The 108,455-nt window shown below is 39.9% G+C and overlaps 4 protein-coding genes across 5 annotated transcripts; 2 read left to right on the top strand and 2 right to left on the bottom strand.

Moving 5' to 3' along the window:
- Positions 1–1,305: 1,305 nt before the first annotated feature.
- On the bottom strand, positions 1,306–6,767 carry LOC134802219 (myoneurin-like). Its single transcript, XM_063774809.1, has 2 exons — positions 6,495–6,767; positions 1,306–2,992 (listed from the first exon to the last, which is right to left on the bottom strand). Exons 1-2 carry the CDS (start codon positions 6,634–6,636, stop codon positions 1,656–1,658), a joined length of 1,479 nt encoding a protein of 492 aa, XP_063630879.1. The 5' UTR covers positions 6,637–6,767; the 3' UTR covers positions 1,306–1,655.
- A 1,476-nt stretch (positions 6,768–8,243) lies between these two features.
- LOC134802373 (zinc finger protein OZF-like) lies at positions 8,244–40,163 on the top strand. Of its 2 annotated transcripts, XM_063775006.1 has the most exons (4): positions 8,244–8,337; positions 8,949–9,149; positions 18,960–19,079; positions 20,324–22,254. In XM_063775006.1, exons 2-4 carry the CDS (start codon positions 8,951–8,953, stop codon positions 21,532–21,534), a joined length of 1,530 nt encoding a protein of 509 aa, XP_063631076.1. In that variant the 5' UTR covers positions 8,244–8,337; positions 8,949–8,950; the 3' UTR covers positions 21,535–22,254. The 2 variants fall into 2 exon arrangements, with proteins under 2 accessions (XP_063631076.1, XP_063631075.1); XM_063775005.1 differs by lacking the exons at positions 8,244–8,337; positions 8,949–9,149; positions 18,960–19,079; positions 20,324–22,254 and adding exons at positions 35,928–36,494; positions 38,810–40,163.
- LOC134802067 (zinc finger protein 808-like) lies at positions 23,564–31,798 on the bottom strand. Its single transcript, XM_063774660.1, has 5 exons — positions 31,611–31,798; positions 30,761–30,949; positions 25,975–26,182; positions 25,364–25,509; positions 23,564–23,661 (listed from the first exon to the last, which is right to left on the bottom strand). Exons 1-5 carry the CDS (start codon positions 31,675–31,677, stop codon positions 23,564–23,566), a joined length of 708 nt encoding a protein of 235 aa, XP_063630730.1. The 5' UTR covers positions 31,678–31,798.
- A 3,308-nt stretch (positions 40,164–43,471) lies between the features above and the next one.
- Positions 43,472–73,000, top strand: LOC134802348 (zinc finger protein 14 homolog). The gene is made up of 13 exons (XM_063774962.1): positions 43,472–43,821; positions 44,452–44,586; positions 44,878–45,567; positions 46,874–47,001; positions 47,957–48,031; positions 48,548–48,677; positions 49,247–49,353; positions 50,265–50,352; positions 61,340–61,459; positions 62,034–62,096; positions 63,529–63,642; positions 65,234–65,332; positions 72,839–73,000. Exons 1-13 carry the CDS (start codon positions 43,687–43,689, stop codon positions 72,974–72,976), a joined length of 2,022 nt encoding a protein of 673 aa, XP_063631032.1. The 5' UTR covers positions 43,472–43,686; the 3' UTR covers positions 72,977–73,000.
- The last annotated feature ends 35,455 nt before the right edge of the window (positions 73,001–108,455 follow it).

Consider the following 108,455-nt stretch of genomic DNA (forward strand, 5'->3'; position numbering starts at 1 on the left):
CCAGTTTACATGGCAGTTGTTTAGCTGAAAAGGTGACAAAGAGACAGACAGAATTACTTTCACTATTATAATACCTATTAGTACAGTTGTAATGTGATTTATAGACATAAAGCTGATTATTTTTGACCGGTATTGTTACTATTTGTCTTGGCACCGACTTCAAACATATCAGTTAGTAACGCATATACTTAAAAACGGATTATATTTTATTTTATCCTTTTTGAAGTCGGTTTTCTTTTTTTTTGTAAAAGTTTTTATTTTTCCATTTTTAATTGAAAGGCATTGTTAACAGCTTATGAGTGACGCGTGACGCATGAATGAAAATAATAATGATGCGTATCACTAAATTCGTAATCATTCCTGTCACTACAGTGCACAAACACAAAATCCATCCTCCGCCCCGCCACTGACCCAATCCCTCAACCCCCAGATCACTCAACCTCACAGCACATCAACCCCTGATCACGGAACCCCTCGACCCTGAAGCCTGAACCACCAACCCTTCAACCGCCATTTCCCGACTCCTCAGTAGCCTTACCATAAGTCTAACACTGACATATTCGCTAGCGTGTGCGTAACTTACTTTCTATGCGTCTCGCTCGTACTGGCATCCTATTAGTGCGAGCGAGATGTATAGAAAGTAAGTTACGAAGACGATAGCGAAGATGTAGCGTCAAACTCGTGGTAAGGCTACAGTTGTACTTCATCAAATGGGTTATTAACGGGAGGAAATGTTTGAGTTACTATAAAAAATAACGATGTCGCGATACTCGTACCTTTGAAAATTGAGGAGTTCCCACATTTCCTTATGAATTCCGTCACCAGATTATAACCAACAATATTATGGGAACACCTTGGAGGTAACTTCGTTCAAACAAAAAAATAATTACCTACTCAAATCGGACCACGGGTTCCGGAGTAATCTACACTTATAAAATCATCATCATTTATCATATATACTATCTCCGATAGGTACAAAAACTTGTCAAGTTTCAACCCTGCGCCGACACTCACAGCTCGGTCATAAAACTGCAGCGCGCAAGGAAGATTCACGCACGGTTCGTGCGCGGTTACGTAGGTATACAGGGTGGAAAGATAAGTCGGGCCCTGGAGGGAAACTACCTTAAATCCTTAAGCTGGCTCATTTTACTTAAAGGAAACATTTCTATTTTTTTAAAAGAAACAAAACTGCATTCAAAGTATTTATCTTTTTTTCTTCATTTTGGCTTGTCTAAAATTATAATTGAAATAATAAAATAAAATAAAAATATAATGTGTTAAATATTTATAATAGATTGATCACAGTATAGAAGACTTTTATTTGTTTGAAAATTCGGACAAACAATACATTAAGACTTAAAACTATTTGGGAAACAATAGAGACCTATCTAAGGAGTCCCTTTGTTTCCCATAAAGTTTTAAGTCATAATGTATTGTTTGTCATATTATCGTTAGTCATAAAACTGAAACCGTTAACTTTTCAGGATTTTCGTAAGGTTATTCTATAGATAGGTTAGGTTTGTTTTATGGCTATCCTGAAAAGTTACGCGTTTATGAGAAAAACCAATTATGACTAACGAAAATTTGGACAAACAATACATTATGACTTAAAACTATTTGGGAAACAATAGAGACCTGTTATCTAAACAGTAATTCTATGTACACTCTGTCTTGTCCCACGGCCACGCAAGGCATGTTTCGCTACTAACAACTCCATTGAGTACCTCCGGAGGTTCCTGTTTAACCAAGCATGGTCCTGTGCCTGTGGATGCTTCAACAACTTCTGTCTCTTCATTAGTATCAGATGGCTCTTCTTTAACAATATTTAAACTATTGTTCATTTTCTCATTCATATTTTCAGAATCTTCACAAATTATTATTGTCCTCTGGTGCTTTGGTCTCTCCACCTCTGACACAAAATAAATCTCTGTGGGTTCTATATTGAATTCATACCAATTCTCTTGTTCTTTCTTGACTCCATCTGTGTTTGTTTTGTCGAACTTACATTTATCAAGCATATTTGTCTGTCCAGTGATTATGCTTAACTCATCACTCTCATCAGTTTCAATTTTCACTTCTTGATCAGATCTTTTTATATCGTCAGGTTCTTGTTTTCCTGTCCAGTTAATTTCTAAATCTTTAATCGACTCCCTTTCACCGTCCGCTTTATAAAAGATTTCCTTCGCATTTACATGTTCTTCTACTCTAGTATCCTCAGGCGCTTTAATTTCTTGACTTTCTATATCTTTTGTTATTTCGTTTACTTTTGGCTTCCTCGTATAGCTCTTAACTGGACAAGAATGCGTTCGCATGTGTGAAGCCAGAAGAAAATCGTGCTCAAATTCTGCTTTACATACGCTGCACTTGTTTGCTAAGCCATGAATATGTTTAGAGAGATCATCCATATTTGGGTAAGCCTCCCCACATTCGTAGCACAGAAAAGAAGTAAACCTCTGATCACACTTAGGGCAGTGTGCGTAAAAGGCGACATAGCTTTCTCGATAAACCGTCAATGTATCTTCGTTATTAAAATGTTCTTCACAAGCGAAGCATGTGAATTTGGGTTTGTAATGATACTTCCTAAAATGAGTGATGTATGTGCTGTATGAGTTTGAGTATAATTTGTTACAAATTTTACAAAACATACACTTGTGGTCCTGTAGCTGTTCTTTAGTACTGTACTCTATCTTGCAGTCGTTGCACGTGTGCTGATGCTTTAGCTGGTTGTGACTCTTTAATTCTTCCTTTGATGGGAACTGTACATTACATGTGCAGCATTTAAATTTCCTTTGATATTGTCGCAGATTCTGTATTTTCTTTTTTCTTTGCGGTGTTGCTACTAGCATGAGATTGTTCTGTGTTGCTACATGTTGTGCATGTTTTTTATATGTTGGTGTGTGTTGTCGTTTGCCATGTTGTGTTGTGTGTGGTGTGAGCTCCGGCTGCAGATAGACAGGCGCCCGCCTGACTCGCGTACTTGTGCGTATTGCATCTGTAATAAATAAAACCGTGGTATTAGTACTCATCTTGGGGTTTTCCTGGAGAAGAAAATGTTAAACAAGGCTGGATATACTTAAGCTAAACTCACAAATTTGAGCAGGCACTAGTTTTTAGGGTAGGGGGTTTGACGACCGGTCTGGCTTAGTGGGTAGTGACCCTGCCTATGAAGCCGATGGTCCCGGGTTCGAATCCTGGTAAGGGCATTTATTTGTATGATGATACAAATATTTGTTCCTGAGTCATGGTTGTCTTCTATGTTTTTAAGTATTTATATATTATATATATCGTTGTCTGAGTACCCACAACACAAGCTTTCTTGAGCTTACCGTGGGGCTTAGTCAATTTGTGTAAAAATGTCCTTAATAATTATTTATTTATTTATTTTATTCGTGGCCCGGCCAACGAAAGAAAAGTCTTCTAGAAATCGATTTTTGCTCATGTTGTCTCCGATATGGATGAATATCGGAGACAACATGCCACAGCAACTACCCCCACCCTGCGATCATATATAACCATGGATACCGCCTTTAGGAACATTACCGTTCAAATTCTCGGGCCAAATTAGCACACATACACAATTACGCCTACATTCAAATAAGACGACGCGTTTACAGAGCCTGTAATCAAAGCTGGTAAACAAAATAAGAGTCATCTTTATTACACTAATGGTACATAGCTAAGTGTAGATGAAATGCATATAATGTCAATAACTACCAATCAGCGACATTAATCCGCTAATAACCTTCTTGCTGTACGTACTGGCCGCTGAGAGTCGCGGTTCATATTTGATTAGAATATGACTTGGACAGGGATAGGTTTATGCCATACAGTGAAGAACCAGTCAAATAATTCACGTATAATAATTTAATGCAGATTAAAAGATAACTAGTTAAAATGTTGTTACGACATGACAGACTAACTCAACATAAGTAAATATATCATTGTTGTATAAATGTATTCGGCTATAATAAGTATTTTGTATATTTTATTATTAATGTGCATGGCAGTGCGAAGTCACGTTCAGGTATAGTCTGTCCGTTTTTCTAAGATCAAGTGCGCCATAGTAAATGTATGGCGAACTTGAACTTAGAAATCGGACTGGCTATACAGTCTGCAAAATTTACATGGGTACACGAATCGGGTCAAAAATATTTGAACAGGCGGAGTCACAATAAATCCCCACTTTCAGTTCAGAATATTTTATATGACGACCGGTCTGGCCTAGTGGGTAGTGACCCTGCCTATGAAGCCGATGGTCCCAGGTTTGAATCCTGGTAAGGGCATTTATTTGTGTGATGATACAGATATTTGTTCCTGAGTCATGGTTGTTTTCTATGTATTTTAAGTATTTATATACATATTATATATATATCGTTGTCTGAGTACCCACAACACAAGCCTTCTTGAGCTTACCGTGGGGCTTAGTCAATCAATTTGTGTAAAACCTGTCCTTATAATATTTATTTATTATTTATATGTATATAGCCGATCAAGCAAGTTTGTCAGTAGAAAAAGGTGCAAAATTAAAATTTTGTATAGGACCACAGCCGTTCGCGTGCTTACATTTTCTAAATTTGCCGCTCTTATAATATTTTAAACTTTCGCGTTTTGAACACATATTAACACATTATACGAAACGAAACTGATTTACGTCGGTAAATCAAGGTAATTGAATATAATTCGCGTTAGACCCGTCTATAATGTGAGTTAATATGTTTGCCGCTCTTTTCTACTGACGGAAATGGCTTGAGAGAGAACCTACATATATGTGACAGTAGAGGGTGGATTCAAATGATCAACATTTTCAGATAATGTGTGTATTTGTTAAATTAATTCAGTGAAAGCATGATAGGAAAAATGTATCTACATATAGGAGACCGGGTATGATTATCTCACGGGTTAGATCTCATGAATAGAACATATTCTAGATATCTTGCCAGGCATCCACTCAATTTCATGTCTCTCTAATTGGACAGCTTTTTTCCATAGTTCTCTGCGAATAGCATCTTGTGGGAATCTGAATGGAAAGTAATGTAAAATGACAATACCAAATTTGATTATTAATTTGAAATAACTAGGTAGTTTTTTTATAGCTCCATCTCATGAAATAAAAAAGGAAAATACAAATCTGTACGAAGGAATTTATTACTACATTTATAATTATATAGAAAATACCTAAACCAAACACAAGTTAATAAAATAGTCTACTTCATTTAGCATAACACAATCCCTATTATCCTCGCAATTTAAAAAGTCGTATGTTGTTATGAAAGTCGTATGCAGTTGTTACGTTTTAGCTTAGCACGGTAGTATTGAAAACAAATCGTCATGTTTTTTAAAAATTCTACTGAAGTTATCTGTTTACTACAAGTGAAAAGTGATTCCAATGTCCTTGGTATGAACTAAAATGACTTCTGCACCACTTCACGACACATGAATATATTTTTAATTACAAAAAAACGTTGTTTTTATAAATTAATTTAGCCATTTGTCACTGACTGTCATCTCGGTGGTACTGAGATTGCCAATCGAGCAGTTTGTAAGTACCGCCTATCGCGGGGTAGTTTGCGTTGGGTCATAATTGAGCGGACAGAATACTTCCATGTGTAGCATTTCGCTGGTCAAATGCACATTGTTAATCCTTTGCCGGTGAACACACACTGTATACTATGTCACTTGAAAAAGCCCCTTAATAAATTTAAAAAAACATACTGGACTAATTCAAACGCCTGTTGTTACCTAGCTTTTAACTGTATTTCATTTTCTGTGAATTTTTAACTGTATGGTGCATTTAGAGGAACTGGGTTGATTGAGTAAAGACTCCATTGACTGGTAGACTTAGACTGATTTATTCGATCATACCTAAGTGTTTTATACATCTTGTTATCTTTACGACACATACAATATCTCAACTGAATCAGTGCGTGCTCCAATCTATACTAAGTTATCGACACGCACTGATTATATTCTGCTGACCGGCATAGTGCACAATAAAGAATATTTACTTACTAATGAAATGTCTGGGAGACCGAGCTTTGCTCGGAAAACATATAAAAACTCAAAAATGCGCGTTTTCCCAGAGATAAGACCTAGCTAGATCGATTTATCGCCCCTGAAAACCCCCATATAGCAAATTTCATCAAAATCGTTTAAATTACTAATAATGAATATGTAACTTTGCCTGTTTGTTACCTCTTCACACTTTAACTGCTGAACCAATTTAGATAAAATTCTTGATAAGCTTACATAGATTGGGTGTTAGTACTAGCGTGTGACAAAGACAGTGTGATTCTCTCTGTCTATGTTTGAAAAGAGGCAGTCTCTGGCCAAGTGGCCAAACTATAAAGGCTTCGTCACACAGGCGCGTTTTCCGGGCGGGGCGTGAGCGTTTTATATTATGTAAAACGGCGCGCCCTGCTCACGGGCCGCCCGGAAAACGCGCCTGTGTGACGAAGCCTTAATACTGTATGGATTTAGTACTGGTGTAACTTTACTATTAACAGCCGAAGCCACTTCGGGGAGTTCCGTCCGCAGGAATTCAGGAGGCAGGATTAACCCGCCCAGCACCCGAGGGGCCGAGGCAGTCGTAGCCAAGTCGGAAGCCTCTGCGGCCATGGTGTCATCTACAACTTTCATGGACTCTTCAGCCGATACTATGTTTACGGATTGAGATACTAGCGTCAACACAAAACTAGTGTGCTCTATTTATATGGTAAATCACGAACACTTGATCTAAAAGTAAACATTCGTAATTAATAGGTTTTTTTTACTTCAAAACTGAGAGCCACGATTGCCACGAAAGGTTATTAAATCCACAGACAAGATAAACTTATGTGAATGTCAAAAGAAAAACGTTCGGAAATACGCTTTAGGTGAGAAAATATAATTAAAATAAATTAAAAACTAACTTTATTCATAAAATAAAACTAAGTAAGTATTCTACCTCCTAGTGAGTATTATACATTCAGTATTCTTTAGTAAGTACCACTAGATCCGAAGCAAAGTTTGCCACGTTCGAACGTCTGTTATTAGTTTTGACGTTTGCGTGTGTCAATCTATGATATTTTATATGTAGATGTGTTAGAAAAAACGTTCTATACACGTTCCAAAATTGAAGCACTCACCTCGTGTCATGTGTACGAGTTTGTCTCAGTCTGCCTGACGCAAGCGCGAAGGTGTACACCGGTTAATACTTTTCCACAAATAACGTGTATTAAGCAACAAAATGCGTTATGTTGAAATGCTCAAATTATCCGCGGAAGCGCAAAAAAATTGACGGCGTCACATATCATTGGTAATAGCTGAAATAACCCGTTTTTCTTCGGTTTATCTTGAATTAAATAAACCCAGCCGCCATTTTCGCCGGCTGACAGAACGAGATAAGTTTATGTTCTCATCAGCGAGAATGACAAGGACGCACCAACTGTGTACATAGATTATCATAGCAGACGCGTCATGGTAAGTTGCATTCGTTGTTTGGTGCTTGTCGTACAAATAAAAGAAATATACTTAAATTTCAATTTTAATATTGAAGTTTTTTACTGCCATATTATTGTCCGGGTCGCGTCAATTAAGTAAATAGGTATAATTCTGGTATATTGCTGTTTATACAAAGATTACTACAAAATTAGTATTTATTGTCAGGCATTTCATTTTCTCACACAGTAACAATTATTAATAACATAAAATTGATAGTAAAATAAAGGATTTTGTTGTTATTGAGTTTGCTTTTTGTCAAAATGTTTCTATAGTATAAGAAAAATGATGAATAAAGAGTATAATATAATATCTTTTATTTACATAACTAAATATGAAAACTTTTTACTTCGGTAGCGAGTACATTACTACTTGATTACTAAATACAACTGCATTAAAATGATTTGCACCTTCTGTCAAACATCTTAGTCTTTGATATTTTTTTTTCTTAATAAGTTTTACGCTTCGCGCCTTATTCACTGTTTGCCGTCGTGTTATAGTGGTATCACTGATTTACCAAATTCACGCGCAAGTGTACTAGCCGTCTCTTTTTTGGTTAGGTATTCTTTTAATTGTGCCGTCTCTTTTACGCATTTGCGTATGAAGTTGTAAACAAATTGTAACTAATGCTGCCGTGTCGTTGGCAGCATTGGTTGGCATCATTTTTTTCGCTTGATATGTTAGTGTATGGCTTATCTACATATAAAATATCATAGCTGTGTCATAGGTGTCAATGACATGAATGACATTGACTTATGATATGAGGATTCTGCCAGTGGCGCTGACTAGTTTTGGAAAAATTGTTATTGGCGGAATCTGTGTTGTTGTTGTGGTAGTCGTAGTTAAGTTTACTGCATACAGGTACGTAGCTGTAAATATGGGCGATAAGGATTCTCCTGATAGAGGGGACGCCGACTCCATCTTGTTAAAACAAACACCGATTTTGGTTTAACCAAATTAGCATTTTTGTGGTAGTTATAAGGCCTTTACATAATGGGACATCTGCTAAGCATATTTGTAGAACATGGTACAGCATTTCTTGTAACAAACTATGCTACTATTGTTAGTGGGACACTCCTCCTATCGGGCATACTCGGCTCCGTTCGGCTTTACATTGTTCCGAGCAATTATTAGGATTGGCACCACTTGACGTCCTTTTGCGTACACGACCAGATAAGATAATGACTTGAATTTTGACAACCCAGAGAGAGGGACAGCTTGAGTCATCCCTGAATCTCTGTCAAACTTCGATTTTGTAGGAAGTATCCTTTCTGTACAGTAGGTACTATTATGTATTCTGTGGTAGAATCATCAACACCTTAACATGCAAAATTTAATTGGATACCACATGTAAACATGTTCCAGCATTCTATCTCTCAATATTTATCAAATTTGCCATTCAACTCACCAATGGGTTCATTATCCATAGTGAAAGATACATAAGTATAAAAAAATATTTGAATTTCGAATAGGGATGGAGGAAGTGCGCGTGAAGGAAGAGTCCCCGGACAATGAGGCTGTGGGCCTAAAACCGGAGTCACCATACATGGAGGCTGCGGACATAAAACAGGAGTCACTGGACATGGAGGCTGTGGACATAAAACAGGAGCCCCCGGAGGAAGCAGAGGCAGAGACTGGAATGCTACAAGGTAGTTTGGTGTTTAGAGAACACGGTGAGTACCTGTAAAAAGCTGCAGATCAGGGCTCACCAACTAGTTTCTTCAGGGGTCCCATTCTTAAATTAAAATGACCATTGCGGTCTGTTTTTCCATGAGATTGTTAAATAAGAAAAAAAAATATAGGTCCGCAGTCCGCCAATTGGTGACCCCTGCTATAGAGTAATTAGATCAGCATTATTTTCCTTATTTTGTGGCAAATCAAGTGATTGACAAAAAATATCGATATTTTTTTATTGATGTCGTAAAATTAAAACTAATATTCGGCCACTTTGCCTAATCTTGCCTATTATTCGGACTAAGATGGCATATAGTCGAGAAATTGGGACTGGTTCCGCAGTGGTGGAGTGGTCTAGGGGTTTGTGGCGTTAGCTAAAGACGTCGGTTCGAATCTGGCTTTCACCATTATACTGCTATGGTATGCATACCATATTACACGTTTTCATGATTTTTAGGGTTCCGTACCTGAAAAGGAAAAAACGGAACCCTTATAGGCTCACTCAGCACCCCCCCCCCCCCCCCCCCGCCCCCCATTTATTTCCGAAACTAAATAAAATAAAATAAAAAAGCCTTTAATCTATCATAAAACACTTCACAATTTAAAAATACTACATTAAACTTAAAAATATTGTACTGTGATTTTTGGATTATGAAACTAACTTAAAATATAAAACTAAATTCTAAAACAAGTACTATATTATTTAAAGTTTTTCACTACATAATGTTTATTTACAAATTCTACTTCTATTAAACACGTTTGTTTATGAAAGTCGCCTGAGCGGCGTAGGCCTCCCCCGTTTCTCTCCAATCCTCTCTGTCCATAGCCCGTCTTCTCCATGTTGGTCCACATACTTCGCGGAACACGTCTTCCCAACGTTTCCTGGGTCTACCTCTTTTCCTGTGGCCGTTGCGAGGTGTCCAGTCTGTCACTGTTTTAGTCCACCTGCCATCATTTATGCGACAGATATGCCCAGCCCATTTCCACTTTAGGGTTCTTATTTGTTTTACGACATCAGGCACTCTCGTTCTGTTCCTAATTTGTAAGTTGCTTATTCTGTCCGATAGCCGAATTCCTAACATGCTCCTTTCCATTTTCCTCTGTTGTATGGCAAGTTTATTTTCTTCTTTTTTTCGCAGTGCCCATGTTTGACACCCATACGTCAAACAAGGCAAAATGGCTACTTCATATAATCTACTTTTAATTTTTATATCTATGTCTTTGTTCTTGAGAACTTCTTTTAAACTCCAGTATTTTTTCCAACTTAAAGCTATCCTTCTATTTATTTCCTTTACGGTTAAATCATCAAATGAAATGGCTTGGCCTAAATATATGTACTCTGTCACGTGCTCTATTTTCTCGCCGTCTACTTTTATGTCGTGGTGCATATTTCTACTATTTGTTAGTATTTTAGTTTTCGTTGCGTTTAGTGCTAGACCAACTTTCCTGCTCTCGTTTGCTAGGTCTTGGAGCATGCTTTGCAAGTCATCTTGGTTTACAGCAAAGATAACAATGTCATCGGCGAATCGCAGATGGTTTAGGTATACGCCGTCAATCTTGATGCCTTTATTTTCCCAGTTTATGCGCCTGAAAATTGTTTCAAGTACAGCTGAAAATAATTTAGGGGCAGAGGATCACCTTGTCTGACGCCTTTTTTTATTGGAAAATCGGGTCCGTCTCTCTCTAATCGTATTTTAGCTGAAGTTTTTGAGTAAACGCTATGGAGAGTATTAATATATTTCTTCTCTACACCTTGCTCCAGTAGAGCTTCCCATATTGCTGTATGCTCCAGAGAGTCGAAAGCTTTAGAAAAATCAACAAAGCCCATGTAGAGGTCCAGTGTGTATTCTTTCGATTTCTCTATTATTTGCGATACCACATGTATATGATCGATGGTAGAGTACTTTTTTCGAAACCCTGCTTGTTCGGCTGGTTGGTTTTCGTCGAAGCTCCGTTCTAGCCTGTTCAAAAATACTTTAGAAAAGGTTTTATATAGGTTTGACATCAGGCTTATCGGTCTGTAATTGTTCAGGTCACTTTTATCGCCTTTTTTGTGAAGTAGAGTTGTAACAGATCTAGACCATTGTTCAGGTGATGTCTCTTTTTCCAAAATGTTGTTAAACAGGACTTTCAATGGGCGGGATAGGGGCTCCAAGATGGATTTTAGTAGCTCATTAGTTATATTGTCTTCCCCTGTTGCCTTGCCATTTTTTAGAGACTTAATTGCAAACTCTATTTCCGCCTTAATAACTTCAGGTACATAATATGTCTCGTCACTTGTCGAATATCTCGAGTTATCCTGGTTGTTATCGTTGTATGTGGAGTACAGTTTTTCGTAAAATTTTGTCGCTTGGTTTACTATGTCAGTCCGGTCTGACTTAGTTTTACCCTCACAGTCTTTAATGTTAGGTGTCCATTTCTTTGACGGATTCAGCTCTTTATACGCCTTTTTTAAAGCTCCTGACTGAGATATAAATTGCTCGGAAGTCTCTTTTCTATACTCTTTTTTGCGTTTTCCGAGCTCCCTATTTATTTCTTTGCTTATCCGTGTTATTTCAGTCTTTACGTCATAGGTTCTGGTCATAGAGTATAGCTCTTTTCTTTTTTCTAATAGTTGACGCACGTGGTTACCCACAGGATCCTTTTTTTCCTTCGATTGTTTCGGTATCTCTTGGATTATGTTATATATTTATTTTTCCAAATTATTATACTGTATTTGGACGTCATTCGTTGATGTAACAGCTTTTGACAGCTTGTTGTCTAGGTGTAGACCACTTTCTCTTGATAGAGTCGGTAAGTTTCGTGAATAGGTTTTGTTGTATGTTTTAAATTTCTTGGTTCTGGTAGTTTTCCTACATGAATTTTACACCGTATCATCCTATGGTCGGTGTTAAAGTTAAGTTTTTTAATTATTTCGAAGTTATGTAGCTCTTTGAATCGATTTGTATATAGTCTATTTCGTTATAATATTGGGTCCTTACCTATGAAATTGGCGTTTTTGTTCATAGATATAAGTCTGATCCTAGTTTTTTTTTTTTACAAAAGTACATACACAATTACAATAAAACTACAATATGATTTCGCCAAACTGCTTGACAGCAGCTGGGCCCAAGTCAACCTCACCTGCTCGCGGTCCCCCTGCTGACAAACGGACGAGGCTATGGCGAAACGGCTTCTCCCGGCTCTGCCCGGGTTGCGCGGGTCAGATGGTAGTCGCCGCGTGTAAAAAGCCAAAACACCAAACAAAAATGGAAAGTCGAAGAAGAAAACGCACCACGGATAGGGCGCCGCCGCATAACGGCGCGCAGGGGGATCGCCCTACCCCTGCGATAAGTGGGCGAGGGCTACCGGGTCAAGGGCGGGCTCGGCCAAAGACGTTAGCCCGAAAGGTCCGCTTTGCCACGTGGAACCTTGGCACGCTGTCCGGGCGTTCCCGCGAGCTAGCCGACGTACTCGCCAGGCGGAGGGTGGCAGTGGCATTCCTGCAGGAGACTCGATGGAAAGGCAACAGGTCCCGGAACATCGGGAATGGATACAAGCTGATGTACACGGGCTCGCCGAGTGGGGACAACGGAGTGGGGGTGGTGCTCTCTGAGGAGTTCAGGGATAGCGTTTTGGACGTAAAGCGTATAAGCGACCGCCTTATGGTTGTGGAGGTGCTTATCGAAGGGGTCGTGACCAATTTGATAAGTGCCTACGCCCCACAGGCCGGTTGTAGCGATGCGGACAAGGCGATGTTCTGGGAGCATTTCGGGGAACTGCTGCAAAGCATCCCGTTGTCGCAGAGTGTTGTTGTGGGTGGCGACCTGAACGGTCATGTGGGTGAGAAGTGTGAGGAGTTTGGGCGTGTCCACGGTGGTTTTGGTTTCGGGAGCCGTAACCCCGAAGGGGAAGAAATTCTCCGGACGTGTACGGCTGCTGATCTAGCCGTCGTGAACACGTTTTTCAAAAAGAAATCCGAGCATCTGATCACCTACAGGAGCGGGAGGAGCGCCACTCAGATCGACTACTTTCTCACTCGGAGAGACTATATCGGCAAAGTAGCCACCTGTAAAGTCATACCTGGAGAGAGTCTCACTGCCCAACACCGAGTCCTTGTGATGGACCTGCTCGTCAAGCCCCGAGGCACATACCGGGAGCTGTGCCGCCCCCAAACCCGGTGGTGGCTGCTTGAAGGATCCAAGTCCCATGAGTTTGCTGCCGCTGTCAACGACCTCAGTGTTGTGACGGATGGCCATTCCGTACAGCAAATCTGGGATAGAACTCAGGCAGCCATCACACGGGCGGCGAAGGCGGTGCTGGGGGTGTCTAAAGGGGGTCGCAGGCTTGACAAGGAGACTTGGTGGTGGGACGCCACAGTCCTGAGGGAGACTAGGGAGAAAAAAGCCCTCTTTAAAAAGTGGCAAGCGTCCAGATCTCCTGAAGACCACGCGGCATACAGGGCTGCCAAACGTGCCACTAAACAAGCTGTAGCCAGAGCCAGACATAACCACTTGCGTCCTCTGTACGATAAGTTGGAGACGTCTGAGGGGCAGAAGTTCATTTATAAGTTGGCACGATCGAGGGTCAAAGCGGCGCAGGACATCTCCAAGTGCCGCTGCGTAAATGACCCTCACGGTAACCTGCTATGCGAGGATCGCGCGGTAAAGGAGAGATGGCGCTCTTACTTCCACAACCTGCTGAATAACCAGCACAAAGAGGTGCAACCTCCGGATCTCCCTCCGAATCAAGGACTAGTGCCACCGATAACGCCGGAGGAAGTCGAGGCAGCTCTTCGCCGCATGAAGAATCGGAAAGCTGTCGGAGCCGACGGAATCGCTATAGAGGCGTGGAAGTCGATGGGCTCACAGGGTGTGAGCATACTCACTGATATTTATAACCGCATACTCCTCACCGGGAAGATACCCAACCAGTGGAGGCTGAGTATCATTACTCCAGTATTCAAAGGTAAGGGCTCGGTGCGGGAGTGTAGCAAGTATCGCGGTATAAAGGTTATGTCTCACACCATGAAGCTCTTTGAGCGCATAATCGATGCTCGGCTCCGACAGGAGTGTACAGTCTCGGAGTGTCAATATGGGTTTCGGCCAGGGTGCGGAACGATGGACCCTGTATTTGCCCTGAGGACCCTCATGGAGGGATACAGAGCAAAGAACACGCCTCTACATTTCCTGTTTCTGGACATGGAAAAGGCCTTTGACTGTGTCCCTCGTGAGATGATCTGGTGGGCGCTGCGGTCCAAGGCTGTACCTGAGGCCTATATTGACACTATCCGGGACATGTACCACGATTCTGATTCAATAGTCAGGACCGCTGTTGGTGACACCAACCCCTTCTCTGTCACTGTTGGAGTACATCAGGGCTCTGTGCTCAGCCCGTTTCTGTTTAGCGTGATATTAGACGCCCTGTCAGCCAGCATCCGAGACTACCATGAGCAGCCACCGTGGCTATTCATGTATGCTGATGATATCGCGCTGACAGACTCTGATAAGGGCCGACTTGTCCAGCGTGTGAACAGATGGAGGGGGTCGCTGGAGAACGGCGGTCTTAAACTAAATGTGGCGAAGACAGAGTACATGGCCTGCAATAGTACAGATCCTCTACCCGTCCGCATAGGCGTGGACATGGTCGAGCGCACGGATCAAGTTAAGTACCTAGGATCTGTACTTAGCACTACCGGGGACATCGACAGCGACGTCAAAGCCCGAATTTCCGCTGCTTGGGTCAAATGGCGGGAGATGACTGGGGTTATTTGTGACCCCAAAATGCCGATTAAGTTGAAGGGACAGGTCTATAAGACCATCATTAGACCTGCCCTTCTGTACGGCAGCGAGACTTGGCCTTTACTAGAGCGGCACAAGCAGGAACTGCGTGTCACGGAAATGAAGATGCTACGGTGGATGTGCGGAGTTTCACGCAAGGATCGCGTCCGAAACGCCCACATTCGGGGTAGTCTTGGCGTCCGTGACATTGCAGACAAACTGCAAGAGTGTCGCCTTCGTTGGTATGGCCACGTCTCGCGCAGACCGGCAAGTTACGTGGGTAACAAATGCCTGGCCATGCCGCCTCCTCCCGGTACGGGAAGAAGAGGCCGGCCCAAGAAGCGATGGCTTGATGTCGTCAAGGAGGACATGCGTGCCAACGGACTCACTACCAGGGATGCCGAAGATCGGGCAAAGTGGTCACGAAGGAGTCGGAAGGCGGACCCCGGGTCCTCGCGCCCCGCGCGGGGGCACAGCCGGGATTGACGCCAGGATGATGATGAAACTGCTTGACAGCAATTAATTGTTATTTTTTATTGTTAAGTGTTCAGAATTAAGCCTTGAAAATAGGTCTTTTCATGTGCTGTCGGTTCGAGTATTAAAATTACTTATATTTTTCTAATGGTACCAATTTTCAAGAAATGGAGATATTGAAAACATACCTTAAAGGTGTCAAAAATTACTGGAAAAATTTTGTTTGGTTTGAATTAGCCATCAAAAAAATATCCGCAAAATTAATTGTATGGAAATTCGTGTTTCGTTGAAATTCTCCGAACAAAACGCCAATTTCATAGGTAATGACCTAATACTTCCCGTTTGGTGATTGCCAAGTCCATCTATTGTTATCTTGGATTTTAAACATGCCATTTGTAAATTTAAGGTTTTTTTCCATTGTAAATTCTACGAGTCTCTGCCCATGCTTCGAGCGTTTTCCATGAGAATATTTTCCGAATGCATTTTCTTCATGAAGTTGCGCTTTCCCAATCTGTGCATTGAAATCGCCCATTATTAAAAAGTGTTTCGTGTCTATTGTTTCCATTGCTGTTTCGAGGCCTTCGTAAAACTTGTCTAACTCGTCGTCCTTGCAGACTTCGGTCGGTGCGTATACTTGTATTAAAGATAGCGTTGAGCCGTTCTGTAGTTTAAGTTCTAATGAGGCTATTCTGTCAGAATAGCTCTTCATTCTAATTATGCTGTCTTTTAGGTGTTTCTTGACTAAAAAGCCTACTCCATGATTTCCATGAGTCGATTCACTATGGTAAAGGATAAAATTTGGGTATTCTTCTATGTTTTCAGTTCCTCTCCTTGTTTCGCACATACCAATAACGTCCCATCATTGATGGCGGAGGCGAGTTCAGTAAGTCTACTGTCAGCGAGTACTGGCGAGTAGTGTTCGTACATTGAGAGATGCGATGTGTAAATGTAATCTATAATGTTTTGGGGGGTTTTGGTCATATATCTCCGATATGGTGCCGGGGACCAGCCAGCGCGGAGGGTGTAGAGGGGGGCCTTCTAATTGCTATTCGGAGTCCGCGTCGTTAGTTCTTCGATTTTGTAAAATTTCAAATTGCTTTCTGTCTTTTCCCGAGGTAGAGCTTAAGGAAGAGTCTGATGTTGAGGCTTTTGCATATTTCCGAAACTACTGGGTGTAAAATTTTGAAAAAAAATACACAAAATAGTTCTTTACCTATAGACTTCGAGCAACACGGAAGGGAGGCGGCATTCGCCCTATTTCCCCTCTGCCGAGGTACAAGATTAGCGCGTCAATCTAATCTAGCGCGGGTAATAAAACTAGTTGCACTTGGATTTTTCACTAGACCGAGTCCAGACGCGCGCGTGAACACTGCTGCACAAAAATGCCTGTTTGCTCGGTTTTTTGTTATAAAAAGAGTTCGGGGACAACAAATTTACAAAAAGAAAGTGTTACATTTCACATGTAATATTTTTTTTACATATCATACGTTTAATTACATTCAAACACAATTATTATATTTTAGTCTCATGTAATTGTTGGATTTATCGATTTTGCTCGCTCAGTACAAATTGCGGATCGGTCGAGCGACAAATCCGACTTCTCATCTCTCAGAATACAATAACATACTTCAACGAAAATGTGTTAGTGTGCGTGTTGTGACACTTGTCACTCGTCCGTATACAAAAAGAGATCGAGGTTTGCAAGATTTGTCTTTGACGTGTGTCATTTTCTATGTATTTGTGTCGTCATTACAGATTGGATTTTGTATGTAAGTGTGTGAGAAGTGCGACTGTGTGCACCTTTCCCCCCGCGAAAAATGGCAGAAAGATTTGTACGGTGAGATATCGCTTGGGCGCCTCCCTTCCGATGTGTCGGAAGCCGGTGTTGCTCGAAGCCTATAGACGACAGGAAAACCTATTAGCAATATGCAGTCAAGCGTGAGTCGGACTTAATTACTTAGTTTTTAATCCGACCCTTACGGGTTTTTTAAACACAAAAAAATATATAGTTCAAAATTGAGTAATTGTTTATTTATTAGACATTTATAAGCATAACAGTTGCACCAAATCGCTTACACACTTACACACTAGCTATACACTATAGTAGAATTTACAAAATAAAATACATACATTATTATTAAAACACAATTGATTATTTATTTACAGAAATATTAAATATATGATTACTAGATATATAAAATGTACTGTACGGGTAATGTACGGAACCCTTGGAACGCGAGTCCGACTCGCACTTGACCGGTTTTTTTCTTATCAAGCCAACTTGAACCTTTTTATAAGGTTTTACTCAGAGGCTGTCCTCACAAATATATTATTGTAGATTTTTTCATGTCATTTTTCCTTGATTAAACATATAAAAATTCAATATATAATCTGTAATTTTGCATTAGTCCCCTCTTAATTTTTCTTTTTATCATCTTCCTCCTCGCGCTGTCCTGGCTTTTGCCATGGCACAGTACAAGAACAGTAGTGAATCTTCATAGAAATGTGGCGCTGCCGGCTTGAATGTGTGCGTGCGCGCCGGGCGCCGTTTACGCACGCGCTGCCACGCACACATTAGCATAATATATGGGGGAATACGGTGGCGGCAGTGTGGGCCGTACCGCGACTGTGATCGCGCGCATTCGAGTACGCTGCACGCCCGCTCGCATTTGCCTGCTCTTAACGGCCTTAATTTTTTTGATCATGACTTCGAACAGAGGAAAAAAATATTGTAGTGTCTTTGGGTGTCACAATAACGACTCCTCAAACCTGGACTTGTCATTCTTCACAATACATTAATTACAGGAATTATGGTACAGATCGGAATTACTCATTTTCCCACCCGATGACTTCGTCGTGAATATAGGAAGGATGGAGAAGGTGTTTCGCAAAGCGTTTGAAAAGGACCACATCAACATTAAAATCGGCACGTCAATTTAGGAACAATTAACAGACATAGAATTTACGATGCCCTGCCCATGCTTCCCTAAAACCTTTGTACTAATGTTATACGTAAGGATGAGAATTTACTTTAACCGCTAACAGTAAAGCGTTCCGAACATGCAGAAACCGGAGGAACTTTTTTTCTGTATTGAATTTATATTTTTTTTAATAAATGCCATTTCCTAATGTAAATATTTAAAAAGCGTTTTATTTATACGTCATTTATGAATTGTTAGAACATTTCATTATATTATATAAATAGAAACTTAGTGTTACTCATAATACGCAAATAATATTTAACTAAAAATAAAAGTGACAACCCTAAGCGCCAACGCAAGAGTAGGTAAATAACTTGCCGAGCGGCCTTAGATTCACTACTGTTCTTAGTGTACTGTGGCCATGGCTCATATGAGATTGGGATTAGCCGGTTTCCTCACGATGTTTTCCTTCACCGAAAAGCGACTGGTAAATATTAAATGATATTTCGTACATAAGTTCCGAAAAACTCATTGGTACGAGCCGGGGTTTCAACCCGCGATCTCCGGATTGAAAGTCCCACTCTCTTACCGCTAGGCCACCAGCGTTTACTCTTCATTTTTCTTTTAATTTTTCGTATTGCTCTGTTGTTGGCAGTGTGCATCAAGGTCGAGGCGGAGTTTGTAGGGGAAGAGCGGGATGAAGGAGAGGGAACGAGCCAGAGCGAGACGACACCAGCTTGCGGGAGCGAGACAGAACCAAAGGAACAACACCAAGGTAAAGCTCCAACTGCCTATGGTATTATAAGTAAATATAATATGAGCGTTTCTTTTATTTTTTGCCATTTTTATATATTGTGACCTTTCTTGCCACTTTTGTGTTATTTCTACTCAGAATCACAGGATGAAAAGGGCTCGTGATCCTGACTAGAAATAACACAAAAGTGGCAAAAAAGGTCACAATATATAAAATGCCAAAAAATAAAAGAAACGCTCATATACACAACGCAACAAACCTTCTTGAGCTTACCGTGGGGCTTAGTACATTTGTGTAAAAATGTCCTATAATATCTGGGAGACAGAGCTTTGCTCGGAATATATATCAAAACCTCAAAAATGCGCGTTTTCCCAGAGATAAGACCTAGCTAGATCGATTTATCGGCACCGAAAACCCCCATATACCAAATTTCATCGAAATCGTTAGAGCCGTTTCCGAGATCCTCGAAATATACATATATATAAATAAATAAATAAATGTGACGTTGTCTATGAAAAGGGACCTTATTGTCGACGGCCCTTACGCCATTATTATCGATGCTCCGATATAAATGCAATGCCGCGCGACGCTGTGCGGCGTAAGCGCCATCGACAATAAGGTCCCTTTTCATAGATAATGCCCCAAATATACAAGAATTGCTCGTTTAAAGTATTAGATTTATTAATATAGTTATTTTATAAGTATTTTCCATTTTTAGTTTAAGTTTTGTTCTGAGTAACGGAGCATTCTATCTGGCCAAACAATAATGTCACTATAAAGTCTGGATCTGAAACCATCAAGGTTGGAGGTGTTCCCTCAGTTCACCATGGACCCCAGAACTGGACCTGTGACTAAAATGTTTTTTAACAAATTCACAGCCAGCCCGAGACACGCGATACAAGTGTAGCCGATTGCACGTGTTTTGTAACGAAAAATCGTCGCTCGCTGGTACTGAATGTGTAATGTGTTGAAAACCTTGCTTGTTTAAAAAACTAAACGAAGAAGACCAAACGTGTAATGCGCGTCGTTAGAGAGTACCGTTCTGGTCATCATCAGCAGTTCCACTTCATCAAATGGCACTTTTTTAATATAATGCAAATGCTTGATTTGTTGATGAAAATATATAAATCGCTTTATGTATACCTATACCAATTGCAGAGTTCCCTCAATACCTCATGGATTCCATCATCAGAACTGGATTTTGACAAAATGGGACCAATCTGGAACTGTATAATTATGTATTAAAAAATCCGTGTTTGTTTCAGATGAAGGACTAGCCCCGGCCAGTGCAGAGACACAAAAAATTGAAAACCCATACTCTTGCGATGTCTGTAAAAAGGGATTTCCACAATTAGGCGCCTTAACTCAGCATAAACGAATTCACGCCGAAAAAACTTACCAGTGCAAAACGTGTGATATGCGGTTCAGACTGCTAAGTATATTACAAGCACATGAACGCCGTCACAGAGGCGAGAAACCTTACGACTGTAAAACATGCCAAAAGCGGTTCTCGACAACGTACGATTTGAAGAAACACGAGCTAATCCATTCTGGCGAAAAACCTTACGCCTGTGACGTATGTAAAAAGCAATTTAGACAACTACATCCATTGAAATTACACAAACAAAATCACACGAACAAACCCTATTTCTGCGAAGTATGTTATAAGAACTTCGCAGATCTAGATGCTTTGAAGGAGCATGAACGAATACACACAAAGGAAAAGAGATTTTCGTGCGATGTATGTGGAAAAGCTTTCAGGAATTCATCTAAATTAAATGATCACAAAAGAACACACACCGGTGAGAAACCTTATTCATGTGGCACGTGCGAAAAAAAATTTGCGAAATTGCAGGATTTAAAAGCACATGAGCGTATCCACACCGGGGAAAGGCCATATTCCTGCGAAACGTGTGAAAAGAGCTTCAAACAGTGGAATCAATTAAAAGTACACAAACGATCTCACACAGGCGAGAGGCCTTATCCTTGTGGTACATGTGATAAGCGATTTACGCAATTGAGCCATTTGAACGCTCACGAACAGCGTCACAGGGGTGAAGAACCTCACGCCTGCAAAACTTGTCATAAGCGCTTTTCGAGAATGTACGACTTGCAGAAACACGAGCTAATTCATACTGGCGAGAAACCTTTTTCATGTGATGTATGTGAAAAACGATTTACACAAAAGAGTGCGTTGAATTTACATAAAAAAATTCACACTAGAGAAGCGTATCGCTGCGGCAAGTGCATTAGGGTGTTCACAGAATTAGATGATTTAAAAAACCATGAGCAAGTACATTCGAAAGACAGAAGATTTCCTTGCGATGTATGTGGAAAGGAGTTCAAGCAACCGTCTTTGTTAAAAAAGCACGTAAGAACACACACCGGTGAGAAGCCTTATCCCTGTGGCACGTGTGAAAAAACATATGCGAAATTGGCGAGTTTGAAGAGACATGAGCTTACCCACACCGATTAATGTTTGCAATGTAAATGTATTAGGACACATCTGAATGCTTTGCCATTTGATAATGAAGTAATAATTTAAATATAGATTGAATTTCTGTATGTAGTTACAAGGTTATTAGATTTGTATGTGTAATAGGCTGAAAGTTATTCAGTCTATACACCGTGTTTTTATTGAATTCCGTTAACTTCGGGGTATGGTTAAGTACGTTTAAGAAAACTGAATGGCATAGTTAATTTTGAAAAAAAAAAAACATTTTTTTGCTTTTTTTTTCAGAAAAAATAATATTAAAAAGTAATTAAATGTAGCATATAGCGTTGTTGTAACACGGGCATTACATTTAACTAAACCAAACAATTGAAATCTGTGACATATCAATGTCAATTCGAACATCGATCGACCGAGATTTTACTTAAGTTTAGTAGCAAATGTATGAACTCATTCTAAACACTAATCAATATGTAAACCGGCCTTAAGGCAAGTGTACAAGCTTGTAGAGGCCTTATAGGAAAAAAATAAAATATTGATTATCTTCGAAATGGAGTTAATTAGAATATCGGTGTCTTTGGGAAAGTTACTTGATTTAAGCTCAGGTATGCACCCTTGAAATTAACGGAAATCAAAAAAAACACGGTGTAGAATAACTATTTTTACAAATATATTTTTATTTCAATTCAGCTGGATTTTCCAGTCATCTTTTTTTAACATCTTTAAGTGTACAAACAGCAACTCTCTTAACTGTCCATCTGTAGACCTTATTGCAAAAGGCGTAAGGTCCATCGATGTACAGTTAACAGTGTTTTTCATTGTTTTTCATATTTTTGTCCTGTGTATGTGTGCTTTATCGAATAAATTACTTTCTATTCATTCATTCATTCTATTCTATTCATAAATACGTGAAACACCTGAGTGATAAAATTAAAACTTTGAGTGTTAGTAGTTTTTAAACTATGAGCAGATTATACGAGCTGCATTTTAAACAGAAACGTTATTTTGAAAAGAGTAAATTAGGAATTTCTATTTAAAATTGTACTGAAGTGTTCGGCGTTCAGGGGTTATAATGATAACACAAGAGTGGAGTAAATACTGAATACATTGATAGAAAGCGCCTTATATACTAAGGTTTTAACAGGCTTAATCGAGTGGAAGTTACGGCAATGGTCATTAACCATTGTATAGCAAATCACAGTAAGTCAAGGTTTATGGCATCGTTAACTTAATGTTCTGTAAAGTAGTAAAATATAACACTTTAAACTCTCGCGTTTTGTACACATATTTAATTACACAAACGGGTCTACCGCGATATAATTTCGTGTCGCTCGTTGGAGAGGACTTTGGGTTTATGTAGACATTATTATCCGCGGATCGTGAGAGAGGCGATTGAAATTAAAACACCCTAAAAATTTCAATCGTGAGGACGGGTACAAATTATCGTCTACTTGGGGACCAGTGATTCAAATGTTGAAACCAGCTGATATATCTTCGGACCAGTGTACGGATACTGTGAGTGTTGCGTGTCGTGCCGTGGACAATAAACATTAAACTTTAACGGGTAGCTGCAATTTCTTTGTCTACCCCGAACATTTTTATAAACTAATTTCGGGTAGTTTAGTGGTGTTTTATTAATATCTCCGTTGACATTTGTTGGGACGTCAGTCTTTCCGTGACCACAGCTGGTGCAACTCAGCTGAAACGTCGGAATTAAAGGTAAAAACAATGAAATTATATCGCGGTAGACCCGTTTGTGTAATTAAGTAGTAAAATACATATATGGGAGATAGGTATCAAGTATCAGCTGCATTAAGCAGCAGTGTATCAGTTGATAGCAGCTGTGTATGAACTGACTACACTACAGTACCAATTTTTTTTTGTATTAGTCTTGGGACTTTATATATTATTTCTACTCAGAATCACGAGCTTTTAAATTAAAATCCGCTACTGAACGCTAGATGTCGACTACGAAAGTAATAAGCGTTTTGGTACCAAAACCGATGTATGGAGTGAGGACTCCTTGCTTAGGTACTTATCTCTATACCGAGCCCTAGGTGGGAGGGAGTGAGGCTTCGTTCACACGGCACGTTTTTCCTGCCCATTTTTTTGCAGTATACGTTTTAACGGATAAATAGTACGGCCTTTTTACTGCAAAAAAACGTACATTCTTTATACGTTTAAACGGATACTCACCGGACTTGTCAAGCCAATCGAATGAACTTTAACGTATTCGGCTTGCAGTGGCGATTAGTATAGTTCTGATCCATTCACACGCCACGATTTTATGCGTTTTTTATCGAACACACTCTATAGTACTCGAGCGTTTTTCGGAGGGATCGCAAGTATTTTATTTGTAATTTCGTGGTTATTTCAAAATGGTTGACGAATATTCTATAGATAACGAACTACCTATTAATTAATTTAGTTGAACAAAACTTTCAATAGACATCCGAAAGAAATTGAAAAACTTTGTTATAGCGTAACTAAGTTTAACGTAGCTATAAAATTTCAAATGTTTTATTGCGCACTGATTTTTTATTCATGGGATGTGCCCAAAAACTCTCTCTCGTCATTTCGTCGGCGGCGAAAGCATTATCGCCATCGATACCAAAATAAAAGTACGATGAAGCGTGGATCCATCTCAGACGTCAGCTCACTGCGCCAACTGGGTGAAAACTGTCGCTAATCGGCTTGTAAACGGTTTTTAAACGAATAAAATCTACCGTGTGAACACCCTTCTGGTTGTACGTTTAAAATCGAATACATGAAAAACCGTGCAGGACGTTGCCGTGTGAACCTAGCCTGAGCGAGGAGTGAGCTTGCAAGATTTGATTACTGACATACAGACAAAGTGACAGGTGAAATCAAATAAAAGCTTGTAATAAGTAAATATATTACTAAGAAACGTTGGCTGGACGTCGTGACAGCGGACATGCAAGAGAACAATCTCACACCTGAGGATGCCGAAGACCGGGCAAAGTGGAGAAGACTGAGCAGGAAAGCTTACCCTGGCGCTAGGACGGGAAGACGCTAGGTTGAAAAAGAAGAATAAGTAAATATATTGTTTTATGTTTATAATTCATTTGTACATGTACATATTAAAGATAAATATAGTTTATCTTTCAAGTAGGCATTTTACAATGCGCTTATTAACGTCAAATAAAGCTACACCGGCTCTAACCCTACACCTCTGCCCGAGAAGATTTAAGTCCCTCCTCAATTGTCGGAGTCCCCAATATGGCAATATGGCACCGGCAAGAAGCTCGGCGGGACACATTTTTTCAATACATTACATCTTATTGTCAACATTCTTTTAAAAAAATACAATGTAGGGGTCATCCATTAATTACATCACACAATTGATGACGTCGTAGACTTGCTTTGCTAATGCATTTGTAGTCACAGTTACTACAGTCAAAAGGCTTTTCCCCAGTGTGTTTCATCTCGTGTCTTCTTAAATCTTGTTTTTGCTTACAGTTGTATTCGCAATAACTACACTGGAAAGGTTTTTCACCCGAGTGTTTCAATTGATGACGTCGTAGAGTTGCTTTGCTAATGCATTTGTAGTCACAGTTACTACAGCCAAAAGGCTTTTCCCCAGTGTGTATCATCTCGTGTCTTCTTAAATCTTGTTTTTGCTTGCACCTGTATTCGCAATAACTACACTGGAGAGGCTTTTCATCCGTGTGTATCATTTCATGTCGTCGTAGTTTTGCTTTGCTGTTGCTCTTGTAATCACTGTTACTACAGTCAAAAGGCTTTTCCCCAGTGTGATTTATCTCGTGTTTTCGTAAAATATCTTTCCTATTGCACTTGTAATGACAGTAGTTACATTTAAAGAGTTTGTTACCAGTGTGTATGCTCTCGTGAGTTCGTAAGTTTTCTCTTTGACGGCTCCTGTAGTCACAGTATCTACACTTGTGAGGCTTTTCACCAGTATGGATCATGAGGTGCCTTTGTAAATGCGCTTTTAAATTGCTCTGGTAATCGCAGGAGCTACATTTAAATGGTTTATCATTATCAGTGTGTCTCATTATCTCGTGAGTCTTTAAGTTTTCTTTTCGACGGCTCCTGTAGTTACAGAACCTACACTTGAAAGGTTTTTCATTAGTGTGAGTCATCAGATGCCTCCGTAAAATAGCTTCCCCAATGCACTTGTAGTCGCAGTAGTTACAGAAAGCCTTTTTACCAGTGTGTGTCCTCTCGTGTCTTCGTAAGTTTTCTTTTCTATTGCACTTGTGATCACAGTACCTACAATGATAAGGTTTGTCACCCGTGTGTATCAGCTGATGATTCCGTAAATTTCCTTTCTTACTACTCATGTACTCACAAGTGCTACATTTATAAGGTTTCCTATCCTTGTGTGACATTGCTTGACAATTTGAAGCAACATTCTCTCGAGTCGAATTACTCGACGGTCCTAACGACAAGTGAGAGCATATTTGTTTCTCCAAAACCGACTTGTTCCTGAGCCGTTTGCCGCAATGGTGACATTTATAGATGGCGGTGGTGACATGGGGTGTGGGTGCGGGGTTGGTGGCGTGCAGCTTGTATGTGCGGCGCCCGACCCGGCAGGTGCGCCGCTCCGCGTCCACCAGCAGGCGCTCCAGCCTGACCGAGCACGAGCGGCGCCGACCCGACACCACAGCAGAGGAGACAAGAGTGGGCGCTGCAACACGATAGAATAATGTTAAAGGCTTATCTGCTAATAGACCGTGCAGAATCGTACTACTCTAGCATAAAAACCAATTTGTACTAATATACTATGCAGGATGAAACGTTGAACTGTACTGTAATAAAAAATAGAGGTGGTAGAATACGAACTTATTAGCGATAATACCACCTGTTGTCTGCCTCTGTCTGTCTTTATTCAATCTGGGGGCACGGCAGTGCCCCCGCCAAGACGAGCAAAGCGAGGCGCAAGGGCACTACCAACCTTTTCTCGAAGCGTTTGGTCGTTTTTAGGGTTCCGTACCCAAAGGGTAAACGGGACCCTATTACTAAGACTCCGCTGTCCGTCCGTCCGTCTGTCTGTCACCAGGCTGTATCTCACGAACCGTGATAGCTAGACAGTTGAAATTTTCACAGATGATGTATTTCTGTTGCCGCTATAACAACAAATACTAAAAACAGAATAAAATAAAAATTTAAGTGGGGCTCCCATACAACAAACGTGATTTTTGACCGAAGTTAAGCAACGTCGGGCGGGGTCAGTACTTGGATGGATGACCGTTTTTTTTTTTGCCGTTTTTTGCATTATGGTACGGAATCCTTCGTGCGCGAGTCCGACTCGCACTTGCCCGGTTTTTTGAAACCTCATAACTTGGGTTTGGTTTACACCAGATAAACAAAACTCTCGGAATATTATGTCAATAGTGAACTTGTTAAGCATACAAAATTTGAATTGCGTAGCTCTTATACTTTAGATTTTATTCATATCTCCGCACTGGGTTCATGTCGAATTCGTTTTCCGTGCAGATGGCCCATCTTTGGAACGGACTTCCCTTCAGAATCAAAAATGCTCCAAATAAGTTTGCATTTAAAAAATCTTTACGTGATTTATTTGCTAGCAGAATGAAAGATTCATAATGTATGTACAAGCTCTATTCTATATGTTTTGTCTTTATTTATGTACCTATATAATATTATATGTAATATAAGTATGTATATTTACATGTATGTATGTATGTATGGTTTGTTATTTCTTATATGACTATACAGGGTGATTCATGAGACGTGAGCAGGACTAATCCTGCACACTCAGTAACTGATAATTGATCGATCACCGTCGTATTTAGGTGAAACAACCACACTTTTTCCTATTTTTAGGGTTCCGTACCCAAAGGGTAAAACGGGACCCTATTACTAAGACTTCGCTGTCCGTCCGTCCGTCCGTCCGTCCGTCCGTCCGTCCGTCCGTCTGTCACCAGGCTGTATCTCACGAACCGTGATAGCTAGACAGTTGAAATTTTCACAGATGATGTATTTCTGTTGCCGCTATAACAACAAATACTAAAAACAGAATAAAATAAAGATTTAAATGGGGCTCCCATACAACAAACGTGATTTTTGACCAAAGTTAAGCAACGTCGGGAGTGGTCAGTACTTGGATGGGTGACCGTTTTTTTTTTGCTTTTTTTTTTGTTTTTTTTTTTTATATATGGTACGGAACCCTTCGTGCGCGAGTCTGACTCGCACTTGCCCGATTTTTTTAACTTTTTGGTGAGGGCACATTTAATCCTCTACAATCATGGTCACCCTACAAGACCTAATTAATAAGCATAAAACATCTTTAATTTTTGATTACGAAGAAATAAACTGTCAAACTTGAGTGAGATACGAGTTTTCAAAAGTAACGAGACCGCGATGACAGTGGTGACATTCAATTTGACACAGAATATCGGTAGTTTAGTATTCTAATTTTAGGGTGACCACGCATGTCGTAAATAAATTAATAACTTTTTTTTTCAACACGACTAGAAAATTAACGTTAACCTCACTAATACTGATACGAAAGTGTTGCTTATAATTTACGAAATGCGCAGTATTAGTCCTGCTCACGTCTCCTGAATCATCCTGTATATGATTCTTTCTAATCCTGGCTCTCATCATCCGCCCATTGTTATCACTATTCCCTTAATCGAGACCAATAATTTAAAGAGCAACAATCTTCCCTTGATCCCAAACTTTCGTAAGGCTGATTATGAAAGCATAAATAAACATTAAGATCGTCAAAACTGGGACGAATTATTTGGACAATGCGAAGATGTTAATGAAATGGTATCAACGTTCTATGAAGTACTTAAGGAAGCAATTATGTTACTGGTCCCTTTTTCTAAAAAAAAACATTCGAATATATATCCTATTTGGTTTAATTGTACTCTTATAAAGCTATTTAAAAAAAAAATAGTGCAAGTAAACGTTACAAAAAATTTAATAATCCGCGTGACCTAATTTAATTAAAATTACTAAGAAAAAGATGTGATGCATACGCAATTTCTTGCTATAACTCTTATATTTCTCACGTTGAAAATAACATACATAATAATCCAAAATATTTCTGGTCCTTCATAAAAGCAAAACGAGGAGGCGCAAGTAGCTTTCCTGCTTCGATGACAGATGTGGTTACTGTAAGCTCGGAAGGACCTGAGATCTGTAATTTATTTGCTCAATACTTTTCATCAGTTTACGGGGAGGATGACAGCAATAACCTCAATATGGCCAGTATCATAAGATCATCTGAATGTCTTAATAACGTAACTTTAAACCTTGACTCGATTAATAAAAAACTGAAACACCTAGATGCTGCTAAAGGAGCTGGCCCTGACGGCATCCCCCCATTTTTTATATCTAATTGTTCAAGAACATTATCTTATCCGCTATTTATTATTTACCGTGAATCGCTTGAAACTGGTATTTTTCCAGATATATGGAAAAGGGCTAAAGTTACCCCAATACACAAGGCCGATGATACTAGTGTAGTAAAGAATTATAGACCGATATCTATACTTTGCACTTTTGCCAAGGTCTTTGAATCCCTTATTTGTCCCTTTATTCAGTGTCACTTCAAACAGTACATAACCGAACACCAACATGGTTTCGTCACTTCACGGTCAACTTCCACCAATCTTGTCTCCTTCTCTGAGTATGTCACTAAGGCTGTTGATATTAATAAGCAGATCGATGTTATCTACACCGACTTTAGTAAGGCATTTGATCGAGTTTCTCATACGGTCTTGATTCAGAAGCTTTCTTGTTACGGCGTTACGGATCCCCTACTAAAATGGATTGACTCATATCTCCATAACCGATCATTTTATGTAGTTATTAATGGTTTTTCTTCTCGGACTTATAATATTCCTTCCGGTGTTCCACAAGGCTCCCACCTTGGCCCTATATTATTCAATATATTTATAAATGATTTGCCGGTCCAACTTCATCACTCCATCCCGTTCATGTATGCAGACAACCTCAAATTCGCTAGAGTGGTAAATTGTCCTTCTGATGTCGTCCTTCTCCAGGCTGACATTGACAGACTTAACAAATGGTGTTCAGAAAATGGTATGTCTCTCAATGCCAAAAAATGCTCCTCTATTACTTTTACTCGTAAGATCAATACAGTTTCTTCATCATATCATATTGCTGGCGAATGCCTTCCTAAAGCGCAAACCATACGTGACCTAGGTATTATCTTTGACACAAAACTTTCGTTCCTCACATCGATGCAATAGTAAAAAAAGCTTCATGTATGTTAGGATTTGTCATAAGAAACGGAAAGGTATTTCGTAAGATACAAACCAAAAAACTTCTCTATTGTAGTTTAGTACGCAGTTACCTAGAGCATGGTAGTATCGTCTGGCGACCACATTTTGCAACTCATTGTCTTCGGATTGAAAGATTGCAAAAATTTATGTGGCACTTTGTCTCTATCTTGCGAAAAGATCTTTCTCTTATAAGGATAGGTTAAAACATTTTAAAATGTTATCTCTTGAGTACGTAGAGATCTAGTGGATTTAAAATTTCTCACTAAGCTTCTAAGAAACAACATAGATTGTGCACAACTTTTGAGTAGATTTCGATTCTCAGTGCCTAGAAGAACACCGCGTTTTGCTATCAAACCACTGTCTCGCCCTAAGCGCTGAACTGTGTTAGGGTCAAACTCCCCGGTACCACGCCTGAGCAATTTAATCAATAAATACAGTAACAGTTTTGATATTCACTTTGACTCTCTGACCAAAATTAGAAATGTATTCACTAGTAATTAGTATATTTAGTTTTAATTCCATATTTATCTAGTTTATATACTTATTCATGGTTGCGCTTTGCTCCTTATTCTACAGTAATAAGGTGTTCAAATGTGCCGGCTCTGTTGTTGACTTTGCTTTTTTTAATTACTTGCATGTGTTGTTTACCAGTAATTAGTTATACATTCAGCATGTTGTTATTGTTTGTATAGATGTAAGCTTCAATGTAATAACTGTTGGTGAACCTTTAAATAAAATAAAAATAAATGACGTATATTTGTTGTTATTGTTAAAGTAGCACTGCCCACAATCTCTCTGCTTTGCCTAAAGGTTGACTGGTAGAGAATGCCTTATGGCATTAAGTACGCCTTTTGTACTGTAAGGTTTTTCTTTTGTGCAATAAAGGTTAAATAAAAAAATATCAAAAACAAATAAACCTCTTTTATATTGGCATATTGCAATGGTGATTTTTGTATATACATGTGAAACAAAAATCAACTTACTGTTCCCCACCAGGTTGACTACAGGTTGGTGCGGGCGCTCCGGCCCCAGCACGAGCTCGTCCTTGACCTCGTGGTCGTCGTACAGGCCGGCCAGCATGGCCGCCCCGCTCACACCGCACCCGTCTGTGCTGTCCTCACACTCCTCCTTCACACACGCCTCTTCATCCACGAATTCTGCTTCTTCCTTCACTGTTACTGAAACAATGCTTTTTAGATTTAATCAACAAGACACTATGATGCATGTTCCATTCTGATAAATTTAACAGGAACACCAAAAACTAGAGACATGATATCTTGTATGGTCAATTTTTTTTATATTAGTTTAAATTATAATAATAGATTCTCCAGACCAATCCAGTTTAAAAACTATAGACTATACAACAAGTGTCATAACAGGTTACGGACTGTTTAACAAACATTTCTGTTATCCTTATCTGAAATACCACGCCCACACAATCGACAAGTGGCATGAGAAGTAGCGAGGGAAGTCGGCAGAGATGTAGTGTGGCCGCGCCACTCGTCATGCCGCTCGTCATGCTCCTAGTAATGCCCACCGCTCCCTATTTTGTCGATTTATAGCGCGAGTCAAAGGACCGTCAATATGAAGTATGGAGCCTTGTGATAAATAACGCGAGTAGGGCAGAGTGTGGCTAGTAGTAATACAGTGCATTTTTTGTGCTTATTTCGGAAAATTCTGTTATTCCTGGAGGACATTAAGACACTTCACTGATATGGGGACTTATGAGGTTATTCAGGTGTTACAGACAGTCCCCTATGCCGAGGAGCAGCGCTCGTAAAAGCCGTGATTAAATGGAAATGATGAAATAATTGTAAGTTAGTGTGAACTCACCGCGGTCAGATTCCCATTCGGGCTCCGGCTTCACGCGCGCCATGCCGCCGTCTGCGATCCCATCCATCTCGCACAACGCCCGAACAACAATATATCAAATCCAAGATTCTTGCGATATGCGATATCAATATCACTGCTCAAAAAATAAGCAATCACCACAATTTTAACAGCGATTCATAAAATAATTAAATAACCACGCACGCAGAGAGAGACAACGTCGCTGTCAAATGGTTCCTCTTACTCTACTAGCCAGTTTAGACTCTCGTCTCGCGGCTCGGCTCGTGGCGCGTCTCGTGGCTCGCCTCGAGTGGCCTTGAGCGCATGAGCCCGTCGAGCTAATGATTACACTCTCGCCTCGTGGCTCGGCTCGAGGCTCGTCTCTTGGCTCGTAAGCTCGTCGAGCTAATATATTTTAAACACTAACGGCACGGCATAAGGTTTATAATCGAATGACAAGCTGAACGCGAGTGTGAACGCAAGCGCGCGTCCCGCGCGAGCCCCTTTGGCTCGTGCCCAAAAAACCGCTCCTCCACGCGAGCGCGAGCCGAGCCACGAGACGAGCCGCGAGCCCACCGCTTACACTCGCGTCTCGTGGCGCGGCTCGCGGCTCGTCTCGTGGCTCGCACGAGAGTCTAAGCCGGCTATATATTCTGTATCTCGTGAAGCTGCACTTGTAGCTTATCATGGTCATGTAGCATCCATTCTCAACTACGGCCTCATCCTATGGGGTAACTCTGTGGATGTTGAAAGGGCATTCAAGCTTCAAAAGAGATGTATACGTGTAATTGCAAATGCTCCTGTAGACAGCAGTTGTAGACCTTTGTTTAAACAGTTCAACATCTTGCCTTTGGCTTGCATATATATATTAAAAATTTGTACTTTTGTTAAGCAATTTCCAAATTATTTCGTAAAGCGTTCAGACTTGTTTTGTGCTAATCCACGACCACAATATAAAAATTTCCTCAATCAGCCACGATGTATGACCAGCAATTATAAAAAAAATGCTTTTAATATGAGTATTGTGATCTTTAACAAGTTGCCTGTTCAAATAAAAGCTCTCGAAGGCAATGAGTTTAAGCAAACTTTAAGAAATTGGCTTCTTGATCGGTGTTTCTATAGTATACAAGATTTTTTAAATAACGTAGATTAAGTAACGACCTGTGTAAATTTGTAAATAAATGTTATCTGTAATCGATTTGGTTATGGTTAAAACTATATAAATGGCTGTAGGTAATTATAAAGTATTTGATAATTTTAATAAAATGTTAAAGCTTTCAAATGTAACTACATATTTTTTAAGATGCCTTTATGGATTTGCATGCTGTTTGTATACAGCTGAAAAGGTGGAACATAATACTGTATAACAATAAGACCTGTAATTACCCTTTTTTGCAAATAAATAAATTGTTTGTTTGTTTGTTTGTTTATACCATCTCTATTCTCTACATGAAGTTATAAGATGGAGTGAACTGTCACTTTTTTTGCCATACTAAATTTAACCTTATCACCGAGCCAGAAAGACGTTCGTACCAGACTAGAGAAAACGGTCCACTTGAGATAGCAAAGGTGGGTCGCGGTGTCTCACTCGCACATGTTGCCAATGTTAAAAATATACCATTGTGGTAGTATTTATATCAATATACTACTGAAATTAAATACCTTCTTATATTATTTAAGTGCTATATTTAGAGTAAGGTTCTGATATCTTTTAAGAAATTTGTAAATAATTATGATGTCAATATTATTAACTGATTTAACCAAGCATGTGCACAACAAAAAAAAACATTAATTTTGATATGGTAGACATTGTAGTAACTTTGAATATTAATTGGTATCCCTAACGTGTGATGACATGTTATCAAAACACGTGAATGAAAAATTTCTTAAAAATGGTGAATAAATGTTGCGTTAAAGGTTGCAGGAGTGAAAGAATTTCTAATTGTGGAATATTGTTACACAAGGAAGCCACAATGATTACATTTTGCGATAAAAATACAAGTAAACATTGTCAAACTCATTAGGGTGACCATGATGTCGGCACGATGAGAATCAGTGTTACACAATTCTTATTACGTACTTAAAAGTAAGTTTATATGAATAGGTATGTATTTATTTCGGCATGTTTAAATTGGTGAAATGAGAGCCAATACAGAATAAATCATTGCCAAAATTGAAATCCAAAGTCCTTAGAGTTAGACCGAGAAAAGTCTGCAGCGATTTTGATAGCCAACGCGGGGCAAGTGTTATTTATACGTCATAATTTCATAGAAGTTTGACGTTTAAAATTAGAGAAAAGGAGTAATTACAGAGACAGCAAAAGATGCTCGTCAAACGATACAAACTTCGGTGTCTATGCTCCAGTGACAAGCGTCCTAGTTAAAAACTATAGCAAACGGCCGTAGCGGTCCCACGCGACCCTGTGGCAGTGGCGGATTTGCCCTAAGGCCGAGTAGGCCCGGGCCTAGGGCGGCCAGATATTTTAAGCAGCAGTCTATATGATGGGTGCTGAGAAAGGGGCTTGCTATGAAGGGCCTGGGACCTAACGCGGCAAAGACTGTAAAAGGCTCTCAGGACAGTGGGGGTGTCCTGAGCCTACCCCGAGCCGCTTTCGACGTGTTGCCTCTTTGTAGCACTTTCGTACGTAAGTGTGGCAGAGGGGCGGCACGTCGAACGCGGTTCGCGGTAGACCCTCTGGTTCTGTCAGCATATCTGTCTCCCTATCTCTCTCACTCATACCTGTATTCTTGACAGACGTTACGGCGGACCACCTTCCTGAGGACTGACCATGTTCGTGGTCCAGCATCTACGCCTATAGCCCCCTCCAGACTATGCGCGTGAATCGCGGGCGAAGCCGCGAACGCGAGTGTGGAGTCGATTTCGCTGTCTGCGAAAATCGACTCCACACTCGCGTTCGCGGCTTCGCGCCGCCGTGTGGAGGAGGCTTATTAATAACAGTTTTTAAGAACAACAAAATTAAGTACCTAAGGTTGTGTGAAGCGTTGTACAGAAGAGAAAAAAAAACTATATCCATCCCTTTTTAGGCCATAATACTAGTACAGCGAAAAGACAGTATGATTCTTTATAACTAATATAACTATGCACGAATAAGAAAAGATCCTGGCCAAACTATATATTCAATGTTATCCTAATATCCCACATACATATGACTTATGGTCACCCTAATTAGAAAGAGATGCAACGGCCCACCTTGACTTCTCATGTGGACACACTTTTTGGCTAATGTACACTATCCGGTTTACTCTCTAGGTCCGTGATTCTCTACAGCTCTACAGACAAGTAAAAAATGTACTTACTATCCTACTATCTGGCAACACTGGATATTTCATTAAAGGTGCGTTTCGCTATACTTCCCGCTGTGCAAAGAGAATATAATCACTACGTTTGCGCTGCGTATAAAATATAGATGGTCAAGCAAATCTTGTCAGTTGAAAAAGGCGCGAAATTCAAATTTTCTATAAGACGATATCCCTTCGCGCCTACATTTTTCAAATTTGCCGCCTTTTTCTACTGACAAGATCTGCTTGACCAAGTATATACATCATATTTTGCTATTTGTTACCACGAGTTAGGCCAAGCGCGCACCACGACTTTTTGTCGCGCGATAATTTAGTCGCAGAAATGTAACGTATGTGTTTATATGGCAGTGCACGCATATGCGACAAAAAAATCGCAGCGATTTTAAAATTGTGATTTGTCACATTTTTGCGCGACTGCTCGCGACGCGATTGTGAGTTGTATGGCCCTGCGCGCACTGCGATAATAAAATCGCACCCCGGACCTCAGTCGGCACTTCGCTCTCCAAGCCTCAACATATTGGAACCTGCTTCTCCGAGATGAGACGCTAGATGTTGACCATTTAATTATGGAAATAGAAGGAGATCACCTTTGTGGTATAAATACTCAAAGTTATACGGCGATCGCATATTAAAGACACGTTTCATGACAAACGACTGGTACGAAATCCATGTTGAGAATGAACAAATCGTCGACTTTTTCATCGCAGTGCGCGCAGTGAATTTTCTGCGATATATTACAGCGCGATTCTAAAATCGTGTCGCAAAAATTAAAATCGTGGTGCGCGCTTGGCCTTAAACAAACATTTACAACACATTTTTGTCATTACAGCAATCGAAAAAGACCAAATTATACTGCAATCCTATAGCCCCCTCCAGACTACCACAGGCTTAACCCAAACGAGAAAAAAATTGACATTGCAGATAATGAACGAACGAAACAAAATGTCATGAATGGGAATGTCATTTCATTGTCAATCGTTGGATTACTTTGAGAAAATTAAGCCATGAATTTGTAACTATTATATAAAGAGTTTCAAGATACGTACCATTGCTTTTTCTGTTTAATTACCATTCTGAAAGTAAAAATAACCGTATTAGTTGACAATGGAGACCTCAGCGCATGAGAAAGTGAACGTAAAGATCGAGCCCGCAAGCGACAATGTATGCGTAATAGATCCGTCGTGTTCAGATATTCTTATTAAGTCCGAACCTACAGATGATGATATTGAAGTCAAGCCTTCATTGAATGTGTCTATAGAAAGTATAAAAAACGAACGCGTAAAAGACGCTTCGTGGTTTGATGTGTGTGTTGTAAAAGATGAGCCATCTTCCTCAAATGTGGTTATAGAAATCGAGCCCTTAGATGTGTTTATGAAGGAACGATCAGATGACAGTCATATGGAAAAGCCATCCTTGACTGTAGAAGTAGAACCCTCATGCTTAGGTGTGGGTGTAAATGACTGTGAGAAAACGGAGGGTGTACAAGCGGGGCTGTATGATCATGCTGTGAAACACGAGCTGATGCTTGGCCCTGAGCTAGTGGAGCAGCAAGTCTGTGCAGCTAAAGGTAAAACTTATACTTTTCAATGTATGGTTTTGTATATATAAATTGTAAATACAGATGTCAATCACAATGAAAAAATCAACGATAATCAACTCTGGCCAACGTGGGACTCGAACCCACATCCTTGGATTGCCGGTCCAATGTGTTTACCAATTCTGTGTTTTGTTTTGTATTTGTTTATTTGGTAATATAGTGCAGTTGTTATTTTATACAGTGCAAGCTTAAAGTATTACACCAATTCACATACACACTAGAAAAAGTCAGAGAATTACAAAAAAAACATGTAAACAGATAAAATGTCAAGAAAGATAAAATTTACAACTGCCCCTTCCACATCCAGAGGAATCCTCTTAGGAACTTATAAAAGTCATATTTTTATTTTTCTATGTATGGGTAGAAAGTGTTTTAAGAGCCATATTTTTACATTTTGATGTATTGATAGAGAGTTAATTAAAAGTATCACAACACAAACCTAGTCACTCTCATACCATTGAAGTTACACTTTCATTTCGCCACTTCTTTGTGCTCTCAGACTGTTGAAACTGTTGAATGCACTCCTGACATCAGCTACTGACTGCGATATGTTTGCGTGGTGATGATGGACGGCGGTGTGCAGTGAATGTCTGAGGTATTGTGAGAGGATGGATGATAGTCATTGTACAACTGTAATAATTTAGTTAATCTTATAAATGTATCATAATACTGTAATCTAAATGTAACTAACTGTCATGGCTCATTAGTTATACACTGTAATGTCATGTAAACATGTTTTCAATAAATAATTAAATACATTTTAAAACAATATTCTGTTATGTTACATAAATATTCAAGCCAAGTTGTATGTAATCTAAGCATAAAGCAAACAAGAACTTTGATTGTATATTCAACACTTATCTTAGAACAGACAGTAAAATATATGTTCAAAGTTCCTTATTTGCATACATGTTGTACAATACAGGTATTAAGTAACAAACAGATCAAACATGCACTCTGCAATTATATAGGAACCAATATGTGACATAACATCAACCTAACTTAACCTTAACCTAATAAAATTGAAGTATTTTGATAAACATTTATTATTGTTCAATTGGGTTTGATTTTAAATGTTTTACAGGTATTATTTATCTATGTGTTAGTGTGGTGAAAAATGTTGATTAACTCAGGAACAAAGTATGTTTAAATTGTTTAACCTTCGAGCTTTGAAACTCTTGCTTCACTCAGGATTCCACTTTTCGGTCTAACATTGTTAGATGAAACAAATCACATATGGGCTGCAACAGCAATCAACAATTTCGAGCCAACATTCAGATAATCGAGGTTCTACTGTATTTACTATAAGTTTTTTGATCCCCACTGAAAACCAGTGCCACGGATTGACACGACATTATGCTGAGTGAAGATCCTATTTTTATTTATTTGTTAGCCTGTTGTGTCCCATTGCTGGGCAAAGGCCTCCCTCTCTTTCTTCCACGCGTCTCATTCTATGGCAATATTATATTATCTTTCCGAAAGACTTCAAGATTGTGCCACCATCTCCTTCAAGGTCTGCCGTGACGCCGCACTATGTTTGGTGTCCACTCGGTAGTTTTCTTGGGCCATCCAATTTTAGTGACCAATATTTTTTTTTAGCTTCATGTCTTCTTATTCCATAATATTTAATAGTAATAGGTGGTGGCGTTAAATAAATGTATTTTCTTTCTTTCTATGCCTTTTTAAGATTATTGTGGATTTGTTATAAGTTTATCCAATTAGCAGTTTGTCTAAAATTTAGACTAAGATTTATAATTAGACTCTAAATTATAAACTGCAATAAACTTCTAATGGTGCTCTAAATTATGTCTAAATTCCCATGTCGACCAGAACGTATTTGGTCCAACATGCATTTCTGGCTCTTCCGTTAGATTGACATCTGGACAGCCAATTTTTAATTACAATTTTGGGGTTGGTTCCGTAGTAATAGTTTTAAAAAGTAAAATATGGCTAGGGCGGTCTTCACATTGGATGCGATTACGCACGTCACGCACATTTAACTAATATAACTATCGATTCTATATAACAAAAGCCCCCAGTCGGGTTAAGGGTGTCCGCGTAGCTGTCGCGGGTTAGCGAGTTAACGAAAAGTACTAAGAGTGCCGCGAACGGATGCGTGCGCGTGCGGCGGATTTTACCTAGGTATAATGAAACCTGTGCGCCAGCTAGCGGATGCCCTAAACGAACGCCCTAAGTTTGTTATTTCGTTTTCCATGTATCACAAACTAGTCATACTTTAACTAAGTTACTTATACTGTTAGTAATGTGAAGTTGTGTTGTTGCAGGGCAAACACCGCAGGAGGAACAAAGCGACACACAAGAGACTTACCGAGGTGGCCACTGCAGTTACACAACGCTCAAAAAGAACGCTTTAGCTATTCACGCAAGGAAACACAACAGTGAGAACCTCTACCGCTGCGAGCACTGTAACTACACATCCAAGAAGAGAAACCATCTCGAAAGTCATTTAAAAATGCACACTGACGAAAAACCATTCAAATGTGGTCAATGTAGTTTCTCTACTAAACGAAAACCTAGCTTAAAAGTCCATGAATTAATACATTCTGAAGAAAAACCCTTGAAATGTGATCAATGCAGTTTTTCTACTAATCGAAAACCTAATTTACGAGCCCATCTATTAACACATTCTACAGAAAAGCCATTCAAATGTGATCAATGCAGTTATGCTTGTGTTGAAAAAACAAAGTTAAATCGTCATAAAAAAACACATTCTGGTGTAAAACCGTACAAATGTAGCCAATGTAGTTATGCTAGTATTAAAAAAGACAATTTACTATGTCATGAAATGAAGCACACTGGTGAGAAGCCTCATAAGTGTAACTATTGTAGTTTTGCTAGTATCAGATTATCTGATTTAAAAACCCACGAAAGGAAACACACCGGTGAGAAACCGTACAAATGTGGACAGTGTAGTTATGCCTGCGCACAAATAAGTAGTTTGAGGTCTCACGAAAGAATACATAGTGGAGAAAAACCATTCAAATGTGTTTATTGTAGTTTTACTAGCAGACAACAAGGTGAACTACGAATTCATGCGATGAAACATACTGGTGAAAAGCCATACAAATGCGAGCAATGTAGTTGTGCGTATAGAAAAGTGTGTCAATTAAAAGTCCATATAAAAACACATACAGGAGACAAGCCCTACAAATGTGGCCATTGTAGCTATGCTTCTAGCAAATTAGTAAACGTGCAACGCCACGAAATGAAACACAGCGGGAAGAAACCATACAAGTGTGAACAATGTAGTTTTACTAGTGAAGAGAAAAATAAGTTAACACTTCATGTCAGAAAACATACTGGAGAAAAGCCATTCAAATGTGGTCAATGTAGTTACACAGCTGCCCGGAAGATTAACTTAGTTCAACATGAAAAGATACACATTAAATAGAATATTGTAATTCTTTATTTAACACATGATAAATAAATAAGATTTTGTATATGATATTTTAGATTAGAATATTTCTTTGGTTCATATTTTTCAATACCTAGCAGTGGTTTAGTTTTTGGAGCTCATTTTTAATTAAACTATTTGAAGGCCCCCAAAACAGGGTCGCGCGCTTATGTATGTATACTTTTGTATGTATGGTTAGGGCATCGAAGGCGCCGGGCGCTCGTCCGACTTTATTGATGTAAGTGCATTTTTTTGCGCTACCGTAAAATTACGGTGCATGAATGAAGTTGCGTAACTTTGGTTCATTTCATTGGGATTATATTGTACTGTAATATTTGTTAATAATGTGACGTACATATGATATGTAATGACTCGAGGATAATTTAGTGTAATTTCATAAAGACAATAACATAAAATGTACCTATTTTATGACATAATTCTTAATGAATCATTTGATAGACTTGTATAAGTAATCACAGAGAGATTAATATGTAGAATTGTATATTATTAAAATGTATATTCACATGAAAATAATACTAACAACACTATTAATTAGCACGTAAGGTTTATCTGTACGTGCTGGTATGTATACAAATAAATAATAATAAACTTTATTAATTATATTTATTAATTACCTTTGACGTTTGGAGGAAGACGTTGTCCCTTTGATCTCGAAGAAAGATTATACAAAATACAATCACAATAAATATTATTAACAACACTATTAGAGCACGTAAGGTTTATCTGCACGTGCTGGTATGTATACAAATAAATAATAATAAACTTTATTAATTATATTTATTAATTACCTTTGATGTTTGGAGGAAGACGTTGTCCCTTTGATCTCGAAGAAAGATTATACAAAATACAATCACAATAAATATTATTAACAACACTATTAGAGCACGTAAGGTTTATCTGCACGTGCTGGTATGTATTAAAATAAATAATAATAAACTTTATTAATTATATTTATTATAGCATGACTTACAAATGTTGCAGTCCTACAAGCGATAGTGTTTAATATACGCATTTAATATATATTCTCGAATAGTTTAAGAATCAAGAAATCAAGAATAGTTATCACTTATTGTCTGTCAATATGTCTTTGTAAATGTAACTAAATATCTAATAAGTAATACTAAAAATAAATAACAATTTATTATACTTTTAGGCCCCGTTCGCACGGCAGTTTTTTCAACGCGCGTTAAAAAAGCGTTTGAATGACACAAATGGATAACCATGTATGTATTCACACGAAGGCGGTTTTTAAGCGCGGCGCTTTTTTATCGAGCACTGTTCGATTTTCGGCGCTGAGCGTTGGCGTCAAATTGAATAGACCATACGGAAATCCGTGTATCTGTTCTCACAAGCGTTGAAAAAGCGCCGGCGCTGCTGTCAGTTGGCTGTCAAGTGTCAATTTTTGGTGTCAATCGTCAAGATTATTATTAGTTTCACCTTAAAAATGTCAACTTATGCTTACAAATTCCTGAAATATTCAAGCTATATTCAAATAATACGTCGTAATAGCAAATAAAGTATGGCTTTGCTGAGATGCGTACGTGGCAGTACGACTCACAAGTGATTTTTAAGCGTTCATATGAACACAAATATTGGAAACGGTAAAAAAGCGCCAACGTCGGGTTTTAACGCAACGCTTTTTAAGCTGTCGTGCGAATGGGGCCTTACTGTGCGCAGTCTCATCCACTCTATCCATGCACCCTATCCATAGCATTGTAGTAATTTACTTAAAACGAAAGTGGACGAGCCCGGGACGACTGGTCCGAATCTGTGTTTCCATACAAAAGAAGGTTTTTCTCATTTTTCTCTGGATATTACATTTATTAAAATATTTTGACACAAGTTGATGTATCACCGCAGCAATGCTCCTTGTTTTGTTTGTTTAGATTTTATAATTATTACATTATAGTTAGGAACATTAAAACAAATGTATGTATTTGTCTTTCGATTCTAACTCTTAAGGCCCCTGTACACAATGGGCCAGCGTGGACCAGTTTGGGGGACGCATTTATGCGTTAGAGGGAGCAAGTGATATTGTTATCTCATTCTACCGCATGGCTGCGTCCCTTGGACTGCCCGGCGCTGGCCCATTGTGTACACGGGCCTTTATCATTATCAATATACCTGTCAAATTGTGTAAACATACTTTGTATGAAGTTAATATCTAGAGAGGAAAATGGGGACTACGTTTGTAGTAGCGCTCGTCCCATTTTCTCTTAAGTAGCTTTGCAATAAAGAAAAGCCCCATCCATAACCGCTATCGATATATTAAAACAAAACGCGGAGGACACATTAATTGAAGTAAAAGAGAAAGATGCATGAAATTTGCGTACTTGGTGTTCGCGGGGACGCCCGTTTGTAACAGCATATTTCCATCTATAGTTTGGCAAGTCATTTCCGTCAGTAAAAAAAAATGTAGGCGTGATAGGTTGTTCTCTTATAGAAAATATAAATTTAGCGCCTTTTCCAACTGACAAAGTGAGCTTGCCAGAGTATAATTCCGTTATGATGATAGTTCCCAACCGTCTGTAGAGCCCATAAGGCCCCGTTCGCACGGCAGCTTTTTCAACGCGCGTTAAAAAAGCGTTTGAATGACACAAATGGATAACCATGTATGTATTCACACGAAGGCGGTTTTTAAGCGCGGCGCTTTTTTATCGAGCACTGTTCGATTTTCGGCGTTGAGCGTTGGCGTCAAATTGAATAGACCATACGGAAGTCCGTGTATCTGTTCTCACAAGCGTTGAAAAAGCGCCGGCGCTGCTGTCAGTTGGCTGTCAAGTGTCAATTTTTGGTGTCAATCGTCAAGATTATTATTAGTTTCACCTTAAAAATGTCAACTTATGCTTACAAATTCCTGAAATATTAAAGCTATATTCAAATAATACGTCGTAATAGCAAATAAAGTATGGCTTTGCTGAGATGCGTACGTGGCAGTACGACTCACAAGTGATTTTTAAGCGTTCATATGAACACAAATATTGGAAACGGTAAAAAAGCGCCAACGTCGGGTTTTAACGCAACGCTTTTTAAGCTGTCGTGCGTATGGGGCCTAAGTTGTGCAGCATTTGAACTTGAACGCATCTTTAATCAAAGCATGAATCTAGTATTAAACTGGATTGGGCATGAGTAGTGAGGATAACTGACAGAACGGGATAGTCTTACGTATATTTCAGTAGGAGTAGCAGAGAAAGCGCTATTATTGTTTGTCCTTATCACAGTCTCACATATTTTTTGTTCCCCACCTTTTTTTAGTATGGATAATGGTGGGCAACAAATAAATTCGACCAATCACAGTATCGCATTTGCGTATGTTTTGTCCCTACGGAGGCACGCGTATACCACTTCTATACGATCCTACCTTCTATGAATCAAAGACAAATATGACCGCCGTTCGTAACTGTGACTGTCAGTTTGACATCTCAGCATGAGCGTCGCTGTAAAAAAAAATCTTTATTATCGTCGTATATTCGGTTATTTAGGTTATTTTACGCTGAATGTTAAGAAAATGACCAGTATATTATGCTTGATCTGTAAAGATCACTAAAACATCTGTAGTTAAATCTATTTTCTCCATATAATTACAAAAACATCCGCTCAACATATTAGTAACAAGACTGAAGTGTATTTACATTCAGTGATCTACAGTAAGCTGTTACTTAATAGAATTTACCTTTATAATGGATAGACATCTTCCATAAACCATAATTAAGCTGAAGAACAATAATGGATAACAGTTCAAGAGTACAATTGGTGTCTGAGGATTTGAGCGCGTGCCGCGTCTGTTTGGCCACTAACACTAAGCTTTATAGCATTCCTGATGGGTTTGAAGAGCATTTTATACAGCTAATGGGTGTGGAAGTAAGTAATCTTCTTTAAAATATGGTTATTACATAGAATAATTTAGATTATCATACTTAAATACCTACAAAATCAAGTGAGCTTGAAATGGAAAGTTTTTTCCCTAGCATTGTTGTTTAGAACTGTGTATGATTTGAATTGCACTGCCCAGGAATATTTGCCTTGTAGTAAAATTACAAAAAAGAGTTAATGAATGCTTGATACAATGAATTATTACAGTGTAATATTTGCTAAGGAGGTAAAATGTTATAATGGTTTTTAAGTAGCAGCAGTGTAAATAGTGATCTTCAACACAGCATTATTTTTTGTACATATGTTACATATGTATGTAAAATGCTTGGTAATCATAAATATCAAACCAAAAATGTTTAGTGCACACATCCAATATTTTAGGAAATCATTAAAAATATACCTAGCTCAATCGGTATATAGATGGGCTGTTATCCCTAAATCATCCATAAATTACGTCATCGATTTTTGACACCCCCCCCCCATGCTTCAAATGACCCTGTTTCCTCCTATGACATGCTACCATCATCAATGTAGAGAACCCCCCCCCTAATTGGAAATGACGTAATTTATGAATAGCCCCTAAGCCAAAAGTAGACTTGAAAATTATGCTATTTTCAGTACTCAGACGATGATGGGTTGCCGCAGCACCTGTGTCCATGTTGCCGGGTGCAGCTACTGCATTTTGCTGATCTCCGCGCCCGCTGCCAACGCTCACAGGCCCTGCTTAGGGAAATGCTGAAACAACTTACTTTTGTAAGTACAGTCACCTGCAATAATATGTTACACATCAAAGGCCGCAAAAATATCTGACCCAATCTTATATGTAGAGGCATAAGGGTGTGTCACATATTTTTGCGGCCTTCAAAGAGTAACATACTATTGCAGGTGAGTGTACCCAAAATATGTCTGGTCAGATAATTTTATCTTAAAAAAATGTATTCTTGTGACTAATTAAGTTGCCAATATGAGTAAATAAAATAATTAAAAGTAATTTATTCCTTGTAGTATATACATAATTATAAATTGTTTGCATTATTATTTCAGCTTTCCACAGATGACATACTCTCAATAGACAGAAATTATCACAAGCTAGCTCTAAACTTGGTAACACTTAGCGTTTACACATTCAGCTCACTCGAAAAAAAGACTAACACACAACCTGAAGAAATTTGCGAAGACTCATTTGATGACAGGGATGAATTGCCTGAAACTGAAATAGAAATTAAAGATGAACCCACAGATCCTTTAAATAACGTTGCAAATAATATTGAAGAGACAGCACACCTAAATAATAGTAATGACCTAGTAATGCCTAAACAACTAGTTGTAGAAATAGATGGTTTAAACTTAGGTCAAATCTCCGTTAAAAACTTAGAAACAGTTAAAGAAACCAAAAAGAAATCTAAAAAGGAAGATAAAGAAGTGAAAACCAAAAGGATATCGAACCTACTTCGTTTTGTAGCCGGGAAAAAGAGAAATGCCAAGCCGTTGACAAAATGGCAGCTGCAGTTGCGAAGAGCGGAGAATAATTTTTTGCCAAACTTTGATCACGCTGAATTTGAGTCAAAACATGATTGTAAGCTGAAGATACTGACGATCGAAGAGCAGCTCCAGGAGATAGAGGAACGGAAGCAGAGCAGTAATTATTTGAATCTGGATTATAAGTGCGAGCAGTGTGGGCGGGGGTTTGAGTTTGAGCAGCCTTTTAAGAATCATATGGCCAAGCATGACCCGGTAAGCATAACACGTTTTGTAACATAATCTTGTTAAGTGGGTAGAATATTTTCAATCTATCATAACAAATTGATATGAATAAACAAAACAGGACCTCAAAATTAAATGAAAAATATCTGTTCTAGAGATGCAACGGATAGTTGTTTGGCCGGATACCGATAACCGGATATTCGGCCTGACCGTCGACGGTATCCGGCCAAACAACTATTTTGAGTTCTGCAGATGCGTTTGAGTCGTGCAGGTTTTGACCGTAGTGAACGTTCGCGCGGACTCATTTCTAGTTTCGAAATGAGTTTTATCATGTTATTACTTAGTAAATTCGTTTATAGTATACGCGCGCTCGCGTATTTTGGATACGTTTTTTTGGATTGAATGGTTATTTTGGATTTTTCAATTATAATCAATGACTTCGATTATGACTGTGACTGTTTTTAGATTCAATTTGTTTACCCCATAATCAAGCAAAGTTACTTACCGGTATCTGGCCGGATAGTGACTTACTATCCGGTCTCTGGCATTAAAATAGGGGCCGCATACCAGATAGTTACCGAATATCCGGTGCATCTGTAATCTGTTCTAAGTGCTTTGAACGTGCATGGCGCGTTTACGTCTACCGTATAGGTAGGTACCTACAGATCACTCAGATCAGATCCATCTACCCGGATCATCAGATGAATTTTATGATGACAAATAAATGTAGATAGCTGATGTGCTACAGCCCAATATCAACCTTAGTGCATTCCAACAAGGTTCACTATGACGCGCCGTACACGATAGGCGTGGCGTTCAAAGGGCTAAAGTATTGTTAATACTTTTATACCTATTTCTTACTTTAACAGGCAAAAATAATTAATAAAAAGGTTTAATGCAAATTCAGAGAGTCAAAAAGTGGGCTTACACATGAACGCGTCTAAAACCAAAGTCATGAACAGTCACAAAAAAAGTATAACTGTAGAAGGAACGCTAATAGAATATGTGGACAACTATGTATGTAATGTAATATGTAATAATCCTTTATTTCAGACTGTAAATTTTTTTTCTACAGTTTTTGCGTATTTTTTTTCCCTGGTTGTGTGCCACTTATTGGCCAACTATGTATACTTAGGTAAAATGATTTCGTTTGACCCCAATAGCAACGTAAACGAGGTGGACAGGAGGATAAACATAGCTTGGAAAAAATACTGGTCACATAAAGAAATCCTTAAAATGAAATTATAATTTAAAAATAAAGAAAAGAGAAAGTTACTTTTCAAATAGTTTTCCACTGTAAAAAATTATGTTTTTGTAAAGGGCTTATTTTTTGTAGAGTATTGGTCCGTTCGAGTGCGACGTGTGCCACATATACTTCCGCACGCAGTATCTGCGTCACCGCCACCTCGACTACCACAAGATGATGTTCAGTTGCAACCTCTGCGGGTTCGTGACGCGCGCCAAGTAAGCGTTCCGGATAACCACCCCACTATAGTCCAAACCTCCCAAGTGACATACAAAATCACTCGAATATCTTCGGTACTTATTTCTTTCTTCTTATTTTCGTATATTTATAGTATAACTATATCGTTGTCTGAGTGCCCACAACACAAACCTTCTTGAGCTTACTGTGGCGATTAGTCAATTTGTGTAAGAATCTCCAATATTGATTTGTCCTGTTACTCTCTGTTGGGGTGTAGGACTCGAATCATATTATTTCACTGACTCCGTTCTTGGGCAATTCCTGGGCCTCCATTCTGGTCTTTCCTTAGAGCATTAAATAACCGGAGTCGCCTCTAAGAGCTTACCCCTCTGACGAAAACGTTGCTGCGCAAGCTTTTGTATGGACTGACGTTTATCTGTCATGACTATTTGTACGTAACGTACAAGATATATATTTATATATTTGATGTGCCTCTCCCCCGCAGAATCAGTTTTGTACAGAAAATGACAGACAGATGAATGATGACTAGAGTTAAACCAAGAAAAGACTGCAACGATTTTGATAGCACAGGCAGGGGCCTATTTCTCGAACAATATTAGTCTAATATTATTAGTGTGTTGTCATGACAACCCATACGATTTGACAGTTCGTGGACTAATAATATTAGTCTAATATCTTTCGAGAAATGAGCCCCGGAGCAAGTGTCATTTATACGTCATCATTTCATAGAAGATTGACATTTTAAATAACACTTGCACTGCGTGTGCTATCAGAATCGTTGCAGACTTATCTGGGTCTAACTCTAAATGCTCTTAAGTCGTTCGTACCGATTTCTCTAGTTTCCTATGATGTTTTGTCTTGATTTGGTTATAAGATATAATTTTTATTAAAAAAAAGAGTAACTATGCTATTCAGTTTCTATATAAATCCGTGCCCTTGTCTAAATATAGACTGAAACGTATTGTATGTTCACAGGCATTTGGCGCGGAACCACTATCTCATGCACACTGGAAAGGTGTTCAATTGCAAGCAATGTGACGCCACATTCACGTGAGTTTCATTTTTAAAACATAACAATACCACAGAACAAATAATAGTACTAGGTACAGAAGATTCACTCTCTAACAAAACGCGTCTGTTACGATTACTTGGACAGATATGACCGCTAGGTGGCGCAAGCGCCACGCGCGGCTATGGCTAGCCACCAAAATTGGTGTGGGACGGATGTACTCGTAGCTACTGTTGCGACGCGACGAAATCGCGGAGTGAGCCACGCCTGACAATACCTACTCTACTCTATCTCAATTATGACCCAGTTTTTCTTTAGCGATAACTCGTAAAGTAATTAAGGGCGATATCATAAAACATCGTGAATGTCAGCTGCCGCTCCGTTGGAGGACCGAGTAACGGTAGCCAGTGTAGCTACCCAAACGCTGATAAAATTAATTCTAGTAATTTCCTTCATTAAGACATTGGTAAGGGACCCTAAACTATGTTTACATCTGTAAAGGTGTCAAATTTATACGTATTTTTAGAGTTTATACGTGATTAGTATCAAATATGCAGGAAAAGCACCTCTTACTACGGCCACGTGCGCCTTAACCACCCTTCCAAAGACCACGTGTGCGGGATCTGCGGGGATTCCTTCATAGGAGCCCTGGGGCTGCGGCATCACCACGCGAAGGCACACAAAGAGGTAACAATCTAATATTTTACAGGCAAAAGTAATTATGTATATCTGTTACCGTTTCATGCTTAAACCGCTGAACCGATTTAGATTAAAATTGGTATGGAGATAATTTGAGTCCCGGGAAAAAACATAAGATATGTTTTCATCATATAAATCATCATTCTTATTTTTAGGGTTCCGTATCCAAAGGGTAAAAAAGGGACCCTATTACTAAGACTTCGCTGTCCGTCTGTCTATCACCAGACCTGTATCTCATGAACAGTGATAGCTAGGCAGTTGAAATTTTCACAGATGATGTATTTCTGTTGCCGCTATAACAACAAATACTAAAAACAGAATAAAATAAATATTTAAGTGGGGCTCCCATACAACAAACGTGATTTTTTGCGTAATGGTACGGAACCCTTAGTGCGCGAGTTCGTCTCGCACTTGTCCGGTTTTTTTTTGTTTGTTCTTGAAATTGATTTAAAAATTCAAGTCAGTGAAACCGTAATAAACCGTTTTCGTATAAACATTTTAAAATATGTCTCACGAAAGTTTAATATCGATGATTTAAAAATGTTTAATGCTTTCAGCTGTCGAAGTCGAAGTTATCGTGCGAGTCGTGCGGGGTGCAGTTCGCGAGCCCCGAGGCTATGAGCAGACACACGGACGGGCGGACACACTGCGACGCGTCTTTAAAGTTAGTATGTTTTGTACTTTATTTAGTATATCTACATTATCTACAGATGTAGATACTATGTTCATCCAGAAATCATGTTATAAAATGTTGCCTTTTTTTTAACCAAGAACTCTTTTCTATATTTTAACATTTAAATATAAAAATAGTGTTCACAACTCGGCCAGCAAATAAGAACACCTCGGCTTCGCCTCGGCCGACAATTATGAATAAAGAAAAATATATTTATTTCAATTAAAGTACTACGTCTATTTAAAAAAAAATCTCTTTTATAAGATTATGTGTGTGGTCACTTAATTCGCGTTTTGTTGTTATATTATTATTATTAAGCTATCTGAGACATTTCTTATTCGATTCTCGACGCCGTGATAAACACAAAAGCTGTCACTCGGACGCCACGTCACCGAAGTGTCAAAACTGAAATTGAGTCGCTTAACTTCAAACTCGGATAAATCCATCTGTCAGATTATGCGATTTTGGTATTAAGAAAAGGTAATAGGGTAGACATTTGCTGAAAGGGTCGAATGGATTTACCCGAGTTTGAAGTTAAGCGACACAATTGAACTTAATGCACATGCAGTCATGCACGTAGGTCTATGTTGCTCTGTGGTCTGTGACGGATTAATCCTTCGTTGGCGTTGGACCTGCGGTGCGGATATATCCGTCGTTGGTGTCGAAAAGGTTCATCTGATAGATGGCTCAATTTTATCCATTAAACTAGATTTTTTGATATTATTCAACATGTCATATAATATTAAGTGTGTGTGTAATATAATATTAAGAGTAAATAAGAGCGATTACAGCGGCAGTTAAGCCTCAGGGGGCTTTGTTCGCTGTCATAATTCTTTGAATGTATATAAATATTTTGTGTTAATAAATAAATAAATGATGTCAACATATTGTATGTATTGCAGAGCGTGCGCGGAGTGCGGCGCGCTGTTCGACACGGAGGAGGCGCTGGCGGCGCATGCGCGGACACAGCACCAGTTCTGCTGCGAGGAGGTAACTCCACCTTAGAGCCACCCCACACTAGCGTCTTCCCAGCGTCGGCATCTGTTGGCAAGTCCAACAGAACGAAACTCTATTCATTCCTTTTTACATTTTTCTGTGCTCTATGCTCTATAATATGTAAAACTTTCGGGTTTTGAACACATATTAACTCACATTTATAGACGGGTCTAACGCGAATTTTATTCAATTACCTTTATTTACCGACGTTTCGTCACAGGTTCAGGGAGCTCTATGCTCTAGTTCTATCTTTTAATGCCACCATGTTGTTGTTGTCTGTCCTAGGGCACCCCGGAGGTGCATAGGGCCTCCACAAGATCCTTCCACGCCTTCCTGTCTTGAGCAACCGTCTTGGCCTCGTTCCAGCTCAGTCCTACGGCTGTCAGCTCGTTCTCTACGCTGCGCCTCCAGGTGTGTACAGGGCGTTTGCGGGCTCGCTTCCCGCCCTGAGGCCGCCACTCGAACGCGATACTGGCGTTGTTCGTATCTCCTCTTCGCAGGGTATGACCGATCCATCTCCACTTCCGCAGCGCTACTTCTTGGACGATCGGAGGTTGTCGGCACACACTCCACAAATCCTCATTTCTTATAGTCTTCGGCCAGAATATGCGGAGGATCGACCGGAGGGACTTATTGACAAACACTTGTAGCTTGTGTGTCAGCCCTTTTGTCACTCTCCACGTCTCACAGCCGAAGAGCAGCACGGACTTGATGATGGATTCGAAGAGGGAAATTTTTACGTGGCGAAATTTTTATGCCACCATGTAAACGAGATAAACATAAACTTCACATTTTCCACCTAAAATATGTGCTAATTGTGCTTTTGATCAAATATAATTGGGTACATTTTTCTACTTAAAATAAATTATTTCACACCGTGTACGAAATAAAGCACCATTATTAGAAAAACATAGATAGCAGTTATTTTTAAACACAATTTCTATTTAATATAAAATAAATCGGATGGAAGTATAAAAAGTAGGCGAGTTGACTGTGACGTCACTACACACGTTTTCATATAAATTCTATATTAGCAAATCGTTTTGACAGTTCTAAAACTTCTAAAAAAGAAGCTGATTTGACTAGTAGGAATGTAGCCAATTATTGTGACTAGAAGACGGTTTGACTTCTTCGCCCATACGGAACCAGCCCACTCCACCTCCACCGCTGAACAGGCATCTAGTCAACTCTATGGCTCGACGCAACGTTGGCACTACTGCGCTGTGACGCCATTTTCCATAGCGCTGACTATACTCTGTATCTTTAGGTATTTAAATAAAAGTAAACATACAATTTGTACATTTTCGGGTAGTTATAACATTTATTGATTAACCAACCAAGTACAAAAGCGCCTGGATCTGTCACTGAACGACCTGACTTTAACCTACATTATTTGAGCATGTAATGTTTTCATCTACCCTCAACTGAGGGTAGATTTTGTTTACCTTTATTTAAATACTTAAAGATACAGACTATAGACGCCGACGCTGGTAAGACGCTAGTGTTGGGTGGCCCTAATACATATAAGGCACAGCGCACACGAGCCAACTTATTCAGAAATTTTGACCCTGAATCTCTATTAGTAGGAGATCCCACATATGGTCGACCTTCACCAATCTGTCAGACGGATGAAACTACGAAAATATGAAAGAAAATATGTTCCAGAACATAAATAAATAAAGTTGCCTATAGAAATATGGTCAAGGCTATTTTTAATAAATTTTTGAAAAAAAAATTTTTTTTTGACAAATTTCACCGATTTGTCTGACGAACGAAATAAGTTTCAATGGAAAGTATACAACTTGTACAACATAAATCATCTAAGTTGCCTATCTCTTTCCGGTCACTATCATGTGGTTGCCGTGTTTATAGAGGTGATTTTATATCGATAATTGCATTCATCTATCTGACGCTTGAATTATACATCAAAATGATGGTAATTTTATTGGAAATACAATGGTATAGGGTTGCCTGCGAAAATCCGGTCACAAATAAGGGTTGCCAGGCTTTTAATTAAAATAAGAAGGGAAGACTTTTAGCGATAACTCATAAACGGCTTAACTAATCAAGTTTGTTATAATTTTATTTGATTGAGTTTTTTAAGCACTATTTTCATTATTTTTTTCATATTGTTTGGACAGATGGTTCAAAAGTTAGAAAGAAAAACCTTTTTTTTTTCTTTCTAAACGATTATTTCCAAAATTATTCACTTTATCAAGAAATGTTGTTTAAAGACCCCTATTTATTTTGAAAGGCCTATCCAACGACACCCCACACTATGAGGTTGAAACGATAAAAAAATTGTCACACACATTTTGTTTCTTTCAAAGCGATTATTTCCGAAAATATTCATTTTATCAAAAATTTTTGTTTTAAGACCCCTATTTATTTTGAAAGGCCTATCTAACAACACCCCACACTATAAGGTTGGAACGATAAAAAATTGTCACACACATTTTGTTTCTTTCAAAGGGATTATTTCCGAAAATTTTCATTTTATCAAAAAATGTTGTTTTAAGATCCCTATTTATTTTGAAAGGCCTATCCAACAACACCCCACACTATAAGGTTGGAACGATAAAAAAATTGTCACACACATTTTGTTTCTTTGAAAGCGATTATTTCCGAAAATATTCACTTGATAAAAAAATGTTCTTCTAAAACCCCTATTCATTTTGAAAGTCCTTTCCAACAACATCCCACACCATAGGGTTGCCATGAAAAAAAAAATCCTCACGTACATTTTGTTTCTTTCGAGGCGATTATTTCCTAAAATATTCACTTTATCAAAAAATGTTTTCTAAAAAACCGTATTTATTTCAAAATACCTATCCAACGACATGTCACATTATAGGGTTGAAGCGAAAAAAATGGTCACATACATTTTTTTCTTTTTTTTCGTTTGATACCTATGTTGTAGATATGAGCGCCGCGCCGGCGCGCCGCCGCCGCCGACAAAATTTACGCGCCGCCGCCGCCGACGCTGCGCTATCGGCGTGGCATCGGCGTGACCTTGTTAGATACTACTACTTTCAGAATCATATAATATATATTTTATCTAGTTTAGATCTTTAACGGCGCCAGTCTGAATAGCTTATAGACATTCAAAAGGTATTTTAGGACTAGGGATTGCAAACCGGATTGATTTTCAATCCTGCCGGATCCGGCCGGATTTTGGCCACAATCCGGCCGGATCCGGCCGGACCGGATCCGGTTGGGTATAAGGATATTAAAGTTAATTAAATGACATATTTTTCAAGTTTTATGCGTTATATGAGAAACAAATGGTATTTTTACAAATGTATTCATAAAACAACAATTTGAAGTTAATAAGAAATAACTTTAACAATAAAATAAAACTAAGTATTAAAAAGTGTCACGTAGTCAATCTCAATTTAAAAATACAATTTGAAATCTAAGTCATTTATTAATTTTATTATATTTAATCATTCACATTCTGCTCAACGTTTACAATAAAATTATAAATTTGATTAAATTCCAAAGCCTGTTAATGGGATAATTATGGGATGGGAAATGGAACTCCTTGAAAGGACAAGTTTTCGTAACTGTTCTTTGATGGAATTATTTGTAAAGCTGACATCCATTCTAGTAACTAGATATTTTACTTTTAACCAAAATTGTATGAAATGCGCTCCAATATTATCTTACTTTCATTTTTTATCCGTTTAAATAGTTTTATAGCCTAAATCACAAATAAATAAATAATTCATGAATAAATATTTGGGGACAATCTTATACAGATCGACCTACTCGTAGCCCCAAACCAAGCAAAGCTTGTAACATGGGTACTAGCTAGCTCTAGGTAGTACTAACTAGGCGACGATATATATACGTATAGTATATTGATAAATACATGCTTATATACATAGAAAACACTCATAACTCAGGAAAGTCAGGAACAAATATCTGTGTTCATCGCACAAATAAATGCCCTTACCGGTATTCAAACCCAGGACCATCGGCTTCATAGGCAGGGTTACTGAATGGTCACTACCCACTAGGCCAGACCGGTCGTTACAAATGACATCCATATGACATCTCCATCCTTTAATTTTTACTTCTAATTTTAATTTTAAGTGATCGTCGTATCGTGCCGATTCGTGCCACCAACATGAAAGAAGAGGAAATCCTCTTCTGTTCTCAATCATCGTCATATTAAATATCTTCTTATTTTACTAAATTTTGATTTAAACATTCGTTCTTTATTCTGTTTAACTTCTTTCTTCTATCCGTCGCCTTTATCTCACCTAAAACGCACAGTGGGTGCTGCGTGCGGTCTATTTTTCTATTTTCCCGGATCCGGTCCGGATCCGGTGATTTTAACCGGATCCGGTAGCTCCTAAAAAGTGCCGGATCCGGCCGGATTACCGGATCCGCCGGACCGGATTGCAATCCCTATTTAGGACCATATAATTCTAAAATATCGATGGTAAATTCAAACTTTTCTGTTTGGTAACCGCGCTACTAGTGTTAGAGCAACGAAATGACTAATTTTGCCAGCTGGCAAGCTCATCCGTCATTCACCGCGAATTCAATTATTGCAAGCATGGTTTAAATGTCTTAAAAAGGTGTAAAAGGGGGTTAATTTCAGATATTAAGCGTTTTCACGCCCAAAGGTCCGGCCGTTGGCTTTGCACGGAAGGCATCGGAAACGGAATCAGGTCTCATTTTAAGCTTGGCCATTGTTCAAATTTCAAGCTTTGCTCTCTCGCAGACCAATCTTTGGCCTCGCATCGCTCGCATAGAAGTAAGCCGCTATCTGAACCTCCAAGTTTTCGGCCCTGTTTGGAGCGTAACTTTTGGCCTCGCCTTTAAAATGCTTGGTTCTTCTCCAATCTTAGCTCCACTGCAGCACGGCCTTTGGCCTCCCACGAATGCAGCTACAGGAGAGCCCCAGAGGTCTTTAACACTGTGGCCACGGTCTTTATCGGCCTTCGGTCTTGCTTACACTGGACCAATTCCAAGCTCTGCCCTCTTGCAGCTTGGCCTTCGTCCTCGCACAGAAGCGCGCCGTAATCGGCACTCCGCGCATTCGGCCGTCAGCCAAGCTCACACTTGGCGTTCGATTCTAAGCTGTATGCTTACCTGCAGCTCAGCCTCTGGCCTCGGATGGGAAGGCGTCCGAATCTGGTCTTCGGTGTTAGGTGGAGCTCGGCCTTGGGCCTCACTTTTTGACGTAAACCGGTTTGTTGGGTCGATATTGGTTAATAACGGAGCTTGATTTTCCTCACTTCGGCTCTTTGGACAGTCGACCAGATGTTTCCTGATACAGTCAATCCGCTACTTTTTACTTAGGGGTCATCCATTTATTACATCACACGTTTAGGGGGAGGGAGGGGGTCAAGAAAATGTGACATGTGTGACAAGGGGGAGGAGGAGTCACAAACTTTGTGACGTCACTTTAACTTCATCAGTAATCGAAAATTTATTTAAATTATTTTATACGCTAATATACATTTAAATAACAAGTTTTTGAAACGAGAATCGTTTTTATTCGTTTAATTTTATTTCTTAATCAGTTTGGGTTATAAAATTACTAATATTTCTTTTGTCAAAAATATTTTGATAAAATATTAAATATGCACCAAATTAAATTGTATGAAAATTATTGTAATGAACACTTAAAATGTATTGACTTTCCAAATGAATTTATAAAATGTAGCAATGAATTATGTAATGACATGGGACATAGAATAATAATTGATAAGTTGTATAGTAATATTGTTAACATTCTTAGAGGTGCAGCAACTAGTACCTGTAATGTAGGTAAAAATAATAAAAAGAAGTGTGTGGTCGGGTGGAATAAGCATGTGCGACACGCTCACACGAGGGCTCGACTTGCGTTTCAATCCTGGGTTTCAAGCGGAAAGCCCAAGTACGGACCTTCCTTTAATGAAATGACGGAAACTAGAAAAATCTTCAAACAAAAGCTTAAATGGTGTCAAGATAACGCTGAGCAAATAAAAATGGATATATTAGCAACACACCATGCAAGTAAGGACTTTTCTAGCTTCTGGAAAACCACTAGTAAATTGAAGCCTAGGTCGAGTCTTCCGGCGAGTGTAGAGGGAATTAGTGAGCCGGGCAAGATCGCGAACCTTTTTAAAAACCATTTCAAGGTCGAGGCCACACTCGGGAGTGTAGGGGTTGTGCCTAAGAGAGGGAAGGCGTCGGTCGGGTCACCTATTGTTTTCACTGCTCAAGAAGTAGCGAAAGTGGTAGGGGACATGACGCGGGGCAAGTCGCCGGGGCACGATTCCCTGAGTATTGAACATCTGCAATATGCTGGTGTTCATTTACCTAGGGTACTCGCCATGTTATACTCTCTTTGTGTAAGCCACACCTATTTACCGGACGAAATGTTAAGGACAGTAGTAGTCCCTATTATTAAGAATCGTGCAGGAGACGCCTCTGATATTAAGAACTACAGACCCATTTCGTTGGCCACTATTGTTGCAAAAGTGTTGGACAGTATGCTTGACAAACAACTGGATAAGCACATAAGCCTCAATGATGCACAGTTTGGTTTCAGGAGCGGACTGTCCACGGAGGCGGCAGTTCTCTGTCTCAAGCATACTGTCCGATACTACTCGGACAGGAAAACTCCCGTTTACGGGTGTTTTCTTGATCTAAGCAAGGCCTTCGATTTGGTGTCCTATGAAAAGTTATGGCAAAAACTGCATGAGGACACGACATTGCCAGGTCAGCTAATTGAAATGTTCAAGTACTGGTATGATCATCAATATAATGCTGTCAAGTGGGCAGATTCATTGTCTGATGCTTACAGGTTGGAGTGCGGGGTGAGGCAGGGGGGGCTCACGTCACCTAAGCTCTTCAGCTTGTATGTAGATCGCCTGATTGGTGAGCTCAGCAATGCCATGGTCGGATGCTCAGTGGGCGGTAAATTTATAAATAACATAAGCTACGCAGACGATATGGTGTTGCTGAGTCCATCAATCAGTGGCATACAAGACCTGTTGACGATATGTGAGCGGTATGCGGATTCTCATGGCCTCAGGTACAATGCCTCGAAGAGTGAGTTGTTAGTTTTTAAAGCGGGTACTAAGAGCTACTCGCGTACCCCTCAGGTTAAACTTGGCGACACTCCTCTCAAGATAGTTGAAGAATTTAAATACCTGGGGCACTGGGTTACTTCATCCCTCACAGACAACAAGGACATTGAAAGGGAACGCAGGGCGCTGGCGGTGAGGAGTAACATGTTGATCCGCAGATTTGCTAGGTGTAACAAAAACGTTAAAATTACCCTATTTAGGGCATACTGTCAGTCATTTTACACCTGCTGTCTATGGATCAACTATACTCAAAAAACCTACAGCGCCCTGCGCGTCCAATATAACAACGCTTTCAGGATGCTGTTGGGGCTCCCGCGGCATTGCAGTGCGTCAGGCATGTTCGCGGAGGCGCGCACGGATGGCTTTCACGCGATAATGCGAAAACGTGTCGCGTCCCTGCTGAGACGTATCGCCGGTAGCCCCAACAGTCTCCTGGAAACAGTGGCAGGACGGGATGATAGTCCCTTCCATTACTATTGGAACCAGATGCACATGTTGTCCACCTAGTTTTTAAGTGTATTTAGTTGTAAATGTATATAGAGTTTAAGTTTTATTTAAGTGTACATATATGGAATAATTTATTAATTCTGAAATAAATGATATAATAATAATAATATAATAATATAATAATTAAATAAATATTTGCCGATTTCGTTGAAGAAATGTGACGTCACACCAGGGGGGAGGGGCTTGCCAAATGTGACCAAGTGTGACAAGGAGGGGGGAGGGGTAAAAAAACCTAGAAATTCGTGTGACGTAATTAATGGATGACCCCTTAGCACAATAGATAAGGGCCTCGCAAAGATCTTCCGGCCAGGGCCTCGCCAAGATTAAGACCGCCTCTGATGCCGCTCGATACCGTTTATACTATATAAAACTTTTTTCGTACCTTTATTCAATAAATTTTGCTTGCAATTCAAAAATGCACTTATTTTATAACTTTCTTACAGTAAAAACGTGTAAATTCGGTAAAATTTTGGTTTTAATTATTTTTTCATTAATCAAAGGTGTTTCAAGGCCACGCCGCCGATTCGCCGCCGCCGCCGACCGATTTTGACCGGCGCGCCGCCGCCGGTTAAATGCCTATCGGCGCTCATATCTACTATGTTGTAAGATGTCATTTGATATGAATTTTAAAATAAACATTCAAAAAATCATTTTTTGATAAAGTGAATATTTTAGGAAATAATCGCCTCGAAAGAAACAAAATGTATGTAAGGAATTTTTTATCGCCTCGAAAGAAACAAAATGTATGTAAGGAATTTTTTTCGTGTCAACCCTATGGTGTGGGATGTTGTTGGAAAGGTCTTTTAGAATGAATAGGGGTTTTAGAAGAACATTTATGGATAAAGTAAATATTTTCGGAAATAATCGCTTTGAAAGAAACAAAATGTGTGACAATTTTTTTTATCATTTCAACCTCATAGTGTGGGGTGTCGTTGGATAGGCCTTTCAAAATAAATAGGGGTCTTTAAACAACATTTCTTGATAAAGTGAATCATTTCGGAAATAATCGTTTAGAAAAAAAAAAAAAGGTTTTTCCTTCTAACTTTTGAACCATCTGTCCAAAAAATATGAAAAAAATCATGAAAATAGTGCTTAAAAAACTCAATCAAATAAAATTAAAACAAACTTGATAAGTTAAGCCGTTTATGAGTTATCGCTAAAAGTCTTCCCTTCTTATTTTAATTAAAAGCTGGCAACCCTTATTTGTGACCGGATTTTCGCAGGCAACTCTATACCATTGTATTTGCAATAAAATTACCATCATTTCGATGTATAATTCAAGCGTCAGACAAATGAGTGCAATTATCGATATAAAATCACCTCTTTAAACACGGCAACCACATAATAGTGACCGGAAAAAGATAGGCAACCTAGATGATTTATGTTGTACAAGTTGTATACTTTCCATTGAAACTTATTTCGTTTCAGACAAATCGGGGAAATGTGCCGAAAAAAAATATTTTTCAAAAATTTATTAAAAATAACCTTGACCATATTTCTTTAGGCAACGCCATTTATTTATGTTCTGGAACATATTTTCTTTCATAGTTTCATCCGTCAGACAGATTGGTGAAGGTCGACCATGTATGTGGGATCTTAGACCATATGGTCACTTAATCAATTGAGATATTCCGTGATTATATAATTAACTGTCAGTAATAAAAATTTGGCTTTAATACTTTCAATATTTCTTTAACTTAATAAAGTGAAGCGTCTCCGTTTGAATTTGGACAAAAATACTTTCGACTAACAGGCTGTTCTCCACAGGTCGCATTTCGTAACTGATTCTCGTAAAATTTTAAGAGCAGATTTGGTAATCAAATTGTTTTTTTTGACCATTCATTTTGCGTTTTTTTTTTAACAGTGAATTTATAGGGCTTTGCGAGTTATTATCGACCGCCAAATTGGTCGTGTCGCTTCGCGATTCATTTCTTTGTTTTTGCTCATTAATGTTGTTTAAAGTGTAATATTGATAGCGTATTATGCAGTAAATTAATGTGGAAGTGTGCAGATAACGAAAAATTGATCACGAAACGCGTTTAACCACCATTCTGGCGTCAACGCTGGGTAGCTCACGCAGGCCCTTGTAACGTCCAGCTATCGCCTTACAAGAACCTCAAAACTCAATTATCGAACAAGATTTGAATGAAACAGAATGAGAATGGATGTTTAATGGATATGACCAAATAACTAGAAGAGACGCTTTTACTTAGAGTATTTTGAAAATGAAGACTACTGAAGACATTACTATCGGAATTGACCTATTATGAATAATATTTACTGAAGACGTTTACCGGATTGAACTTACTGAAATGACAAAAAATCTACTAATGACTAGGCAGTATGGCTTAGAGCTTTAGCCTGTCCTGATGGACGAAAAAGAAAAAAAAAATATAGGGCTTTGCGTGATACACGACACTAGTATGACTAGTATCATAGAGTAATATAAGTAAAGAAAGAGTGGTAACTCCATACATCAGTTTTCTTACCAAAACGCGCGTTATTTCGTAGTCGACATCTAGCGTCAAGTAGCGGAATATATCAGTACTGCTAGTCGACAACAGATGTCACGGCGAACAAAAACTCTAGTGCTCAACAATTTTCAGCTAATATTATAACCGGATTACTCGAAACTCTATTATCAACTCCTGCTTCTAAGATTAGTTTTAGCAGTACATTTTTCGTCAGTAGCGACACTTGTGCCATAGTGTCAAGTAGCGGTACTGAAAGTTCCACTACTTAGATGTCGACTACGAAATAACTCGCGTTTTGGTAAGAAAACTGATGTATGGAGTTACCACTATTTCTTTACTTATATTACTCTGAGGCGAGCTCATGTTCCGCACGGTTTTCCCATCTCTATAACTAACGGCCTTGGCAAACACCGAGTTTCCGAGAACTGCCGACATGCCCGCGCGCGCCCCTCGAGTCGAGCGGCGCCGCCAACCAGTACGAGCCACTTCTAGCGCACGGTCACGTCACTCGTCCTCACGTTTACCGCTCTCGCGAGTTCCGTAACCTAACCAACGCGTGTGATATTGTTTGTAGTATTTAGTTATGTAGCTCATTATAACTGTGTAATAAAACTTATTCGTGGGTTTCCGTTATAAGTACTAACCGTTCTCAAAGGAACCCACAACTCTATGCTAGTATTAACCTTTTCGACGCCGTGTCAAACACAAAAGCTGTCACTCAGACGCCACGTCACCGAAGTGTCAAAACTGAAATTGAACTTTATGCATATGCACGTAGGTCTATGTTGCCCTGTGGTCTGTGACCGATTAATCGGTCTTTGGCGTTGAACCTGCGGTGCGGATATATCGGTCATTGGCGTCCAAAAGGTTAAACATGTTTTTAAATATATCCTTACCTCTCCTCAGTGCGACCAATCGTTTGTGAGCGCTAGTTCGCTGGAGACGCACCACCAGCGCATCCACCTGCGCATCAAGTGGCCGGCGTACGGGCGCACCAGGGAGATGAACAAGGAATACTACAGGAAGGTAACAACTAGAGATGCCACGGATATTCGGCAACTATTCGGTATTCGGCCATTTTGCCTACCATACGGACGAATAATGAATACCTGTTGCACCTACCTAAAAAAACATTACACAATACAAATTACCAAAAACTAGGTATATTTAATATTTAAAATGTATTCTTGGGAAGTTATTAAATACGAAGACCCTTTTTTTAAGCATTTGTTGATAACAATATTTACATTTTACTTTTATCATGGGTCTGACTTGATAGACTCTAACTACATTCATTAATTCTGTTCAACAAAAAATATATGTTACCAAACGTTGTACTTTGTTGGCGAACTATTTTCATAATAATTGAGACTCAAAATGTTCGCATTAGATGCCGAATAATCGGCGCTTCGGCCGAGAGAGGGGCCGTATATTCGGTACTCGGCTAAAACCAATATTTAGGGGAACCTCTAGTAACGACATTACCTACATTATTATATTATGACTACACAAGGAAAATAACAGGTCCTGGTATTGAACCCTGCGGTACTCCGAGCTTTTTCGGTTAAAGCTAAATTTTACCTAAACTTCTGTGTTTTAGATAAAAGAGAGGACGCGAATTCGAGCGCAGGTCGTCTGTGAAATATGCGGAGCAAAACTCATGGTGAGTGAAAGAAAGAAAAAGTATATGTTTAGTACAGTAAAACATAATTATTTTTTCACATCACCTATTCGGAAAAGGGTTTTTTCTTCCCCGCTAGGAGGGATCAAAGTGGCACTTTTCCTCCCTGCTAGGGGGGATAAAAGTGGCACTTTTCTGTTCTAGGACACATTTTTTTTTCATCTTTACATACAATTTTTTTAGCTTAAATAGTGTTTTGATACTTGATAATTTCCTCATTTATTTATTTTCCTCATAGTTGATGTGAAAAGCAGTAGGTATGTGTCACACGGTATCAAAATTATTTCGTCTTGGGCGTTAACACTTGAATCCCTCATTACGCTCAGGATTCAATGTACGCCCTTGACGGAAATATATCATTTTGATCCCTTGTAACACAAACTACTATAGATGACGCCTCAGCGAACTGTCACTGTTACCACTTTTGTTTAGTGTACGATTAACAATGTGGCCCACCTTGCTGTAGCCATGTCGATAAAGTCATATCGATAAACTATCGACATTTCTTACAAGTTGTAACACTAACTACTATTACAGTACATGCTACTTTACCGCCCTAGGGCGAGATTAAGGACAATACGTGCCTATGTGAAGAATTTAAAGGGCTATATGTACTGTAAAACGTTGTACAATACGAGTGCGAAAAGGTAATTCGCAACTCGTGTCAATTTAAATCACTCCCTTCGGTCGTGTTTCAATTTATCACCACATTTGCTACTCGTTGCGAAAATCCTACTTATCACACTTGTATCGTAATGTACTATTGTTACTTAACCAACATTTTTGATTTACGCATTTAAGAACTTTTAAGAATTTTAACCATAATTATTTAGAACCCATTTAGGAGTCGAAAATGTTCGTTATCAGTCTACGGACGTCATTGGGGCATATTTAATCGTTGACATTTGGTATAAGGAAGTCTCTGTTGTATGGAACAGGGTTACGTTTTCAACATGGCGGGCGTTTTTCCGAGCCTCAAAAAAAGAAAGAGAATCTTTCTTCTTCCTCGCGTTATCCCGGCATTTTGGAACGGCTCATGGGAGCCTGGGATCAGCTTGACAACTAATCCCATTATTTGACGTAGGCACTAGTTTTTACGAAAGCGACTGCCATCTGACCTTCCAACCCAGAGCGGAAACTAGGCCTTATTGGGATTAGTCCGGTTTCCTCACGTGGTTTCCTTCACCGAAAAGCAACTAGTGAATCAAATGATATTTCGTACATAAGTTCCGAGAAACTCATTGGTACGAGCTGGGGTTTTAATTTGTTTGAACCCGCGACCTCCGGATTGAAAGTCGCAAGCTCTTACCGCTAGGCCACCAGCGCAAAGAAAGAAACGTAATGATTAGAAATATTCAAATTAGGGTTAAGTCAACTGTGTGAATGGTAAAACAAGTGTTGTCTTTTGTCTCAGTCTAACGCGGCTCTCGAGAGGCACCAACTCGGGCAGTGCAAGCGAGAGAAAAGCAGCAAATCGTACAAGTGTCCCTCCTGCGACAAGATGTGTGCCACCAGGCAGGGGCTGCAGGTAATATCACATCGCATATAGTATTTTAACCACGGAAAAAGGAAAGAGCGCGCCGCGCCTTGACGGGAAGCGGCCTGAGTCTGGATTAGTATGGAAACCTATGTCGCCAACACACTACACACAAATTAAATTATAATGAAAAATTTGCTGATATTGATATATTCCATTTATCATTACAATAGTTTGTTTCTGCAATAAAAAGTAATAATTATCCATTAGTAATTATATTACACCATACTTGCCAACGTTCATATATATACAATCATATATATATCATATATATGTATACATGTACAAAAACATGCCAAAAAAAAACAAATAAAAACAACTTAAAATTACAATTATACTAAAGTGCCAACGTTTAAATGTTGTTTTCAACAATTCAAGTTAGGTATTTGAGGTTTGCGTGTTGTAAATTGTATTAATGTTAAATTAAGTTTAAATTGTATTAATGTTAGTTTCTGACCGACATAAATTATTCATTATTGGAAACTGTGTGGCTTGTGAATGTGTTATCTGATTTACTATGTGTTGTTTTTCCTGTTTCTTTCCCAAAGGTTTAATTTTTTTTATAGGACAATTTTACACAGATCGACCTAGTCCCACAGTAAGCTCAATAAGGCTAGTGTTGTGGGTACTAGACGACACGATATATATAATATACACATATATATATAAATACTTATATACAAATAAAACATCCATAACTCAGGAACAGTTTTGCAGATTTTGTCAATTAAGTAGTTAGGTATCTAATGTAACTGTAGGTATATGTACTTTTATTTGACTTTTATTTTGACTTGAACTTGTATTTTATTATGCTAATTTAATTAACGTAATTGTTAATTTTTATTTATTTTTTTAATTTTTAATGTAATTATGAAAAACAACATGTAATATGAATCATTATGAATATACGAATATGAATATGAACAAATATTTATTTATTTATTTTTAAACTTTATTGCACATACAAAAAGTACAACAGGCGGACTTAATGCCGTTATAGGCATTCTCTACCAGTCAACCATAGGGCGAAACAGAAAAGAGTCCATGTGGGTGCAGTGAGAAATAAACAGAAAAAAACGTAACTTTTGAGCGAAGTAAAATATCAACATTCTAAATAAATACCTACTATATATAATTATGTTATACCTTATGACTACGAGTACACTAAATACATATATATATATATATATATATATATATATATATATATATATACGCACAATATACGCACATATATATATGTATATATTACATGTTATATGTTATTATATATGTATTATTATTGTATTGTTTATATGTATATATATATATATATATATATATATATACATATAAACAAGGATATATACAAATACATATAATTGCACGTGCGTATATTTGTGATGAACACACAAATAAATGCCTTTACCAGGATTCGAACTCGGGACCTCCTGCTTCGTAGGCACAGTCACTACCGACTATGCTAGGAAGCCGTTAAATAAATAATCATAACGCTATCTAAAGGGATGATTACACAACTGATTTCTTGCGGACATTTAGTACAAAGTTTCCAGGTTTTAATCCATATATATTGTCTGATCAGCTTCACGTGACGCTACACACGGGGGAGAAACCGCACAAGTGCTCGCAGTGCCCACAGCAGTTCAGGCAGGCGGGCGCGCTCAAGCGGCACCACGCGACGGTAAGATAACTCAGGGCTTACCACACCACACTAGCGTCTCCCGAGCGTCAGCGTCCAGGTCAACTCTATGGCTGCTCGACGCAACATAGCGCTGACTAGACGCCGACGCTCTGAAGACGCTAGTGTGGGCACAGAATAAATAATAGTTCTACCGTAAAAAAGGAAACTTCCTACAAAACTGAAGCTTGACAGCGGCACAGAATAAATAATAGTACTAGGTACAGAAGACTCTCTCTAACAGAACGCGTCTGTTACGATCAGCACAGATATGGCCGCTAGGTGGCGACAGCGCCACGCGCGGCTTATGGCTAACCACCAAAATTGGTGTGGAACGGATGTACTTTTAGCTACCTGTAGTAAAGCGACGAAATCGCGGAGTGAGCCACGCCTGACAGCGGTTCAGGGTCGAATTATGATGTCCCTTTCTAATGTATGGCACTATCCCTTTCGGCTATTTAGGGTTGTCAAAATGCATGCTATTATCTTATCTGTGGTTGTGCACGCAAAGGGACGTCGAGTGGTGCCAACTCTAATAATTGCTCGGAGCAATGCTGAGCCGAACGGAGCCGAATCCCGAAGTCGGGAGTTTCGCACCCCTGGTGTGGGGTGGTAGTAACGTACGTTTATTTATTTGTTTATTTGTTTATTTTTATACATACCAGCACTTACAGATAAACCTTACGTGCTAATAGTGTTGTGAATATACATTTTAATAAGTATTTTATACAATTCTATCCACTGTTTCATTAGTCATTACGAATTATGTCATTAAATAGGTACATACTCATTTTATATTAATTATGTCATTATGAAATTACACTAACTTATCCTAATTATGTATGTATGTCACATTACGAACTAATTTTTATATTAACAAATATTACAGTACTATATAATCCAAACGAAATTTCAATAAATTATCATTATTTCATATTATAAATTAAATTCACATTAAGAAATAAAATTATACTAAATTGTCAGTTTCTACAATAGAGCTTGGGGTTACAATATTTTCCAAATAACGAGATGATGCACTTAAAAATTTAGTCTCTGAGGAAAAGAAAATGTCTAGCTGCTTGTCGCTGTCTAGTATGTCATTTATCAATTTCAACGCGTGGTGCAGTGGAGAGGAGGCTAGCGCGCGCGCGCGCGCCGGGGGGATGCCGAACAGATCGCGGCGGCGAGTACGGAGTTGCTTCGTTGATAATCGGGGAACGCGCAACGGTATTTGTGCTAACAGCTGGGAATTTGTTAATTTACCGCGTATTATATGGAAAAAATATTTAATTAAGTATATGTTTCTTCGGGCTTCAAGGGATGTATAGTTTACCATACCATATATAAAGAGCGTCGGATACAGGAAAGGGTATGCGCCGTATATTTTCTTATATAGAAATCGCACAAACGATTTTTGCACTTTTTCCAATAGCAGCACGTATTGTTGCTCATGGGGGCTCCAGATGATGGCATTCGTCTCCAGCTTGCTACGCACGTAAGCGTTATATAAGATGGTAATGGCGTGCTGATTGGTAAATGGTTTAGCTTGCCGTATGATGAATCCCAGACATCTTCTAGCCTCGTTACTAACGTTGACTATGTGGGGATTAAATGTTAGTTGGGAATCAAACGAGACACCCAGGTCTTTAATTTCATTGGTTCGCTTCATAGGTTTGCTCTGAAGAGTATATTGGTAGGTTATGGGCTGGCGAACTCTGGCATATGTCATTACCGAGCATTTGTCTTTGTTTAGGGTAATGCTATTTTTTGATGCCCAGCTACAGGTTGCTTCTATATCAAGCTGAAGTAACGTGGGATCATTGGGATCGTTAATCGGGAGAACTAATTTCAAATCATCAGCAAATAACAGACAGGTCGAGAACTTAATTTTTGTTGGTAAGTCGTTTATAAGAATTAGGAACATTAAGGGTCCCAGATTACTTCCCTGCCCAATACCAGAAGTGACCAAGAATGGGGTAGATCTACATCCATTAAACTGAACGTACTGGTGCCTATCTGAGAGGTAACTGGCTAAAAACTGAAGTAGATGTGTAGTAAATCCGGCCATAGACAGTTTTTTCAGTAAGATATCGCAATCTACTCTGTCGAATGCTTTTTGAAAGTCAAAGTAGGCAACATCTACTTGCCTTCTTTGATCCAAGTTATTGGCTATTAACGTGACAGTATTAATCAGGTTTGACGTAGTAGATCGCTTTTGCAAAAAACCGTGTTGTTCGTCACAAAACCAACCATTCAGCTGCTTTCTCGTTTGAGCATATATAATGGACTCAAATACTTTTCCGAATATCGATAATATTGCAATCGGTCTGTAATTATGTATATCAGATTTGGATCCGGATTTGTGTATTGGTAGGACTTTTGATGTTTTCCAAACCGACGGGTATGCTTTATTTTTAATGCCAGATTAAACAAATACTTGAGTGGCTCGACAAATGCTTCACGGCAGTCCTTCACTACGAATTGAGGAATACCATCGGGGCCCTGAGTAGACTTGGGTCGCAGACGATTTATAGCTGTGCGGATATCCGCATCACTAATATAGTCAATGCTAACGATCCGACCATTTGTATCTTGTGACTCTGCCGTAGCAGAAGTGCATGCTGCCGTTACGTCCAGTGCCGGGGGATTCTGGAGGAAAACACTTTTGAAAAATTTGGCAAATGAGTCTACGACTTCTTGTGGAGACATGTCGCCAAACGTAGCAGGTTGGTTAGAACCACGGAGGTTTTTAACATATGCCCAGAAAGAGGATGGGTCAGTTGTAATATTCATTTGTAAGTTGTTAATAAAAGCTAGCATAGCAGATTCCGATTGGACGTTTATCATTCTTCGATAGTACGTAAATAGAGCGTAGTATAATTGATGTCCCGTTTGTTTAAATAGTCTGTGATATGAGTTTTTTACTTTGTTTAACTGTATAATATCGGGTGTAAACCATTCAGGATAGTTTTGACGAGCTTTATTTTTTTGGGGGCTTTTTAATGGGACGCATTCGGACAATATACCATTCAATATGGAATAGAAACACTCGACGCAATCATTCATTTCACTTATGTCGTATAGTTCCGACCAATCACAATTTGCCAGCATATGATATAGGGTAATGAAATTTGCTTTTCGATAATTTCTCTCTCGCGGTGTGATATTAGTAGGTCGATTGTGGATTTGATGAGTAGGTCGTTTATTAAATATCGTAGGACAGGTCATTTCTATGTTAATAGGAGTATGATGTTTTTCAAATGATACTAGCCCCGCGGTAGCCTCAGTAACAGTCAACTCGGTAATCATTTCATTTGACAGGACTAAGTCCAATATTCGATTAAGACTATTTAATACAGTATTTTGCTGTGTAAGATTACAATAAGACAAGACACTATCAAAGGCATTTCGTACACTTATCGTGGTCGAGTACATATTAAAGTCACCTACAATAATGATAGGATAAGAGTAAGTATTTATGATTCTCTCTATACATTGGAAAGTGGAGTAATATCGATTCTCGGGTATTCGAGGCGCTAAGTATATAACACACAGAATAAAACGGAAATGTCCTTTCGTAACGAATGCGCAAATTATTTCGTCCTGCGGGTGCGCACCACAGTCCAGTGCGCGCAGCGAGTAGGGCGCGCGCGCGGCCAGCAGCACGCCCCCGCCTCCGCGGCCGGCGCGGTCGCCGCGCACCACTCTGAAGTCGCCGGGGAACAGTTCGGAGTCGTGTACTGAGTTATCTAGCCTTGTTTCGGTTAAGGCTATTATATCACTTTCAAATGTCGCTAATAGATTCTTGGTGGTCGCCAATTTACCTTTAAGCCCTCGAACGTTTTGGTAGAAAATATCAATCTTACGACTTTTGGGGGGTTTCTGCACGAAAAAACGGCCGAATGCCGTTTTTATCATGCTCCACATCGTCGATCTTAGGGCTGCCTGTCACTTCCATATTTGTTGCAGACGGTGCGCATTCTGCAGCTCGATCGAGACTTTGCTCTTTGTGGGTGGTGGGGATATACTCTTCTCCATCTATGGATAAGCGGTCATTTCGCAATATCGCGTGTTGTCCATTGCGGCGGGCCATGATGAGACAGTGTCGTAGGTGTTTTCTCTTTTTCAGCGATTCACTATCAAGGATTTCTGTAATAGCGTAACCGGTATTCCTGAATAGATACGCATTCTGCAGGATATGATTTTTTAGGCGCTTGCTTAACAATTCAATAATGAGTGGACGACGATTGCCTTTCCTTCCTATCCGCTTAACTGATTCTATCGAGCCATAGATGTTTATGTTATAAATGTCACCAAACATGTTACTAATTCGCTCATATAGATCCTGGTCCGTTTCATGGTAGTATTCATCAAGGCCGTATAACACGAATTTTTTCGATGTATCATCTTTTTCTGCATTATCCAAGTTTTTATATTGAGTCTTAAGCTCTTTTAATTCTTCCTGCAATAATATACGATCCTTTTCCATTTTTTCTATTTTGATCTTTGTATTTAAAAGTTCATTCTTCAGGTCTTGCTGTTCTATTAGGATTTGTTGGTTTTTTTGTGAAAATTCCGTCTTAAGGTTGTTTATTGCGGCGCCTATTTCTGCGTGTATCAATTGCTTCAGGTTGTCGAAGATAGTTATGTTGTTCCTATTTAATTTGGCATCCAACAATGCACTTATTTGTTCAATTGTTGCGCTTGGGCTACTGGGCGAATGATTCGGCTGTTTTGAAACATGCAGGTCTAGTTCTATCAGGCTCATTTCTGCTTCACCGTCAACTGACATGGTTGTGTTGTCTAATGAGGTCGTATCAAACTGTTTTCGAACTGGAGTAGAATCATTCTTCCGCCTTGTTGTGACATTTACGCATATAGGACAACGCCACGCCCGAATCAGTTCATGTTGGTTTTCCCTAAAAGTCGCCGAAGTCATGTTTAGGCATTGGTAATGGTAATTTCCTTTGCAGGCTACGCATGTTAGCAGCTCTAGGTTATTCGTGATCGGTCTCGTACACGCCATACAATCCATTGTGAAAGAAATTAATAATAATAAAATAAAAAAAGCAAAAAGTTGTCACGTCCACAGGATTTGAACGCAGGCACAAAAAAAACAAGAACAAAAAAAAGCAAAAAGTTTAAACGTTCACGCGTCTCGAACCCGGAACTTTTAGAGTCGACTGTCTTTATTAGTCACTATGTTAGACCACTAAGCCAAATGATCCTAGCGAGTGTCGCCGAAAGTCTTATACACTCTTAAGGGTTAAGTTCGATGGTGTCGTCAAGACGGGTATGATAGTAATTTTGATTTATTTTAGCTACCCTTTTTTCGTTATTCACAGTTATTTGTATTGCACTTTATTTTTATCGCTAAAATATGTTCATGGTAAGAGATATTATTAAAAGTTAAGTGTTTTTACGTAATATTACCAAGTACCACTGTTTTTAACTTGCACTGACATTAATAGTCTTTTATTGTAGACAGTATCTCATTTCACCAAAATATGTTATTAATTCGATAATTAGTTCACTTAGCACTAAGATAATAATAACACAGTCAATTTACACTAATTCTTATATTATAAAAGTTCACAGCACTTAAAACTATGACTAAAACTATTTTTAAAGTTGATATAATCGCAGAGCCAATGTTTACGTGACGCGAGCGCCATCTCTCTCTCTCACGTAATGTAGCCGGGTTTGTTGATTCCCACCAAGTTTTGATGGCAAACAAATATGCAATAAATATGCGTACAAAACGCGAGAGTTTAAAGTGTTATAAGTTTTGATGGGTAACAAGATTTAAACTTAGAACACCTTTATTTCAAACACGCGCATGTAACACCTCTAGAGTTGCAAGCGTCCATAGACTACGGTAACTGCTTACAATCAGGCGGGCCGTAACCTTGTTTGCCACCGATGTAGTATAAAAAGAATTAAAAATCAAGATGCCTTGCTAAGCGTAAGTTTTGCCAAAGTACTTTTGTACAAACAGGTCTACCGCGATATAATTTCATTGTTTTTACCTTAAATTCCGACGTTTCAGCTGTGTAATTATATATATTACTAGACGGGCCCGCAGCTCCGCTCGCGTAAATGAAATAAAGAGTTCGTCTTATGTTTAGTTAAATACCGACATTATTATGTATTCAACCCTGCCATGGTTTAAAACTGTGATAGGGATTTCTTATTTGTAGCCGTTATTTGGATAACTCAATTCGCAAATTTGTCAAAAAATGATGTGATTTGATAAAAGGCAAGATTGTATTTTTTCATCTACACGTATTTATTTAAAACTTGTTTCAAGATAAAATTATTATTTGTTCTTATAAGCCTAGTTGCAAAAACGTTCATTAGATTAATTTTCGCCTTAAGACGAATATGGACGACCACCGCCCTTAAATCGCCTTTTCATACAAACATAGGTAGTCTAGTCCTCTCGGTCTTGCGATAGCTCTCGCCAGTCGCCATGTCCGAGGTTGAGCAGGTCTTGAGCAACTACGTCGTTTCAGCGGTACCTAGGACATCCACTCGGGCGTCTCCCATTTTGTTGTCCCAAGTACCTGCGCTCTCTTCACGGCACGATCCTCTCCCATTCTCTCTAAGTGTCCGAGCCACCACTGAATTTAGCCGCTGATGTCTCTCAATATTTCGCCACTATATCGGACCACATCCTTATTTCTATGGCAACAAAATTATATTACGATATTTGGCCGACTGCTGACTACATTTGCATATTTTTATCAGGTCGCTCAATAACATCTGAACATGCACTTTAATCTACCTACATAACTTACTATCAACTTTGTATTTTTGGCCCATCTCAGCATTCTTAGCCCGTTCCCCGGACGAATGGCAATGTATGCCGAAGCCGTGAAAGTCAATCTGAATAATATAACTCAAAAATAAATTTAAAACAACAAAATACAAATTGATAATAATAATATAGTAATTACTTTGATTGATAAGAATGATAAGTCATATATGACATAAATCACTCGTATGGGCTCTATAGACAAACATAATTTAGTTTACTTTAACTTACGGATTATTTGGTCTAATCTGTAGCACCGCCAAACGAAAGCAACCGAGAGTTGCCGAGAAATGGCCGATGAAGATTGTTATGAAAATTTCTTTTGCTTATTGTAAATTAAATACGCATCGGAAGCGATAGTTTTTATGGTCTAGTTCTATTCCCATATGTAGATAATTGATTTGAACAGGTTTTTCTTATCATACGTGCGTCGTATTCGAGAAACGTGTCAAAAACTTTTTTAGAAATATGTAAGGCGCCATCTCGCTTCTTCCCTCGTTTTTATCCTTCGTTTTTCAATTTTATATATATGATATTAAAACGCGAGAGTTTAAAGTCTTATAAAGTACTTCTGGTTTTATAGATGTTTGCCATTTTCAAAATGATCTCACTTTAGAAGTTACACTTTTAACAAGCGCACTTATCGCTCGAACGCTTTCTTCCAGACAGCTAACTTTAGTGTGTAATTCCAGGTGCACCTGGGCATCGACACGCGCGTGCAGTGCGCGCAGTGCGGCAAGTACTTCTCCACGCCGTCTACGCGCAAACTGCACGTGAATACGGTGCATCTACGACTGCCGCCGCCCAAGCGACGACGGCAGAAGGAATGAGAATATTTGAAACTATTACTGGGATCCATTGAGTTATTATTACTATAGAGAAGTCATAGGGCGCGAGTACACGGTACCGCCTCCGCGCCGACACCGCACCGCCGCCGCTCCTTCGCGCTATGTACACGAGACGCGTAAAGCCTGGCGCGGCGGTGCGGCGGCGGTGCGGTGTCGGGGCGGAGGCGGCACCGTGTACACGACCCCATAGGCGCCATTCGGTTATTACGTAAGACGATTTTTGCCAGTTTTTGACCCCCTCCCTCCGCTATGTAAGAGAAAATAAGAATAGGCTGAACCCCTCCCCCCTATATTACCATATATTACGTAAGAATCTAAAGGAGAAAATGAGTACACGTTTGGTTTTAATGTTTATTTTTACAAAGGTACTGGAGCCCCGTTTAGCTAACTCTGCAACGTGTTTGATAGCATATAGTGTGGAAATATTATTTTAAACGTCATAATTTCATATAAATTAAAAATATCGCATCTTTGTGACCTTACGTAAGAACTATGAAAATCCCCTCCCTCCCCCTTGTAAGAAAAAATAAGATATGTTTGACCCCCCCTCCCCAGTAGAGATAATACGTCTGTACCAAACACAGCTGCTAGAACGCCGCGTTTAGAACGCCCAATTGAATCCAAAAACAAAAAAAAAAAATCTTTTTTTTTTTCTTTTTAGGGTTCCGTACCCAAAGGGTAAAACGGGACCCTATTACTAAGACTTCGCTGTCCGTCCGTCCGTCCGTCCGTCTGTCACCAGGCTGTATCTCACGAACCGTGATAGCTAGACAGTTGAAATTTTCACAGATGATGTATTTCTGTTGCCGCTATAACAACAAATACTAAAAACAGAATAAAATAAAGATTTAAATGGGGCTCCCATACAACAAACGTGATTTTTGACCAAAGTTAAGCAACGTCGGGAGTGGTCAGTACTTGGATGGGTGACCGTTTTTTTTTGCTTTTTTTTTTGTTTTTTTTTTTTTTTTTTGCATTATGGTACGGAACCCTTCGTGCGCGAGTCCGACTCGCACTTGCCCGGTTTTTATTTTTTGCGTCTGTACTAACACCCCGTTAGGTCTAATTATAGCTAGACCGTAAGCGCTAGCAGATGGCTAGAAAACAGGTCATCCAACCAGCTATAAATAACCGCTCCGTTCGAGTCGACCGCTTGCCGTGTTGGGATATCTTATTATTTTCGTTTTCGCAACGCTTGTAATCAATTTTTTTTTTATTTATTTTTTTCATTTTTTCTTCATTTTTTTTTGTGCCTGTACTAACACCCTGTTAGGTCTAATTATAGCTAGACCGTAAGCGCTAGCAGATGGCGAGAAAACAGGTCATCAGGACGCATCTGTTTTATCTAACCAGCTATAAATAACCGCTCCGTTCGAGTCGACCGCTTGCCGTGTTGGGAATGTTGGGATATCTTATTATAGCCTTTCGTTTTCGCAACGCTTCTTGTAATCAATTTTAAATTATAAAGTATAACCACAAACGGCCCGAGTAGATCGGTTTCCCTTACGCGATGATTGGGTTATTATAGCCATTCACCTTTTATTTTAAAATTATATGGTTTCCCAAGGTGAAACCGACGACCTCGATATACTCGATTATTTCCTAAACAATATTTCATCATTCGTTTTAATTAATATTAAAATAGGTATTAGGTCAGGATGTCGCCTTTACGTCTTCATGATGAATCGCATTGAGCGTGGTAAATATAAGTGACATTATAAATTTGGCACCCCATTGCAGGTATGTAAGCCAACTGTTACACTGTCTATTTGGACGGTGATATACAAAATTATGGCAATTTTCTTACTATAAAAGCTCGAGTGCTTGGATGTTGATTTAGTATTCAATTTAGTCGGTTTGAACAGTCATCATGTTCATCAGCAATTTGCTACCGCTTTCGGTTTTCCTCGTTACCCAATCATCGATAACTAGTGAGAAAAAAAAATGTTACGTTAACTCCCCTCGTTCGTGACATATATTTCCCTCCATGTAAATTGGCGAGTGAGTGGTACATTACCAAGGCGCGTGTGCTCGATAACACTGAAAATACCATGAGGGGTGATTGGTTCATCAAACTACAGCTGGCCCCCAAAGGCGAGACAGAGCCTTCCACATCGGTTTGGGTAAAACAAACTGAGCTAACTCGAGTTCCGATATGTACTGAAGATGCTGATGTAAATGTGATTCGATTGGAAATTTTTCGAGAGAGAACACTAGTTCGCAAGCGTAGAGAGGTCACCGTTAAGCAGACATGGTCAAAAGACAGCTACACGCAAGTGGTGCGAGACGATGTGGGGGTCGAATTTTCGATAAGGGTGGATAAAAAACCTATTTCCGAGACCCTAAGAGTGGGAAACGATGGTAAAACATAATGAAAACTACGGTGAGCGAAGTGAACCCAACTGTTAATGTCGATAATAATAATGTTAAACTAGAGGATGTCACGGTAAAAGAGGGTGGTAAAGCTCGTTTAACGGAGGATTGTTTAATGTACAAAGGTACGCTGGAAGAAATGATAAGTTGGGCAGCTATCGAATTGAATAAATTAAACAAGGGGCAATTAACTTTATGCACAAACGAGGCCCCACCTAACTTTATCAAGAAAAAGTAGTATCATTAAAAGTCGAATCCATTACATATATAGTATAACAACGTTGTAACTCCATATATATTCTTTTTAAATGCTAATTATTTAATTTACATACCCGTCAGCTAATTGCATATGCGAACCTATAGTTTTATGTAGTAATCGACCGTGAGCGTATTTAAGCGAGCTCGCAATGACAAAGAGCACCATACGCTTTAACGTCTCACAAAGCGAGTTATCCGTGTAAAGAAAAAAACAATGGCTCAACGTGCAGATACCCCGCGTCCATCAACATCTCCCGAGAGGCGTTTGAGATCAGCACCTCCACCACCGCCCCCACCGAGCCCTAAAGTACGACATCACTGTACGGTTACAGGATGTGACCACGGAAAAGTGACATTCAAGAGGCCATCAATCCATTCGTTACCGCCACCACCGCCATTCTGGCCACCGCCACCACCGACCTCAGCAGCACCCCCATCTCTACTTTCTAAAATGTTAATGAGATCGGACCGATGGGCTTTGGAGAGACCACCACGTACATCACACTACGTCACAGTGAAGGAGTTTGCAGCCGAGAAATATTTCGGTAAAAATCAAAATTGTACAATCCCCCCGCAAAAACCCATACCATCTGGAACTATTACAGAAATAAGGGATGAAAAACATTTAGAAAACAAATTGCTAGCGTTAATACGCACCCCCACTACCTACAAGCCCTTCGAACACAATGAATGTGATGATGATGATGATGATGATGAAGATGACACTGAGGAAAAATTTAGAAAAGAGCCGGTATATACCATACTTTTGAATAGTGGCGAGTCTGAGGTCAGCATGAGACGTCACATACGGAAACTTTTAAAAAGAATCACGCGAACAAAGAAATAATAAATGGCCCCATAGCGGCTTTCTTGAGGGGCGTATAATCATGCAATAAATAATTGTCATCTCTCGCGCGCGGATGTCGGATATAAAAGCACGCACGCGTATTTATAACTCATAGACTCGTCAAGCGCTAGTACGCACTATACGCACAACTTGCTTCGCTCTCTCGGCTCGCCAATTATTGTGAGTTAAAAAAATATATAAAATCTTCAATATCCTTATAAAACAAAATAAAATAAATATAAAATGTCGTCTTCATCCGATTCACTTGCTACTTACAATGAAATCGGGGCGGATTTCATAGAGTGGGTGCCGATAAAGGAGCTGCCAAAACAGCAGAAACTAGCAATCGAGTCCTGCAAACGGTGGGACTCAAAATTCAACAAGAGAGGAGGTCAGGTGGTGGTGATACTCCGAGACTTCGGCCACGTCTCCCTTCCGGGTCGCTTCTCGAACTTATCGGACGAGCAATTGGCCACACTCAACAGCGGTGACAAGTTTATGATTGTGAAAGGGGATGTGGGCAAAACTGTAGAATTAGCTTTCGAGTAGTTTAGATTGTATTTTTATTTTGTATGTAGCATACTTTTACATTATAATATTTGTGTTGTGTATTAGAGTTAGACCAAGAAATGTCTTCAGCGGTTTTGATTGAGCGCTCAGGGCAAAAGTGTTATGTATATGTCATAATTTCGAAGAAGTTTGACGTTTAAAGTAACACTTATACTGCATGCATTATTAAAATCGTTGTATAGAATTTTCTCAGTCTAACTGTATATATGTGTTGTTGCAGAACTTTAAAAACCATGTCCTCCTCCTCCGCGCTGACATGATTTTATTACCACGATTAACAATTGTAAATTATTAGCATTATGGAAATATGAGATAGCACTATACTCATTAACCATGAAATTGACAATGATTTAAGAGCCCTGTCAATCCGTTTCAAAACAGAACATTTTTATTCACTCCACGAAATGTGGAGGGGGATGACTGATTATATTGAGGAGCACAAACAAACAAACAAACAAACAAACAAAATTTACTTTATTCATGTAGGCCTAGCAACAAGCTCTTATGAATCGTAATTAATCTTAATCTAATTATCAGAGCAATTTATTGATGTTAATATTATTCCATAATAAAATTGGATTATTATACATATCAAATTTAACACTAAAAATTTCACAAAAGGATCGTCAAACATTAAAAAGATTGTATAAAAAAATACTAGTCTAGAATTTCTAGAATACAATCTAAATGTCAAAAAAAAAGCATAAGTGACAAAAGAAGTAGATAGTATTACATCGGAATATCCATTTCCTCATCAATAATCAAATATACCTCATAAATAAATAATCATTTCGAATAACAATTAATCCCACGTTGTAATATCATTCATGTAGTCTTGTGTGGTATAATAAGCTTTAGAAATAAGTTTACGCTTTACATAATTCTTAAATTTATTAATAGATAATTCAGTAATATGGTTTGGAAGTTTATTATAAAATCTTACACAATTACCCATGAATGATTTTTTAATTTTATGGAGCCGAGTGAAGGGCACTGCGAGCTTATGTTTATTTCTAGTATTAATATTATGAATTTCACAATTTTTCCTAAAATTTACAATATTTTTATGTACGTACAGAATATTCTCATAAATGTATTGACAGTGCACTGTCATTATGTCAATTTCCTTAAATTTATCTCTAAGTGAGTCTCTATGGTTCATTTTGTATATTGCTCGAATAGCCCTCTTCTGCAGAACAAAAATGGTATTTATCTCTGAAGCACCGCCCCACAGTAAAATACCATATGCCATAATGCTATGGAAGTAACTAAAATATACTAATCGAGCTGTTTTCACATCAGTTAACTGACGGATTTTGCTCACTGCAAAAGCTGCAGAGCTCAGTCTATTCGAAAGAGTAGCAATATGGGGACCCCACTGGAGTTTAGAATCTAAAGTTATACCAAGAAAAACTGTACTATCAACTAATTCCAATTCCTCATCCTTCACAATGACACTTGTTTGCACATGCCTTACGTTACTACTAGTGACAAACTTAATACATTTAGTCTTTTTCTCATTTAACAGTAAATTATTAACATTGAACCAATTTACTACTTTTGAAATAGCATTGTTTACGTCATTGTAAGCTTGTTGCTGTCGTTTGACTTTGAAAATAAGTGAGGTGTCGTCTGCAAACAATACTATATCATGGTGGGTCTTAATAAGGAATGGCAAGTCATTTATGTAGATAAGGAACAGGAAAGGCCCCAATATTGACCCCTGTGGAACACCCATAGAGACCAATGACCCAGGTGATCGCTGTCCATTCACATCGACCCTTTGTATTCTACCATTTAAGTAGGACTTAAGTAAATTCAGTGCCGATCCTCTAACTCCGTAATAATGAAGTTTCCTGATTAATGTTTCATGACAAACACAGTCGAAGGCCTTAGATAAATCACAGAAGACACCTAAAGCATCTCGTGACTCCTCCCAGGCATCGAAAATATGCTTAATTAGCTCAACACCAGCATCGGTTGTTGAGCGACCCCGTGTAAAACCAAACTGCTTATTATGCATCAAATTGTTAACGTTAAAATGTCGTACTAATTGAGAAAGAACTAATTTTTCAAAAATCTTGCTAAATGTTGGTAGCACAGATATCGGTCTAAAGTTAGTGGGGTCAGAGCTGCTACCAGATTTAAATAAAGGAATTACTTTACTATGTTTCATTAGATCAGGAAACTCGCCGCAATTAACACTGTTGTTAAATATAACTACCAAGTCAGGCGCTACAATTTCTACTAAGGATTTGACAGCATGGACAGAGACTCCCCAGAGGTCATTAGTTTTTTTGACATTAATTTATTTAAACGCCTTTATTACATCTGAGGTACAAACATGTTCAAAATGAAGGTCTCCACAACACTCTGGAGCGTTATGTTTTAATAATGTAACAGCAGATGAGGGTGATGAATTTAAATCCTTAGTTGTGGATACTGGTACCTCGGTGAAAAATTTTTCAAATTCTGTAGCTACTTCTAAATTGGAATCTATAATTTTGTTATCAATGTTTAGTTTAAGTTCTTTAATTGTATGTTTCGAGCGACCAGTCTCCACATTTATAACTTTCCAGGTTGCTTTAACAATGTCGGAACTACTTTTTATTTTCTGACTTAGATAATTTCGCTTAGCTATATGACAATCTACTTTAAACTTCTTCGAATACTCCTTCACATGTTCTTTAAATTCATCACTCTGATTAAACCGCCGTTCCTCATATAAGGCATACAGTTCACGTCTTCTTTGATGTAAGTCCGCAGTAGCCCACTCACTAAAAACTGATGCACCACTAACTACGACCGATTTTGAGGTGAATATCGCATTATAATGATCCAATTACAACACATTGGAGACAAAAATGTTAATTGGATTGGATTAAAAGAAATATTACAAGACATGCCGGTGAGTGTGTTTGAAGTACGCGGTAATTATATCCCACAGTGGTCGCACACATTTTGGGAATGCCTTTTGGTCGCTGTGGGTGAACATTTAGAAATGTAAGGTCGCCATATTGCGAAGTATTGTTTAATTTAAGCCCTTTTAAGCCTTTTTGCGAATTTTCTTTTTCTGTATAATAAAAAGCACGGTGGTCATATGTTACTATGTAATAACTATAAATATCATAATGTAATTGTATGTGTGTGTATGTGTGTAATAACAAATAATAAAAAAAACCGCTGACACTGACAGACGTCCTTTTACATTTCTTTACAAAAAATATATTTTTACATGTGGTTTTTGCCCTAAAAGACTGATCATATACCCACCGTGAACCGAGTTATTTGTAAATCTTGCGGACAACTCATATAATTGAGTATTAAAAACCACGACCATGGGTTGCAGTCGTTACTACCGTGTTGACATTTGTCATACACCAGCGGCAAAACCAGGCAATTAGAAATGATAACAAGAAGTCGAACTAAAGCGGTAACAACTAGCGCACGCCCACCACCCCCGCCCGCCTCGTCCACTTCCTCGTCCACATCGTCGTCAGGCGACGAGTTCGCAACGGCGCCTGACACAGACGGGTCCAGTGACGAGAGCGGGCCGCCGCCGCCGCCGCCACGACCACCTGCGCGACGAGGGCGGCCACCGCTGCCGGCACGCTTGGGGCCTGCGGGACATCCTGCCCCGCCCACGGCTCCCGCTACCGGTGGTATAGTGCGACGCATGAGATGGACTCGAGACATGAACGAGAATGTCATGCGCGCCTATTATGGGGCTACAGAGGGGGGAACACAGCTGTCCGCCTATCGTTCGAGAATACTGCCTTTGTTTCAGACTCTTGAACCCACCATCACCGTGTCGGAGCAGCGATTATCGGATCAGGTGCGCGTCATTCAGCGGCTAAAGCGCTTGGATGACGCGACACTTGATCGACTTCGCCAGGAGGCTCTCTCTGCTCGCGCGGACTCCACCTCGGTGCGAGATCTACCCGCCACGTCGCCGGATCCGGTGCCCGTACCCGACCTGGCACCGGAGGCGCCACGGGTTGATTTCTGTACCGACGAGGGGGACTTCGCGAGTCAGAATGTGAGTACGACTGCTAATGAGCAACTGAGGAGGACTTTGGAAGAGGCGATTACACAGTATCGCGCCACAACCAACTCTAGGCCACGATTACCACGTCTGCCTATGAATAGACGCAATCTAGCGCTAATGGGAGCCCTAAACGCTTTACTAGAGCCATATTTACGGACTAGTAAAGATTTAGATGATACGCACTCGATCATGTACTGCGGAGCCATCGCGGCGTGCCGTGTTGCTCGCGTCAAGTTTCCGGACGCTGAACGTGCACCTAGGACCGTCGGTGGTGTCCCTGCATGGCAAGTGCGGATCGAGCGACGTATCAGCTCGTTTAGGACTCTCATCGCAAAGCTGATCTGCTTCAGGGGGGGCAACAATCGCCCCCGAGTAATGCGCTTTGTGAACCAGGCGTTCGCGGGGACGGATATCGGGCCCCGCGACTACATGGCCAATGTCACAGAGCGCATCGACTTTCTAAAGCAGAAAGTCTATGCATGGGCAAACCGTATTCGCCGTTACAGAGAGCGTGTGGATCGATTCCAGCAGAATCGCCTTTTTCAAAGTGACCAAAGGAAGGTGTACCGAAAGTGGGAGGAAACCAACCTTCGTACGCCCGACACGCAGCCGCCGGATGCTACTGCCATGACTGACTTCTGGCGTAGCATCTGGTCGATGCCTGTTGGACATACCGAGGGGGGTTGGATGAGTGTTGTCGAGCGTGAGTGCGAGTTCATCGAACCTATGGGGGCAGTCACCATCAGCCCGGATGACATCAGTTGTGCCATCCGCACGGCCCAGAATTGGAAAAGTCCTGGACCGGATGGATTGCACAACTTCTGGCTAAAGTGGTTCCGATGCTCGCACTCGCGCTTGGCAGCACAATTCCAACAAGCCCTCGAGCTTGGTTCTCTCCCACCTTCCTTAACAACTGGTGTCACCTACCTGCTCTATAAGTCCGGTAGTACCACGGAAGCGAAAAACTACAGACCCATCACATGCTTGCCTACACTCTACAAGCTCCTCACATCCATTTTGAGAGCAAAAATCAACGCGCACATTGTCGCAAACAATATTCTGGCTTCCGCTCAAAATGGATGTAGGGTTGGGTCCCGTGGTACTAAAGAGCTCCTCCTCATAGACATGACCATCTGCCAACAAATCCGGCGGAACAAGGGGGCCCTCTCAGCCGCTTGGATTGACTACAAGAAGGCCTATGATTCGGTGCCTCATTCATGGTTGGGGAGGGTCTTAGAGTTGTATAAAGTTGATGCAGCTTTGAGAGCCTTCCTAAGCGCGTGTATGAGGCAGTGGACCACAGTCCTTCGTCAACCAGGAGGCGGGGATGACCCCCCTGACCCGCAGGATTTTATAAGGATTGAGCGAGGAATATTTCAGGGTGACAGTCTGAGTCCCCTATGGTTCTGCCTAGCTCTCAATCCCCTCAGTACCCTGCTGAAGGATTTGGGACTAGGTTGCCGGCTTCGGAGAGAGGGTGAAATCATTTCTCACCTTCTGTACATGGATGACCTGAAATTATTTGCACCAAATAGCCAAGACTTGTCGGAGCTACTGAAAACCACCGAAGGTTTCAGTAGTGCCATCAACATGGAGTTTGGTGTCGATAAATGTGCGGTTATGCATGTACAGCGGGGGAGGGTTGTAAATTCAACAAATTTACAACTCTCTGAGACAATGTCTTTCAGATCTATCTCTGAATCAGAAACCTATAAATACCTTGGCATGTCACAGTCGTTGGGTATTGAGGAAGAGGGTATTAGACGGTCGGTGAAGGAGCGCTTTTTCAGTCGGCTCACAAAAGTCCTTAACAGTCTTTTGTCAGGAGGCAACAAAGTGCGCGCCTTCAACGCCTGGGTAATGCCCCTACTCACATACTCCTTTGGCATACTAAGGTGGACTCAGACCGAGCTGGACGCCCTGGATCGGAGGGTCCGGTCACTGCTCACCACACATCGCATGCTACACCCACGCTCGTCAGTTATGAGATTGTACATCCCACGGAAGTGTGGAGGCCGAGGCTTCCTAAACGCCAAGGATCTCCACAACCGCGAGGTGTACAATCTCAGGAGTTATTTCCTTAACAACGAGTGTGGGATGCATCGTGATGTGGTGGCAGTAGACAGGAACCTCACGCCGCTCTCCTTGGCAAACGAGAACTGGCGCAAACCTGTGGTACTAAGTACTGCGGATCGCAAGGCGGCATGGGAGAGTAAGGTGCTACACGGGCGGTTCTACAAGGCCCTCACGGGACCCGATGTGGACCTGCTCGCGTCGGTGAACTGGTTACGATTCGGGGACCTCTTCGGAGAAACCGAGGGTTTTGCCTGTGCAATTGCGGACGAAGTGATGATGACGAACAACTATCGGAAATATATCCTGAAGGACGGTACGGTCGACATTTGTCGGGCATGCCGCCGTCCCGGAGAGTCACTCAGGCATATCATTTCCGGTTGTTCTCATCTTGCTAACGGCGAGTACTTGCACAGACATAATCTCGTAGCCAGGATTATTCACCAGCAACTTGCTCTTCTATACGGCCTTGTGGACCGCGAAGTACCGTACTACAAGTACTTACCTGCGCCTGTTCTCGAGAATGGTCGTGCCACGCTCTATTGGGATCGATCTATCATCACTGACAGGACTATTGTAGCCAATAAGCCTGACATCGTGATAATAGATCGATCGCAACGTCGGGCCGTGCTCGTTGACATCACCATCCCCCATGATGAGAATCTCGTGAAGGCCGAGAAGGACAAGTCCAGTAAGTACCTAGACTTGGCTCACGAGATAACCGCCATGTGGGATGTTGATTCGACGATCATTGTCCCGATAGTCGTTTCAGTGAACGGTCTAATAGCGAAGAGTCTCGACCAACATCTTGAGAGACTCTCGCTAGGTGGTTGGATCAAGGGTCAGATGCAGAAGGCGGTGATCTTGGACACGGCGCGGATAGTCCGCCGGTTCCTCTCTCTGCAGCCCTGACCACCGGTAGCTTGGGCCTTGCCCCGCTGCTGGCGGCACCCTAGGTTAGGTTTTTTTATAATGTGTTTATATGTATTTTTTATCGTTTTGTAAGTGTTTTTATATTTTACTTTTATACTCACATTGTAAAACCCTAACCTAAGACCCTAATTGAATAAAAAAAATAATAATAAATAAAATTATATATTTTGTGTGTAACATTTGGTTTTTTCTTATCTCAAAAAGGAGGGGGTTTTGAATGAAAGATTTTTTATTTTATAAATTTTCAACAGTTTATTCATTTCAATTGATTACATTATTCTTATCAATCCAAGATTTTTCGTTTAAACCCAGCCATTTAACGTAAACTCTATTACCTTTACGCTTCAACACCTTCTCAACAAGATAAATGTTAGGATCTTTAACTTTTTGCAATTCTTGCTCGTAGAAACAACCTGAGATGGGTTCTTTTTTTGCATCTTGCAATAAATAAGTCGTTGGTTCAGTAGTTTTCACTTTAACTATTCGGAATATTTCAGCAGTCCAATTAGCGGTATAGCCTTTTGCAAAAGCCGACTTGTATTTGCTTATTCTCACATAATCGCCCACTTTATATTTAGCACGTGGTTTAATTTTCATATGATTATAAACCTTATGAAGCAGCTCTTTAGAGTTAGTTTTATTCACGTCGGCGGGTGGCATGCCGATGGTAGAGTGAATCTTTTTATTGTACCGTTTGGCAACGCCCTCAATAAATCTCGTCCAATTATATGAGCCATTAAGGCTAAATAATTGCCACATCCAATGTTTTATTGTTTTTATCACGCGTTCAGCGATTGAAGCTTTCATGACTGTGAAAGTGGAGTAATGATTAATGTTATGTTTCGCCATGAGGTTGTGAAAATCTTTATTATAGAATTCTGTACCAGAGTCCGATTGAAGATTTTTAGGACGTCTTTTACCACTTAGTATTTGCTTCATAGCATTCGTAACATCGCTTCTATTTTTAGACTTTAACGGTTGTAACCATAGATACTTTGAGAACGTGTCAATGCACACCAATATGTATTTATAGTCCTGGTTATCTCTAGAGTATTTCTGTAAATCGATAAGATCAATCTGCCAAGTGTCATCCAATCCTCTCTGTATGAATCGCCGTCGCGCGAAATTTTTTCTAACGCTTTTATGTATGTATTTCTTTGACCACATCTGCTTTACTCATGTTTACAACATGCGCGCTTTTTTGCTTGCGGAATCGGTGGAATCGCAGGTGATTACTTCAGGAGGAGGTGGTTGGCGTGAAATCGCCTCTCTAACGTTTATTTTCTTATTTTCACTGTTCACTCCATAACCGATTGGTGGTAGAGATGGTTTAGACGATGATAGCCTAGGTTATACGCTAGGAGTAGTAGTAGTAGTAGTAGCGGTGGTAGACACAGTGCGGGCAGCAGCAGTAGTAGTAGGAGTTGGTGGATGTGGATGAATTATTCCTACTTTTTCTTCCAGTGCTTTAACTTTCGAAATAAATCGAGTAAAATATTTATGATTTTCCTTAATTTTAATATTTTTTTTTCGCCTCGTACTGAAATTGAGATAGCGTAACGGTGTCTTCAAGGTCTATCTATGCCAGGCGACACGTTGATCAATCTCTTCTTATCACAATCGATGGTGTCACTACTGAAAACGTTTTCAGAGTGTGGAAACGAAGCGTGACCTTTTTGCAAGTACTGACCGAACTTGTTAATCGGCATGATGAGAATGAGACATTTACACCCCAGCATCCAGTTTTTATTTAATTGATAATGATCCCTGCTTCCATCAGCTCTTCCAAAATAGCGTTTATTTCATTAGTATGATTTTTATTACCAATCGATCTACAAGCTCATTTGGATCGTTCCAGTAACTTAGATCGGTGTTCGGATAATATTGCTTTGTTTCAATTGGCTTAATTGATGTTTTTGTAGCTGTTAGACGTCCGCCCACTTTAGGCAATCTATTCTGTTTCGTAACAAAAAGTTTAATATATCTGTTATACTTATCACTCCTGTCTCCCTGTATTTGTTCAGAAGCTAAGAAACCTCGACGATGCGCATGCGTCTTATCCACAATCTGTGCATAGTGATTGGTGTCATCGACATTAATCAATCTGTGATTCATCGTTTTTTTAAATAACAGCTCCTTTAACCGGGGTGAGAGTATAAGACACCCCTTTAATGGTAAAATATTTATCATTATTGGACAGTATCATAGGAGTGTCTCCAATGAATAACTGTCCTGATTTCGTGTAAGCACCGTAGGGTAACTTAACGCCTGCAGCAATTTTTATAATCAACGGTGATTTCGATTCGTTTTCGGAGAGTCATATTTCATTGGATCATCGACACTGCTTTCATATCCACCCTCATCATCATCATCATCATCTCCATAATCATCATCATCGTCACGTTCCTTGTCCTCTTCGAAGGTAGCAGGTTTATTGACAGCAGTAACGTTATAATCATCCTCAGCATTTTCCTTTTCAAATAGGGTTTCTATATATTTTTTCCTAATATTCTTTTTCTGCTTCACTGTTGACATTGGCGATTGTTTAAATACCTGGTGCTGCTGATGTCGCGCAACAGGTGTCGATTCAACTGATGCCGAGGCGGATGGGGGGCTGCTATTGGCATCTCGTTTCAGATATTAAAACATTGAGAGGCTTTGTTATGGGTTGAAATGTTTCCTCGAGAGAAGTGGTCAGTTGCGCTTGGTTTGATTGAAGTAATTTCAATTTCTTCTTTACAGAATCCACAGATTTCAATAATTTTCTTTTTAATTGTTTGTCTCCGAACAGACCCAGATCAGCACCCTCTGACGCCATCTTCGAAATGAGTTGAAAATAATAACATGACTAGCATATATATTATATCGGCCATTAACTTATACGGTTATAGCATAATCGAAGCACTTGCGATATCGACCCTTGTTCACCTCTTTTTCCTTGTCAATGGTGAGAAATGAATGCTTATCACACCAACATGTTTCACATACTTTTTTAAATTGTTCCCATGACATGTCCGTGTTGACATGGTCATTGTAGGCGTGACGTAAATTTAAATCATCCTGCTTAAACAGTAATATTAAATTCGCATTGTCTCTCACCAACTGTTTAGGTATCTTGCTGTAAGTTTGACATAGATAAAAACAATCCAACTCTTTATGACGCCCCATAGCAAAGTACTGACGAATCGTGTCCTGATCCTGCAAAGCGACGTCGTCAAATATAATCACACTATTTTCACTAGCCTCGTTTGAAGGTATGACATCACTCTTATCGTCGAACGTGTAAAACGACAAATCATCCACCTTGCTAAGTATTTCATTTAGGAAAACATATTTTGGCTGAGTGAGCGATTTAGAATACAGGTACACATTGAGAAACTTTAAACCGTCCGGTTCAAGCAAAACATTTGTTTTGCCACATCCCGAAGGTCCGCTGATAAGACACCGGATGCTATTCGGTAGTAAAGCACCGTGTTTATTGTATTTCGGTTTCATGTCATGGAAATCCCATGAGCGTATTTTAAGAGACGTGTTTTGTTTTCTAAGTTTCATTCTGTTCTGATCCTCGTTAAAGTTCAGACGTCTGTTTTATACTTTAAAACCGTTTTGATCACACATACACACACGAAAAAAATGGATATCGCTGGGAATTATAATCAGGTTGACGACAACAATAATGATGATGATGATGATGATGAACTTGATGATGCCGGGGTTGTCTCAGCGGAGGATTTGAAGGATGTAAATAAAAATATGCTTTTGAAATTTCACAACCGTGATATTTGTCATTGGGAAGAGGTTTTACCTAAACATTTGAAAGATGATCCTGAGATTCAACGGTATTTTTATTGTATGGAACATGTAAACAACTCGGATCCCGCAAGTGACCAAAATTATTCAGAGTTTGATTTACCCAGATCATACGTAAGCATTTCCCATTTTGCGACTATAACACTTGGCCTACAACAACAGCAACAACAACAATAACAACAACAACAACATTTAACGCCCTGGGGGGACTAAGGCTACGAAAATAACACCCACTGCTGCTGCTTTCAAAGAAGCCAATGAGGGGATGTTGGTTGACAAACATGAGGATGAGGCGGAGGAGGAAGAGGAGGAGGAGGAGGAGGCGGAGGAAAATGACGATTGCGATTGCAATTTTGATTGCTGGCTATATAGCATGCGTAACGTTAAACATTAAATTTTCTTCCTAAAGTCAAAACACCCACAGACAAACAAAAAAAATGTACTTAAGAAGATGTAACACGTGAACAGAGTCAGTATGTCGCGTAAAGCCAAGAAAGTAACCGGTCGAGGATTACTAAACAACTTGATCAATAAATTACCATTTGAACTTCACCTCCCTGGCTATAATTACTGCGGTCCTGGTACGAAATTAGATAAGCGATTTGCTTGCGGCGATAAAGGCGTCAACGGGCTGGACGAAGCTTGTGAACAACACGATATCGCCTACAGACAAAACCGGTCTTTAGACGAACGTCATAAGGCGGATTTGATTTTAGCGGACGCCGCTGCGAGACACGTGCGTGAAACGTCAAATTTTCCCGAACGTGTAGCCGCTTTTGCCGTTAACAAAGTTATGAATTACAAGGTGAAACACGGTATGGGGATACCCCTTTCGAAGGTTATCAAAACGACTCGTGACGTCGTTAAAAAACGAATAAAAGGTGGCGGCACAACAGCATCGGGGAGCGGCGACACCTCTAAGGGGGTGAGGGGAAGAGGACGAAAGAAGCATTCATCCCCATCATCGCCCAAGGTGCTGATCAACGCCGCCGTCAAGGCTGCGAGAAAATATGTCAAGGGTAAAACGATTAAAACACCGCGTGTGATCCCCATACCGAAAAAAGGAGGATTTATACCGCTAATACCGTTGTTGGGGGCGTTGGCAGCGACCGGTACTCTCGCCGGGGGTGTGACGACGGCGGCTAAAAATATTTATGAGATGGTGAAGAGGAATCAAAGCGCCACCGTGAGAAAAGGTCTATATCTAAAACCGTACAGAACCGGAATGGGCCTCTACTTGACGCCCTATAAAAAAAACTTAATTTGCCAAAGCGCCCTCTGACAGATATCGATATAACCAATTGTGTGAAAAAAATGAAAATACCTCATTTCAGAGGTATCTTCATGAGAAACACCCTACCGATATCAACGGGGCCGCATATCAATGAAACGGGTGTTTTAAATTTAGACACGGGTGAAGGAACTCATTGGACTGCGTACGTGAAAAAGGCGGGGATTGTATCTACTTTGACACCTACGGTGATTTGAGACCTCCAAAAGAGTTTGTTCAGTACATGAACGCTGCTAATAATAATAATAATAACGGCAACGTGAACGCCCCCGTTGACGACCCCGTTAGCGCCCCCCGTTCACGTTTCCGTTTACGTTCCCCGTTTACGCCCCCCGCTGACGACTACCACTATACGACATGCGCCGTGAACGGTGCCGATAACGAGATGGCCGCCCGCAATTCTTTGATGATGATGATGATGATGACGACGCTAATGCCCCTAGTGATGACTAGGACGTTGTCTTCACCGCAGCCGCTGCCGCAGCCACCTGTTCGCATTTTTTACAATTACACAAGATTTCAAAGGTCTAATGCACAAAACTGTAGACATTTGTGTATAAATTTTCTCATTGATACTGCTAAATTAATGTATTAAATTAAGCATGTGTGTGTGTGTGATGTGTGAGTTGAATAAAAATGATGATTTATTAATTGTTTATGTATTTATTTTGTTATCTATAAATACCACATTTCAACACCTTATTGAACCATATAGATTTCAACTGTAGACTGTCTAAGACACACACACGCGCACGCATACAATGTCGTCATCGTCGTCGGCCTTCTCTTCGTTCACAATTAGTCTGGATAGTAAAAAATTCTGAACTGTTTACCGATTTTTTACCGGCGATAGAGCTCGATAAAGATGCTTCGTATGAGTGTGCATTGATCTATTTGAAAACGTTCAATTCAATACCGAACGTGGACAAGAGCAACAATCTTTTTCACTTTGGTACAAAGGTAATCTCGATACAAGAGGGTGCTTATGAGTTGACCGATATTATTGCATTATTAACAAAGGAATTTTTTTAAAAGCAGCGGTAATGTCCCCAATTTTATTGTCAACATTGAAGCAAACACCAACACGTCAAAGTGTACGATTACAACACCGCCGGGCCTCGCGGTGGATTTCAGAAAATCCAATAGCATCGCCCCACTTTTTGGATTCTCCAAGAGACTACTCCCAGCGGGATCTTCGTACGAGTCCGATCAACCGATAGATATTCTCATCACCAATTCTATAAGAATAGAGTGCAACCTTGTCGAGGGATCATTCACCAACAATAAGCCATCGCATGTGCTTCACGAATTCTCCCCAAACGTCCCGCCCGGATACCAGATCATCGAGTGCCCCGCCATTATTATTTACCTACCGCTGAAGCGCGCATTGAGCAGTATACAGAGAATCAAAGTGCGCATTGTGAACGAGCGTGGTAATTTAGTAAATTTCGCCGGTGAAAACATTTCACTCAGACTTCACATTAGAAAAGTACTAAACAATTAAGCAGCAGCGGCATCGGTGTCAAATATATAATGATAATCTATAAAAGCGACGGTGTAGGATTCAACGATATTAGTAGGAGTCAAATCTCCAACTAGGTAACATTACCACCAGCACTGACCGCTCGAACACCATCCAGTTTGTCTTCGAGGAGCGGAAATATAAAACTGACTAAATCTAACGCTTCGTTCCTACAACAATTGGGCTATAAAATATGTCTGAAGCGGATACAATGTTAAACATTGGCGAGAGGGTCATTATGGATGACGCTATTGAATCTATAGAAGTTCAGCCATACCTCCCGTACAATAACTCATTCGACCCCAATGACGAGGTGAGAATTGCGATCAATAGGCAAGATCTTATTGTATACCCGCATCAAAGTTGTTTGCTGATTGCGGGGACCTAAACTGAAGGTCTAAAGATCATTAACAACTCAATGGCATTTTTGTTTCAAGACATCCGTTACGAGTTAAACGGTGTGGAGATCGATAGGACGAAAAACTGCGGTATTACTACTACAATGAAAGGTCTAGTTTCGTACGGGAAAGACATGGAAAATTCTTTGGAAAACACCAGTTGGAACATGGGGAAGTGGGATGTTGTCGCAAAAGATAAAGGCGCATTTAGCTTCACCGCACCTCTCTCGCACCTATTGGGATTCGCTGAGGACTATAAAAAAGTTATAGTCAACGCGAAGCATGAATTGATACTGAACAGGGCTAGCACTAATGACAACTGTGCTCTACCAGCGACTGACGATGGAGAGGTTAAAGTTACTATTTCACGCATCGTTTGGCGTGTACCGGTTGTAAAAGTATCCGATAGGGAGAAACTTCGCTTAATGCGATACGTTGAAAACGACATACCTGTACCGATAGCTTTTCGCACCTGGGAACTGTACGAATATCCCGCGCTAATGACCGGCGTTCATGAACACGTGTGGCCAATTAAAACGACCACCATGTTAGAGAAACCGCGTTTCGTCATTATAGGACTGCAGACTGGACGTAGAGTCAAAAGGAAAGAATCATGTCACTTCGATCATGCTAATTTACAACATTGTAATGTATATCTAAACTCACACTGCTATCCCTACGATTCTTTCAATTCCAACTTTTCCAGTAATCAATTAGCACTGCAATACGATGCGTACGCTAATTTCCAACGAGCCTATTATGGAAAAGCTATACCGACCCCATCGATGGACATCTCGAATTATAAAACGCACGGAGCCCTCGTTGTCATAGATACATCTAGACAGGCCGACACCTTTAATACGGGCCTCGTGGACATACGTGTGGAAATGAAATTTTCAGCGAACGCTCCTCAACACCTGGCAGCATACTGTCTCATCTTACACGACTCCTTGTACGAGTACAGCCCTCTCATTGGAAAGGTGAAAAAGACAAATTAAGCAGTGTGTGTCAGTTTCCTGATAGATTTCAACGAGAACACTCGTCTCAGCGTTACTAAAAATGGATTACCATCATTACCACTATTATTATCCTTCATACGTGAGCTCCATCATTACAAACAGCTGTCAATTGGCTAAGAGTGTGTATAAAATTCATCGAATCGGTGTGAACGAGCCGTCGCCGTCATCATTCTCCTACGTGTGTCTGTACTTGAAGCTGGAAGTTTTTGGTACGCAAGTCGAATTTAAAACATTTGTAACATGTGGTGACAAGGTGTGGGGACAATAAGTGAAAACGATTGGTTCGAGTGTATTGCTGACATGACTAAAATTGAAGCAATAAGAAGTTTTCTCATTAACCCTTCCAGTTTGACCGCCGCACACATACGATCCACCAATAAATGTCTACATGCTGTTGACATGCCATCATCTTCAACCGACGAGTTGATACTTCACGATGATGAACAAAAAACTCTGTTAATTGGACGCGCCGACTGGTGGAATATTGAAAAAATTATAGCGTGTGTGAGCGCTCAGATAAAGCAATTGAGTAAGAGCAAGACCATGTACGAGAATCGTTTTAACTTTTTCAAGAAACATTTAGAAGCGAAGAAACCTGAAACTGTGAATCAAGCATTTTTATACATGGACTGTCTGTGCGATCATAACTCTATAGTTGATTGCGAGCTCAAATGTATAGCCGCCGACATATTATTCAACGCCTCGCTGTTCTTTTAAATTAAAATATGCAAATTAAACCACTATGGCAATAAATTATTAAAACCACTGACCTTTACTGCGTATTACTCATCCAACACCACAAGTCGACATTCTCTTTTTCGATGAAGTATACATAAATAATAGGTAAGTACAAGTTGTGTGAACAAGGTTGACTGCCTTCCCCACCAACGATGCCGCCGCTCTATTCTAGGAATGAAATTTTTCGCATAAATTGCATTCTTCGGACCTATATTCATTCAGTTTGCGGGTGACTTTGTACTAGTGTGTACACTCGTCTCGTCATGGGTATTTATCGCTGCATATATTGTAACGAAGATGTTCCTGCGGAAGTTTTGAGGAGGCATTTAAACTCAGTCCGGCACCTGTTGCTATCAGCGGGGCAGGAACCGTCCGAGAGGGTTATTATTTATCACTGCGGATATTGTAACGAAGATGTACCTTCGAATAATTTGGGGGAGCATTCTAATTCAGCCAGACACCTGTTGCTATCAGAGGTGGTGGATGCATATGTTGTTCAATCGGCATTTAGGTGTCGAATTATTACTTATCGGTTTGACGCCTCCTATGATCACAAGCTCGACCCCGAAGAATTTTTAAACTCGATCAAAGATGATACGAAGAAAGTTTTGGAATTTGAAATCGGCCTACATAGACAAATCAAGGTACACGTTGAGCTGATGGCGAAATACATGAAATCCATTGTCAGCGAGAAAGGCGACGACATTATGCGAGACACCAAATCGTTTACTGTGAAAACTGTTATGTTGGACGCCGCAATGGACTTTGAAGCCTTCTTCGATAATGTACTTTCGACCGTTACGGCTAAGATGGACGAGTTTCAAGAACGTGACAGTGGGTGGGCGTTGGAAGAAATTTTGTATTTAGATGTAAACATTAACAAGTTTTGCCCGCTGAGACCTGCAAAGTACATAGCTCTACCCGACTGGATCGAGGCGAAAAAGGCGTGCGTTAATGTGAGAAACAACGATGACGCATGCTTTATGTGGGAGGTACTCGCAGCTCTATATCCTCAAAATAGTAATGGTTTTCGCGTGTCGAAATATGTGCAGTATAAGGATTCTTTAAACTGGGATGGTATTACATTCCCCACGCAATTGAAAGACATTAAAACGTTTCAAAATAATAACAACGTCAGAGGGCACGTATATTGTGTGGATGATACACAGGATGATTGGCCTCTAATTGTAACCTTTACGCATATCGCACATGGTGAAGAACGATGACACGAGACAGGTGCATTTACTTATTCACGAAAATCCGAAAAGCTGCCACTTTACAACCATAAGAAGTATGTCGCGGTTGTTATCCATGTGCTCTAGAAAAGGTGGGAACACAAAAAAACAATTTTATTGTGACGGTTGCTTACAAAAGTTTAATACCCTTGATAAATTGAATATACACACGAAAATGGGGTGTGGGGAAAAATTACTTGTGCTACCCCGGGAGGGTGAAGAAATTCTCAAGTTTAAGGAATTCCATCACAAATATAAAGTACCATTCGTGATTTACGCAGACTTTGAGTCAATCCTTTCACCAATGAGCAGGAAACAGAGCGAGTCTAAAAACACATTTAATGTTGCGCAACATATGCCGTGCAGTTTTGCGTTCTACGTTCATTGCGAATATGATGAGAGTTTGTGTAAATTTTTCTCATACCGGGGGAAAGATTGTGTAGAAATCTTTGTGAAACAACTCTACAAACACGCTTTTAAAATATTGAAAATTCTCCGAAAAATTGTTCCAATCGCTATGGAGACGATGACTGATCAAGACTCGAACGTGTGTCATATTTGTGAAGAGCCCTTGGAAGGTTATTCTGTCATAGATCATTGCCACCTGACGGGCAGAGTGCGTGGTAAAGCTCACAATGACTGTAATCTCGACTACACTATCCCAAAATTTTTGCCTGTTATTTTCCACAATCTTAGCGGATATGATAGCCATTTATTCATTACCGAATTGGATAAAAAAGGGGTGAAATTGGCTGTATACCGCATACCAAGGAGAAGTATATATCCTTTTACAAGAAGATTAATTCATGCCTGACACTTCGTTTCATTGACTCATACAAATTTCTAAGTAGTAGCCTGGACAAACTAGTCAACAATTTATCGCGAGAGCAATTTAAAATTCTACCTAAATACATACCGTCGCACTCACAAGACATTGACGGAGAGGGTGCGTTTGACATATTGTCGCGCAAAGGCGTCGTTCCATATGAGTACGTCGACTCTTAGAAAAAATTAGACGAAAAAAAATTACCGAAAAGAAAGCAGTTTTATAGTAAATTCACTGACACGCACGTGAAAAAGGAAGATTACCAACACGCTCTTGATGTTTGGGAAAAATTCGAAATAAAAACCCTCGGTCAGTACAGTGATTTATACTTAAAGACGGATGTGATCCTTTTGGCGGTGTTTGAAAACTTTCGTCTAGTTTGTCTTGAAGCTTACAAACTGGACCCCTGCCATTTTTACACAGCTCCGGGTCTTTCATGGAGCGCTATGCTACGTTACACCCGTGTTCAATTGGAATTATTAACTGATTTACGAAATGATCCAATTCATAAAGGCGGGCATTAGGGGCGGTGTTAGTCAGGTGCCGAAGCGTCATTCGATTGCAAACAGTAAGTACATGCGAACATATAACCCTCAGAAGGAGGACACATTTATTACGTATCTCGACGTTAACAATCTCTATGGTTGGGCCATGACGCAGCACCTACCCATCGGCAATTTCAAATGGTTATCCGATGAGGAAATTTCATCATTCCACCTCGACTCGATTAAACCCGACTCCCCCGTTGGCTACATTTTAGAGGTGGATTTAATATACCCTAACGAATTACACGACTCACATCGAGATTACCCTTTTTGCGCTGAAACTAAATGTACACCCGGATCTAAGACAAAAAAACTGCTTTTAAGTCTAGATGATAAATCAAGTTATGTCATTCACGGGATGAATCTAAAACAGTGTATATCAAAAGGACTTGTTTTAAATAAAATACACAGAATACTTTCATTCCGTCAGGAACAATGGTTGAAACCGAACGTCGACCTCAACTCTAAGAAAAGAGCGCAGGCGACAAGCGCTTTTGAAAAATACCTCTATAAAGTCTTTGTAAACAGTATTTTTGGTAAGAGCATTGAGAATATTGAAAAGAGAAAAGTAGTGCATTTCTGCAAAAATTGGGATGACATTGAGACGTATTCAAAGCCTCGATATGGGCTAGCGAGGTACGTTTCAAAACCGCATTTCCACAGCTGTCTAGTTTTTTCAGAAGATCTGGTTGCGGTACAGTTGAACAGTGCAAAAATTGTGTACGGCAAGCCTACGTATGTAGGTTTCACAATATTAGAACTTTCAAAAACTCTCATGTACGACTTTCATTATGACTATATGATGAAAAAGTATGACGGTGACAAGTGTAAATTATTATATACCGACACAGATTCTTTCGTATATGAAATTTACAGTAAAGATTTCTACGAGGATATTAATTTGGGGTAACAGGGATGTGAAACAGAGGGACGTGTTCACAAGTGAATGTCATAAGCGATTAAGTAGCATAGATCTTCCTGCTTGTTTCCATGATTGTGCTTTTGCAAATAAATTATGTACAAATTATGAGCATAAGGCTGCTATTGATAACTTGTATATGAATATCATAGAAGCCTTGAGACGTTCGGCTGTAATTAGTAGCTCTAATGCGAAGTGTAATAGAAATAAAGTTGTTATAGGTTGGAATAAACATGTCCGCGAGGCTCACGGGGAGGCCAGACGTATGTTTCAAGCATGGGTGTGGTACAATAGACCTAATTCGGGTCCAGTATACAATTCCATGATCGAGAGCCGAAAGTTGTTTAAATCCCGATTGAAATGGTGCCAAAAAAACGAGTTTCAAATTAAGCTTGATAGGATGGCATCATTTCACTCTAAAAAAGACTTTAAGCAATTTTGGAAGTGTACGAATAGAATGAACACTAAACCTGGTCGTCCCGCGAGTGTCGATGGTATAAGTGACCCCAAACAGATTGCTGAACTTTTTAAAAATCAATTTTTGGTTCGCTCACCACTAGGACCATCACATGCAGGGTGCGAAGCTGAGACCATTACGATCGGGACTAAAATAACCGCCGAAGATGTCACTAAAACGATAAAGAAAATGTCTGGAGGCAAATCCCCGGGTCACGATGGTCTCAGCATCGAACACCTGCAATGTGCGGGCCCACACCTACCTCGAGTGCTGGCAATGTTATATACATTATGTCTGGGGCATTCGTATTTAGCGGCCGAACTAATGAAAACCGTTGTTGTTCCGATTGTAAAAAACAAGACTGGAGATACGTCGGACAAGACCAACTACAGGCCAATTTCACTTGCCACTGTTGTTGCAAAAATACTTGACAGTCTGCTTAAGGCGAGGTATGCCCGAGGAAAATTTTCAGATTCTGTCAAATTACCCCATTTCACACACAAGCACACTTCACGCACACTACCTCACTTTACTGGGACAGGTCAGTGACCCATCCTGTTTTTTTTAAGATGCAAATGAGAGTATTTTGAGTTTCGTGATAACCACTAGCCTCCTTTGAGGAAGAGAAACTCTAAAAAAAGTTCCATTGAAAGAAGGAAGAGAAACAATATATTTTATCTTACTCTCCTTGTCTGTTCATGTCACATGTGACGTATTTAAATGTAAATTAACTAAAATCGAATTCATTAGATACGCGTACTAAATAAACCGAATAAATACAGAAGTCGTCAGATGAAAAACGTTATTTAGGTACTACTCTATTCAATAGGGCTTTCGATAAGGCGCAAAATCAATTCAATGACAATTTCATTGAAATCATATGTGTATTCCGATGATGTTATTATTGTATAACTTACTTACCTTAGCTTAGCTTCAATCTGTATATATTTAATTGTAGTACCTAGCTAATAAGAAAATTTTGCATGCTTTTTCAAGTGAAATGTAGGGGAGAGCGGGGACAAACGTAACGGCGGGTGGAAAGGAAAGTAACTATTGCTCTGTAGGTGTATCTAATAGTCAAAACACCACTCCGCTGCTATTAGGTGATAGACAGTGGCGCCCCCTTCACTTGCATTCAGTCGAAACGGGCGCCACGTGCTATTAGGTTGTGTGAGAGGACGCAACGTGATTTTTCGAATCAAAAGTACGTTTTTCGACTTTTAGTTATTTGATGTTTACGTTGTATTAAAATACATACAGTTTCTGAATATTTGCATATCCCCTAGAGTGGCATTGTCCGGCTCCCGGTCTCTACGGTAAGTGGCGGGGAGCCGGGAGACGGACAGACATAACAAGCCGTTGAATGGCGGCGCCTCAGATTTAACGGTGGGTTGAGGTTGAGTGGCGCGGCCATTTTGGAAAAATATACGTCAAGTGGCGGGGCCTCCAGGATGGTCATCGCGAATTTGGCGCGTGTTAGAAATATGACCGTTTCTCAAAAAATATGTATGAAGGATATATATTAACTATGTATTATTGAATTCAGCATAAAGTGGTTTATTTGATTGTATACCAATGAATTACATTCTATTTTATGTGAATTATGCTGGACTTGATCAAATCTCATATTATTACCAATTTTTTTCTACTTTCATGTATAAAAATACGTATAATTAGGAAATAAAACAATTGACTGTAGAAAAAGCAGTTTTTATGACAAAACAATACATTTAATATGATTCACACAGTTCTAACAAACTTTATTTTACGCGGGAATTCGACCGTTAAGGAATACCATCCTTGTTTATTGACGAATGCATCTTGCAAGAGTGAACAAGCAAGGCATAGTTTTAACGGTTTTATTTTAGGCGCGAAATACGATGTCGCACAGAGGCCGGGAGACGGTCTCTGCCACTCACGGGCTTGTTATGACGGAACCGTCTCCCGGTTCGCCGCCAATTAGGGAAGTGTCCGGCTCCCGCCCTCTGCCACGCAGGGGCATATTTAAAAAAATGGCCGCGCCATTTCTCCTACCCTTCAACCGGAGGCCCTGCCACCCGAAGGGATATTGATTATTGATTAGATTGATTGCAATTTATTTTCTCGACCACGTTCCGTTTCAAAGATATCTTTCATGTTTTCAGAAAAATGCGGTCGGGTACAAAAGTAACAAAGCCGTATAGGTACAAAAGTAACACTTACATCCCATACAATATATACCTATTGAATCTAATATGGTGTCACATGCTTAATGCGTCAATGATGAGGCCCGCGGGAGGCAGGCTCCAGGTGTTCAGCCCTATCAGTATCAGTTCAGCAGCAACCAGATACACCCCCCCCCCGGCGCCGACGGTGGCCTGCGCGAAAATTCTGAGGCGCAATATGGCCCTCAGGTAAAAAAGTTTGGAGACCCCTGATTTAAACGATGTATGCCATATTTGTGAGTGAAAAAACTCTGACCCTGAATTATCTGAGTAGAAAACATGTTTATAACAGAATAATTGACCTCATCACTTGAAATAAAAACAATTTCTAACGAGGACTTAATATTGACTTGTTTTCTTAAAATGCTAATGTTTATGTAGTTAAAATGCAAATATTAAAGTGTGTGATCAATAATAATTTACATATTTAATTAGTACTTTTTTGATTTGATATACCTATCATATTATATTAATTACAGCCCACTGTGTCTTGTTACTTTTGACCCACACGTGTTACTTTCTGCACGCCAACGGGTCATGAGTAACAAAAGACGATTTTTTAGTCACTCTGGTACTTACATACAAAATACACAATTATAAGGTTAATCAAGATGTTAATGTACAGAACATGCAATGAAGTTATATATGACTACATTAATTTCATCAAAATAATAACGGTTAGCCAAAAACTAAGTTCAAAGTACAAAGTGTTGCGTTTCTCCCCGCTCTCCCCTACGCATCCAAAATTACTGTCCACCTATGTTCATCACTACATTTTTGCAAACATATCGTTATCTTTATCAATAAATAAAGTCCTGGCAGGGTGGAAATTTAATTTTGTCGGATTGTTTTTCTCTGCATCTGACTGTACAGCTACGCCAAATTTTTGGTAAACTTACGGTTATATGTTCAGAATCTGAATCTGTGTAGTTATTTAGTACGGAAATACTTAAGATATATGGACATTCCTCTGGTCCTTGAACTACGTCCAAAAGAGAGGTATGGGCACTGTGAATTACATCTCGCTTTGTGTGGTAGGACACAGCATAGCGGATGTCATTCCAGATCTAGAGCAGAGCTCGACCTTACAGAAATCTGCAGCCAAATAACACTAGATCCTACTCATAGTATTGTTCCTGCCGGTGAGTATGGTTGCCAGTTATGAACGAGGGTGCGGAGGGTTAGGCAAGGCAACGCGCATGTACCTAACACCTCTGGAGTTGCAGGCGTCCATAGGCTACGGAGACTGCTTACCATCAGACGGGCCGTATGCTTGTTTGTCATCGACGAGGTATAAAAAATAAAATTAAATATGCACAGAATATAATTGAACTAGAAACTTTGTTTTATTTTATAGTAAATTTGGATAACAATCGATACATAGACAATCACAGTAAACCAGTCCGCAACGGTATTGGCCTGTAAGCCTCGTAGGCAAGTATATCTCGGCCTCACGAGCCGCAAAAACTCACTAGGACTGAGGCTAGACTATAGTCGTTTATTTATTCTTGATTTCATGAAGGTTTGCAGAACAGCACGTAACCGCATTATAGGTATATCTGGGCGGACCTCACAGCAACAAGATAGGTGTACCGCTTCAAGATTTTCAAGCAGTACACGAAATATTTACATATCGTTCCGTATTAATAGGTAATATTTGAAGATCAAAAGTTCTCTAACATAAATACAAGATCACAAAATTGTCATCACAATCAGTTCATTGACGTTGACGTACAGAAGTCACATGGGTACGTTTTTAAAATTACGCAATATTAGGTAATACCAGCATAATGAAAATTAACTCCAATCAGAAAGTATGAGTCTTCAAACTTTTTTCATTTTAAGCGGGGTTTGAAGGAGCAAATTACTTAAATGATTTTAGAACCGTATTGTTTTGAGATAGTTTACTGCGTTTTTCAATAATTATCCCCCGTAAACAACAACAAATCAAATTTAAGATGAGACCCGAGCTCTATGTGATGATAATTAATTTACCCTATTTTTTTAAATACAATTTGTCTACTGGTATACTTTTTCGTATACGTATATGATTTAATGTCAAAATAATTGCCAAACCCAACTGTGAGTTTAGTGCGCCCCGCGATAGGACCGCCTTCGTTCAAGCCCAGCGGGCATCTGATCAAAGAAGTTGCGTGCACGGGACCGCTGATATCATGTTTTTGAACTTATTTATTTAATGTTAAATTAAAAAAAAAAGTAATCGCGGAATTCGCTCAAGCATAAAATTGCGCGTTATTAGAAGCAGTTTTCATATTTTTATCTTTTGTGCACAAATTGTTACGAATGTTTAAAGTCCGTTTTAGACCTATGTTCGTGATCGTTTTCTATCGAGCAAAAGTCAAAAACTTAGGATTCGAATCGCGGAAGTCACTAGAAAAAGCCCTCAAGATTGTTAATTGAATGTATGGCAGCCGTATTGTGATCCAAAAAAGAGCTACGGCTTTTTAAAAACTTCGTTTTCTGAACCCACTGCACCTTAATACACAATTAGATAAGTATATACAGCTGCACGACAATCAGTTCGGGTTCAGGCCCGAATTGTCGACTGAAAGTGCTATATTGTGTTTAAAGCAGACTGTTAGGTATTATACTGATAGAGACACACCTGTTTACGCGTGCTTTCTCGGCCTGTCGAGGGCTTTTGACCTGGTCTGTTATGATATACTATGGAGAAAGCTTGAGGAGATGGAGGTACCTCCAGATCTTATATCTATTTTCAAATTTTGGTACACAAGACAGGTCAATAGCGTTCGATGGGCGGGAGCGTTGTCGGAACCGTATAGTTTGGAGTGCGGGGTAAGGCAGGGAGGGCTAACCTCCCCGAAGCTCTTCAATCTATACGTTAACACTTTCGCAACCAGGCAAAATTTCAAACAATACCCCAGAAACCGACAGTACTCGCTAGTCGGGCAACGACGTGCAACTCAATGCCGCACGCCGCGAACCCGCTAGTCGGGCAAGCGGCGGACGCTCAGGGCTGTGCCAAGTAACTTTCGTATAAGTATGTGGATAAAATTAAATCTGCTGTCTCATCTGTTTAGGCTCCCCGTTTTGTTCTTCTCCTAATTCTAACTCCTATTGATACATACCCGTGTATGCAATTTCACGTAACCAACTAATAAGAATTTTTATTTTGTAATCGACCACATAATAATCAGAAGACTTACAATTTTTTCTGTTAGTGGCAGTGGCAGCCCTGAGGTAGTGAAGATGCAATGCTTGCCCGCCTGTCGGGCACTTCGGCGTCGCGTGTAGGTTTATAGCTCTTGCCCGACTAGCGGGTATGCCGGCATCTGAGTAAAGTTTACGAGTGCCCGAGAGTCGGGTACGCGGTGTCGAATGTGTTAATGGACTTATTGCCGAGCTCAGCAGCACACATGTCGGGTGCCATGTGCAAGGCGTTTGCATTAACAACATTAGCTACGCGGACGACATGGTGCTGTTGAGCGCGTCACCCTGTGGTCTCGCGAGGCTTATAACGGTCTGCGAGCGATACGCTGCCGCACACGGTCTTAAATACAACTCTGTAAAGAGCGAAATGATGGTGTTTGGAGTGGAGGTAAATGTCCATCAACAGTCCCAGTATTACAGCTAAACAACAACCCGTTTAAGTTGGTAGACAATTTTAAATACCTGGGACATGTGGGAAGGGAGCGCAGGGCACTGGCTGTGAGGGCGAACATGATTGCCCGCAGGTTTGCGTGTAGCTCACCGGCAGTAAAGATTACGTTGTTCCGAGCTTTTTGTACATCTTTTTACACCAGCAGCCTGTGGGTGAACTACACGCAAAAACAGTACAGTGCCCTGCGCGTACAGTATAATAATGCGTTTAGGGTGCTGATGGGGCTCCCTCGCTACTGCAGCGCGTCAACAATGTTTGCGGAGGCGCACGTGGATAGTTTTGCTGCCATTATGCGCAAAAGAGCCACTTCATTGTTATGCAGGGTGAGGAACAGCACGTTGAGTTGCAACTCGTAGGATTAATAATTGCCTGACACTAAGAACATCCGCGTCTTTATAAAGGGAAACAGTCGGAAACAACCCGGGTTTCCCGAGCATGACCTTGAGCACAAACCTTTGGGTCCTTTCGAGAGGCAGTAGTGCAGAGCTAGTGGAGCCACCCCACACACCAATGCAGTATGATAGGATGGATTCACAAATCGAAGTGTATACAAGCTTAAGCAACTCCCTCGTAGCAGAATTTCGTAGCAGCTTCATAATGAATACAACCTTTCGGACTCTAGCAGACAACAATTCGATGTGCTTTTTGAAATTAAGATTTTCATCAAGCGTAATGCCCAGGTACTTTACGGTGGTACAATTACTAACCACATCGAAAACTCTACTCGAGTGAATAGCTGGGTCATCCTCTGCACTGCCACAAGAAAGCTTGAGATCTGGTCGCGAGCTGGGGGCAGAAGAGGCCGTTTTATGAAAACATAAGTATTTTGTTTTTGAAATATTAAGTGAAAGCAGGTTGTCAGCGAGCCACTTGGCAATCACAGTCAAACCTGTCTCTGCTACCGCGAAGCAACGAGCCCAGGAGGCATCGTGAAACAGCAGAGCAGTGTCGTCTGCGTAGCAGATAATTTCTGCCTGACTGACGGGTAGAGAGATTAAGTCATTGAGGTAGATCAGAAATAGAGTGGGACCGAGGACGCTTCCCTGTGGCACACCGAAGGTTATCGGGGCTGAATCACTGACTAAAGTGCCGAGTCTTACACACTGCTTCCGGTTTGTAAGGTAGCTTTGGAACCAGTTCCATGCGATACCGCGAATGCCTAACAGTTCAAGCTTCCTTAGCAAAATCGGGATTGAGACAGTGTCAAACGCCTTGGCCAGATCTAGGAAGATTCCCACGCAGGATTCTCCTCTGTCAAGATAGGACGAGACAAGGTTAACCAGTAAGGTGGCGGCTTGTTCAGAAGATCTCTTTTTCCGAAAGCCATATTGTCTTTGAGAGAGTAGGTGTTCTGATTCAAGGAAGTTGATTAGTTGATTATTAATAATCTTTTTCAGTATTTTAGACAGACTGCTGAGAAGAGAAATAGGGCGATAATTCCCGGGGAGGCTCTTGTCACCTCCTTTATGAACGGGAACTACTGCAGCTACTTTCCAGCACTCCGGAAAAGAACCCGATGAAATGCTGAGGTTAAAAATATGTACAAGTGGTTTGACGATATAGTTTTTTAGGATTTTTAAAATACGAGTGTTTAGTTTATCAATGCCGGACGCGCAATCAGGGTTTAAGGACATGATTAATTTTTCTACTTCAGTATCGTCGGTAGGATTTAAGAACATTGATCGAAGAGGGGAGTTTGTTAAGGCTATTTCAGTCGCAAGTGTGGCCTCACTCTTGTTTTTTTCAGAGAGTATAACATTTGCTAGGTTTTTGCCCACTGAGGAGAAGAATTCATTGGTGTAATTTAGGGAGTCAGAAAAATTAGGCTTGATGGTGGCTAGTTCATGGGGTGTATGCCTATCCCGATTTAGGTGAGATATGTCTCTAATAATTCTCCAAAGTTTCCTCGGGTGTTTTTTATTATCCAAAAGTTGTTTCCGGTCATAATCATCCTTGGTTTTTCGTAAAATGCTTATATAAAAATTTCTATATCTAGTATAAGTTATTTTGGCTATTTCATTATGGGGGTGTTTCCTGTGATTGATATGTAGTTTGTCCTTAACTCTAGAGCATTTAATCAAGCCTGGAGTCATCCAGGGTTTTATAATAAATTTTGAATTACTAACTGATCTGCATGAAGAATGTTTTGAAATTAGGTTAGACAATATGGAGTAAAAGGCTTCTGCGGCTTCATTAGCTGATGTTTTACTAGTGACTGTGTGCCAGTTTTCTTCTTTAAGCGCCGCTCCGATGGCTTCAAAATCCTGGCTGATCACAGTTTTGGATGGCTTTGTAATATTAACCTTATTGGGGATTGAGATACCGATCATAACTAGGTCATGGTCTGTAATGTCAGAGACACAGACCACTGACGCAAAATTCCTCACTGACCTTACAAAGAAGTGATCCAAACAGCTATTGTTCCTCGTAGGTTTATCAATTGCAGGCATAAACCCCAGACTAGCCAAAACACATAAATACTCGGATGCATGGGTGTCAGAACAGGGAGAGTTGATGTTAATGTTAATATCACCCGTAACTATAAAGCAGTTTTGATTTAGAGAGTAATTATTTATGAAAGAATCTAATGAGTTAATGAATGGGATAGGATTTACAAAAGAGGGGGAACGGTATAAGCCCAGCAAAGAAAAGCGTTCCGGAACATGTATAAAAAGACTGTCTGCATTCTGTATAACTGGTTCGGTGACTGTGGCATTTAAATTTTTCCTTACATAAGCGACTAATCCGCTAGCTTGATTGTGAGATCTTACAGTGCGGTAGGAGGAGTAACCATCGAGCTGTCCTATAACCGAGCCCTCCTTCAGCCAGCATTCTGTTAGGACAACAACGTCAAAAACTATCTTTAGTCGGTTGAATGTTACAAGAAACTGATCAAAATTGTGTTGAAGGCTTCTGATGTTAAGCGTAATAACTTTGATAGAAAAATTAGGTTTTATGATATTCAAACAGTGCTCCGCAGATTCTACAACGTATATACTAGAACAGTAAAGAAAAAAATATTGAGTGGTCTAGACGATAAAAGATTTATAACACCCAATCGCGTAGACACTCTACCTTGGGGGCATTATAGTTTAAGTAATAATTAATTATCCCATTAGCATTTTAGAAATAAATATGATTTATTGTACAATCGATTGTTTACTTTTCCCAACAATAACCCCTGATAATACAGGAAACATGTGTAAACATGTCTCAACCTGATGAGCTGTTTTCTCACAATCTGCTACCGCTTACGGTCTAGCTATAATTAGACCTAACAGGGTGTTAGTATAGACGTAAAAAATGAAAAAAAAAACATTTAAAAAAATTTTTTTTTGTTTCTGGATTCAACTGGGCGTTCTTAACGCGGCGTTCTAGCAGCTGTGTTGGTACAGACGTATTATCTCTACTCTCCCCCCTAAATCGTCTTACGCAATAAATGAATGGCGCCATACCAAACGAAGAAAGTGTCGCAATCACAACTTGTACCACGCGACCAAAACGTCGCAAGCGCCGCACAATTTATGGCGCTTAAGCGTTTATTTAGGTCGTGAGACTTACGCTCCGCTTCCATGGTTTGTTGTCGAAACAACATCAACTCATGGCGCAATAATATGTTAGTAATAGTAGTTCAATCCTGGAATCCGAAATATATGTTATTGATTATTAACCGTACCATGATTTAAGTTAATGGATACAATAATACATTATAAATTCGCTATACTAAATTTTCTCAAATTAATAAATTACATTAAAATTAACTTAAACTAAACTAGATATTACTAGAATTAAAAATTAAATAAATAAATTAGTACTAATTTAAACTACCTATAAATACAGTATAAAAAACCTACAAAGGACCCAATCATAAGAGAAATGCCCCGTCTAAAAGTTCGGCCTGCGGCATGGACCCCATTACACTGGCGGCGTTACCTCTCTCTACCGCTAGGGCGATACGCTGAGAGAGGTACGCGCCAGCCCTACGGTCCCCTGTGAGTCGACCAGCCGCGCCGACAAAGCCTTCATGAATGCCTTCATGTCGGATGACCAAGGTCCCAGAGTCTCAACTGCGAGCGCCGCAAACTCATAGTCGTTGACTAAGGTCGAGTATTTGCGGCGCTTGAGAATCTGGGCCTGGTCAGCCGCAGCGCCAGCCTGGATGCGAGTCGCCCCGATGTGGGACTGTGCAAGGGTGTCAACGCACGTCGCGTCCCACACCAGGGCTCTTCCTAATTTCCACGGCACTAACGTTGCTCCGTCGGGACGCTTGCCGTCATCTCTAGCCATGCCCACTGGTTCTAAAACTGCAGGCACAGAGACGGTGGCAAGCGAGCGACGGACCAAATCGTTGATAGTGCCGTGGCGATACATGCGGCCGGCGCTTTTTGCGCAAGAGAGGCCATGCCGGCCCAGCTGGTCCACGCTTTTGCCGCAGGCACATGTGTGGGAAACACATATTCTGGACCCAAGCCTCAAGCCTATTGCTATTCTTAGGCTACTTGGGTCCAGAACCGCGCCTATTGCCTTGGAAGGGAGTCTGTAACCAGTGCCCCGACTCGGGGGCCGAAACTGCCAGAATTCGAGCGTGTTCAAAGTCGTCCGGGCTGTTGTCTATAAGTGTGGCATGGACTGCCTCTAGGCGAGGGGAGTCCCAAGCCCGTTGAATGTGCCTGGCGTCTGGGATGTCCGCACTCGGGCATGACTGACACCATGCCTCTCTGGCCTCCCTGAGGCTCGCTACCTCATCATCGAGTATCTGTGGAAGGTTTAGAATGACACCGATGAGAGACAGCGAGCCGTACACGGAAGACAGAAAAGCAGGTAAAGCCGAGCTGGCCGAAGTGCGAACTCCGAGCCCCCCAAACCTAATTGGGAGAACCGCCTGGGTCCACGACCTAGTATCAAACTGTATATTTAAAATTTTGGATAGCGTGGCCTGAAGGGAGGTATCAATGGAAGAAAGAATAGAGGGAAACTTCCAGATTGGGCAGCTGCGTAGCAAATACATGAATTTTGGGGTGAATAGACAGAAACGGATGATGAAGAGAGCTATATGCGGGTTTATTTTGAAAAGTAACTCTGATGTACTGTTAAAAAGATTAAGTTTACAGTTAATAACAGGTGCGATAGCTTCGCCAAAGATCGGTGAGCCCAAAAGAGTGAGGGATGATTTTGATTGAACTGAAATATTTGGTAAAACTTCGTTAAAATTAGTCAAATAGTCGTTTTTTATGTCCGAAGGAAGGTGTTCAGGGAAAAAAAATTCGCATTTGGTATAATTTAGTGAGAGTCCGATTTCAGAGAACTTTTCTTCGATACATATTAAATCATTTAAAACAGTTGCAGCGTCTCCTCCAAGGGATCCGTCGTCTAAATACCATATGTTGAATTTGGACTTTAAACCTGATATAATGGGGTGGATGACTAGACTAAAGATGGCTGGCCCAAGCGGGTCCCCTTGTTGGCAGCCCATGCTCGATGAAATAATGTTATCTCCAAATAGCAATTTTGACGGTGCTCCGTAACATTGCCAAATGTATTTGTAGAGGTCTTTTCACCGCTGCTAGCAGAGCACCGCGATCGATCGAATTAAAAGCATTTTTTACATCTATTTTCACAAAAATTTCGAAATCCGGACCACTTAAAAACGTGCGTGCAGCGTGCACTGCCGCCTCACATCCCCCTTTTACACCAAAACCTAGCTGCTTAGGCTTAAAGAGATGTGTAAGTTTATCATTAAATTTCTTACAAC

This window comes from Cydia splendana, chromosome 24 (assembly GCF_910591565.1).
Source record: "Cydia splendana chromosome 24, ilCydSple1.2, whole genome shotgun sequence".
In the NCBI taxonomy this organism is placed as follows: domain Eukaryota; kingdom Metazoa; phylum Arthropoda; class Insecta; order Lepidoptera; family Tortricidae; genus Cydia; species Cydia splendana.

Bases quoted from the DNA above. Each gene is read 5' to 3' on its own strand.
- LOC134802219 (XM_063774809.1), bottom strand. From the start codon at position 6,636: ATGAAAGTTGTAGATGACACCATGGCCGCAGAGGCTTCCGACTTGGCT. The intron at 2,993-6,494 runs GTAAAGTTACAC...TATTTATTACAG, and splicing joins AGTGGCTTCGGCTGTTAATA to ATGCAATACGCACAAGTACG.
- LOC134802067 (XM_063774660.1), bottom strand. From the start codon at position 31,677: ATGGATGGGATCGCAGACGGCGGCATGGCGCGCGTGAAGCCGGAGCCC. The intron at 26,183-30,760 runs GTAAGTTGATTT...ATCGTGTTGCAG, and splicing joins AGTCAACCTGGTGGGGAACA to CGCCCACTCTTGTCTCCTCT. The intron at 23,662-25,363 runs GTAACAAACTCT...GTTTTTTTGCAG, and splicing joins TCACGAGAGCATACACACTG to TAAAAAGGCCGTACTATTTA.
- LOC134802373 (XM_063775005.1), top strand. From the start codon at position 36,032: ATGGAGACCTCAGCGCATGAGAAAGTGAACGTAAAGATCGAGCCCGCA. The intron at 36,495-38,809 runs GTAAAACTTATA...GTGTTGTTGCAG, and splicing joins GCAAGTCTGTGCAGCTAAAG to GGCAAACACCGCAGGAGGAA.
- LOC134802348 (XM_063774962.1), top strand. From the start codon at position 43,687: ATGGATAACAGTTCAAGAGTACAATTGGTGTCTGAGGATTTGAGCGCG. The intron at 48,678-49,246 runs GTAACAATCTAA...TAATGCTTTCAG, and splicing joins ACGCGAAGGCACACAAAGAG to CTGTCGAAGTCGAAGTTATC. The intron at 50,353-61,339 runs GTAACTCCACCT...ACCTCTCCTCAG, and splicing joins ACCAGTTCTGCTGCGAGGAG to TGCGACCAATCGTTTGTGAG.